The following is a 144179-nucleotide window of genomic DNA, read 5'->3' as shown; positions in this document are numbered from 1 at the left end:
CCGAGCGTGACCCGGTTTTTATTAGACATTGGATTAACCTCTTCCACAAACAGTACTACTACGATCCTAAGAAATACTTTGAGTTTTCTCTATTCCTGCCGACCAGGATCGCTAAGGCTCACCCGACCTGGATACACGTGGAAAACATGACGTTTTGTACTCCGGCAGGAAATAAAGTAAATCAAATATTTGATGAAAACTTTGACTGGAAGCAAAACTACGCCATGCATCTTTATATCCGGTACTATAAAAAACATGATGACGTCATCAGTGTAAGGACCTTGAATGCGACGATAGGCTCACTCGCGCGCTTAGTGTTGTACGATACAAAATCTTTGTTAGAAGTTTAATTTTATTATTAATAATGATAATAACAAAGTTTTTGGTCGTTTTTTTCGATTCTTTTATTCTTTTTTTTTTACTTCTTTTTTTTGTTTGTTTGTTTAAAGACGCACTTTACTCTCTTAAGGATGTACTCCTCTGAGAAGTCGAAATTTTATTTTATTAAACTTTTTTTTCTCATAAATTTTTGGACTATAAAAGAAAATGGAAGAAAAAACATGTCCTTGTGCTCGTTTTTGAGCTATTATTACTTAGAGATACCTAGTTGACAAAATAATAGATTTTATGGGAATTTTGCCGTTTTGACCAAATAAAGAGGAGATTAAAGTCAGAGATTAAAGTCATAATCTCTAATGAGATGTTTGATATGTATGGATGTTTGTAGAATTTATTTTCCTGTAGTCTTTTTTAAAAATATACCAGTTTTGATGATAAGACTAATATTTGTTCTCAGAATAACAACATTTGCCACCCCTACCCCTTAATTTTGAGCTACAAAATACACTCCTAAAAGCGAAAAAAGACACAATTCAAAATGGCCGCCAAATGGTCCATTTCTTAAAATTCCTGTCTAAAAAATCTTCTAAAAATAGAAATGTTATTTTTGACAACTTGCTACAGATATTGATAAATTTTATTTTACAATGATTCAATTTTGCTTGTTACAAGCATTTCCATTGGCTTAAAATTGACTAATTATAAGGATTAATTTGAATAGATTGTTTATGTTATGGAGATATAACAAAAAATATGAGTTTACTCTCAGCATAAACCGCTTCGCTGTTTATTTAGAGTACACTCAGATTTTTGTGTATTATCTCCATAACATAAACAATCTATTCAAGTTAATCCTTATATATCATAACTTCTTGGATCTTTGTCGAAACGAGACTTCAACGGGACTGAAACCTCAGAAGAATACATCCTTAAGGTAAGCCGTCCCTTCTCGTTTCCTCTCAAGGATGAAGTGCGAGGTGCGTGTTTTCGGGGACTGCGGTATGTTGTGTTGTGTTTTCTTATATAGTGAAACTGTTGCCCTTTTTATAGTGGTATCACTGAAGCATGCATATATACAATCGATTGATAAGTAGGTTGGAAATAATGACAAAATACCACTATGGCCAAGATTAACCAGATAGTAATATAAAAATATTTAAGGTCGAAATCATTGTGGTCATTTGATGTGTTTTAGTAAATTTACGGGAAATGGACAAAATGTGAGCTAAGTTGTCGTCGTGCAATGTATAGGAACAGCATAAAAATGAAATAACAAAGAAATATAACCTTCAAATCAGTTTGGGTAGCAAAACGCATTGAATGCCCAAACAATAAATCGGGTTAAATAGAATAAATATGGAGAATAATATCCACCTCTAATACTATACTACCTTATGATGTACAGCATTCTGTATAACGATATAACCGGATTTGGAATTGACATAAAACCAAATTAAGTTACACTATACTCTTCCGAAGCAATGTTAGTAATAAAAAATAAAGTGAATATTTCTTTTCTTTTTCATAACAATTAAATGAAAGAAATAAGCATTGATTGTAATAGTTTTGACATATATATTGTCAAGCATTGCGTCATCCAAATTATCTTGAAAATATAAGATATAAAATGAAAATTATTGTTTCTGCGTTTAGAAATTCAGTAATATTATACTACTAATGCGGACACTTACTTTGAAATTTTATTCGAATGAATTCCTTTATTTTGTAGCTAGAAGGGTCTGTTTTTTGAAACATTTAATGACGGTGTGTTATAGTTGACCGAGACGAATTTGCCAAATATGAAAATATACCTGGCTGAACAGTTTTGTTATCCCTTTCATTTTGTATTGATACGTATACTACTAAATATAATGGCACTGCTATCTAATCCTTTGTAGACGACTCACAATATTAGACAACTAAAACTAATGTGACACCTCTGATAATAGAATGTCGAGCCCAAGATATCCTTCCGATGTCATCCTGTTATATACTTCAGCCCCATACTCCGTAAGACTAGCCCATCATTCCCGGCCCGGCGCCCGCAGAAAGTGTAGGGACGGTCGTTGACACTATGGTCTCTGAAATAAAAACAAAATCATAACAATTAATATCGAATATTTACTTCATGTACAAGCTTAACGTCATACCTTTCTGAGAAAACGACGTGGATATAGCTTACAAAATAATGACGTCACGATTGATACCTTTCCTCAAGAGACGGACTAAATTTCTCGAAACAAAAGAGAAACTTAAGTTTTTCTTCTTATATAACTTATACACTGTATTAACTATTATGACTTAGTCGGTTTTTGTCTTCGAGTAATCGGAGCTAGTCCAGTCAACCTAGTTTGGTGTCAACATTAAACTAATTGGAACAGAAATTATTTTTCATGGAATGTTTTGAGGCTCCGACTAGATCAAACTGTTAAAATTCCCAAATATTCTCATAAAGGGTTAATTTCACTTAGTTCTAAAACTATTTACGCAGCAGATAAACTTCGAAAGGAGAAGCATCCAGAGAACATACGTACACACTCCACGCCACAACATGGACGCACACACTCCACGCCACATCGTGGATGCACACACTTCACGCCACAACATGGACGCACACACACCACACCACTACATGGACACACACACACCCACACCACACCACTTCATGGACACACACACACCACACCACTACATGGACACACACACACCACACCACTACATGGACACACACACACACCACACCACTACATGGACACACACACACACCACACCACTACATGGACACACGCACACACACACACACACCACTTCATGGACACACACACACCACGCCACTACATGGGCACACACACACCACACCACTACATGGACACACACACACACCACTACATGGAGACACACACACACCCCACTACATGGACACACACACACCACACCACTACATGGACACACACACACCACACCACTACATGGACACACACACACACACACACGCCACTACATGGACATACACACACACCACACCACTACATGGACACACACACACACCACGCCACTTCATGGACACACACACACCACCACGCCACTACATGGACACAACACACACACACACACACACACACACACACACACACCACACCACTACATGGACACACACACACACACCACACCACTACATTGACACACACACACACCACGCCACTACATGGACACACACACTCCACGCCACAGCGTGGATGCACACACTCCACGCCACAACATGGACGCACACACACCACACCACAGCGTGGATGCACACACTTCACGCCACAACATGGACGCACACACACCACACCACTACATGGACACACACACACCCACACCACACCCACTTCATGGACACACACACACCACACCACTACATGGACACACACACACACCACACCACTACATGGACACACACACCACACCACTACATGGACACACACACACCACACACACTACATGGACACACGCACACACACACCACACCACTTCATGGACACACACACACCACGCCACTACATGGGCACACACACACACCACACCACTACATGGACACACACACACACACGCACACTACATGGAGACACACACACACACCACTACATGGACACACACACACACCACACCACTACATGGACACACACCCACCACACCACTACACGGACACACACACACACACCACACCACTACATGGACATACACACACACCACACCACTACATGTACACACACACACACCACGCCACTTCATGGACACACACACACCACGCCACTACATGGACACACACACACACACACACACACACACACACACACCACACCACTACATGGACACACACACACACCACACCACTACATGGACACACACACACACCACGCCACTACATGGACACACACACACACACACACACACACACACCTCGCCACTACATGGACACACACACACACCACGCCACTACATGGACACACACACACACACACACCACGCCACTACATGGACACACACACACACACACACCACGCCACTACATGAACACACACACACACCACGCCACTACATCGACACACACACACCACGCCACTACATCGACACACACACACACACACACACACACACCACGCCACTACATGGAATCGTTGATTGTTGTTGATCGTTAATCAATTAACAGGTTTGATAGACAATATATGGACAGTGTGTTAAAATATAAGCTGTATTTTAGCGAGGATCAATTAAGACTAACGTGGCGATCTTGAAGTTGAATTTGCCTCTGTCTATTTGGTATAAATATAGGCTATGAAAAACGTTCAATGCTTATATTTACATTTGATAACAATTTTATGATGAAATCCTAAGAGATTATGCATATAACTTCAACGGGATATGGAAGAAGTTTTGCTTTTAAAGATGCTCCACCACCGACAGAGCATAAATGATATTCATCATTTGAACAATAATTGGTGTTTAATCATGTACATAATAGTCTAATTAACACAAAAAAAATAATATAAAATAATTCAGTAGTTCATTCCATATAGGATCGAGTGCCATGGAATTTTTTCGGGATGCAATTAATTATTTTTCATATTCTTAACTAGAAGTAAAATTAGTAGCTCAAACTTTTCAATGGTGGTAATGGTGTAAAGTAAATAAATTTTGTAACTGAAGAAAAATACTTAATCGGCTGCTCCTGTTTTGGTAGTGAAAAAATAACATTTGTCAGCGGTGGAGCATCTTTCAACTGTGTGACTCTGCGTAGTCGATTCTCACAAAAGTTTGCAAACACTATTTATTTATTATAAAGCTATAATAATTAAAGAATTCATCATCGTCATAGATGGAACAGACTTTTGAACAGACATCTTCGGTGATCGCTCGCACGACAATTGTAACATCCCAATGAAAATGACGTAATGATAAGCGGATGGAAGATAAAGTTCATTTAAGCAATATGTAATGTAAATATAAACGTTGTACGTCTTTCAGTTGACATTCATAGCCAATATGAATGCCAACTGGACAAAGGCTCAATGGGGACAACCTACGTCATCGGAAGTGATATCGGGCACACAAAAACAACGAAAAACGCCCGCTTCAAGATGAAAATCGGCTGAAATTATGACATAAAAGCAATGCTTCTTCTAAACCTATCGCGCGTCAAAGACAGTGTATTGTTAGAGACTCTGTGAAACTAAAAGATATCGTCAAACTAGCTCAGATAATGCAAACACCTCGACACAATATTTTTCGACAGCAGGGATATCGGTCACATTTTATTCAATAAAACGTAACAAGTTGTAAAAAAAATAAATTTTGCTGCCACAAAACCGTCCCGTTTACTAATATGTAATATATGACTATTGAAAGAAAATATTTCATTCATTATATCTTCTAGTGGAGAAACATAGACGGTGCTTAATTAGAAATTATGAAAGTGATATCGGTCACACTTAGAATTTAAGGGGTAACGGTCACATCCAAAGTTACGAAAACTGAATATTACAGCATTGTACATGTAGTCGTTATTTACGCATTCATGCAACTCCAGTGGAAAAGCGCCAATACACTTTTATTGAATTTATCTGATCTTGAAAGATGATTTTTTAACCGATTATCAGCAAATGGTTGGCGAGCTATAAAAAAACTTTCCCCCATTGTCATCCATCCGTCTTTTGTTTCTGTTATCTCTCTGAAAGTCCTGGAGGGGTTTCATATGTAGATCCAGTTATGTATAAAATATTTCTGGATCAATCAGAAATCGAGATGGGAAACAAGAAAACATCATTTGTTTCGATACAAATACATGTATTTGCCAGAGAGTATTAAGGATCTATTTTAAATTCTATGTTTAGAAAGTCATCTTTCTTGATTCTAATAGTTGAACTTGCTGTTATGGTTCAAATTCCATATGTGAGCATAGTTATGCATATTTCATTTCGGGACCGATCCATTGACACAATGGCCAACTGGTAGTCATCTTTGGTTTTCATATAGGAGTTATTACCCATATTTATGTACTTAATGGACCTTTCTGGAATTTTATAAGTACTATCTCTCTCTTTACCATTGTTGTGCATAATGCACCAATTAAAGCGCGGTAGTCGACAACTTGAAGTTCGTTGCCATGTAGACATACAATTATCAAATATCTTGTTTGATATAGATATTTTGATATTCATTTATGTCATAGGGGTTTATTTATTAATGCTCATTTTTGGGACAGATGATATTACAAAATATTGAATATTTGGCTATCTTGGAAATTTTTGACTACCACAGTGCTTAATAGCATTCATATACATGTAGATATATTTACTTTTTCACTGCAACCCCACTATTTATACTTACCAAGTGCATTTGACATTCAGGGGTGCATGATCTGCTACCCGCCTATTTTCATGTAACGTCATAATTTGTGTGCCATCGATCACATAAACTATAGTTGTTTCGTCCTTGACGATATTGTTTTTTTCCTTAGATATACAAATATCTTTAAATGTTATCATACAATTGTTATCAAATGAAAATGCGTCCAGTTGAAAATTAAGGGAGCATGAATGCCAACTGGACATCGGCTAATTCAACATGAAGCGCTAAAGATATTGGACCCACATATCAAATTGACTAATTTGCAAATCCAATGGTAGACGTCACGATATTTCCTGGGCCTCTTTTTATCGACTGATTTGCTTTTATAATTTGTTTGTGTATGATCATTTGTGATATTGTTGTTAAGATATATTCGATTTACCTTTTCAATTGTGTGTTTATTTGTATAAAGCAAATTATTGAGTTGAAAATCTGTGGAGAAACTATCAGTGAACTGTCATGTAGAGCTGTACAAACGCTAACAGCTAAAAACCCTCAGTGATCCTGTCTATCATGTATTCACGTATCTCTGTTGCTTATAGATCAGTGTGGTTTTCCTTTTGTTTACATCGGATGCCTTTACATCTTCAAGTTTTATGTAGTTTCTTATATATTGTTACTGCGAAGTTTTTAAATTATAATTACTTTGACACAGAAACGTACTTCAAAATAGTACAATGGTACTACATGGATATGTAATTTGTCTTGGTAAGGGTTGCCCCAGTTCCACTTTGCTTCAGCAAGCATTCCACGAAAAGGCAATGCAAGAACAAATGGGTATGTACAAATACATGTATAGACAGAAACAAAACAATATACAGTTTACGAATAACCAAAGTATTCAGCAAAAAATAGTTACGATAATAGTTAATGATGTTTCATGTATCTCGGTAGTATTTCCTCTTGAATGATTAGATGGAAAACAAAACTGCAATATTTCAGCAATCTTTACGAAGCGACAAACCATTTCAAAAACTTTGGATTTGACCGTTACCATGTGAACGACATTCTTTTCAAAAAAAACCAAAACGCCAATTATACAGGTACGTCACTTTTAAAGCGGATAAAATGAACTATAGTTACTACTTGAAATATAAGGTAATTTATATCAGTAAATAACAATAAAGTTACAAAATTTACACTTGACATATTTTCAGTGAATAAATTGTAACCGATAGCCACGCTGTCGAAACAAAAAACGGACGGATGACGAGCAATGGACGAAAGGCGATTTCAATTGCTCGCCAACCATTTGCTGATAGTGGGTTAAAAGTCGTCTTTCAAGATCAGATAAATTCAATAAAGGTATTTTTGCGGCGTATCCACTGGAGTCGCATGCTGCTTAAATAACGACTACATGTACAATGCTGTTATATTCAGTTTTAGTTACTTTGTCTAAGTTCTAAGTGTGACCAATATCCCTTTTATAGTTTCTAATAAAGCACCGCCTATGTTTCTCCACTAGCAGATATAACGATTGAAATATTTTCTTTCAACATTCATATATTACACTTTAGTAAACGGGACAGTTTTGTGACAGCAAAATTTGTTTATTTACAACTTATAACGTGTTTGTGAAAAAATGTGACCGATATCCCTGCTGTCGAAAAATATTGTGTCGAGGTGTTTGCATTATTTGAGCTAGTTTGACGATTTCTAATAGTTTCACAGAGTCTCTAACAACACACTGTCTTTGACGCACGATAGATTTAGAAGATGCATTGCTTTTATGTGATAATTTCAGCCGCTTTTCATCTTGAAGCGGGCGTTTTTTCATTGTTTTTGTGTGCCCGATATCCCTTCCGATGACGTAGGTTGTCCCCATTGAGGCTAGCGTGCTTCATGCAATTGGCCTTTGTCCAGTTAGCATTCATGTTGGCTATAAATGTCGACACTGAAAGACGTTCAACGTTTATATTTACATTTCATAACAATTTTATAATGAAATCGCAAGAGATTGTGGGTGTAGAATGAAACAATTCGTTATTGTCAAGAATGGAACAGCCATTTCCCGTGATTGGTGGAATGGCAATAGTGACCTCACTCTGATAATAACGTCATAATAAGCGGGTGGCAGTTCATAGGCTGATGAATGGCAACTGCAATTGGCAAGGTTACACAGAGAAATTGCAATGTAAATGTAAATATAGACTGATGAATACCAACTGCGCTTTGTAAGGTTTCATAGAAGAGATGCAGTGAAAATGTAGAACCGGAAACATCAAATGAGCCTACCATCCGGGATAAAGTACTGTTCATCTGGACAGTTCGTTGAATCGACGAGATTCATATTCTTAACGACGATAACGGAGACTAATGTACAGGTCTGAAGAGAAGGACAGAAGAAAACCGATCTGCAGGGCGGGTTGTTGAGACAGACAATTGCACAGGTGACTAAGCTGTGCCCAGGGGAGGTGTCAATCCATTCTCCAGAATCAGGTGTTGTTACTAATCCAGCGAACCTAGCATCAGTTATATACTTAGCATTCCTCACAGCATCGACTAAGAAAAACAACAAAATGCAAAAAATGCAAAAAATACAAATATAACAATAATAAAAAAAAACGTAAGCAAAATCAAAATAAAAAACCCCATCACAGTTAAGTAAACTGTATAATTCAACCGTAATACAAAAATCCCCGTATGTCAATTTTTTATTATTTAAAGATGCTCCACCGCTGACAAATGGTATTTTTCCACTATTGAAAACAGGAGCAGACGATTTAGTATTTTTCTTCAGTCACAAAAGTTACTTACTTTACACCATTACCACCATTGAAAAGTTTGAGCTTTTAACTTTACTTCAGGTTAAAAATATAAAAAAAAAACAATTAATTGCATCCCGAAAAAATTCCGTGGCACTATATCCTATATGGAATGAAGTACTGATTGCGCATGCACTAAAGGCAAAACAAATTATTTTATGTTAGTTTTTATGTTAATTAGACATATATATACACGATTAAACACCAATTATTGTTCAAATGATAAATATCATTTATGCTCTATCGGCGGTGAAGCATCTTTAACCCCAATACAAATTAATAGGAAAACAACAATGAACATTAACAGAACCAAAATACAAAAATGACAAAATCCATGCTTCAACTAACGAATAATTAACACAAAATACAACAATTTTCAATGAGATTCACAAATAATTACAACGGTAATTCGAACAATTTATAGAGAACCGGGTGTTTTGGAAGCGTAATCATTAACCACGTCATCACAGACATCGGGAAGGTAAATCAATAAAAGTGGGAGACAATCCACAATAAAGACTAAATCAGCTGTCGTGATGACTATTACAGCCTCATCCCCTTACCCATTTCATCAACAAAATAATTCCTTGAAAATTATCCAAGATTTACAGTAGTTGATCTTAAATATTTTCTTCTTGCGTTGCTTTCCTATTGAGATTTTTAAGTCAAACAAACTTTAGTCAGAAACTAGCTTAAGTCAAAACAAAGGGGGAAACCTCAGTTTTGACTTAAGTCTGCACTTTTATTTCGAGAAATCGGAGCTTGAACTGACTTAAGTCAAAATATTTCACATAAATTACACAAGTAGGATTTTTTTGTGTTTCGAGAGAACGTAATACAGAACAAAATCAATTGAAATTTATCAGTTTTACGAAACAAAGTGAAAAGGAAACCGTACTCACCTCCCGTCATCGTCGTTGCAAAAATAATGGAGCACACAATTTGAAATAAAATCATAATATGTATCATATGTAAATACTGTAAAAGTGCACTGCCTTACGATTAACTGCTTGCCTAATATCAGTGTAACACAGCTTAGGATAGGCGCATTGATAACTTATGAAAGAAATACATGTTGTTTCATTGACCCTAGACAAGACTGACATCAATAGAAATCTATATTAGATCTTATATTCTATCGAAATGGTTAAGAGTCACAAAGTTCTTTTCATGGGAATCTATATTATCTTCGAATTCATTTGTTGTCCTGTTATGATTTTTGTGAGATAGATAGTGCCTATTTGCGCCGTGGCTATGACTTATTGAAATATCGACCTAAATGCGCCTGGTTTGCTACATTCAAGGACGTGTAAACTGAAGTCCACAACCTGTCATGCGACTTTTTGATTTTATCAAGTTTACAATAGAACACAGAACCTAGACACCAAAATGGTTGAAAGAGTATACGTTCATGAAAAACACCCTATAACTCTGATTGATTGTAGCTGATATACAACTCACTAACTGTGGGTTCAACGTACAAGACAATTAATATACATTGTATATAGCTACACTACACAAGTAGGCACAACACAAATATACCGCAGTCTCCCAAAACATATATCACAAACTTAAACAAACACTACATACCGCATACACTGCACATGGGAGGCCGTCCTTACATGACCCTGGCTGTTAATATGACGTTATACACGAGAGGCCGTCATTACATGACCCTGACTGTTAATAGGACGTTATACATGAAGGCCGTCCTTACATGACCCTGGCTGTTAATAGGACGTTATACATGAGAGGCTGTCATTACATGACACTGGCTGTTAATAGGACGTTATACATGAGAGGCTGTCTTACATGTCCCTGGCTGTTAATAGGACGTTATACATGAGAGGCCGTCCTTACATGACCCTGGCTGTTAATAGGACGTTATTCTTGAGAGGCCGTCTTACATGACCCTGGCTGTTAATAGGACGTTATACATGGGAGGCCGTCCTTACATGAACCTGGCTGTTAATAGGACGTTATACATGAGAGGCCGTCCTTACATGACCCTGGCTGTTAATAGGACGTTATACATGGGAGGCCGTCTTACATGACCCTGGCTGTTAATAGGACGTTATACATGGGAGGCCGTCCTTACATGTCCCTGGCTGTTAATAGGACGTTATACATGGGAGGCCGTCCTTACATGTCCCTGGCTGTTAATAGGACGTTATACATGGGAGGCCGTCCTTACATGACCCTGGCTGTTAATAGGACGTTATACATGGGAGGCCGTCCTTACATGTCCCTGGCTGTTAATAGGACGTTATACATGGGAGGCCGTCCTTACATGACCCTGGCTGTTAATATGACGTTATACATGAGAGGCCGTCCTTACATGACCCTGGCTGTTAATAGGACGTTATACATGGGAGGCCGTCCTTACATGACCCTGGCTGTTAATAGGACGTTATACATGGGAGGCCGTCCTTACATGTCCCTGGCTGTTAATAGGACGTTATACATGGGAGGCCGTCCTTACATGTCCCTGGCTGTTAATAGGACGTTATACATGGGAGGCCGTCCTTACATGACCCTGGCTGTTAATAGGACGTTATACATGGGAGGCCGTCCTTACATGACCCTGGCTGTTAATAGGACGTTATACATGGGAGGCCGTCCTTACATGACCCTGGCTGTTAATAGGACGTTATACATGAGAGGCCGTCCTTACATGACCCTGGCTGTTAATAGGACGTTATACATGAGAGGCCGTCCTTACATGACCCTGGCTGTTAATAGGACATTAATTACTCAGACTAAAGTAACAAATTACCATCATCCTATCACGTGCAATTTACTATCGCAAATTTCGATATCTAAGTATATCTCCGCGAATTTATATCTGCATTATCTCTCCACTAATTACCTATCTCCATTGATTATCTATCTCCATTAATTATCTATCTCCATTGATTATCTATCTCCATTAATTACCTATCTCCATTGATTATCTATCTCCATTAATTACCTATCTCCATTAATTATCTGTCTCCATTAATTATCTATCTCCATTAGCTATCTCCATTCATGTTTCTAATCCGCGAATTTTATTGCCAAGTAAGATATGTCGGTAGGGAATCCCTTCTGTCTTCGACTTAGGTAAGGGTGTCATATCAACATTGATCGAGATAACAAAGTTTGATGCTACGATTATAGAGCATTCTGTACTACTGACGGGTAATATAACGAAAATACGTCTACCGATCACTTACTATCTCTATACCCATGTACTATCTCATAGTAAAACTGAAGACAGCTCAGAGAAACAAATCATCTGAACAAATCACAGGCCAGCAAAAAAATTCTAAAAACTAAAGAGAGAGCAACGCCCTACTTCAAAGTTACACAGTCAACCACAGTGTAACGTTATATGGCTCTTTTGATGTGCGTCAAAGGAATAAATCATCTGTTCTGTTGCATCTAATTTTACTATCAAATAGTCCAGGGGTGTAGAGATCATAAATGATCGAAACCCCTGGAGTATCGAGGATGACAGTCCAGGATATGGTACCAATATATGTCTCCACACATTTTGTTTTTACATATTACATCAGCACTTGCGGAAAGGTATTAGTTGTGACGTCATCGTAGCGTAACGTCAGAGAAGGCGACGCGAGTTTTACTAACAAAATAGTGACATCATAACCTACTTACAATACATGTATACTCTGTTATATGCAAATATTAAACTAAACGAAAACAATAATTAGTGAAAAAGTGTTTGAGACGCATTATATTATGCTAATTATATTCCGGTGCGTACCACAAAACCTACATAAATGTAAAAATGGAGTTGTCCTGTTATTATTTTTGTGAGATAGAAAGTGCCTATTTGCTCCGTGGCTATGACTTATTGACATATCGATCTAAATGCGCCTGGGATCTCTACATTCAAGGACGTGTAAACTGAAGTCCACAACCTGTCATGCGACGATTTTATCAAGTTTATTATAGATTACAGAACCAAGACACTAAAATGGTTGAAAGAGTATACGTTATTACATTCATGAAAAAAACCTATTAACTTTGATTGATTGCAGCTGATAAACAACTCACTAACTGTGGGTTCAACGTACAATACAATTAATATACATTGTATATAGTTACACTACACAAGTAGACAAGAAAACGTGTTTGAGACGCATTATATTATGCTTAATATGACTGAAGGCAAGGCCTTAAAGGGTGCAGCCAGATGTTCCAGTAACAATTATCTATGCAATGTTAAAAAGTTCAATTCATAAAAATAACGGAGCCGAATTTTCTGGGTTTTTTTTTTTACACTCTATCCTTATCCCCAAACCCCCCTTTTGACACCCACATAAGAGAAGCAAGAATTTTTTCATTTCCGTAATAGATTGGAAGGTGGTCTATCACTTGAACGCTTGCAAATAAAGAGCAATAACACTAAGCTCCTGCCGGATGAAGATTACAAATATAATGAGCTGACTTCAAAGCATTTTGGCTGGTGGGATTTTCTACAGTGGGTTAAAAATGGCGGCTTCAAACTGAAGCTGTCAGTGTGTAAGATTGAATTTTGAAGGTTGTGTTTTTTCTTATATTTTCATGTACGTGTTACCTTAGAAGTGCTTCGCACTTCGTGCCCGAATGCGCCCTTATTATATTCCAGTGCCAACCACACACCCTAATCAGAATCAGAATATTTGTTACTTGATATCACGGTGATAAATATTTTGAAATATTGATTCAACAATTGCAGAATATATATTTAGATTCATAATCAAATGACCATGAACACTAAACTGGGAACAGCAATGTAGATCCGGACATATAGATGGAGATGAAAGTACATATCTCTATCGGTCGATATCGTCCTCGAATGCCAGCGTCACAATATGGTTTATTGAGGTCAAACCAAGAAATCACAATCGATTCCCTGAACCACATTAACACGATCAAGGTTATAATACACAAGTGAACTAATTGGGCCTAACAATGTCGCCAAGTAAATGAAATAGAACACTCGGAACACGTCTAAAATTAAAATGCCGAGACAGGTACAATTCCGAGGGTATTCCGCAGTCTGTGGTACTAATGAGATGTGTGCCCCTCCCTGAGGTTATGCTACAGATCCTGCAATCCCTGCCGTAAAGTCTGACCACGTTATAGCTTCAGAGGTGGTAGAGATTGGGTTTATCGCAGTATCTGTAGGAAAAACAAAACGACAAATTAAAAAGTGGTGCCAGTCTACGTTCTCACTCTCTTGACGGCCATTTTCATTGCGTTGTCGGTATCCATTTTGTTATCGTCCTTTATCATAATCAAGGATTTATAAGTCTCATATACGTCCTTGATAATAATGTTATATATCCCCACCAATCTTTCACTTAATTTTTACTTAGTGGGTCGCAATGAACTGTGGAAATAGTCCAGTAAAGATAGGATGTTACCCGAAAATAATTGCAATAGATTTTTTCTTTGTTTTTCATACATACAAACCTGACTTTGTTTTATAGAAGAAAAAAAGTCGCCACAAATAAAAAATGGGAATGTGTTTTTCTTGACTCCCACTAAATTGGAAAAATAGGGGCATTTGCATAATTTGCCAACTTTGTAGCCAAATATAAACTTACATTGTTATCATGAGATACTAGACAATTACTGTATGGCAAGAACGTAATAAGGACAGCACAGATTGCTAAAAACATAAGTTGAAATCAACACAGGGAAAAAGTATTCCAACATGAAAATTGCATGATTATGTCCTTGTAACAGCCAAATATGCTTTTGTTGGATTGTGCAGATAAAAATTGTTATTATCAACAATACCATTGATACTCATTTTGGTGGAATTTTTTAAAAATAAAACTTATTGATTAAAGGCTTTAAAAGTAAAACATTTTACTTTCACTACCTGAAATAACATGATTGTTCAAAGTTGGTCTTTTTGCCTTTTCCAAGGATATTTTGAAGTCCAAATTGAATAATGTCTTTTTTTATTCAAGAATTATTCAGTAAATATCGTCTCAAGTGTTTAGTTAGTTATAAATTCATATTATATGACAATGAATGCTATTCTCGAGACAACTATATCAAGATATTCTCAAATATAAAAGACGTGAGGTCGATCAAATCCTAATTCAGTGTCAATTTGACTAGAATTATCTAATTGGCTAAGTCCTTAAGTTGAAGTATCAAAAATGTGAATATCTATGTTGTGACCAATCAGATTGCAAAATCCTTTGGCAGATATTACCACCATAATGGAGCTTTCGTTATAAAGTGAGATTGAAGTTTTTTTTATATCAAATATTCATAGAGGTCAGTTTATCATTTTTTCCATAATGGAACCGGATGGGGTTACATAATTTTCATGAGATAAAGGAATAAAATAAAAGTTCCATATCAATTTTACAGCTGAAAGTCATCACAGTCCTAATTTATTTACTGACAAAATTTTATACAAAAATGATATAACATATTTGGAAGCATTTGATTTTTTATTTCCGAAATATTAGCTACCAAAATGGGTGTTTTGCCAAACATCTAAGTACAAAAACACTTCAAATTGGCATGATCAGTCTACTTGACATGCTAATATTTAGGTTTTTTTCTAGCTAATGTATTGGCGATCATGCATTAATATCAAAGAAAAAGTTATCATTTAAGACATAAAACATAACTGATATTGTCCAGGGTAAGATTTTATAAATTTTTGCATCTGAAAAGAACAAAAGCGGTGATGCTAGCTAAATTCAAAAGGTTTTGAGCCGTTTTCATCCTTCTTAATTTCTTGGATTGACTGAAATTATTGTATCATTACAACTTATTTGTACTAAACTAAAGTTTGTCTTACTATATACCCGATTTACATTTCAAGTATTGGAAAAATAGCAGATATTTTACTTTAAAAGTGGTCAAAAGTGTGATTTCTTTATATCTTCTTATTTTCCGGGTGTTGAAAAAACGACTTTCCGAACATATGATTTTTGGCGACTTTTTTTCATGGTAAAATACTAAGATTCTCAAACCCAAAAAGTATAAAAACAATTCTGTTGCAATTATTTGGAGGTTATGATTGTAATTTTCGTATTTTCCCTGGACTAGAAGGGTTTTTCGCTATCTAGCGGAGAGAATTTGAACTAGGGCATGTAATATAGATATTCGTATTTGACCATAGTAAATATAAAAAGAGCAGACACGTCTAGTAGTTACAATGCACAGGAACTCGCCTTCCGGAATAAAATTCTGCATATGTGGACATGTCGATGATCCGATGAGAGCAGTTTCGTCTCGGATGATGATGGAGACGAATGTACATGTCTGTAATGAAGGACAGAAGAACACAGACGTACAGGACGAGGCGGTGAGACAAGCCAACGTACAGCTGACCAAACTGTGACGGAGGGAAGTGGATTCTCCTGAATCAGATGTTGTTATTTATCCATCCAACCCACTATCAGTTGTGTATTTGGCATACTTTGCAGCAACAGCTGCAGGAAATTAGAGAAAAACACAAATAATGTGAAAAACATCATACAAACTCTAATGAATAACAGCTAATACAACAGCCAAACAGCTTCATAGGGATCAGAAAATTATTTATAGTTTATATTTAGTCCTACCTTAGCTTCCGAATTTTACCGACATTTGATCTATATCGTACAACCCCTTAACTGGTCTATGGGCACTAGGGTAGGTTACCTAGCGTCCGATTTTTATCAACTTTTGATCTACAGTCGGCAGGCATAAATACAGTATGCAAATGAAAATTGTCCTATATATTATTAGTAATTGTACATATTTTTAACAGTTATTCCTGAAGTCATTTTGCCTTCAATCGTAACAAGATTTTATGTACTGAATAAGAACTGTTTTTGCATCCTTTATGAATTAACAAAATATTTTCCGTGCTATGTTAATATTAATTGAGAAATCGATATTTATTGTAGACATAAATAATTACGATGCAATTTTACAAAGAAGGAAATGGATATGTCATCAAACATTGTTTGATATAATCGCTCACAAGTCGGACATACCACAGTCTCCCAAAACACGCACCTCGTACTGCATACACGCAATACACAGCATACATGGGAGGTCGTCCTTACATGACCTTGGCTGTTAATAGGACGTTAATTAATCAAACAAATAAACAAGTCGGACATATTGAAGCGGAAGAACATAATGATTATTTTAAAATAAGCGCTAGGTAGTTTTTATGCTGTCAACATTGAAGTTTTTATTTTAAATTTTTTTAAAATGTAAAATTACTTTGAACATATAGAAAAAAAAACCATTGGTGTACTGTATTAAAGCCTCTGACAGTAGATCACAAAATCTCTTATCCTACCCTGGTGTCCACACCCCCATTTTCACGATCTATATCCATAAAACTGGTCTATGGGCACAAGGGTAGGTTCAAATACGACATCTAAACTGTATTTAATTCTCTGATTAATGGAACTTTACCCAAAAGTCAAAACAATGTTGAAATCAAAACTGTCAACAAAAATTATCAAATGACGGCGTAATTTGAATTCGATTAAAATAATAAAAGATGATCAACCATCAACAGCGCGTAAACAATTTGGACAATCATTTATGTTTAATCGTGTATATATGTCTAATTATACAAAAATAAGTTAAAAAATAATCTGTTTTGCTTTTTTTGTTTGCCGAATTAGTATCTCATTCCATATGGGACATAGTGCCTTGGATTTTTTCGTGTGCAATGAATTATTTTAAATACATATATTCTAAAGTAAAATAAGAAACTCAATTTTTTAATGGTGGTAATGGTATAAAATGACTTTTATTACTAAGGAAATATACTCATTCATCTGCTTATGTTTTTAATAAATAAATATATCATTTTCGGAAGTGTAGCACCTCAAACAAAGACACGATCTCAAACAGTAACCAAGTCAATGGTCATTATACCTTAGTATCGTTGAGTAAATTCTCGACAATACAAGTACATTGATAAGAGATGAAAATGAGATATGAAAATAAGATATGAAATTGAGGGGTTAAATTAAGAGATGAAAATGAGCGATGAAAATAAGAGATGAAAATAAGAAATGAAAATGAGAGACGAAAATAAGAGATGAAAATGAGAGATGAAAATAAGAGATAAAAATGAATGATGCCAATGGGAGATAAATGAAAGCCAAATCAACAATACTCACTTCCTGTCATCGTTGTTGCTATAACACTGACATACGCCATTTAAAAAAAAAATATCATGATGTTAAAATTTTAAAAACCAACTTTTTTATATATGTTTATATCCACTTACTTACGAGCACGAGTTCGACTGTTTCTCTAAAGTCACTGTTCCACACTGGGAACAACACTTCCTTACGAGCACGAGTTCGACTGTTTCTCTAAAGTCACTGTTCCACACTGGGAACAACACTTCCTTACGAGCACGAGTTCGACTGTTTCTCTAAAGTCACTGTTCCACACTGGGAACAACACTTCCTTACGAGCACGAGTTCGACTGTTTCTCTAAAGTCACTGTTCCACACTGGGAACAACACTTCCTTACGAGCACGAGTTCGACTGTTTCTCTAAAGTCACTGTTCCACACTGGGAACAACACTTCCTTACGAGCACGAGTTCGACTGTTTCTCTAAAGTCACTGTTCCACACTGGGAACAACACTTCCTTACGAGCACGAGTTCGACTGTTTCTCTAAAGTCACTGTTCCACACTTGGAACAACACTTCCTTACGAGCACGAGTTCGACTGTTCCACACTGGGAACAACACTTCCTTACGAGCACGAGTTCGACTGTTTCTCTAAAGTCACTGTTCCACACTGGGAACAACACTTCCTTACGAGCACGAGTTCGACTGTTTCTCTAAAGTCACTGTTCCACACTGGGAACAACACGATTGGCATATCAACATGGAACTGTGGAAACAATTCCATTCATTCAGAACGCTAACCTTCATGGAAGAATATACATTGAAGGTATCATTTTAAATGACATTTTTTCCACAAAACAACATTTAATTTGTTTAATAGGTATGAAATGTCATTTGAATTATGTAAGGTCCTACTTTGTGTTCGCGAAGTGTACACAACTTCGCTAAACAAAACATCTTCATCCCTTATGCAGTATTCTGTTCCATCTGCAATGTAGATAATACAATGATAATCAGTAAAGCACTTATTACTTTTCTTTAAATATATTTTTTTTATTTGCCCTATGTTGAAATGAAAAGTATCCTTAATTTGCATCATACAGAGTGATCTGCCCTTGCAATGACGTCACAGTCACAATGGATATCAATCCGCAAGGGAGCTAACTCTGTAATATGCATAGATGAAAAACGTCACTTTTAAGTTTGCCCCGATGGTAAACAAAACAAACATAGCAAGTGAAGTTGTTAGAAAAGAGTGGGATTTACAATCGTATTGTGTCATATTTGGGCATTGGACAATCAGTTTTCGCCACGGATAATGAGCGTAACCTCTAAACAATTCCACAACCTTCATTTATAGCGTTGCAAAAGATATACCATACACGCAAATGCTAACTGTATAAGAGAAATGCACAAATGGTACACCAAAATGGATATTTTATTGAACAGCTAGAACACACGGCCTCCCAATACATAAAGTTTGTTTGTTTGATTGATAAGAGTAACGTCCAATTAAGAGCCAAGGTCATATAAGGACGACCTCTCATGTATGCAGTGTGTTGCGTGTGTGAAGTGCGACGTGTATGTTTTGGGAGACTGTTGTATCTTCGTGTTGTGTCTTCTTGTATAGTGGAACTGTTGTCCTTTTTATAGTGCTATATCACTGAAGCATAAAACCGAAGACACTCAGCAACACATCCCACCTACTCACATTATACTGACAACGGGTGAACTTTTCGTCCCGTTCCCTGTATGCTGAGCGCTAAACAAGAGCAGAAACTACCACTATGATAGACTTTATTGTGTTTCAGCCAGAGGACAGAACTCAGAGCCATCCTCACAAGGGCGAACGCTCAACTCAAAGCCAAAAGTGAGGCGGTGTCAAGGGAGACGTTAGGAACAAAGTTAGTTAGGAAGAAGAGAAAAGATAATTTTTAGTCACCGTTTACGATCATGTAATAGGGGTTGCAGGTATAATTCTAACGTCCTACTTGCAGGGCTGAAAATGGTGGTGATGGAGCGGAACTCATTATAATCTTCTCGCTGAAATGACGTTAACGCAGGATACCATCTAACAAACACCATGTATCACATGGTATGTAAATTAGTCATATTGGATTAAAATGTGGATAACGATCGGTTTCTTGTATCTACCAAAGCTATCACCGTCATACTTTCAGAAAAGTAACTAATATCAAAAGTTCGTTTTAGCACTAATGCTCTTCAATGTTCTATATAGAACAATATAAATTCATCATATGAATAACATTTGAGTTGACTAAATAGTTAATCAAAACATTTTCATTTGATCAGATTATGTTTTTTTTATATATTGTAATAACAGTTTTAAAAAAATTATAATACTACTGCAATAGCTTAAATAGTTTCGGTTTTATATATAGAACAATGCAATTTGACTACGTTACAATTCAATATTACAACTTACCAAATAGAACTTTACAACATTTTATATATATCAGATTATAACTATCCATGTTCAAAACAATATATAGATATAGATATCCATTCATGTAAATGCGTAACTTCCTGACAACTTAGCGATAGCCTTTTAACAATACATTCACTTTAAAGTACACAGATGTAAATGGTATCAATTAAGGTGATGGCATTATACTAACCATCAAAAACAATTATACCATTTTATATAATATCATATGTCTGCCATAGCTTAGATAATTGGTTGGCGGTCACTTGATTGGTCTTAATAGCCTATCAATTAGCAGCTATGGGATCCCCTGTATGCAATGTGCCGTATACTAGTATATAATTGTCTATACGTTTTGAGAGGCCGCGTTATATTCGTGTTATATTTTCTTGAAAATTGGACCCTTGTCCTATTTATACTGCTATCTCATGAAGTATGCCGACAGAGACACCGAATGATACACCCCACTCGGTCACATAACATGATAGCGGCCAAACCAGTCGTTCCATCCCTTTTACTTTGGACGTTTATAAGTAACATATATTACCATTTTATAGATCATGGTGTATTTCGGCCAGGGTACAGTACGCAGAGCCTTCCTCACTGAGGCGAACACTCATTTCAAGGTCAAAACTAAGACTGTCTCATGAAGATCGTAAGGGAAAATGTCTGGTGAGAAGAAAGTATGCCATTTTTGACCATGCAAGGAGGTCAGCAGGTACAATTATAATGCCTATCTGCAGACAGAGTGGGATAAACTCATTTAAATACAATTTCTCTGTATGTAATCACTACGTATGTTGAGCGTCTTGGTAAATTTAACACGTTTGTATTCTATCTCGTTGTAACTATAGAATCTCGTCAATGTATTGTTCTATCTCATTGAATCACACTGTCAAAAACCCTGAACAGCACACCCCATTCGTTCATATCATATTGACAAACAAAAGATACTTAGTTGTCAAATTTCAATCAGCCTTTGCCATAATTCAACGAGAACAGCAGGTCCAATTTTAATGCCCTACCTAGAAATAGACGTAGGTGTTTGGTAATACAATAAATAATTATTTGCTTTCAGTAATAATACAGATAACACACTATTGTGACGTCACAGGTCGTTTTGACGTGATAATCTATATATGACGTCGCATAATTGTCTCCGTAGATGAAAACGTCACATCCGAGCCGGATTTCTTGTGATCTATAAAGAGACGAAATCTAAAGTTTTACTTATATTTCTATTATTAAAAGTTATATGATAAACAGAATCTTACAATCGTGACAATTGTAATAAATTGTAATTGTAATAAAGGCGGAAAGCATATCATATCCTTTAACGAATATGATCAATCTAATATCAAATAGCCACTTACATTGTATGTAAGATCGTCTATATATTTATAATTAATAAAGTTTTGACATAATTATGTTTTAATCCAATGTACGAAAACTACTGCTTACTTGCAAATGCACAAGCAGGCGATCAAATGTGAGATGATATCAAGCGAGACAATATTTAATTCAAATTCATTTTTATTTCTCTTTTTCATCATACGTGTAAATGCATATAGAAAACATATTTACAATATTATATACAATCATTAGTATTCAATAAAGGTATACAGCAGTTGTTTCTATGAATAACATAAGCTAAGGAGAACAAACAATATTGTTAATTTTTGACTATTTAGTATTACATTGTTGACATTTTCTTTTAGAGTATAAAATCTGTTGCCGTCGGCCTGTTTCAACAATAAATTTATGATTGGTTGTACGAAATTTGCACAATAGGAAAGGCGTCGATTACAAAACAAGAAAAAAAGCCACTTCTGATCCTCAAATTAGTTACCTCGTATAATCATGTAATGGGACAATATATATAATCCTAACGCCGCAGATGTTACGAATGACCCTTCAACTATTTTATTACTGTGAACCTGTTCACTCACTGGTTTAACATAGACATAGGTATACATGTATAAACACAAAAACCCACATACGCTTACATACCACTCTACTTTCTCAAGACATTACTTTTTTATGTTAGATAAGGTTGAAAAAAGACATTTTGTCCCAAGACAATTTTGAAGAAGAACAGTTTTTCTTCGCGATGTAACTTGAAAAACTGTCATTTTGTTTTAAGTAAACGACAGAGCTGAATGTATCATATCATAGCATGGCTTCCATACGTGACGGCCATTATGCATCCATATGAGGTATTTAAGTGATACCTAGGCTAGGCCAGTTGTGTAAAGGTGTTTGACGTGAGAACACACGTAAATTACGTGTAATATCAGTGTAAACATGACATGTCAGAAAGCATTTTGTTTTGTTATTGTCTTCATTATATTCATCGGAACAGTTAATCCAGTTTCAGGTGAGTAGAATAGCTTCATTTCAATGCGTAATTATATAGGAAGTGCGATATATATATATATATGAATTAATTACAATGCTATTGTTTGACAAGTATAATAAGTTATCACATATAAGTATATCGCCTCTTGTAACAATATGCTTTTAATTATAAATGCTGGGACTTATTGTTCTCTCGCGGATTATCTGAATGTATTATAAAGACACAGGTAAATTAAAACAGAGATGGTAAGGTTACGACAACAGGTAAGCTTTACTATAATTAATTATATTACCTGTTGAGAAATTAGGACGAGAGGAGTTTCCAATTTATGTCTTCTATGCCACGGAAGTTGTAAATTCTCTTGATACTTTAAATTTATTTGCAGTAGCAAAAATTAAAATAGACGTTTTTTACATCCTCATGAAATATTTCAAACATTAATGACGGATTTTTTTCTTTTTGATACATTATTATTAAATTATTACACTATTATTAAATGATATGTCTTTTTTTACAAAATTGACATTCGTTATTAACCTGGCTAGTGATACTCTACAATTATAAACCCAGGTAAAAAATTCTATGAAGCATTGCATCACAAGTCAGTCCCCGGGATTTCTATCGGCAAAACATTTACAATACGTTACATAAAAAAATCCCAAACTGGGAAATAATAAATTTTCACACAGTTCATATTATACAATATGATTTGCCCTGCAGGTAGGGCGTTTGAAAATCCTACCTTCTGCCCCTATTGCACGATATCGTAACAGGCGATTATATTTAGGATCCTATCTTTTGTCCTTTTTCTTCCTAATTGACTTCCTTCTTCCAAACACCTCTTTTTGCACCACCCACTAGGCTCCACTCACTTCGCATACGCAACATATCGCAAGCATGAGAGGCAGTACGTACACTAGCTGCCAACATGACGTCGGTATTAGCAATCAAATACAGTATTGTTTCATTATTTAATTAAATCGTTATATCAAACAAAATAGATATGATACATGTACATATTTAATTGTAATAATAAGACAAACTCTAACTCCGTTTCATTTAAATCAGTCGATTTTAATTTCTGAAGTAATATTCTTACGTTATTTTTGATGTTTCTTTTTCTCTTCTTTTCTAAAATCCAGATTTATGTTTTTATAGCTTATAATCGTAAAACGTTCTGCAAAGAACTTAACTCAAAGCCATGACGTCATTTTTTTAATTTACTAATTAGGTCGCACCTGTCAGCTTTGAGATATTTAATGTGTATCACACCTGTAATTACCTATATGATTACCTCCAACCATTGTTCTACACTAGAAGCAGTATTAAAATATATGATAATTTACCTTTTTTATTCATGAATGAATTTTGTAATAGTAATATGTTTGAATATTAATTTACGAGAGAGTACATATTTTACAATCACACCTCCTGCTTCCATCAAAGCTTGGTTATCCCTTTGATATTTTATGGCTTTGAATAAGGAAAACCCTTTTACGTAATTATCATACATCTATATTTCCATAATTTGTTTTGTTATTTTAAACCTGTATGTCGGTCTTTCAACGTTTCGTATAAATAATATAAAAATGTATGTAAATGTTTTAAAACAGCAAATATTCCTACGTCGATCGTTTTGTTCTATAAAATTTATGAAATATGAATTTTAATATGGACGACAGATGTACAGAATATTTTATTAAGGTTGCATGCAAACGCCATACTGGAGTAGGTGATGTGTGAGCGTAAGGATTTTGTTTGATTTAGTGAGTGGTTTAAATGGTACGTAGTGTGTTCCCATCTATATATGCCGTCGAAGATACATTTAAGTGCTAATTAGCTGAAACAAAATTAATGCATATTACATGATTGAATAAGGCGACTTAATTTTATCTTTTCCCCTTTTCTTACCTTGCTTTCGTGTTTTCTAACGTTTCATTGTTACCGCCTCATTTTGGCCTTCAGTTGAGCGCTCGCCTGTATTAGGAAAGCTCTGGATTACCTTCCCTGACTCAGACAAACTAAGATCTGTAATAGTGGTCGTTCTGCTCTTGCTTAGCGCTCAGTATATAGAGAGAGGGACGATTGCTTTGTCAGTATAACTTAACCATGTGAGATATGTTGTGTGGTGTCGTTGAGAGAATGATTCAATCAGATAAAACTATAAAATGGGCAAGAATGCCACTATTACAAGGTGACACAACACGAATATACTTTCTTGGAAGACTGCGGTATGGTATGTTCGTGGTGTATCACATTTCATAGTAATATCTCACTGGAACATACTATTATAGACACCGGACTATATCATCGACCCGGTAACATAATACTGATAGCAAATCAGTCGTCCGACTCCCTCTGTGCTGAGTTCTAGGCAGGCGAAAAACTATTTAACATTTATGGTGTATGGTGTATTGACCAGGGGGCAGAAAGACGAAAGCTAACTCGACAAAAGTCAGGAAGTGTTAATAGCAGCCTCTATATTCAGTGAAAGCCAGCTATTATAAGAAAATTGATAATTTTATATTTCTTTTTTTGAGTTTCTTGATTACATGATTTTTCTTACTTTCAATCTTCAGTCCCAAAGACAGATTGGTTCGACGAAGCCCAGAAAGAGATACATAGAAGTCTACAACTCAAAGAAAACACGAATGTTGCTAAGAATGTGATAATATTTATCGGTGACGGAATGGGGATTAGCACCGTCACAGCAGCACGTATACTCCGGGGTCAGAAACAGGGACGCCCAGGGGAGGAAACTGTGCTGGAATTCGAGAAATTTCCACACGTTGGTATGTCAAAGGTAAGTTGTATCGTCTTTTTCCATTTGAAAAGTGTAAAATTTAGATACAAGGCATATTGTAAAATACAGCTGTATATACATTTTGCTAGTAATATTTTAGTTTTATTGCAAAAATATTTTTGCGCAAACAACATTTTCGAAACGATATTATAAGAAGGGACTAATCTAATTGGTCAAACTTTAAACGTTGTAAGAAAACGATGAAAGGGACACATTGGGGTTAAGACAGATACTTAACACAATAACAACATCTTTTTTGCCATGGTGATGAAATGATACTTAAAGATGCTCCACCGCCGACAGACCAAAAATGATATTCATCATTTGAACAATAATTGGTGTTTAATCGTGTATATAATAGTCTAATTAACACAAAAAATAATATAAAATAATTTATTTTGCCTTTGGTACATGCGCATTCAGTAGTTCATTTCATATAGGATATAGTGGTACGGATTTTTTTCGGGATGCAATTAATGATTTTTAATAGTTTTAACTTGAAGTAAAATTAGAAGCTCAAACTTTTCATTGGTTGTAATGGTGTAAAGTAAGTAACTTTTGTAACTGAAGAAAAATACGAAATCGTCAGCTCCTGTTTTTAATAGTGAAAAAATACCATTTGTCAGCGGTGGAGCATCTTTAAAAGAGCTTTAAACGCCCACTACCTTTCCGAAAAGGCTTTTGAATTTTAAAATGGAAATACAAAATGAAATTGTAATTTTTTGTAGAGTCGCAAAAGTGATCAGCTTACCATTAATTCTACACCTATCATCACCTTCTGAACACTGCAATTAAAATAAATTAATTGATAATTTTCAAAAAGCCGGTCATCTTATGTTTCCCGCCGTCGTCCTAATTACCGCGTTAAGATGTTAATCACTGCGCCAGACGGCAAAACAGCTATATGGATCTCACTGTTAACATATATTACGCAAGCAATCTTACATTCGTTTGGTGCTGTAGTATTATCTTAGGCTATCGATACATTTTTTCTTAAGTTAATATTGTTTTCAAGAAAAATTTTGTTTTTGTTTTTAAAAGGTAGTGGGCCCTTTAAGTCGGAGGTGTTCCATCTATATTCATCTCCAGTAACTGACCCGTGCTTAAATAACCATTCAATTGCTGTTAAATGTCCACATCCTTTCCGAAACGTCTTCAAACGAGATCGATCATTTTGTTGGGTCGAAAAGTTCAACCGTTAATATTACACTTATCATCACCATTTGAACAATTTAAGTAAAATTAATCAAATATAAATTTTCGGAAACAGGTCGTCTTATGTTTCCCGCCGTCTTCCTAATTACCGTGCGCTAGTTGACTATCACTGCGCACGACGGCAAAACAGCCGTTTTTAATCTTCTCTGTTAACATAGATTACGTCAGGAATCTTGCATCTTGCATTTGTTTGGTGTTGCTGCCATATTTCAGGTCATCGATTTATGTTTTTGATGTTCTTATTGTTTGTACGAAACTTTTATTTTCTGTATCTGATAAGCAGTTGGCCTTTAAACGATAGGATTTTACACGAATCAAACCGACTTTTCCAGACTTACGCTAACGATAGACAGACTCCGGACTCAGCAGCCACAGCCACAGCAATGTTATGTGGAGAAAAAACAAACGTCTTAGCGCTCGGGGTCAACGACAATGTAGAGGTGTCAAACTGCTCCAGTCAAATCGGAAATGAACTTCGCTGCATTACGGATTGGTTCGAAGAGGACGGTACGTCATGTTGAATAGGACTTCAGACTCATGTAATAATAATTAGGACTTTCTCAGAACTAACATACACTTATTTGATGTCTTTATGATCATCTGACCTTAGAGGTGCAACCAATGTAATTCATCGGTAAAAGCCAATAGGGTGCTCAAACCAGTCGCCAATTCTGGATGGCGAGCGCTCGCGCGATAAGAAATTTCCTGAACGTCAGCGGGTGCTCGGGTGCGCCCTCGATATGGTGGTCTCTCGTACACTTGTTTTGGCTCTATGATCAGAATAAATATTATTAAAAAATCCCCAAATAGGGCTCCGTTCATGTCCTACAGAAGTAAGCGCTCGCCATCCTGAACACGCCTTAGCATTCCTCTGTAGGTCTGTATACATTTACATGTGCATTGAACCATGAATTCGACTATTTATTGAACCATGACAGGACGATCTGCCGGAGTGGTGACCACTACCAGAATCACCCATGCAACACCGGCGGCCGCCTACGCTAAGAGTCCGAACAGGAACTGGGAGGGTGACGTCGTGATGGATGGCTACCCCATGGAGGGCTGCTACAAGGACATCGCCTATCAACTCGTCTTCAACTCCTCACTCAAGGTACCATTTAAACATATATCCGTATCATCGCAACGTTTCATAGAGGAATATTTCAATTCTCAGTGAAGTTGGACATTATGAAACAATTGTTTCAATTGTTCTTGAACTCGGGTATTTTAACATCAGTCTTCGCGCAAGAAAAGGTGTTATAGGCCAAAGTCATCAGGCATAAAGTATTATACATATAACGTTTAATTTATTCTTTGATGGGTCTATCGGATCGGTTTCTGTCCTTTTATTGTTTTACTGACTCTTATATCGTTCGAGTCGAGCAATATTGCCTACCGAAGAAGAGTAAAATGTGCTATGTCCCTATGTGACATGTGTCATTTATAAAAAAAATGATGAAGCCTAAACGACAATAAGAAAAACGATATAAAGGTCAATGAATGCTGTTTAACCTTCAATCAGTTGTTTAACTTTTGTTAAGGCTACATAAACCACTAGAACATTTTCGTTACCATCACGTTACAGTGATTATTCATTTTGAATCGAAGCGGGAGACAACCGTATCACACAGCCTACACATTATCCTTCCGCAGTTTCGGCGGACGATTTTTGCGATAATTTCTAAATCTATCGTAAATATTTCATTTTCATCTGAATTACATTGATAATTGTTTCCAAACAAATGTATGACAAATTGCAATATTTGCGCTATTTATTTGAATTAGTTGTATCCTAATGACGCACTATGTTCTAGTTTCTCGTTGAAGACTTGCACAATTTTAGTTGAAATATTATGAGGATTGAATCTTGCTTTGGTCCAGAGCAACTCATTTCATCACCCCATGAAATCGGCCAAAGTAAGATTCAATTCTTAATTGAAACACAAATCCTAATTATCACAACGTTGCATACAAGTATGTGTCGCTTGAGCAATTAACAAATTATGCAGCGATGTCATCTTTCGAAGTCTGGCCATTTAATGTTCAAATACAATGCAGATACTTAACGGAAATGAAGTTAAACATAAATTACCTGTTTTTGCTTTTTGGTTCCCTTCAACGTTATAATTTTATTGATTTTTGATTTCTCATATAATTGTAGTTTTATTTTAACTGATTTTTTTTTTTACAAATCACCACCTTTTAAACAATCATAGAGAAATCTTTTAGAACCCAGATTCTACTATTTACATTCATATGTTTTCCAATTTACATCATATTTAAGTTTGGTCTTAAGTGAACATGGCTGTCGATGGGCCGTTAAACTTAAACAAACACACGACTCATTTCTACTTCAGTTTTTATCACGTAGTCAGGATCCTTTGTAAATTTTGATATAAAGAAGATAATACAAAACAATGTATAAAGATTTGTTTTGTTTCCAGGTAGTGCTAGGGGGAGGGCGAGTATTTTTCTACCCGAATACCACGGCTGACCCTGAATATGACATCCCGGCTTTTAAACGTCAGGATGGATTAGATCTTATCCAGGTTAGTGGCAGAGAAAAGTGATTGGAATGGATTTGACTTCTTTGTAAATTACGAATTTACCTCCCTTGTGGGTAGGTAGCCATTATGACGTCATATTTTTATGGACGAAACTCATGTCGTTTTCTCTGAAGAGTATTACGTTACGCTAGGAAACACATGGTAACAAGTAATGCCTACCTGTCGCAGACCAGCATTTTCTGCCTTAACAACAAGTGATGGACCATTTTCTTGGGTATCTAACTATCTAAATCAATTAAGTGAATTAACACATTGGCCTCTGTTCCTGGAGGGATTTTCTGCGAAGCCATGACCAGTATTAAGATAAATTGTTGATTGTCTGGAGGATTTCAGTGACTATTGTAGTAAGATGCAAACACAGCATAATTCTATATGAAAAATGTTACATTCATATTTCGATGTCATGCTTGCTCCTTTCATCATGATAAATAAGGACGCGCCTTCGTATGAAGGACATCAAATGGGCACAACTATACTGTCCTTTATAGACAGGTGTACTTTATAAAGACGTCATTTATGTAGAAAATCGCACCCAATGGAGTTTGTCCTTTTAAAAACAAGTGTTCATTATATAGGAATATACTTTATAGCAGATTTTTACTGTTTTAATTTTTTTAATTTCAATCAATGACCATTCATCCTCACATCATTCAGCATCATCATATTATCATCATCATTATCATCATAATCATCATCATCATCATCATCATCATCAACATATGTTCATATCTCCATAAGATCATCATAATCAAATTTTCTTAACTTATTTGTTATTGGTTTGTTGAACAGGAATGGAAGAAGAAGAACAAGTACAAACGGTCGAAATATGTTTGGAATAAAGCTCAGTTTGATAACGTGAATCCCGCAAAGACTAGTCACCTATTGGGTAATATATTAGTCTATAAATACCATGTAATCTTAATTATTTAAATGGTCAATGTTAAGTATACTTCTATTGTTGTCTTTGTCTTCATTCTTATCATTAAGTGAGTGGGACGACTGGTTTACCCGTTATCAGTATAATGTGACCAGATGGGTTTTGCTTGTTCTGTGTCTGGGGCATAATTTTGTGAAATAGCACTATCAAAATGACAGGAAACACTACACGAACATACCACAGCCTCCTAAAACATTGCACAAACGGGAGGCCGTACTTAACTGATTAACAGTTAATGAGACTTCTCACAAGCCAAACCAAACATGCTTATCGTGTGCGTAACTCATACTCGTCTACTCATCTTCAGCGCAAACTTGACTGAAATAACCTAGCTGTGTTAGTTTTTGGAGCTGTTCAGCAATCATGGAAAATATATCGTTCCCAAAATCATGACAGTTTTAGATCCACACAACTTAGTTCCTTTGTGTAAAACATGACATGGGAATTTGTACTTAACAAAAATATCAGAAATAGAAGCCATTTGTAACTATACAACTATAAGAATAAACCTCGAACACCATTTTCAAACTTCACTTCCTAAATTTCAGTGAAATTCAATCCGAAATTTTAGTACAACGTTTCAAGCGTCTTTAACAAATTCTAAAATGTAATAGCTCAAACCTTGAGTACACTTTTCAAGCTTCTTTTCCTACTTTCATACGTTTTTAAAAATTGCAGTTTCATGTTATATATATGAAGGCCTTTTTTCTGAAATATAAATAGATTCTAAATGTATCGTTTATTTCAAGATGACGAAAGTTTTGCAGTTTCCTATTCTATATATATGAAGTACTTTTTCCTAAACTCAAGATGACGAAAGTTTTGCAGTTTTATGTTAAATATAGGTATCAAGGATTTTTTACTGAACTATCAATCACAAACTCTTTTTTTCCATACATACCTTAACTGACTTGATCATAAATTTGTAGTTAACTCAGTAATGCCACTTTCCCCTGTTCCACAGGGCTATTCGAGGCTTCCCATATGAATTACGATATTGACCGACCATATGACATAGCGGGAGAACCCTCTTTAGCAGAAATGACGAGTAAAGCCATCAAAATTCTCCGGAAGGACAAGAAAGGTTTCTTCTTGTTGGTTGAAGGTATGTAATTATACGTCTTTATAGCCTGTATCTGGTATGGCAAATAGAACCTATATCATAAAATACACATATTATCAAGTATATTTATGATCATGTCATAATGATTTTGGTTTTAATATTTAAAATTAAAATTAAAAGCTTATTTATAGAGTTACAATAATATGACTAACAATTATATCATTCCTTGGCTCCCCTATCTTCATAGTCCTCACCAGGTATATAAGTTTATATAGTTGTTTGTTTGTACCACCAATATCAGGACAAGACTAAGATAGTCTATATGTACCACCAACATCAGGAGAAGACTAAGATAGGCTATTTGTACCACTAATATCAGGAGAAGACTAAGATAGCCTATTTGTACCACTAATATCAGGAGAAGACTAAGATAGCCTATGCCTGATGTTTTATATAATTGTTTGTTTGTACCACCAATATCAGGAGAAGACTAAGATAGGCTATATGTACCACCAACATCAGGAGAAGACTAAGATAGGCTATATGTACCACCAACATCAGGAGAAGACTAAGATAGGCTATTTGTACCACCAATATCAGGAGAAGACTAAGATAGGCTATTTGTACCACCAATATCAGGAGAAGACTAAGATAGGCTATGCCTGATGTTTTATATAATTGTTTGTTTGTACCACCAATATCAGGAGAAGACTAAGATAGGCTATTTGTACCACCAACATCAGGAGAAGACTAAGATAGGCTATTTGTACCACCAATATCAGGAGAAGACTAAGATAGGCTATGCCTGATGTTTTATATAATTGTTTGTTTGTACCACCAATATCAGGAGAAGACTAAGATAGGCTATTTGTACCACCAATATCAGGAGAAGACTAAGATAGGCTATGCCTGATGTTTTATATAATTGTTTGTTTGTACCACCAATATCAGGAGAAGACTAAGATAGGCTATGCCTGATGTTTTATATAATTGTTTGTTTGTACCACCAATATCAGGAGAAGACTAAGATAGGCTATTTGTACCACCAACATCAGGAGAAGACTAAGATAGGCTATGCCTGATGTTTTATATATATTTGTTTGTTTGTACCACCATATCAGGAGAAGACTAAGATAGGCACCTGATGTTTTTATATATTGTTTGTTTGTACAGGAGAAGACTAAGATAGGCTATTTGTACCACCAATATCAGGAGAAGACTAGATAGGCTATGCCTGATGTTTTATATATTGTTTGTTTGTACCACCAATATCAGGAGAAGACTAAGATTGGCTATTTGTACCACCAATATCAGGAGAAGACTAAGATAGGCTATGCCTGATGATTTTATATAATTGTTTGTTTGTTCCACCAATATCAGGAGAAGACTAAGATAGGCTGATTTGTACCACCAATAGCAGGAGTAGACTAAGATAGGCTATGCCTGATGTTTTATATAATTGTTTGTTTGTACCACCAATATCAGGAGAAGACTAAGATATCTATTTGTACCACCAATATCAGGAGAAGACTAAGATAGGCTATGCCTGATTGTTTTATATAGTTGTTTGTTTGTACCACCAATATCAGGAGAAGACTAAGATAGGCTATTTGTACACCAAAATATCAGGAGAAGACTAAGATAGGCTATGCCTGATATTTTATATAATTGTTTGTTTGTACCAAACCAACTATCAGGAGAAGTCTAAGATAGACTATGCCTGATGTTTTATATAATTGTTTGTTTGTACCACCAATATCAGGAGAAGACTAAGATAAGGCTATTTGTCCAACCAATATCAGGAGAAGACTAAGATAGACTATGCCTGATGTTTTATATATTGTATGTTTGTACCACCAATTATCAGGAGAACACTAAGATAGGCTATTTGTACCACCAAAATCAGGAGAAGACTAAGATAGGCTATGCCTGATGTTTTATAGTTTGTACTATCAGGGAGAAGACTAAGATTTGCTATGCCTGATGTTTTATATAATTGTTTGTTTGTACCACCAATATCAGGAGAAGACTAAGATAGGCTATTTGTACCACCAATATCAGGAGGAAGACTAAGATAGGCTATGCCTGATGTCTTTTATAATTGTTTGTTTGTCCAACCAATATCAGGAGAAGACTAAGATAGGCTATTTGTACTACCAATTCAGGAGTAAGACTAAGAATAGGCTATTTGTACCACCAATTATCAGTAGAAGACTAAGATAGACTATGCCTGATGTTTTATATAATTGTTTGTTTGTACCACCAATATCAGGAGAAGACTAAGATAGGCTATTTGTACCACCATACATCAGGAGAAGACTAAGATAGGCTATGCCTGATGTTTTATATATTTGTTTGCTATTTTGTACCACCAATATCAGGAGAAGACTAAGATTTGCTTATGCCTGATGTTTTATATAATTGTTTGTTTGTACCACCAATATCAGGAGAAGACTAAGATAGGCTATTTGTACCACCATATCAGGAGAAGGACTAAGATAGACTATGCCTGATGTTTATATTAATTGTTTGTACCACCAATATCAGGAGAAGACTAAGATAGGCTATTTGTACCACCAATATCAGGAGAAGACTAAGATAGGCTATGCCTGATGTTTTATATAGTTGTTTGTTTGTACCACCAATTCAGGAGAAGACTAAGATAGGCTATTTGTACCACCAACATCAGGAGAAGACTAAGATAGGCTATGTTTTATGTTACCACCAACATTTCAGGAGAAGACTAAGATAGGCTATGCCTGATTGTTTTATATAGTTGTTTGTTTGTACCACCAATATCAAGGAGAAGACTAAGATAGGCTATTTGTACCACCAATATCAGGAGAAGGTGACTAAAGATAGTATGCCTGATGTTTTATATAATTGTTTGTTTGTACCACCAATATCAGGAGAAGATCTAAGATAGGCTATGCCTGATGTTTTATATAATTGTTTGTTTGTACCACCAACATCAGGAGAAGACTAAGATAGACTATGCCTGATGTCTTATATAATTGTTTGTACCACCAATATCAGGAGAAGACTAAGATAGGCTATTTTGTACCACCAATATCAGTAGAAGACTAAGATAGACTATGCCTGATGTTTTATATAGTTGTTTTGTTTGTACCACCAATATCAGGAGAAGACTAAGTTAGGCTATTTGTACCACCAATATCAGGAGAAGACTAAGATAGGCTATTTGTACCACAAATATCAGGAGAGAAGACTAAGATAGGCTATGCCTGATGTTTTTTATAATTGTTTGTTTGTACCACAAATATCAGGAGAAGACTAAGATAGGCTATTCCTGATGTTTTATATAATTGTTTGTTTGTACCACCAATATCAGGAGAAGACTAAGATAGGCTATTTGATATCAGGAGAAGACTAAGATAGACTATGCCTGATGTTTTATCCTATTGACACTTAACATCTTTTTGCCAATATTTTATAAAATATTTAACAATTTGAATTATGCAAATGCAGAATAACTTAAATATAACGAATTAATTGGAATTAATTGGAATGAATTTCCATTTATATCGAAAACAAACAAAATCGTAGACTATAACACTATATCATAGTGTGGTAATATAACCAATTGTACTACAAATTTTATTAGACTTCATTTTTTATAGTGAATTCATTCCTGCGCCCATTGAAATTCTGCATTTGTATAATACATAGTTATCTGCCCTTCCGGGTAGGTATTGATCGTGACGTCATGTGTTTGCGAGCGCAACGTCATACTTTTCGGAGAAAACAAAGTGATTTTTGCTCACTAAATAATGACTTAACAATCGATACCTACCGACAAGGGAGCTAACTCTGTAATATATAAATGTCACACAAAACTATCAAAACGTTTTCAGCCAAAAATATATTTTATAATATATTATCTATAGTAAGTATGTTATTTTATTTATTGACTTTTGTATTACTGTATTCCGTGTTTGAAACAAAATAATGCATAACAATATTAATAGAATGTGTAATTTCGCTGTTTCTACTCTTTTCATGACGAACTTGTAAAGTGATTTAATTTTTATTTCCCTTTAGGTTTCGCTATATTTGTGTTTTACTGTAATCTTAAACATATATTTGCCGTAACAGAGCGGAAATTTTGACATTTTATATTTCATCAGTAATTTATCGAAAACCAGAACGTTTGATGAATCAAGCCGTGAAATTCATTCATATGAACAGACAAACATGTATACCTTTTAACCATAAGCTACAACACAGAATTCGTTCAGTGTATTTTTTTTGACTCTTGTATGTTTAGATGGAAACATGCCTGTAGAAATCACTTACAATTCCTAATAACACTGTTAACTGTGAAATGTGTAGCACGCGTACCTTGGCTTTCGTGGTTTGAACGTGTGTACTCATTTCCCTGCACTACAGATGCAGTTGTGATAATTTTTGGCGGTACTGCGAAACATTTTAACCCTGATTTGTACCTGTATAATTTAAAAAAAAAACACCCTATGCAGTAGAAGTATTGTAATTCTCAAACTGTTGGTTACTTTTGGTGGTGAATAACATATTAAAGTCTCTTCTTGATTGGTGAGTATGAAAAATACGTCACATATTATTTTAACCATGAAATGAGTTGTTCTAGGTACAAAATGTATATTATAGAATAGCCATCACGTATAGCTAGTGACTTAATGAGAAAGCTTTCCTAAAGTGATAGGTATACAATGATGTAAAAATATGTATCAGACTCATAGAAAATCTGTACGCTGGTTAAAATAAACAAAATGTCATCAGTTACAATGGGCATTTGAATGAAAAGGTGTCTTCTCATTTAGAGAATGTGATGATGAAGGAAGCGTTCTAAGATTTTTCAGTATTTCATCTATGACTTCTGATAACATCTAAAGAAGTTTTGTTTTGTTTGATTGGTTGACAGGTGGTAGAATTGACCATGCCCATCACGCGAACAACGCCATCAGGAGTTTACACGACGTCTTGGCATTTGAGGATGCCGTCAAAGAGGCAGTACAACTGACGGATGAGAAAGACACTCTTATACTCGTCACTGCAGATCATTCTCATGTCTTTACAATGGCGGGTTATCCCTCTAGGGGGAACGACATATTCGGTAGTATTTTCTATCAAACATCAGTAGGATACATGTATATCTGGAATTAAAAAACACCCTACCTCTTGTAGAATGAACATAGAAAATGTCCACGCTCCTCATACTGCAATGTTATGTAATACATATTACATATGCAGTTAAACACGGTTATAACAAAACTCCGTGGACCAACATATCTTCGTTATAATCGTCGTTCGCTATAGATATATTACCAACTTCGTTATAATCGTCGTTCGCTATAGATATATTACCAACATCTTATAGGACGGGGAATGAAACTTACTACGTTATAAACTGGTGTTCGTTTGAAGCGTGTTCGTCATATAAGTGTTTACTGTATCTTTTCATTTTTTTATTTATTTATTTTTTTTTTTTGGGGGGGGGGGGGGGGGGGGGAGATGACTTTAAATCAAGTTACTGTCGCGGCGACTTGATTCCCCCCTCCCTTGTCAGAACTTACAACTTTTTTACGGAGTTTTAATTCCACGCGTAATGCTATATTGATTATGTCGTTGAAGCGTGTTTGCGGAGCTTCATATTCACATGCTTGTCGCTCGCGAAATACAATCTCACGTGCAAATAAGTCTGCTTTCAATACAAAGTAATGTGTTTGTGATTGTGACGTATTTGTTCATAGAAAATTACGCAATAGTCATACGACTACTAACAAATAATATATGAATTAAAAATCGAATGTGCTTTTTGAGTATTTTTTTTATTATTATCATTTATTTCGAATGTTGATTTCGAAAGCATTTTAATTCCTCCCATTGTTTTAGGTGTATCGGACTCTAATGTTGATGTGAACGAAGTACCATATACCACACTATCGTATGCTAATGGGCCAGGATATCGCGACGGTCCACGAAATATCTCCGACGTCATCAACTCAAGTAAGTCTTTTAATGCATTATATCAAAATGATTATTTTGTTTGTTTTAATTTTTTATGTAAAATTGCACGATCAAACTTAATTAAATGAGTTCTTCCTTTATATCAAAAAGGCGATTGAATTTGCTTATAATATTTTTTTTTTATAAAAATGTACGGTCAAAATTATTTAGATGAGTTCTTTATTTATATCAAAAATGTGATTTAATTTGTTTAATTATTTTCATGTGAAATGTACGGCCAAAAATGAGTTCTTCTTTTACATCTAAAATGTGATTTCATTTTCTTTAATTATTTCTTAGGTGAAAAAATACTATCGAACTTAATCAAATAAGTTCTTCATTTCTATAAAAAAGGCTATTTAATTTGCTTTTATTTTTTTTTTTATAAAAATGTAAGGTCAAATTTATTTAAATGAGTTCTTCATTTACATAAAAATTGTAATTTAATTTGCTTTAATTATTTCTTAGGTGAAAATGTACGGTCGGACTTATTTAAATGAGTTCTTCATTTATATCAAAACGGTGATTTTGTTTGCTTTAATTATTTTTAAACTTTTAATGACCCACTACTTTTCCGAAACGGCAACGGCTTTTAATTCTTTAAATGGGAATGGAAAACGAGATCGATAGTTTTGTAGAGTCACACAAGTTATTAACTTACCGTTTATACTACACGTTTCATCACCTTCTGAACAATTTGATTGAAATAAATAAAATGGTAATTTTCATAACGCGGGTCGTCTTATGTTTCTCGCCGTCGTCCTAAATACCGCGCGGTAGTTGACTATCACTGCGCCAGGCTCAAAACAGCTAAATGACTCTCCACTGTTATCATACTATTACGGAGGATGTCTTGTTACACTCATCTTAGGCCATCGGTATTTATTTTTTGATGTTATCAATGTTTTGAAGAATAATATATGTTTTATTCCGGAAAAGTGGTGGGCCTTAAGTTATTTAAACTAGGTCCTCTTTACCACGTCATTACGGAGTACTGTACAATGAAACGAATTGTATACAATTTTTTGAAAGAAAATCTAATCTATACACACATGTATGGCTAATACATGTGCTAATGAAGGCACTTAAAATCATATTTGATGTGTAAAGTAAAAGTTTCTCATAATAACCAAGAGAGTTCTTGGTTAAAAGTTGTGTATATGTTCTGGTACGCATTCAGTGAAATCATTGTTATTGATATTCTTTAGTTGAGATGATATACAAATGTATTTATATGTAATCGATTTGTAAATCTATAGTTTGGCATTTGCTTATATGTTCATTATTATTCAAACCAATGAAACATCATTTTCCAAAATCAATTGGTTCCCCTTCATTCCAGATCAATCATTTTGCCAAATATTATTAAAGTCACGCGCCTCTTTAACGACCAGCTGATTACTTCAAATTTCGGCGCATGAATGAACGTTTACACGTGTTTTTATCGCTGATGCTTAGGATTTGAATAACAGTTTGCAACTTCTTAAAAATGTAAATAACTTCAGAATTTCAGAAAATCCTCATCAAACTCTTGTTATAATACTTAAAAACATGTTTCATAGAAAAACATCAATGTTTTTACTGTCTTGGATTTTCAAACTATATTATACTAGGGTAACACAACTGTATTGGTATTATAAGAAATATGGTGTACTGCTAAAAACTATCCTCGATATTCCAGGGGTTACTATCACTGTCATAATATTCACCCCCGGAATATGTCAAAGCAAATATGAAATCTGAAGTGTGACAACAAATGAAGAATGTGGTTTGGTCCCTTGGTGTACAGCAAAAGAATCAAATAACTGTTCACGGTGTGACTTTGAAGTTGGGTGTTGTTCTCTCAAATCCTTAAAGAAGTCTCTATAGGCCTGTGATTTATCAGTTTTTCCCCTCCTGAAATAAGCCTTCTTTCAGTTTAGCTGTTCCACCATCTAGAAGTAGACATAACGACAGTGGTGACAACACCTAGAGTATCGAGGATAAGGTACTGAACAGCAACGCTCGCAGTTCTGTTTATTTCCACAATATTCGATCATCTCCTTTCGAGCTTTAGATGGCCATCTGAACTTTTCATTTGAGAGACCTATATCACATTTTATTTGCGTAGTCTAAATTTAAACCTAAGTTTGTATTATGATTCTGGCCCATAAAACAGTCTTAGACTTAAATTTAGAGAACGCCAATCAAAGACTTAATTTTTTCCAACATAATCTTTGACTGGCCAGGCCAAAACGCTATCGTCTGTTTTGTGATCTTTGACCGTGAGATCCATCAAAATTTGAAAGACGATCAAAAAGATATGTTATTGTACAGTAGGGTGCTAACTTATAATAAGTATCGTGCATGTTTCTGTTACTGACTAACAAATTACTAACAAATTGAAATCTATAATCAATTCTTGTTTTAACTAAAGGTGTCGAACATTGTATGAGTCATGCGATATTTATATTCTTTTTAATGGATTTTCAGCTTTCCTCGACTATAAACAGGAGACCACAGTTCCATTAAGATCTGAAACACATGCTGGAGAAGATGTTGCTATATATGCCCGGGGACCCATGTCACATCTGATACATGGAGTTCATGAGCAGCATTATATAGCACACGTGATGGCGCAAGCTGCACGTGTTGGACCGGGAGCCTGCAACAAACAGAAAAATAAGGGCAAAACAGGAAAGGAAAATAAAGCGTTTAAAACTTTTCTTTCGGAGAAACAACAAAAAGTGAACTCTCTGAAGAAGACGCCAGTCGAGTTTAAATGGCACTGAGGGATTCGATAGCTAGGTTTTATTGTTATTATAAAGATGCTACACCGCTGACAAATCATATTCTGTCTCTATCAAAAACAGAAGAAGACGAATAAGTATTTTCTTCAGTTACAAAAGTTGCTTACTAAACAGCATTACCATCATTGAAAAGTTTTAGCTTCTAATTTTACTTTAAGATAAAAATGTAAAAAATAATTAATTGCGTCCCGAAAAAATCCATGGCACTAAACCTTTATAGAATGAAGTACTGATTGTACATGCATTATAATGTATTTTATATTGTTGTTTGTGTTGAACAAAAATATACGCTATAAAGCACTAACTATTGTTAAAATGACAGGTATCGTTTATGCTATGTCAGCGGTGGAGCACCTGTAAGTATGTTGGGTATTGTTTTATATTTACATTTCCGTTTCTCTTTGCAACATGTATATAACCTTACGAACTGCGAAATCGTTTACACTTGCGTAAACACAGTGGTGGCCGCGCAAGAATAAGCACACCGGAACACTGACTTCCGCAAGTAGTGTGAATGCGCATCTGATTAAGCCTATTATATCTGTATGACAAATCTTCAATATACTGCATTATGAATGTAATGTAAATCTTAAATTATATATCAGCAAATAAAATATTTAACAAATATTGCGTAGATGGTATGAAAAAAAGGTTAAGTTAATGTGGAACTATATTTTGTGTACTCTCTGCATTTGACAACATTTCCCGCCAAATTGAAGCCAGCTGTTCCGGGATTCCATTTATTAACCGGCGGCTGTTCCAACAATCGTATAACATTGAAAACAGAGTTTAATTTTATTTGAACACTTAATTTTTGATAAAATAGTCGGTCGAAATGTAAATATAAGGAATGATTATTATTGTTTGTTGTTTACTGGTGTGTAAACGGCATTTTTGTACAGATATTTCAACATAACGCGCTAACGCGCGTCATTTAAAATATCAGTACAAAAAATGCATTTTACGCACCAGTAAACAACGAACAATAAAAATAATTCATTAATGAATTGCTGTTAGCATTACATGACAAATGTTAGGCATCAAATGAAAAAGAATTAATACCTACATTAGATAAATCCTTTCACAAGACATTTAAAGTTAAAAAAGTCATTACTTTTAACTAGTTCGTTCACTACGCGGGATTGATCTTCTGAATGCAATTGGTTTTAAAATGGGTAATTCAATGAAAAATATGTATCATATATAGTATCAACAAGTGGATCCATCCGTTATGTATATATGTGTATGTGTTGTTTACGTCTGTATTTACCATCCAGGGGTTAATATAATACTTACATTAAAGCCTTTTACCGTCTTGTATAAATTAAAGATACATATTGGTATAACGTGGTGCTCTAAATTCCATAATGATATAACATGGTGCTCTAAATTCTAACATCCATGACAGAAAATAAAAGTATTTATTATCACATGCATTATGAAATACGGGATTTTATTTAGTGTTGTAAAGAAAATAGTCTAATACATAAAATTGCATAGTTCCATGGATGTTATTTTTTTTAATTCTTTTAACCGAATATATGTACATGTGTGTGCTTCACGCATAACTCGTTTTTTGTCGACAATGTTTTGAAATGTAAGCCAATGTTTTACGCCATATTGATGTATTTCTTATTGTTTGCAAACGGTCGTCGTGCAGCCAGTGTGTACATGTTGAACATAAAAACAATGATATGTACTAAAATCAGGGTAATAGAAGATTAAGATATGCGTGTTTCTGTGGAGTAGTTTATCACCAAATTAGTTTGCTACCAATTATGCCTACTTCCCCCAATATGATACCAATGAAATGATACTGAGATACTGAGAAATAATTTTTATTTTACCTGATAATATGGGTATTAATGCAAAGTTTATAATTTATAAAACTTCGGGAACAATGCAAACCTCATAACAAATCACACATGTGTGCAGAGAATTTATCACAAATCCGCGGGAATGCACATTTAATGATAAATAAAAATGGTTGATAGTTTTAATTTACTAGTGATCTAGCGTGTTTCTGTGGAGTAGTTTATCACCAAATTAGTTTGCTACCAATTATGCCTACTTCCCCCAATATGATACCAATGAAATGATACTGAGATACTGAGAAATAATTTTTATTTTACCTGATAATATGGGTATTAATGCAAAGTTTATAATTTATAAAACTTCGGGAACAATGCAAACCTCATAACAAATCACACATGTGTGCAGAGAATTTATCACAAATCCGCGGGAATGCACATTTAATGATAAATAAAAATGGTTGATAGTTTTAATTTACTAGTGATCTAGCTATTCCCTGTCCCGTTTCGTCACTATAGCGATTTTCATAATGGTACGACAGTAAAGGTCCAAGAATCTATCAACATCATTCCATAGTCTAAGAACATGTATAAAAGATAGGACGTTTTCTCTTGCACATCAAGGCAAGTGTAAAGACAAAAATGAAATGAGTTTTGATCAATTATATCATTTCGCGGTTTTTTGTTTTTGTTATTATCTGTGAAAGATGAAAGATTCGACTATATATGCCCAGTCTGTCACTGTGATTATCATGGATTGCACAACGTGATTAGAAAACAGTTTATATTTATTATGAGGGGTTATAGTGGGACATCATTTTCCAGTTGGTTCAAGGCAGTTTCGTTGGTGATGTCAATGTTTAAATAAGTAAATAATAAATGATTGGTTTGTTAGGCGTTTTTTTGTTGTTGTTGTTGTTTTTTTTTTTTTTTTTTTTTTTTTTTTTTTTTTTTTTTGTTGTTTTTTTTTTTATGGATGAATATACTATGAATGATAAGGATTATCTATCCGAGTGTCACAAAATGTTGCACAACATCAATTTTTTATCCTAGAAGTAGAATAACCTTTTCCTTCATATATCCGCCTATGAAAAAAATGTTTTTTTTTTTTCTTTTCTTGATGTTTTTATAACAATTGTACAATGATGATACATGTATCCCGCCATTTTGAATTTTGAAGTTCGAAGAAATCCTAGACTGCCAGTCAATTATCCATACATGAATCTTGTTTGTGTTCTTTATAGTAATATCAACATAAGTTCTGAAAATAATGTTTACATTTTACGGAGAAAATAGGAATTCTGGTGAGGTCACGAGGTTGTATTACATGGCCCGGTAGCCTCAGCCGACATCGGATAAATCAGTGTTACACCCGTATATATGAGAGAATAAATATAGGTCTATTGTGTAAGATGTTGGCGAAAATCTTGGTTCATGTAAAAGTTAAACCCATATTCCTATAACTGCACGACTGAATCGGTTCTAAATGTAAATGGGATCAGCATTATTAGAAGTTACACCGAACCATTAGATACAATCAACACATAAACACGCTATGTATTATATCACTTGCCTAAGGTGGTTAGACAAAATGACGGCAGCCTATACGTGTCATGCAGGTTTTTTTTATCTCGTTCTAACGAGATATGTTATCTTGTTATAACAAGATGTTATCTTTCCAACCAATAAAATGTATAGTGCTATCACAATGAAATATACTACCGCTACCACCAAACCACGTTTGAGTTCCTCGCTGAAACCATCTAGCTGAACACCAGACTCAGTCGAGAGATGTCACGTGTAAGGTTGCAAAAAACCATCGTGTATCCCTCTGAACGTCATGTTAAAAAATCATGAGGCCCAGAGGGCCTGTATCGCTCACCTGGTTTGTAATGCCAAGTAATGTTTTCTGAATACAAGTTCATTGTTTATTTTCTGAAGGAATTTGAATATTAACCTCTAATTCCCGTATTGGGCCCCACTTTTTCTGCTCCAGGGGGTCAAAGCCAAAATTAAAACAAATTCTGTTAACCCCAAGGATATTTCTGGCCAAATTTGGGTGGTACAATCCATGCAGAACTCTAGAACAAGTAGCGATTTGTAGGATTTACCTCCATTTCCCTATTGGACCCCGCCCCTCCTGCCCCCAGGGGGTGAGAGCCAAAATTTATACAAGTTCTGTTCCCCTTCCCCCAAGGATGTTTCTGGCCAAATTTGGGTGGTACAATCCATGCAGAACTCTAGGACAAGTAGCGATTTATAGGATTTACCTCTATTTCCCCTATTGGGCCCCGCCCCTCCTGCCCCCGGGGGGTCATAGCCAAAATTTATACAGGTTCTGTTCCCCTTCCCCCCAAGGATGTTTCTGGACAAATTTGGTTACAATCCATGCAGAACTCTAGGACAAGTAGCGATTTATAGGATTTACCTCTATTTCCCCCTATTGGGGGCCCCGCCCCTCCTGCCCCCGGGGGTCAGAGCCAAAATTTATACCAGTTCTGTTTCCCTTCCCCCAAGGATGTTTCTGGCCAAATTTGGTTACAAATCCATGCATGAACGCTATGACTAGTAGCGGTATTTAATATGAATTTACCTTTAAATAGTCTCCATATTGGGCCCCGCCCCACGTTCTGCCCCTCGGGGGTCAGAGCCAAAATTTAATACAAGCTTTCTGTTCCCCTCCCCCAAGGATGTTTTTGGCCAAAAAGGTTTGTAATCCAAGCAGAACCTTAGGACAAGTACCGATTTATAGGATTACCCTCTATTTCACCTATTGGGCCGCCACGCCCCCTCCTGCCCCCTTCGGTGGTCGGATGCCCAAAATGTATAACAAGTTTCTGTTTCCATTCCCCCATAGGATTGTTTCTTGCCAAAATATGGTTACAATCCATTGCAGAAGACTCGTAGAACGAAGTAGCGAGATTTATAGGGATTTACCTCCATTTCCCCTATTGACGCCCGCCCCTCCTGCCCCCAGGGGTGAGAAGCCAAAATTTATACAAGTTCTGTTTCCCTTCCCCAAGGATGTTTGCTGGCCAAATTTGGTTACAATCCATGCAGAACTCTAGGACAAGTAGCGATTTATAGGATTTAACCTCTATTTCCCCTATTGGGCCCCGCCCCTCCTGCCCCCTTTTGGGGTCAGAGCCAAAATTTATACAAGTTCTGTTCCCCCTCCCCAAGGATGTTTGTGGCCAAATTTGGTTACAATCCATGCAGAACTCTAGGGACAAGTAGCGATTTATAGGATTACCTCTATTTCCCCTATTGGGCCCCGCCCCTCCTGCCCCCGGGGGTCAGAGCCAAAAATTTATACAAGTTCTGTTCCCCTTCCCCTAAGGATGTTTCTGGCCAAATTTGGTTACAATCCATGCAGAACTCTAGAACAAGTAGCGATTTATAGGATTTTACCTCTATTTCCCCTATTTGGCCCCGCCCCTCCTGCCCCCAGGGGGTCAGAGCCAAAATTTATACAACTTCTGTTCCCCTTCCCCTAAGGATGTTTCTTGCCAAATTTGGTTACAATCCATGCAGAACTCTAGGACAAGTAGCGATTTATAGGATTTACCTCTATTTCCCCTATTGGGCCCCGCCCCTCCTGCCCAGGGGGTCAGAGCCAAAATTTATACAATTTCTGTTCCCCTTCCCCCAAGGATGTTTGTGGCCAAATTTGGTTACAATCCATCCAGAACTCTAATGACTAGTAGCAATTTAAAGGAAATGTTGACGGACGGACGGACGGACGGACGGACGGGACGGACGACGGACGCCGCGCCATGACATAAGCTCACCGGCCCTTCGGGCCAGGTGAACATGTTAAAAAATCATGGTTCTCCCATGTGGAGACCCTCGTGCGTTTAGCAGGGGTTTGTCGTTCGTGTAACCTAACTCTCCGAGGTATTCCAAAACAAACAAATGGATGGCAGACGACGCATCTGTCTTCCTTTGTCCAATTCATACAAATAGTGTGAAATTATTAAGGTTCAATTCAGATTTTTAAAATTCGTTAGCCTTTTGTTCCTATTAAGGGTACTGCTTTAGCCGACATCATGATAAGATCATCTTTTCCATAAAGAAGCCTATAGTAGAACTGTTCTGGTTTGTTACCTCCGTAGGTCTCGGCCTAGTTTGACGACCATTCCTTAACTCTAAAGTTATATTGCATGCTAATTTCATTGTAACGATATGTCACTGTAACATTTGTTATTGGAATATTGACATTTAACATGATGATTTAGCTCACATAACTTTGCCTATAAGAGGGCCGAAATCTAGGGATCATATAATACTGGTTTTGAATAAAGCGCCTTCAATCACGCCCATGTTCAGTGACTTCGGGTTTTGTCGGATTTCGAATCTTGTCACGTGACTGACGTTCGACACGATCTGCACATGGTGAGCCAGGTAACTAGCGTAAACACACACGTGTTTATTTACGTTTTCCTTCTGGCTAATATGAGCTAATCATGCTGGTATATGTCCCCAGAATGAGTATTTGAAACATCCAATTCACACATTGCCGGTGTTTATCAAATATGGTAATGTGCGAGCATTATTTTCTTTGTAGATCTACTAGATCCAGTCTGCTGAGATCGACCGCATGTTTTGTTCATGACAAGAGGCCCAGAGGGCCTGTATCGCTCACCTGGCTTGTAATGCCAAGTAATGTTCTGAATACAGGCTCATTGTTTCTTTTCTGAAGGAATTTTAATATTAACCTCTAAATCCCCTATTGGGGCCCCACCCCTCCTGCCCCCAGGGGGTCAGAGAGCCAAAATTTATACAAGTTCTGTTCCCCTTCCTCCAAGGATGTTTATGGCCAAATTTGGTCACAATCCAAGCAAAACTCTAGGACAAGAAGTGATTTATAGGATTTACCTCTATTTCCCCTATTGGGCCCCACCCGTCCTGTCCTCAGGGGGCCAGAGTCAAAATTCATACAAGTTCTGTTCCCCGTTCCCCAAAGGATGTTTGTGGCCAAATTCGGTTACATTCCATTCAAAACTCTTTGACTAGTAGCGATTTAAAGGATTTACCTCTATTTCCCCTATTGGGCCCCGCCCCTCCCCTGCCCCCGGGGAACCAGAGCCAAAATTTATACAAGTTCTGTTCCCCTTCCCCAAAGGATGTTTGTGGCCAAATTTAGTTACATTCCATTCCAGAACTCTTATGAACTATGTAGCGATTTAAAGGATTTACCTCTATTTCCCCTATTGGGCCCCGCCCCTCCTGCCCCCGGGGGACCAGAGCCAAAATTTATACAAGTTCTGTTCCCCTTACCCCAAGGATGTTTGTGGCCAAATTTGGTTACATTCCATTCAGAAGTCTATGACTAGTAGCGATTTAAAGGATTTACCTCTATTTCCCCTATTGGGTCCCGCCCCTCCTGCCCCCAGGGGACCAGAGTCAAAATTTATACAAGTTCTGTTCCCCTTACCCCAAGGATGTTTATGGCCAAATTTGGTTACATTCCATTCAGAACTCTATGACTAGTAGCGATTTAAAGGATTTACTTCTATGTTCCCCTATTGGGCCCCCCCCCCCTCCTGCCCCCAGGGGAACCAGAGCCAAAATTTATACAAGTTCTGTTTCCATTCCCCATAGGATGTTTGTGGCCAAATTTAGTTACATTCCATTCAGAACTCTATGACTAGTAGCGATTTAAAGGATTTACCTCTATTTCCCCCTATTGGGCCCCGCCCCTCCTGCCCCCGGGGGGCACCAAGAGCCAAAATTTATACAAGTTCTGTTCCCCTTTCCTCCAAGGATGTTTATGGCCAAATTTGGTCCACAATCCAAGCAAAACTCTAGGACAAGAAGTGATTTATAGGATTTACCTCTATTTCCCCTATTGGGCCCCACCCGTCCTGTCCCTAAGGGGGCCAGAGTCAAAATTCATTACAAGTTTCTGTTCCCCTTCCCCAAAGGATGTTTGTGGCCAAATTCGGTTACATTCCATTCAAAACTCTTTGACTAGTAGCGATTTAAAGGATTTACTTCTATTTCCCCTATTGGGCCCCGCCCCTCCTGCCTCCGGGGAACCAGAGCCAAAATTTATAACAAGTTCTGTTCCCCTTCCCCAAAGGATGTTTGTGGCCAAATTTAGTTACATTCCCATTCAGAACTCTATGACTAGTAGCGATTTAAAGGATTTACCTCTATTCTCCCCTATTGGGCCCCGCCCCTCCTGCCCCCGGGGGACCAGAGCCAAAATTTATACAAGTTCTGTTCCCCTTACCCCAAGGATGTTTGTGGCCAAATTTGGTTACATTCCATTCAGAAGTCTATGACTAGTAGCGATTTAAAGGATTTACCTCTATTTCCCCTATTGGGTCCCGCCCCATCCTGCCCCCAGGGGACCAGAGTCAAAATTTATACAAGTTCTGTTCCCCTTACCCCAAGGATGTTTATGGCCAATTTGGTTACACATTCCATTCAGAAACTCTATGACTAGTAGCGATTTAAAGGATTTACTTCTATTTCCCCTATTGGGCCCCGCCCCTCCTGCCCCCAGGGGACCAGAGCCAAAATTTATACAAGTTCTGTTCCCATTCCCCATAGGATGTTTTGTGGCCAAATTTAGTTACATTCCATTCCAGAACTCTATGACTAGTAGCGATTTAAAGGATTTACCTCTATTTCCCCTATTGGGCCCCGCCCCCTCTGCCCCGGGGGACCAGAGCCAAAATGTATACAAGTTTCTGTTCCCCTTCCTCCAAGGATGTTTATGGCCAAATTTTGGTCACAATCCAAGCAAAACTCTAGGACAAGAAGTGATTTATAGGATTTACCTCTATTTCCCCTATTGGGCCCCACCCGTCCTGTCCTAAGGGGCCAGAGTCAAAATCATACAAGTTCTGTTCCCCCTTCCCCAAAGATTTTTGTGGCCAAATTCGGTTACATTCCATTCAAAACTCTTTGACTAGTAGCGATTTTGAAAGGATTTACCTCTATTTCCCCTATTGGGCCCCGCCCCTCCTGCCTCCGGGGAACCAGAGCCAAAATTTATACAAGTTCTGTTCCCCTTCCCCAAAAGGATGTTTGTGGCCAAATTTAGTTACATTCCATTCAGAACTCTATGACTAGTAGCGATTTAAAGGATTTACCTCTATTTCCCTATTGGGCCCCGCCCTCCTCCTGCCCCGGGGGACCAGAGCCAAAATTTATGAAAGTTCTGTTCCCCTTACCCCAAGGATGTTTGTGGCCAAATTTGGTTACATTCCATTCAGAAGTCTATGACTAGTAGCGATTTAAAGGATTTACCTCTATTTCCCCTATTGGGTCCCGCCCCTCCTGCCCCCAGGGGACCAGAGCCAAAATTTATACAAGTTCTGTTCCCATTTCCCCATAGGATGTTTGTGGCCAAATTTGGTTACATTCCATTCAAAACTCTATGACTAGTAGCGATTTAAAGGATTTACCTCTTTTACCCCTATTGGGCCCCGCCCCTCCTGCCCCTGGGGGATTAGAGCAAAAATTTATACAAGTTCTGTTCCCCTTCCCCAAAGGATGTTTGTGGCCAAATTTGGTTACAATTCATGTAGAGCTCTAGGACAAGTAGAGGATTTTAAAGGATTTACCTCTATTTCCCCTATTGGGCCCCGCCCCTCCTGCCCCCGGGGGGTCAGAGCCAAACTTTATAACAAGTTCTGTTCCCCTTCCCCCAAGGATGTTTGTGGCCAAATTTAGTTACATTCCATTCAGAACTCTATGACTAGTAGCGATTTAAAGGATTTACCTCTATAGTTCCCCTATTGGGCCCCGCCCCTCCTGCCCCCGGAGGACCAGAGCCAAAGTTTATACAAGTTTCTGTTCTCCTTACCTCAAGGATGTTTGTGGCCAAATTTGGTTACATTCCATTCAGAACTCTAAGACTAGTAGCGATTTAAAGGATTTACCTCTATTTCCCCTATTGGGCCCCGCCCCTCCTGCCCCCGGAGGACCAGAGCCAAAGTTTATACAAGTTCTGTTCCCCTTCCCCCAAGGATGTTTGTGGCCAAATTTAGTTACATTCCATTCAGAACTCTATGACTAGTAGCGATTAAAGGATTTACCTCTATTTCCCCTATTGGGCCCCGCCCCTCCCTGCCCCCGGGAGGACCAGAGCCAAAAGTTATATACAAGTTCTGTTCTCCTTACCTCAAGGATGTTTGTGGCCAAATTTGGTTAACATTCCATTCAGAACTCTATGACTAGTAGCGATTTAAAGGATTTTACCTGTATTTCCCATATTGGACCCCGCCCCTCCTGCCCCCAGGGGACCAGAGTCAAAATTTATACAAGTTTCTGTTCCCCTTCCCCCAAGGATGTTTGTGGCCAAAATTTGGTTACAAATCATGTAGAACTCTATGACTAGTAGCGATTTAAAGGATTTACCTCTATTACCCCTATTGGGCCCCCGCCCCTCCTGCCCCTGGGGGTCAGAGCCAAAATTTATACAAAGTTCTGTTCCCCTTCCCCCAAGGATGTTTGTGGCTAATTTTGGTTACAATCCATGCGGAACTCTAGGACAAGTAGTGATTTAAAGGATTTACCTCTATTACCCCTATTGGGCCCCGCCCCTCCTGCCCCTGGGGGACCAGCGGAAAAATTTATACAAGTTCTGTTTCCCCTCCCCCAAGGACTGTTGCCCCGGGGGGGACAGAGCCAAAATTTATACAAGTTCTGTTCCCCTCCCCCAAGAATGTTTGTGGCCAAATTTGGTTACAATCCATGCAGAACTTTATGACTAGTAGCGATTTAAAGGAAATGTTGACGGACGGACGGACGGACGACGGACGGACGGACGGACGACGGACGCCGCGCCATGACATAAGCTCACCGATATTTTCTTTTGGTTTCACAACTCTCGTGTTACTTCGAGATTGTCGCGACGATGTTCGGAAGAGTACGGAATGATTCGACACCTTTCGAGCCTATTTTTCACGTGTACACGTTAAAAAGGTTTTTTTAACTTTTGTAATTAAAGATACTTCCAGTGCTGCAACTTTATAAAAAGTGGTAAAAATAGAAAGTTTAAAAGTCAGACAGACGGAGACAAATACGTATGCCACTTAAACAGTTTTCACTATGAAAAAAGAGCGAAAGTTATAGACCATACAACTTTAAGGAATTCTGTAACTTAAAATTTTCTGTGGGAGAACATTACAGATTTGAAGGAAGGTTTCTTAAGATGTTTTCATTAACTTCTGTAATATTTTCCTATGATCAATTTTAAGTTAGGGATTCCTTTAAGTGAAGGAATGTTAGTTAAACTGGGCCCAAGTGGGCCAATGCGTCCCATTGCTGTGTCTAGAAGACTGGAAGGTTGACAATCAGTCGTCCAACCAAGGTATAGGCTGGGTATTCTGATTCAGATGATTGATCAAGAATACAGCAGGATCTTAGATCATTTATTTAACTTAAAACGAGATGTGGCTGAGTTTTGAAGGTCAGGCAAATTATTTTCAGTTAAATTCAGGTCATTTTCTCGCCTAGCCTTTTTTAGATAAAATTGGCATGAAGATAATTTGTCTGTACAAGAATCACTTGGTTTCAGTCCCTTTAAACTTGTGTTCGGACACACTGTACGTGGTCATTTGAAAATTCCAAAAGACAAAATTTTGGATGATTATTCTATAATGAATCTATTAAAATATGTGTCTTACTTTACGCAAAGTTTAGAAAATGCATATGAAAATTTAGCAGCTACTCAAACCAAAATGAAAACATAGTATGATAAATATGCATGTGCAAGTATTTTTCATCCAGGTAACAAAATTTTTGCTCTATTATCAATGTGACCGTATACCTGGTCAGCCTTTGTAAGTTAGATACTTTGGAACTTATGTTAAATTAGGGCAAAAGGTCGATATGTAAACTGCATCGTTCAAACTTCATAGGGAATATCCTTTATGTCATCTTAAGTATGTATATAGATAAGAAAGCCAGATCTCTTAGCAAAAGGCCACCTTAGCCTCTGCATCATGATTTAGATGGCGGTGTAAAGAATGAGGTGTAAACTACGATATTTAAAAGTTACAGAACTCAATTGTGGTCGGAACTTGGACAATGCACTGTGCTATTTGTCGGACACGGGGCGTTACGAACTGAAGGATATGATGTTCTAGTGAGTAGTCATTCATTTTCCTAAAAATGGCCATAGACTTGGACATCGTTATGCATGATTGAATAGATTAATCATTACAATTTCACACCTTTATTAAAGTTTGTGTAAACACGTCATAGCTACCTGCATGAGTTGTATGTAAAGGTTATTGCATGGCTTTCGAGTAGTACGGGATTTATTACAGCCGAGCGAAGCGAGGGGGTAGTAAGTCCCGAGTGAAGAGAAATCATGCAATAACTGACTTACTGCATGCTTCTTAACCTCGAACAAAAAGACAGGCTGATTGAAAAAATACACACCTTTCTATCCCCAAACCCCCACTCTCATTGTTCTCTGATTTGATATACCTGTAGCTATTATGCTTGTGAGCACTTTTCAGTATTAGAGGTTCTTTGCTCCATCCATATTACCGAGATTTTCTCTACCCACCTCTACTACCGAGACTTCCTATACTCACCTTTACTACCGAGACTTCCTCTACCCACCTCTATTACCGAGACTTCCTCTATCCATCTTTACTACCGAGAAGTCCTCTACCCACCTCTACTACCGAGACTTCTTCTATCCACCTTTACTACCGAGATTTCATCTACCCACCTCTACTACCGAGAAGTCCTCTACCCACCTCTACTACTGAAAAGTCCGCTACTACCTATCTTCACTATGGCAAATCCACAGATTCAAGTCTCAAGTTTGTTAGAAACAAGCGCGGAGGACGGAATATTGCACTCGATGGTTATATGTTCAGCGTGAAAAATAACCGCGGTGAGAGAACCTATTGGAGATGCGATATTCCAGACTGCTCTGCAACTCTTGCAATCCTTAATGACATACCCGTCAGATTCGGACAACACCAGCATAACCAACCTTCAGACCAGGCCAACATCGTTGCTACAGAGATCATGAACAATGTTCGAGACCGATACCAGTCCGAAATTACACCTATCCCCACCATCTACAACGAAGAAGTGATCAAGCTACGGACCAACGAATGGAATGATGAGAGCGAGAGGATAGTACAGCGACTACCAACCTTCTACTCAGCCCATGCCAGACTCTACAGAGCTCGGAGGAAGCAAACACCAAAGTTACCAACGACAGCAAGCGACATTGACTTAGATGGAATGTGGACTCAGACGACTGCCGGAGACCAATTCCTCCTCTTTGATGATGGAGATGCTTCACGGATTATTAGTTTTGCCACAACAGAGAATCTGTTTGACTTAGCCAACGCTGACACCATTTACTGCGATGGGACATTCTTCACATGCCCAAAGCTTTTTTTTCAGATTTATACAATACATGCAGATATCGACGGACAGATGTATCCCCTTGTATATACGCTATTACCCAGCAAGACCAAGGACACCTACTCCCGCTTCCTCAGCCTCTTGAAGACGACTATGAACAACTTCAACCTGCCCCTCCAGCCCACCACTGTATTCATGGACTTCGAGACAGCCGCACACAACGCCATTCGTGAAGTTTTCCCCGGAATCACAGTGAAGGGATGTTTCTTTCATTTTACCCAATGCATCTGGAGGAAAGCTCAGCAAACAGGCCTGCAGCAACTCTACAAGAACGATGACTCCATCAACAGACTGGTTCGCCTAGCCGCAGTTCTACCCTTGGTGCCCTTAGCGAATGTGGATGATGTATGGTTCAACGCACTTGAGGAACTGGAGGATGCTGATGTGCCCGTGAACACCCTGCCTTTCACAGACTAAATGACAACCCAATGGTTAGAGGGAGATCGTCAGACTTGGAACCACTACAGCACAGAAGGACACCGCACCACCAACAACCTGGAGGCTTGGCACGGGAAGCTGAAGAAGAAAGTCCGAACCGCACACTCCAACATCTACGCCATCATCAGAGTTTTCCAGGAGATCCAAGCCACCAATGAGATCAGCAGGATACAGAAGGACGCAGGAGGACCAACCAGACCACACAGCAAGAGATACCGGAACATCGACCACCGACTGATGACACTCAAGGAACGCCTGGAGAACAGCACAATAAGCCTGATGGAATACGCAGACGCAGCGTCACACTTTCTCCATTTGGAGTAGGTTTTGTTAGAGACATCCGATATCCAAACTGTATTGTCAGTGTGTACAAAATGGCTTGTAGTCATATGATGTAAACTTCTGTATATTTTCTATTAGTATTTGTATTAGTGCTTTGTATTATAAAGATGTATCACTTTTTTGTATGTATAAAATGCATTGTAGCATCTACCACGTGTATCATGAATAAGTTATATACTCCAGCTGTCCAAGGCTAATCAGAACTATAATGAGACCTATAATTAGACATATGAAGAATTGTACAGCGCCATATAAGATTCTATTGGGAGAGCTATTGTGACTTTATCTGTGGATCTGTAATTTGATTCGGAGTTTCTTTGGGTGATAGGGAACCCATTTTGTATAAACAGTAGGTCTGATCGCCCAGGGGCTTGAACGTCGAGACAAATTAGGGATAACATAGCCAATTCTTTAAAATCTTTCTTCCTCTTTAGGAATGATTAAGGAGTTTGGTTCTAATTTAGTTTGAATCAGGGGTCTGATGGTCGGGGTCGGGGTCCAAAATGGGAAATGTAATAAATTCTTTAAAATCCTTTTAAATAAAATTATTTAGTCTGAAGCTTTCTCGTGAAAAGGAACTCATTTTGTATAAACGGTGGGTCTGGTCTCCCGATGGCCTGAGGGGCGTGTACTAGTAGGGGAAATATAACAAATTCTTTAAAACGTTTTTTTTAGACTGAAGATATGGAGGGGTTTTCAGTTTGGTTTGGAGGTTCCGTGGGTGAAGATGAACCAATTTTAATGATGCTCCACCGCTGACAATTGGTATTTTTTACACTATCAAAAACATGAGAAGACGATTTAGTATTTTTCTCCAGTTACAAAAGTTATACTTTAAACCATTTTCACCATTTTTCAAAGTTTGAGTTTCTAATTTTACTTAATGTTTAAAATATGAAAAATAATTAATTGCACCGGAAAAAAATCCGTGGAACTTAATCCTATATGGAATGAAGTACTGATTGCGCATACACCAAAAATAAATTATTTTACATATATGTATACTATTTTTGTGTTAATTAGACATATATATACACGATTAAACACCAGTTATTATTCTAATGAATATATCATTTACGCTCTGTCGACGGTGGAGCATCTTGAAAACAGTGGGCCTAGTCCCCCATGTAGGAGCCTGAGGGGTTGAGACAAGCATTTGAAATCCTCCAGTAGGAATGAATATATTAAGTTCAAATCAAAGGCCTTCAAGTTGGTAGCTTATGACCTTGGCCAGAAACAGGTGCGCGATGCAGTGCCGTTTTCGTTTATTCGGAACAACCGGTTCGACCGTTGTCATTAATTCAAGTATAAATCCTGCATTTTTTATACAGGCGTGTAAGCGCTTTGTCAAGGCTCGTCTGAAAACAATATAAAATCACCAGGTCCGTCTTTAATTAATAAACGAACAACTAGGTCCAACCAGTCAAACCGCATAATCGAAAACGGCCCAGATCCAATGGGCTTCATGGGTATTTTTTCACACCTAATTTTTAATTGGGTTATGAAAAAGCAGCCCAAAAACTTGTTTTATATAGGCATTTAGCGAAAAGACAGAACTGTAAAACAATTTGGACAACCCGGTATAGTTATATATGTCATCGAACATGATTTAATTGACCGATCATCAGGCATTATGCAGCCACGCCTTTTTCACAAACGCACGTGTACCTTTCCAATGTCGTAGCATATACAAAACACATAATGCAACATACGAATACTGGTAACTGAAAGATAATTAACTGACAATCCGTCAGTTGTTTTCATTTTGTTTAATATATTTCTTTTATAGTCTGAATAACAATAGCGGGGTTCAACAGGGTGATCTGTTATCCCAAAATTCGTTCAAGTTTCGTTCGATTTTTATTTTGTATTACTATATATTTGTACAGTACATATGTAATATTTTTATTTTTTTTGTAGGCTAACAATATGAATGTTTTATTTCAATAATTTATTAAATTATTTCAATTATGTAAAATTGTTGAGTGAGCAATTTACGAGTTATCGTTCTAAGTTTGTACACAACAGCGTACGCGTACAGTACTGCACACGCACAGGTAAAACCGGTACGTGTTACTGTACTAGCCTAACTTACTCATTTGTGATGAAAATAAATGTGCTGCCGAAAGCAAAACGATTATAAATATTACAAATAAATCCAATCGCGAATGAAATAAATTAAGCTGACTATCATTTTAGTATTGATTAGTTAGAGTTATCTCCCGTAGGAAAAACCCCGAGACGAGAACACGTAACAATAACTTTGGACCAATGAAAACGAGCCACGCTTTTCTCCTCGGGTCAGTACAAACGTGGAGAGCACCGGCTAGCAGAGGCTCGCTAGCACAACAAAACTGACTTGGAATCTGAATGAAATAAATCTTAGCGTCGGGAAACGAAACAGAATTGACATGCAAGTGTTTGGTAAGTGATATAAGATAAAAGCGTCGTATTGATATTTGATTCCCCGTTTATTTTTTGGCTTAAATGCAGAAAGATGAGAAAACGAAACCGGGAGTTGATCAGCTGTGACTGTCACCGAACAGCCTTGTCGAATGCTGCTGATGTTTTTATCATGTTATATGTTGCATTTAGATCTAGTATTTGATGATTTTATTTTAAACTTGTAAGTATTATTGGACAAATCCTTTTAAACATTTTAAGACTCACTTTTACTGTTGCATATCGACGTAGAAATATCAAATAGGCAGCTGATTCAGAATTCTGAACTGATGGTTGCAAGGATGCTGAGCACATGGGGCTTAATTCAGTGGAAATATCATATTTGAAGGAGGGTCTGGCGAATATACTTAGTACATTGGAATTATGTTAATACACCCAGATTTTTGAAATATTATTTCAAATCTCGGAAAAAAAATCACATGTATTTTTATATCTATCTATAGCTAAGTTAGCTTTAACATGTTCGATTTAAAGATGCTCCACCGCTGAGACAAATGGTAATTTTTCATCATCACCAACAGGAGCAGACGATTTAGTTTTTTTTTCTTCAGTTACAAAAGTTACTTACTTTACACCATTACCACCATTGAAAAATTTGAGCTTCTAATTTTACTTCAAGCTAAAAATTTGAAAAAATAATTAATTGCATCCCGAAAAAATTCTTTTGCACTATATCCTATATGGAATGAAGTAATGATTGCGCATGCACCAAAGGCGAAATAAATTATGTTATTTTTTGTGTTAATTAGGCATATATATACACTATTAAACACCAATTATTGTTCAAATGATGAATATCATTTATGCTTTGTCGGCGGTGGAGCATCTTTAACATAAGAAAGGATAAAACAATGTGTAGCTGGCTGTCGACGTCTTAACGTTGAATTCAAATTTAGATTTTTAGAGTTGTAAATAATCTTTAGTCCACAATACTTCAAATTAATTAGCTTTAAGTTAATTTATATAATATTTTACAATAAAAACAGGCCTTTGAAAAAGGTAAGTCGAATAAAATCTGATTAAAATACAGATCCTTATTATCACTACGTTGGATAAGAGGATCTGAGAACATCCATTAAGGGGTCACGTCAAGATGACCTTTTGAAATGGCCAATCAAATTGGCACTGCCAGAATCTTGACTGGGGATGAAATAGTTTGAAAAAGCTGTCCAAATTATTTTCGTGTATGTAGTCATCTCGCCCGAAGCGCACAACAAAGCTAATTGTATATGTATACTGGGACGAAAAGACATTTTCAATTGATGTTGTAAGGTGTAGAAACTGCATTTGCTCTGAAGTACACATGGTATAAAGGTCATCTGGACGTGACCCTTTATGGGATATTGTCAGATCCTCTATTGAACGGAGTGGTTATAAGGATCTGTGTTTTAATCAGATTGCGTCGAATAGGTCTTTGTGTCATTTTACTGAACATATTATCGTGATTTTTAAAAAAAAGATATGAAAAATAGTCATGTGTGATGGAATAAATTAAATTTGGTATCAACATAAAGATAAGCATTTGAACTATTTACAAAAATTCGTTTATACACAAATTGGTTTGCAAAAGAGAGAAAACATGTATTGTTTATGATCTGTCTGTGTCAAATCGTTACAGGGGAAATTCTTCCAGCTCACATGACTGCTAGACACAGTGGTTAACAATAAAAACTTAGTTGATTTTTAGTACAAACAAAAATTAATAAAACATCATAAAAGTCTTCTGTGTTATGAACCGTTTTTAATGATATCTCTTTATTTTTTTAGCATTGGCCATGGTTGGCCTGTTGTCAACGGCAACGGCCATGTACTCGTCAGGTGATGGTGTTGTTCAGCTGACACCAGCAAACTTTGACAAGGAAGTGATGAACAGTGATGAATTGTGGGTTATTGAGTTCTACGCTCCATGGTAAGTTACTTTCTAATTACACATACAGTTAAACATGGATATAACAAATCTCTTGGGACCAACAAAATTACTTGGTTATATACGTACAGTGTTCAATCTACGATTACTTTCCGTGGGTCCTTTTCAATGATTTTTGTGAAAACAATGGGTCCCACAGTGTTATAGACACCCATTCCCAGAAATTTCATGGGTCCTTTTAAAATTCTGTGAGTCCAGGACTCGGGATGCGCATGTAGATTTATCACTGTACGTAGTTCATTATTTATACACATATTACAGAGATCTTTTAGGAACCTTGATGGGTAATAAAAATTACAAAATATAGACAACAAATCCATTGGAAGCGTGTTTGTTGTAAGCATGTTTTTACTCTATCTAACGTTGAAAGACACCTTATGATTTGTAATGTTTGCTGTAAACCTTTAATGTGAATTTTGAAGACATTTGAATTATTTATATGACGAAAATTATTATATATAGTATGTTTATTATTACTAAGCTCTGTTAATCTAAATCTGCTGAAGTTGATTACTACTAAGGATTTTAACTTCTGAACTGATCTTATTATTCACATGACATTATTTCTAGGTGTGGGCATTGTCAGTCCCTGGCTCCAGAATGGAAGAAAGCTGCTAAGGCCCTAAAGGTAAATATAAGTTCATCAAAAAACATAAAAAAACTTATTCCCCCCTAAAGACTTTCCTAATTCAAAGATTGGAACAGTGAATAGATTAAAGCATATACTGCTGATTTGTTTGTAGCAGAAATCCATATCACAAACAATTAATGCGCTTTTTGAAAAATTGATATTTAGTTTTCATTGAACGATGGACAATTTTATTTTTCAAATTTGACACTGGGTAATTTAGATATGAATTTGAAACCATTCTTGTCCACAGGGTGTAGTGAAGGTGGCTGCAGTTGATGCTGATGCCCATGGACAGCTGGGACAGAGGTATGGCGTCCAAGGGTTCCCCACCATTAAGATCTTTGGAGCCAATAAGAACAAGCCTGAGGACTACCAGGGTGGTAGAACAGCTAACGCCATAGTGGACACTGCCCTGTCCAAGGCCAAGTCCATGGTGAACGCTCGTCTGAGTGGGCGTGGAGGCAGCAGTGGGGGTGGCAGTGGAGGTGGATCACAGGTAAGTTATGGAATAGAAACAAAATCTATACCTCAGGGTATCTTATTAATTACCAAGCTGGTATATTATAATTTTTAGAAGTTTGTACCTTAGTATATATGGATAAATAACATTGTTACTTGCCCTGATATGGCATAATAACTTCCCCAGAAATTACATTCACATTGCTATTTCTCATCAAATGACAGGCTTACTTTCTCTAAAATTGCATCGCCTGACTTAACATTATAGACACACACCCCTATATCTATTATCAACCTCTTCTGAAACTACAATGTTGCCTCCCTTGAACTAACGTAACCCCTCCTGAATTGACATTATTAACTCCCTTGTATTACCTCCCTTAAACTGACATTGTAACCTCCGGTGAACTGACATTATAACCTCCCATGAACTAACATAACCTCTAATGAACTGACATTATTAACTCCCTTGTATGACCTCCCTTAAACTGACATTGTAACCTCCGGTGAACTGATATTATTACCTCCCTTGAACTGATATTATTACCTCCTTTGAACTAACATAACCTCTAATGAACTGACATTATTAACTCCCTTGTATAACCTCCCTTAAACGGACACTGTAACCTCCTGTGAACTGACATTATAACCTCCCTTGAACTAACATAACTTCTAATGAACTGACATTATTATAACTCCCTTGTATTACCTCCCTTAAACTGACACTGTAACCTCCGGTGAACTGACATTATAACCTCCCTTGAACTAACATAACCTCTAATGAACTGACATTATTAACTCCCTTGTATTACCTCCCTTAAACTGACACTGTAACCTCCGGTGAACTGACATTATAACCTCCCTTGAACTAACATAACCTCTAATGAACTGACATTTATTAACTCCCTTGTATTACCTCCTTTAAACTGACACTGTAACCTCTGGTGAAGTCCATCAATATAATATCTTCACTAAAGAAAATTCCTTCACCTAGACATTTCTATAGAAAATCATATCAGAAGATTGAGGGAGGTAGTCTAAACCTTTTTCTTAACATCTGTATTCCTTTTGTATGGAGAATTTTACATAGGGAACATTGGTGAAACTGAGTCCTGACCTGACATCATTACTATCCATGAACTGGCATTATTACCTCCCCTGATGTATATCTCGTTTACTGATACCTCAACTTCCCTGAAAGGTCACTGTTGTATCTGTACATACAAACTATTCTCTGACTGACTATTTGAATGAAAATTTACTTGTATGATTAAATCATTTCAGTCTGGTGATCCCAAGGATGTGGTTGAGCTGACGGACGGGAACTTCGAAGAGCTGGTACTGAATAGTGAAGACATGTGGTTGGTAGAGTTTTTCGCGCCCTGGTGTGGACACTGCAAGAACCTCGCCCCACACTGGCAATCAGCTGCTTCTCAGATGAAGGGCAAGGTCAAGTTTGGAGCTGTGGACGCCACTGTACACACTGTGTATGCCAGTAGATATGGGGTGAGGTTCATAAAACAGAGAAATTTACCTAAAAACTCTTCCCTCAGAATGGTTTAGTCCATTAAAGAGTTCAGAAAATTTACATATAAAAGAATTTTCTCTTTTGCTGGTGTCTTTTGCTAAGGATGCAATAACTGAAAACATATTTAATGTAATAGACAAATAGAAACTTTTTCAAAGCTTATGGTTCAGATTTAGTTCTTTTTGAACTTTTGATTATATCCTTTTCAAAGGTAATATTATAAGTAAAAATTTGGTTTCCTTTTGTCAGGTCCGAGGTTATCCTACCATCAAAATGTTCCCTGCTGGAAAGAAAGACGGAGAAGCTTCAGAGTACGACGGTGGACGAACTGCTTCAGACATTGTTGCATGGGCCACAGACAGAGTGGCCGCTAACATACCACCTCCAGAAGTCTACGAAGTAAGTTGTTGCTAGATTCACTAAAACATAAACCATATTTAATCCAATAAGCTCCCAGGATGCTTAAAAAATGAAATAAATAAGAGGCGCTTAATAGAACCAAATTTGGACCAATCTTTCATAAAATTATTGCAGAAGTATGCCATAATCAATTTTTAACATAAAGTAATGGAGAAATCTACATACAGTCTGCATGTAATTCAATGTCAGTGAAACTGTGGCCTTAAAAAGGGAGAGGAAGGCCTTTAGGCATGGGACTGATGTTTACAGTTACATACCCAAGTAAAACATGATATAGTTGTTTTTTGACATCTTCGGAAGCGTTGTTTATCTAATGACTTTGTTGTTTTAGTTTTTTGACATCTTCGGAATTGTTGTTTATCTAATGACTTTGTTGTTTTAGGTGACGTCCCAGGATGTGATCACACAGAACTGCCAGGACCACCAGATTTGTGTCGTTGCCGTTCTCCCACACATCCTTGACTGTCAGGCTGAGTGTAGAAATAACTACCTCAGTATCCTTAGAGCCATGGGCGAAAAATACAAGAAAAACCAGTGGGGGTAAGGACACTAATTATTGTATTGATCTTTTTCTGTGAATATAGAGCGACCACCTCTGTATAAAGACCACCTGTTTGATAAGACCACTTTCTTAGGGTCCCATATGGTCAACACAACACGACCTGTGTACAAAGACCACTTGTCTGTGGGTGGATTTTATACACAGGTATGAATAGTAGGCCATAATGATAAACAAATAAAAATAAAGAAGCATCATTGTGGATTTTACTACTAAACCAAACTTGGAATTTTGTGTCACATTAGAATTCTGTTTTACATAACTAACATCCAATGAAATTTGGTGTTATATAACTAACCACAAATAAAATCTGGTGTGACATACCTAACCTCCAATAAAATCTGGTGTGACATACCTAACCTCCAATAAAATCTGGTGTGACATACCTAACCTCCAATAAAATCTGGTGTTACATAGCTAACCTCCAATACAATCTGGTGTAACATAACTAACATTCAATGAAATTTGGTGTTATATAGCTAACCACAAATAAAATCTGGTGTTACATAGCTAACCTCAAATACAATCTGGTGTTACAGATGGGTTTGGTCCGAGGCAGCAGCTCAGCCAGCACTTGAGGAAGCTCTTGGTATTGGTGGCTTTGGATATCCAGTAAGTAATTAAAGCATACACAGGCTGTGCAGGGAATTCAATATCAGGCAATACCCAGATAGCAAATAAAATCTGCTGTTACATAGCTAACCTCCAATACAATCTGGTGTTACAGATGGGTTTGGTCCGAGGCAGCAGCTCAGCCAGCACTTGAGGAAGCTCTTGGTATTGGGGGCTTTGGATATCCAGTAAGTAATTAAAGCATACACAGGCTGTGCAGGGAATTCAATATCAGGCAATACCCAGTAATTTTTGCCAGTTAAACCTACCTGTTGTACCATCTGATGTGGGCTAAATTACATTAGATAGCATACAGATAGTATATAAAAGTCCCCTCTGAAATTACAATTGTACCGCCTCCCCGAAAGATAATGAAACCCCTGCACAGGTTAATTTGACCTGAAATTCAGCTGAAAATGACCTCAAACTGACTTCAATTTATTTGAAGACATTATGGCTGTATACATATATAGATCTAGTGTCTATTTCTGTCTTCAAATACAAAGTTTTGACTGTATACTTTGTCTTATCGATACTATCATTATACATACCGGTATTGATTTGAAAACAAGTGTTTGGAACTATATTTTAAATCCATTTTGAAAGATAAATGTATGCAATATATCATAAAAAAGATTATTTAAAGAAAAAAATTCACTGCAATTGAATGTGTTATCATTATTCATTTGAAATGCATGAACTCCAATATTGAAATGCATGAGAAACTGAAAGGGAATTTCTCAAACTTGTATAATTTTATAATTATGATGTGGATACTTAAGATTTTCATGATATAAGAAATATTTTTATTTTCTGTGTCTATAGGCCATGGCAGCTCTCAACTCCAGGAAAAAGCTTTACGTTCTCCTGAAGGGACCATTTAGTGAGAAAGGAATTAACGAATATCTCAGGTAAAAACAATAGTTGAAATTTAAACCAAAGTTGAAGTAATTTCTTAATGCATCAAGGAAGTAGAATCTGATACAAATAATACTTTGTTGAAGGCTTTGAATCAGCAATATCATAAGGCTTTATATTTATATTGGAGATTGAATTTAACTTTTATAATAATGCAACTTCGATATCTTGCTTTCATACTACATAATTATGTAAATTCCAAATTCTGATGACTGTCTTTCAGTCAAAAAAGTATTCAAATAAAGTGAAATCTTCACTGTAACTTTGTGTTGTAGGGATCTTTCCTATGGTAAGGGATCCTCTGTGTTGATGAGGGACAGTGAACTTCCGAAAGTACAGAATCTGGAACCCTGGGATGGAAAAGACGGACAGGTAAGTCTTGATGAGAAGCAGGTTTTATCTCACCTGGCCCCGATTTCTCCAAACAAAAAGTACTGAATTCAGCTCCACATTTTGATATAAAATTGTTGGATTTAAGACAGTTAATAACATTAATAAGTTTTTTCGAGAAATCAGAGCCTAGTCTTTAATATGTGACAGACTGGTTGCACCCTTATGGGATGGGTATTCAAAATTGTGCTAATGATTGAATTGAAACATCCACCCGAACAAGGCCTGCTCGTAAATACCATAACTACTACTATTGCTATCCAGGGAGCTTTTCATCATTTAAAATGAGAAATTATTGGAAAATGGCATTCTATAAGCTCAACGAATATGGTTTTCATTACTATGACCAGATAATACCATGTTCTTGTTTGTAGTCTAACTAGTTATTTGAAGTGTTAATCAAGGTATGAAATCCATTTTCCAGAAACAATTTATGTATTATTATTTATTTATTTATTTTTCTGTTTCAGATGTACGTTGAAGAAGAGATTGATCTGAGCGATGTCGAACTTGACGACCTCAAGGACGAACTATGATACAGAAAACCTGAAGTTAATAATTTATCTTTTTATGTATGCAAATTAGCTGGACAGATGTAAAATAAGAGTTGTGTGAAGAACTAGTATGAGCATTGTTCGAGTTCAGTATGGAACAGTGTGTAGGTGGATGTTGTATGTAAGTGTTGACAGAGATTGAATGGTGAACGAATGTTTGTATGAAATTATTGTTTGTTAAATGATCATAGGATTGTTACTTCAGAAAAGACTGGTATGGTCTTATACATACTCTTCATATGTCTAGGTTCTAAATGCTTGAAACAACTTGAAAATATGCTTCCTTGGTCCTTGTTTTGATGTGACTTTCTGACATAATTATGCAGAGATGTTTTTGCTCAGTCCCATTATATATAACTAATTCACTAATTACAAAAGTTTCCCATGCTACTGTTTACTGAATGTGCTGCGCTTGCCTGGAAAAGAAGCAGACTGAACACACTCAGCAAATGGGTGACGGTTGTCCGGTAAACTGCCCTGTTCATTATTCATCCTCCAAGGTTTGCTCCTGCATTACATATACTTGTTTCTGTTTGCATGCAAATGCTGATTATCGACTGGCAGTCGTATAATGTATGGCTATTTTTATCGACTGGCAGTCGAGCAATTGTCGATAGATATGAAGTAGTTGATTTCTGGTTTGTTCTTGGTGATGTTTGTTGTAGAAGGATTTGTATATGTGGTTTTAACCCCGGTAGTAAATAATTTGTCCCTTGGAGATAAAGACTTTATAACAAGATGGGTACTCTTGACAGTTCCCTACACGAGCCAAGCATTTTGTGATGAAATGGTACGTCTCCGACACATGCTCCGAGAGTACCTACCAAAACCAAAGCATTTTGTGATTACATGTACATGTTGTAGCTCATTCGATCCAACAGTACGTGGCAAAAGCCAAGCATATTTGTGATAGTTAACATATCGTGTTACGATTCGGGAATATTTGATTTGTATATTCCTGAACATATCGTGTAACGATTCGGGAACATCTAATTAGTATATTCCTGGAACACTTCTCCTGCATGATTGTGACCTATATTATGACCTCTCGTGTCGGTGTTGTGTGACGTGCTGTAGACGATATCTTTCCCAAGAATTAGTGTTGTTTAGCTCTTAGTTCTAACTATAACTTCACCCATTCACCGCTGAAGATGCATTTAGATTCTTCTACTTCAAAGGCCGGAATAGTGTATTTTGGAATTTCAGGGCTGAATATGGTATTCAGAATAAGATATTGCATGAATGGTTCCTATTTACAAATTTCATGATCTGCATGATCTATACTGTTAAAGATACTTTTCCTACTGCACATGTACTCTCAAACATGTCCAGCCAGAGAAGTTACAAAAATATAATTTTAATTTTGTTGCATATTTCACATCACTGTATCTGTCATTATTCTTTTATTTCACAAGAAGGAAATAGAATCATATAATATATCTATATAATGTTTTATGTCAAGACATGAAGGACAGATTGTGAAGACTTTCCTCGTTTGAAACATACATGGGGCAGTTATCTGGTACCTACCGTAGGTCAGTGGTTTTTATCCAGGTCCTTTGGTTTTCCTGCACCAACAAACTTTACCACATCCTTAAATATTTGACTGTTTACAGATGTTAAATATCTCATTTAGACCTTAATATGTATTTAGATTAAAGCAACATTTGAAGAAATGTGGCCATTAGTAAATTCTGAAATAACAATCCCGTACATTAGATTAAAACAACATTTGAAGAAATGATTAAAACAACATTTGAAGAAATGTGGCCATTAGTTAATTCTGAAGTAACAATCCCGTATAATTTTAAGATGAGTGCGCGAGTGAAAATTAGATTTAAAGTCTGTAAAAGCATTGACAATGTTTCACTAGGGGATATATGTGTATGGCTGTGAGTTGTCCTGTCCCCATGTCTTGAGGATTTTATTGTCATTCTCTCTTATGTAAAACCATGTCAATATTTTCCTGTAAAGTTTAATAAAACATAGTGCTGAAATTGATTTACCAAGTACATTCGATATGAAGGACGGCAAGATTTTGTAAAGACATAATTTAATTTGGCTGGTTAAAGTGAAATATTTTTTTTATATTTCACATATGGCCAATTTAATTCAAAGTTTTGAAATGTAACAATGTTTCCAGAAATTTGTTTTTATTTCAACCAACAATTTCTAAATCTGTTTGTTTGAATTTCCCTTTCAGCTTTAAGATATTTATGCGTTATTTTTTCTACGTGGCCATCATTCATACACTAGAATTATTATTGTTGTTTTAAAGTTATCATTTAAGATTTTTTCCATTAGATTCTCATTTCTTTATTTCCAAAATCATTAAAACTGATTAAACAGATGATTGGATCCTCAATTTTCTCTTGACAAGCAGATTGTTTCCACTGTTGATAGATTTTAGTATCATTTGACTATAATGATATTAGAATATATAATAGCAAATTCGTATTAAATATTTTTTGAGGAAATTTTTTTTCTAAAAGGAGCAGCAAAATTGTTATTAAAAGTTAAAAATAATCAATTAGAAATTACATCTTTAACCCAGTCACTCCTGAATTTCATAATGGACTGGTCAAGTCTTTGATTTAGAGGAGTCTAAATGTATCTTCAGGGGTGATCAGTGAGTTAATCATTCAGTTAATATAAACTACGGTAAGTATAGATAAATACATGTAATCTGCTGTTTAGTTTAAGGAATATATGATTCAACTGATTCAGGGTAGCGTGATTATACATCAATCAATACATTAATAATAATCCTGTGTCTACTGTGTAGGACTTGATGTTACAAAGATCATGTAAAGGAAGAATTTATAGACATTACAGATTGATAAGTCAATTGCTGCAGAATTAATAAAATCATGAAAAAATATTGAAATTGTTTGTTAATTGTTTGAATTCGCTCTCAAGTTCTAAGCCAACTTGATCTAGGATAGCATTTATGCAGATAAACCACATACATAAACGGTGTTAATGAAGTCATAGTTATAACGGTATGACCTTATTGGTTTTGACAAAGTAACTATATGGCTTACACTCTAAGTAGGCCTCATCCAAAGTCTCATAAAGGATCTTATTTTGGTAACCTGAAAAGAATTATTTAGTCTCGGTGGTTGACCTACTGCAATCGTCTTATATCTGGCCTTGTTCGTCCTCCTTCATCAACAGTTTACATTTTCATTTATTTTGATCAATAACACCTCGACATTATATTAGGCCTGTAGTGTGCTGGGATCAGGGGTTAAAACAAGGTAAAATGTTGTAGCCCTTGATCCCAGCACGCTACAGGCATTTATGTTTATAAATGACGATGAAGTGCTTGGATCAAGTGCTAACCAAATTTCTTCTGAATATAATGACCAAGGATGAGATTTAGATCTCTAGGTAAATGTTTAGCAGCTCAACTGTACCATAACAATTCATTCACCCCTGTTTCATAATGAGCTGGTCTAGGTTTTGATTAAGAAGAGCCTAAATGTGTGTTCAAAGGGGAATGAATTCCATGTATAATGACACCTGCTAAATTTTCTTTTTGTTGTTACAAAAGTTTTGCATAGCAATCTGATTGAAATACATATCCTTATTATCACTAAGCTAGATCAGAGGATCTGAGAAAATCCCATGAGGGGTCATGTCCTGGTGACCTATGGAAATGTCCAATCAAATTGCTGCTGGCAAAATTTTGACGGTGAATTTCAGGGGACGAAATAGTTTGAAAAAACTGTCAGAATTATAGTCATCTCGGCCAAAGATCACAACAAAGCTAATAGTTTATGTATGTTGGGGCGAAATGGCGTTGTCAATTGATATTGCAATGTGCAGAAAATGCATTTATTCTGAGTTACACGTGGTATAAAGGTCATCTAAACATGACCCTTAATGGGATGTTGTCAGATCCTCTATTGAACGGAGTGGTTATTAGGATCTGTATTTCTATTTGATTGCCTCTATTGAACGGAGTGGTTACAAGGATCTGTATTTCAATCAGATTGTTTGCATAGGAACATCTATGCCCAATAGAAGAACCATGGTAATAAAAAGATGCTATGGCTCAAATAATTTTTATTCAGCAAAAAACAAATGTCCAGGTTTGTTTTGGATTAAATTTCTTTGACCACAATAACGTCCTGCAAATATTACCAGCTACACAATATCATTGGTGCCTGATTTTTTAATTGATTATCGAACAACTAAGTCAAATGAATTTACATACATATAAGTTTTCAAATACATTAAGTAAAATATCTTTATACTGGAAGCAAGCAAAACTAATGGTAAAATTTCTATATAACCAAATATTCAATAAAAAGAACCTGATTATTCAATGAAAAGTTTTGTCTGGACCAACAACATGCTTAAAACTAAAATTGAACAGGGTCTTTTCAGTTGTACAAGATTGCGCTAAGAGGTCTGGAATATATGTACATGTATTAAATTCTGGCCTTATATTAAGACATTGAAAATTAACAAAACAGAAGTTTAATTCACAACAAAACATCCCACATCTTACATAAGCATGATATACAAACATAAATAAATGTACATGTAGTACATGGATATAAAACTAGAATGGTATCACAATGTCTTGTCTAGTAATGCGTGTGTCATCATACTATGGTACCTATATACATTATAAATATTGATAGGTATCAAAAATAAAGCCCCAGAAACACCATTCTATTTAACCACTAAAATTGGTGACATTTCACCAAGCTAGTAGCAGTATCAGAATGAAAACACGCAATTAAATCATAATCACAATGTCTGACCACAGGCTTTTGATTCGACAGTTATACAGACGCCTATGTGTAATAATAGAATGGTATCACACATATATACGAGTCTGTATAACTATAGAATCAAAAGCCTGTGAACTGTTTAACCATTATGATTCAATATTTTCACAAATGCCATACCGTTTATTCATAATTGTACAGAAGCATGTTAGACTCACACAGGAAAATATTTTATTTGGAGGCTGTCAAATAACTATCTGGCGGCCGCTATATAATTATATGGCAGCCGCCAAATAAAATGTTTTCGATGTCCTGAAAAATATTTTCCTTTGCGAGTCTAATAAGCTTCAATTGCAAAATCTACACATACAAATGTATAGGGTACTATCCCACTAAGTGGACAATTCACTAGACATAAGCTTCATATTAAATGAATTGTGAGAATAACTTTTTTTTCTTCTTAAAAAAGTGTGAGAATTTCTTCTCATAAATTAACACATACAAATACCACATATGGTTCAATGTTTTTTTGTGATAATTATACACGCCATTATTTATATTCTAAGATCATCGGTACAAGCTGATTATTTTGTAATAGTGTGTTAGGGAATACATGTACTTGAAATCTTGTCAACTCTTCAATGGAATCATGGTATATGCAACATTGAAATTTGTCTGATACACAAAATCATTCAGAAATGAAAACCATGGTTTGAATATTAACCTCAATATCTATAGACAAGAATCTCCTTTTCTCCTTCTCTCCTTTGCTTGACAGTTATGGATAAATTCAAAGTAATAATTTTAATTACATTATATAAATTACTTTAATAATATGCCAGTGTAAAAAGTATATCTTATTTTAGCAACCTTTACAGTTTGTCCAACTTTATGGGGGAAAAAAACCATCTTGTTTTCTAGAGCATTGGGGTAAAAATTTCACAAATATTACAGTCACAAGTAATTGAAATGTTTAATTGAGGCAAACATTGATTACACATGTAATGGTAATATTACCTGTTTAATTACATTTTAAACACATGTAATGCCCAATTACTTATCACAATTGTGCTTGTTGTCATAAACACTATCCACAACAAGAGGTCCATGGGCCTTAACGGTCATCTGACTCATGGCACAGAATTACAAAGACACAGTATAAAGTAGTGGTTAACAATTAATATAAAAAATACAAGGAACTCCTTAGTTGACATGTAAGTTTCTGAAATAGGTAAATGTCATTTGTTGAACAAACTTGGTAGCCCTTCATCCATATATGGTTGTAACCCATACAAGGATTAATATAAGGAGTCAGATTTTAAAGCCAAATTTCAGCAAAGCTCCCATTTTGGACCTCAGCCGTACTATCCCCATGGGTTTTAGCTCGGTCCTTTATAAAATATGATTGTCCTCACCTAAAGTTCCCCTTCTGAATCAATTAAAACCCCTATAGACCAATTTTCATTGAGATCGGAGACTGAACCCCAACACAGGAAGTGGGCCAGCGGCCATCTTGGAATACCAAAATCTTTAAGAAAATGTTTGCATGTTGCTCGGCATCAATTAAAACCCCTATAGATCAATTTTCACTGAAATCGGAGACTGAAACCTTAAAACAGGAAGTGGGCCAGCGGCCATCTTGGAATACCCAAATCTTTACGAAAATGTTCGCATGTTGTTCGGCATCAATTAAAACCCCTATAGACCAATTTTCATCGTGATCGGAGACCGAAACCTGAAAACAGGAAGTGGGCCAGCTAAAATTAAGAAAATTTGCACTTTTGGGGCCCACTCCTCAGCCCCTAGGGGTCGGACCACACTCATTTATATAAAATATGATTGTCCTTCCCCAATGATGTTTCACACCAAATATGGATGAAATTCATCCAAGGATGAAGGAGGAGTAGGATTTTAAAGCTAAATTTAAGAAAATTTCCCCATTTGGAGCCCCACCCCTCAGCCTCTAGGGGTCGGACCTATCTCATATATATAAAATATAATTGTCCTTCCCAAATGATGTTTCACACTAAATATGGATGAAATCCATCTAAAGATGAAGGAGGAGTAGGATTTTAAAGCTAAAATAAGAAAATTTGCCCTTTTGGGGCCCCACCCCTCAGCCCCATGGGGTCTGACCAGGCTCATTTATATTAAATGTGATTGTCCTTCCCCAATGATTTTTCAAACCAAATATGGATGAAATCCATCAAAGGATGAAGGAGGAGTAGGCTTTTCTATAAATAGTCTTACGCACGACACACGGCGCACGACGACGGACAAAACATGATGACAATAGGTCATCCTGACCTTCGGTCAGATGACCTAAAAAGAGGTTAATTGGGGAATTTTTTTTCTAGAACCTTTCTGTTCAACTTGATATTAAATTGGAGCATTTCAGTAGGCTCAAAAACGTATACTGATAAAAATTTATAATGTGGTTAAACATTTTTGGGTTCACATTATTCTGTTCTAATTCTGTGTTCCAGATGATGCAATTGTCCAAGTTTGGTTTAGTGTTTTGTTATTTTAACAATTCGGGAATTTTATGACCTTGTTTTTACATTTCTTAAAAAGATATATTAAATTGTCCTAGTTATGCAGTTGAAGAATGCTATCTTCGTCTTTCTCCTTTCTGTGTTCTTTTTTTCTCTGCCTCTTTTCTGTCCACATTTTTCTGCTTTTGTGCAGCACGGTCTTGTTTATCTTTTTCCTTCTTTTTGTCGGATTCTTCCTTTGCCTTTTCACGTTTCTCCTTCTCAATTTGTCCCACACTTTCTGCATTTGTGTTTTTCATTAAGAGAGCTGGTTATCGGTCAAGGAATATAAAATGATAAATTAAAAACATGCCACAAAAAACAACAACATTTTCTAACAACATCCCTACAATATACAAGAACAGACTGAATTATCTGTCTCTGAAAATCAGCTGATTTTACTTTTTTTTATTGATAAAAAGTAAAAGTGGCTCATATTTAGAGACAGATATCTCAGTCTTATACAAATGCTACTGTTTCAAATGACAAAATCAACTTTAGATTTGGAAATATTTCTATATGAAATTTCTACATGAACGTCACGGAATAGAAAAGATGTTCAGTTTGCAAAATATGATGGCATAGGTCTATAAATCTGCCCTTGGCGGAAGATATTATGTTTAGTGAGCTAAGCTTTATATAATCTGTTGAAATCTTTTGAAGGGCCCAGGATGCATGAAATGTAACGAAATCTGGAAGAATACTTATCTACAATATCTTATTCAAATTATGCGGTCATCACCAGTGTTCTCCCTTAAGGACATTTTCCAGCTGGTCCCAAGGACTGGCTGACCTTAAAAGTTACCGGTCCTGACTAAAAGTTACTGGTCCTTACAAAGTTACAATTCATACTTGTAGTTTATATACTAGCAAAGTAATAGTTTGACTTAAAAAAATATCCACCTATCTGTTTTAGTATCGTGCGCTCTCAACAAAGTTGACTGAAAACCAGAATATTACAAAAATCTGTTTTGTACAATTTGATCTTCAACCTTTATACAATGCTACTGCTATTTGTGTTTAGTATATTTTTAGTACTCTATCAGAAATGGACTAAAAAGTTGCCGGTCAAAGGACCAGTTGCATGGTAAAAATTGTCTGCCCTGCTATAAAGTTGCCGGTCATGGGCAGACGAGCAGGCGTTAATTTCGAACACTGGTCATCACAGGGTTACATATGTATACACCGAGAAGCTTTGCAATTTCTACATAACAGTAGTTTGCTATTTCAACAATATTACAAATAGACTGAGGCCAACTTGATTAGCACTTTCTGAGAAGAGGTGTTTTCATAGACATTCCAGTTTATGGAGGGAAGAGCTTTCAGAAGCAGAAGAGATACAAATTCAGTGATAGGAAGATTAAAGTTATATGTGCCGTAACTGGCCGAAAATTTGGACATGTTATTTTTTCTTCAATTATCTATTTGAAACCATAAGTTTTAATGAATAAAGCTGTGAAAATCATTCAAATGGACAGACAAACATATATAATGCCTTATAAACGTTAGTTGGAACACATAGATTATGCACTGTGAAATTCTTGTTTTTTATGCCTTATACACGTTTAGATGGAAACATACCTTCAGAAATCACTTTACAATTACTAATAATACTGTAAAAATGTGCAATGAAATTGTGCACAACAATATGGATTCATGGTATGACCGTAGATTCTCATTTCACTACACTGAAGATGTTAATATAATGATTTTTGGCAGTACTGCCAAAAATCATTTTCAGCTCTCTTTTGAACTTGTAAAATTAAAACCTATACATTGAAAGTATTGTAATTCTCAAAATGTTGGTAACTTTTGGAGTTAAATAACATATTAAAAGCTCTTCTTGATTCGTAACTATGAAAAATACGGCACATATAACTTTAATTCTAAGAGTAGAAGAAGGCAAATCGAGTCACGTTCTTGAGTCATGAATTTGTGCTGATGAAAATAATAAATAAATACCCTATTATTTTTGTTATTAAATTACTGCTTATGTATAGCTATCATTTTAAACCTGAAGAATATTTAAGTATTTTTCAGAGTAGTATGGATAGCCATTTGGTTACTGAGAAGAATTTTCCTTGTACTAAAACTTTTAGATCAAGGATACGATCTCCAGAAGCACCACCTGTAGCACCAGCAGTCGCGGCTCCAGCACCACCTGAGGCTCCAGTTCGGCTGGACGGACCATCGCTGTCTTAGGTTAAGGAGTATAAAGCGATGATATTGAATCTAAAATCAAAGTGATTATTTTATGATGTCAAAATTATAGAGCCATGAGGATTAAAATTTAACCAAAAGCTCTTTAACCTCAAAATGAAGAACAATCAATAAAATAATTAATACATCCAAATTAAATCCAACTAAAAATTTTCTGACATATTAATTGTTTTTTTCAAATTCTCCATCAATTTCTCCTATAAATTTACATAAAAACATTAAACAGCCAAAGATATCTTATAGAGTATGTATCATTTCATCACTGAAACTAAATAAAGTCACCACTGTGATTTCAAAATGAACTATTCCAGCTATATAATTAGAAGAATTCAAATGTGTATACAGAGGTGAATAAGATCGACACATAATTAACAAGGATACTCGTCTTCTTCATCCGATACTGTAGAATACTGAGCTAAAATGGCCTCCTTTCTGGCCCGTGCTTCATCCGACGTCGTGTCCTTCACCTTCACCGTCTCAATTGTCTGTTTCTCCAACATGTCCGACAATTGATCAGCAATATTTTTCTGAGCTGCCAGTAAACGATTTAGTATATTAATAACTTTAAAGTGTTTTTTTTTTTTTTTTTTTTTTTTTTAGATAGCTGGACACTTATTGGGAAGAATACAGTATTAGAGTCAAAGAATCAAAGAATTAGATCTTTGTAGTTTATAAACATAGATATTTTGATATTGAATATTTCAGATTTTAAACTATTTTCTGTCTGATTAGTGTGAGATGAATTTTACACTGTAACTAAGTACATCCATGGTCAAATCATTGGAATGTCAAATTTGAACTTGTTTGTACATGAAATTATTCATGAAGAGCATACCTTGCTATTTTAGAAGTACTGCATTAAGTATTTAACATATTCTTGCTATTTACAATCTTCTAAGGAAATAAGTTAAATGGAAAAGTGAATCCTTCTGAATTTCTAAACATATCAGTTTGTGGAACATATATGCCAATAAATAATTATCTTTCAAATAACTAGCTCCACAAATTCTTTTGTATTTATTAAGTAAGTGATAATCCTGATAGTCGTGGATCCCCATACCTGATTCTGTATTCTTGTTTGTGGTTTGGTTGTGGGTTTCATCATATTTCTTCATAATTTCATCACAGACTTGTTCTCGATCATTTTCCTGAATATAAAACCAACAACTTTTAAAGATGATGTCAGACAGATTTAGATGAGGGCAGCTCAAAAAGTTCTGTAATTTATAGAAGTCTGCAAAAAAAGCTTTGCTCAGCTGTCAATCCAAAACTTTGGTGCCAAGGTGGCTATCTTGGATTTGGGAACAACCCTAAAGATAACAACACTTGGCCTGGATAATTTCAGGCAAGATTCAGCTGGCACAGGTGTTTTCATGAAAGGAGGGAATTTCCAAAGAACATGAACGTGATGGCTACAGTAACTGCCATTTTGAATTTGCATCAACCGAAACATAACACACATATATGTATATCACAGACATTGCGAAAGTTGAATAAAATGGCATTCAGACCGGCAAGGACTGTAAGTAAGCCGTACCAACAAGATTTGCCAGACCGAACATTAATGTGAATTTTTGAAGTCAATATAACTTCCTGCTATAAGTATCCAAGCAGCTGTTTTCATGATTACCTTGTACATTTTACATTTTTGCCAAAGTTTGGCACCCGCGTTATACTTCAGAGATGCCATTTCTACCAACTTTCGGTACTCAATAATTGTCGGACGGTAGGTCCGGACCGGATTTTCAAATAGGTGGTCCAAGTCAAATTTTGCTGGACATGTACGTCAGACCGATAAATTTTGTGACATCTGATATCATGAGTTGGTACCATGAAAAGCAAGTTTAAGCTACATCACAATTGGAGAACTTGAGAAAAAAACTCAAAATTTATTTTTGAGATGGCAATCTTGGATTTTGGATCAACCCGAAAAATGGTCAGCACTAGGATCATTTAAGGCAAGTTTCATAGAAATCGCACAAGTAGAACATAAAAATTGTAACCCGAAAAATAATAGCACTTGGTTGGGACCATATAGGGATCATTACAGGCAAATTTCAGCACTTGTAGAACTTGAGAAGAAGTTCAAAATACATTTTCAAGATGGCGATTATGGCAGCCATCTTGAATATTGGATCAATTCGAAATTTAACGACACTTGAAATTTTAATAGTTTATACAAGGCGGCCAACGACAGACGATACTTGATGGCTATAGTCTTGGTCATCCTGACTTTTTGGGTCAGATGACCTAAAATGCATATGGTTAACAGGATTTTTCCTGCCTATATATTTGGGGCCGAAATAAGGCCCCATTCCCAGTTGTATTTCTTGTTATTTTTTCCCAAATCTATGTTTAAATTTCCCAAATCAGTGAGTTGACGCGTATTTTGTGCGACTAAACTAAACAAGAGGCCCAGAGGGCCTGTATCGCTCACCTGGTTTGTAATGCCTAGTATTATTCTGGATACAGGTTCATTGTTTATTTTCTGAAGAAATTTGAATATTTACCTCTAATTCCCCTATTGGGCCCCACCATTCCTGCCCCCTGGGGGTCAGAGCCAAAATTTATACAAGCTCTGTTCCCCTTCCCCCAAGGATGTTTGTGGCCAAATTTGGTTATAATCCATGCAGAACTCTATGACTAGTAGCGATTTATAGGATTTACCTTTATTTACCCTATTGGGCCCCGCCCCTCCTGCCCCCAGGGGGTCAGAGCCAAAATTTATACAAGTTCTGTTCCCCTTCTCCCAAGGATGTTTGTGGCCAAATTTGGTCACAATCCATGCAGAACTCTAGGACAAGTAGCGATTTATAGGATTTACCTTTATTTCCCCTATTGGGCCCCCGCCCCTCCTGCCCCCGGGGGCTCAGAGCCAAAATTTATACAAGTTCTGTTCCCCTTCCCCCAAGGATGCTTGTGGCCAAATTTGGTTACAATGCATGCAGAACTCTAGGACAAGTAGCGATTTATAGGATTTACCTTTATTTCCCCTATTGGGCCCCGCCCCTCCTGCCCCCAGGGGCTCAGAGCCAAAATTTATACAAGTTCTGTTCCCCTTCCCCCAAGGATGTTTGTGGCTAAATTTGGTTACAATCCATGCAGAACTCTAGGACAAGTAGCGATTTATAGGATTTACCTTTATTTCCCCTATTGGGCCCCGCCCCTCCTGCCCCCGGGGGGTCAGAGCCAAAATTTATACAAGTTCTGTTCCCCTTCTCCAAAGGATGTTTGTGGCCAAATTTGGTCACAATCCATGCAGAACTCTAGGACAAGTAGCGATTTATAGGATTTACCTTTATTTCCCCTATTGGGCCCCGCCCCTCCTGCCTCCGGGGGCTCAGAGCCAAAATTTATACAAGTTCTGTTCCCCTTCCCCCAAGGATGCTTGTGGCCAAATTTGGTTACAATCCATGCAGAACTCTATGACTAGTAGCGATTTATAGGATTTACCTTTATTTCCCCTATTGGGCCCCGCCCCTCCTGCCCCCAGGGGCTCAGAGCCAAAATTTATACAAGTTCTGTTCCCCTTCCCCCAAGGATGTTTGTGGCCAAATTTGGTCACAATCCATGCAGAACTCTATGACTAGTAGCGATTTAAAGGAAATGTTGACGGACAGACAGACGGACGGACGGACGGACGGACGACGACGGACGACGGACGCCGCGCCATGGCATAAGCTCACCGCCCTTCGGGCCAGGTGAGCTAAAAAATTCAGGAAATCACAATTCTGAACACTGTATTTTAGTAACCATTTTTACGCTTGATTCTTAGAGAACCATAATTGTCTAAACACTGTTCAAATTTTTCATTTTCTAATTTTATCGCACAAAATTTCCCAATTTTCACCAGGTGGCAATTTCCCAAAATACCCAGGAAAAACACTGGTTAAGCTTATCTGTTAAACAGGTTGGGCACAACCCTGCATATGGTTAACAGGGAACACATCTAGTATAGCGGACCCCATTTTTTCCCACGAAATATCACGAGTTTATTGACGGCGACCTGTATATATAGAGACCGCGTGAGCGGGCGGTCAAAAATTAAAAATATACGTGTTTTTATGCAAAAAATGTTAAAATTTGAGCTTATCGTGTCCTTTTTTGGTTAAAAACTGAAGTTTTCAACAAAGTTTTTAACTAGGGATCATGCGGAAAACATTGTAGACTGTACGAGAAAAAAATTCGGGATTTCGTTTTGGTTGTTAGCCGAGCAGCACGCGCTGAACATGCGCAATGAGTGATTTTACGGACTTTGATTTTATTTGTAAACAGAAGTACACGTGTAGTTTACGATAGTGACGATTCGAATGAATGATATATGACAGAAATAATGAAAACGTGGCAATATCCATCCACTGGCTTATTGAAATTGGATCATTATTCAGTTTGTCAGGTAAATATTGCTCAACAGAGGAAAATTTGGCGTGGAAAAGACAGCGACTCAGTGTTCACATGTGCTGGCCATGGTCCAAACATTATCGAAGATCACACTGAGGCCAAAGTTCCTTTCAAACATCCTAGAATTGTTTTTTTTAGATATTTCAAATGCTACAAAAACAGTTAAGATGAGTTCAAGATGTAAAATTGAGTTTTTTTTTCTTTTCTCGGGGGTTTCACCCCCGAACCCCCGTCGGCTCTTTGAAGCGGTGATTCAAAATGGCGACATATTTACATGACCCGTAGCAACCTCTGACATGCGCACATGATTATTATGTTTCTAAACTTCCGGGGTCCGCTATACTAGAAAACTTCCCGTTAACAGCTACACATTTGAGTAACAGTTACCTGTTTGAGTAATCAATAAGTTACCCAAATGAGGAATTCTTTGTAAGAAAAATGCATGAAGTTATTCCAAGCTTTTTTATCAAAAAAGGGCGAAATAATTTTGACATGGCACCATTGCTAACATAATTTAGTACATTATTAATCAAAATGGGACTTCATTGTCTCAATTTTGGTAAAATTCACAAATTAAATCACCCCCATTGCTTATTACTATGGTGCTAAAAATAGAACACAGGTAAAATTCATTCAACCATGAATTGATATTTGCACTGAATTTCCCTGATGGCTTTATATTGTAGTCAATAGAGAGCACCTAAATTGTCATCTTACAACAAAGTTAGACAACAGAATTTGATATTTCACCCACAGAAACATAGAGTGGGGGTACGTAATTTCGCACACTTTTGGCATTGATTTTAATGAATTTCAAATACTTTCATTCCGAACCAAAAAGGCTGAACTTACATCGGCAGATGTACAAGTGCTTCACAACACACGAGTATGTAACCGGATATGCGCAGACGTATCACTGCGCACGGGAGCTGTTATTAACTTGATGTTAACCTGTAGTTGAACGGGTTTGGGGGACGTAATTTCGCACACCCCTCAAACTTTCTTGTTTTTGGAGAAAATAATCATTTTCAAACATTTCATGGACCAACAACATCATAAACAAAGATTAAGTACAGTTCCAATCTTGAAATGACATCAAAACACAATTATATTTCTAAATGAAAAAGTGACATTTTGCCGCCATTTTCGATATGAAAAATGACCGCTCCCTATAGTAAACAATGTAAACGAGGTCAAGAAAGTCATAGGGTGTCCGCAGAAAATATCTGTTTTCCGCTTATATTTGATGGATTTTCATACGGGTTTCGATGTATTCTAAAAAAGGATAGTTTCTCTACATATTTGTACGTGAATCAGTTATTTATCACCCAGAATTATTTTATGTCAAGTGGTTTATTTTCTATAAATTTCTTTACTGAGATGGGCCGTATTGTTCCGATTTCGTTTTTTCAAAACAAACTTATCCTGAAAAAATTAACTAAATATGACAAAATCACAGTGAGAGGCCTCCTTTAGTCACAACATAAACAACAGAGCAAATCTTTCTGACATTTAAAGGAAGATTGCGAAAAAATCGTCAGGTGTGCGAAATTACGTACTGTGCGAAATTACGTACCCTCACTCTAGAGTCTTTGATCAGTTGTATTATGATACCCTTTTTTTTGATAATGATTTTTAAAACAACATTATCTGTTTTCTTTTCACAGAATTCTTCATTTGGGTAACTTATATTAATATAAATGTATTGATTACTACAAACAGGTAATTGTTACTCAAATGGGTAACTATTACCCATATGCAGGGTTGTGCCCAACCTGTTAAAATCATAGACGATACGAAATAATGAAACATATTTTGCCCACCAAAACCTCGGCCAACAATTCAAGGATTGACTCTCGTTTTTCATCGGCTGGAGAATCTTCATCCAGCATACTGCTGATGTACATGACGAAGACATCTGTGTCGACCTCGGGGTTGAGCGACAACAGTTTGTCTGCCAACCACTGGTCGTATGGCGCCATGGACGTCGCCATCTTTCCCCCGTAGTTCGGAACAGCCTTGAGTGTGACCATATATAGTAATGAAGAAAGAAGAGAGATTCGGTAATAGGATAACTACTTCCGGTATTAGTCGAGGTACTTCCTGTGAAAGGGAAAGTAGAGTGTATGGAGATGTCGCGGCATGTCTAAACCGACAAAGATGGAAATACATTTTAGTTTGTGAGGATCAGATAATAACACTTATTCTCAGCCAAAGGAAATGGTTACTTGTATGTTATTATTACATAATGAAATGACAAAATGTTTAAATGTACTTTGAATACTAGCAGAGTTTTGAGCATGTGGTTGTAATTGTAAAATGAATAGTTTCTGTCTTAGACTATTTCCACAGCTAGGAACTAAATCCTGGAGAACATTGTGTATTCTGACAAAACCTTTCAACAACCACACCTATGAAGTCATCGTCTCCAAATCCAATAACATTTTTGCTAATTTATCACTGGAAGAATGGCTTTACGAAAACCGAGATCTTTCCAAGAATTCTGTGCTTCTTATGTGGAAGAACAAGCCTTGTGTTGTAATAGGAAGACACCAGAATCCTTGGTTGGAGTGTAATGTTTCCAAGGCGATAAATATGTCGGTGGATGTGGTACGTCGTGGCAGTGGTGGGGGAACGGTTTATCATGATGAAGGAAATCTCAACTGTTCTTTTATCGCTGATAAATCTCGATATGATAGACGAAGGAATCTACAGTTTGTCATAAATGCAATAAAATCTAGATGGGATATTGACCTTGAAATCAATAAAAGAGATGACATCGTACTTGATCAGTTATATAAGGTAATAAGTTATGTAACTTGAAAGTGACGAATTGGATTCAATATCTTTGATGAATAGAAAGTGACCTTCAATAATGGTACTAAAATAATTTAATATCCTTGTTTAAAAGTTTATAAAGGTTCTTGGTGTGTATCAGAGCTAAAATGATTCTTGAATTAAAATTAAAATAATTATAAATTATAATTATGGTCAGTTCTTAGCTATAGCCCACCTAATTGCCTAAAATTTTTCTAATATATATATGTAATACAGTATAGTGATCGAGTGTTTTAACTTTTAAGCATGCTTAAGTACAATATAGTGATAGAAATAATTAAACTACATGTTACATTATTCTGTTTCAGGTGTCTGGTACAGCCTCTCGCCTGACACGGACGAAGACTTATCACCACTTCACACTTCTATACAGGACTGACACAGAAAAGTTAAACAAGCTACTCACAAGCCCATTCGGGGTGAGACAGTTTAGTTCAGTGATAAGTGTCTTAAACAAACGATTGTATTGCTAATATTGAAGTTACATGCAATTTATCAAGAGATTTTAAACTCTTCAAATTTTTAAGTTCATATTTACATTTTTTTTCAACTAATTTGCAGAGATACTAATTATAAATCAGTTGCACTTAGTGTAAGTCAAGAACATCAAATCAAACAAAAGGAAAATTTTGAAGTAAAAAAATCTTACCTCAAAAGACATCATCGCCATAAAATGATAAAGTATTCTTTATATTTACTGACCTGTTCTTCTATCCTTGTAGACTGGAGTTAATTCCAAAGCTACCAGGAGCGTATCAGCACAGGTGAGAAACATGTCAGACTACGCAGCAGACATGGACTTCAGAAGTTTGGTGCAGGTCATAGGACAACATTTCCACTGTGCAGGACTTGATCAGGAGTTTAAGCCACATAGGGTTAGTATTAATTCTAAAGTAACACTTTAATCTGTGACAGCTGAGACTTAACTCCTACTTCATATGGTAAACTGTACAGTATTAATTAATGTAGTGCAATAATGTTTGTTAAATTTTTCACTATCAAAAACAGGAGCAGACGATTTAGTATTTTTATTTAAGTTACAAAAATTACTTACTTTACACCATTCACCATTACCACCATTGAAGTCTGAGCTTCTAATTTTACTTCAAGTTAAAAATGTGAAAAATAATTAATTGCATCCCGAAAAAATTTCGTGGCACTATATCCTATATGGAATGAAGTACTGATTGTGCATTCACCAAAGGCGAAATAAATCATTTTATATTATTTTTGTGTTAATTTGACATGTATATGCACAATTAAACACCAATTATGCTTCCAATGATGAATATCAATTATGCTCTGTCGGCGGTGGAGCATCTTTAAATAAAAAATCACAAAAATGGAATTTTGTAGTTAACAATAAGAAATCAGTTTCTGTACTCTTGTTTGCATTTTTTTACCCTAATGAAAAGTCATTACAATTTCTCAAAAAAATAGGAATGTAAAAATAACCTTTGAAAATCAAACAGCACTCTGAAATTGTTTCTTCCTTTATCTTAGAATGATGTACAAGAAACAATTTATTAATATTTCTTGTTAGTTGTTGATCCTTCACACATACACCCCTTAGGACTTATTCATGCTCTTCTAAATCAAAGACTGGACAGGTCCATTATGAAATTCATGGGGGTGAATGTGTAAGAATAACGATATAAATTGAAATTGCTTTGTATTTCCATTATCATTTAAGAAAGTTTTTCTTTTTCTTCTACAGGCAGGTGAAATCCAGTTTGTGGAACCATCAGAAAGCAAAATATTTCCAGGAATTCACCAACTAAAGTCCAATCTTGAAGACTGGGAGTGGATTTACGGGAAAACTCCAAAGTTCTGGTTACAAAAGAATTACTGCAAAGTTCTAGATGGGGTGCAGTTTACAGTTACCATAGCAACAGAAATAAACAAAGGGCGGATAACTCAACTTAACCTCACAAACCACGACACATATCATTGTAATGAGCTAGAAAGTATCCTAACACATTTAAGAAACGGTTTCATCGGTCAGAAATTCTGGATAACTGATCTGGAAATGTTAATCAATAAGCAAGATGAGAATGTTGGTAGTCATGGAAATAGAGACTTATTTAACTGGCTATTGTGTTGTTTGAAAGATACATTTCATATATGTGTATGAATAAAAGTATTTTTAAAACATGTACATATATATTTGTTGTTTTTTTCCAAGATAATTTTTTATCATAATGATTTGATTTGTTTCTTTTTTAAAAGTGATAATTTTTGTAATTAAAATTAAGGCTTGTATGACGGTCATATATAGCGCATAAATCCTACATGTTTGTAGGACAGGGGTAATCTCCCCTTGCATAGCTTTCTTCTTTTAGGAGCTAGTTAATTGCAGTGATACGCTAAGTCGTTTTCGTTTATTCTACAACCCGGTACGACCATTTGGTGTTAAAGTCATTTCAGAGTATAAATTTTGACGGACCTTGCATTTTTGATTACAGTGCCTGCGAGGGCTTTGCTTAGGCTCGTCCTGAAAACAATGTAAAAGCATCAGGTCCGCTTTATTACTTAAACGAACACTTTTTTTTTTTTGTTTAGGTCCAACCAGTCAAACCGTGTAATCGAAAACGGCCTTGGTTTCTTCTATGATAACAGGAGACTAGGAGTCTTTAATGAAATACAAGGTGAGCAATACATGCCCTACCCATTGTTGGTTACCCATTTTAACAGCCTGCGGAGCGTAGTGGGGTTTAAACACTGTGGCCCTAGCTACTGTGTCTCTTGTATTAGGCCAAAAAATATACATCTGGGGTTAATTACCCAACGGACCCTAATTTTCTACCCCGACCCTAACTTTTCCCCCCACTTTTCTATGAAAAAGTTGGGATTTTGATCTCAACTTCCAGTTCAAGCCATTATTTTAGTGTGAAAGACACTTAAAAAAAAAAGAAAAAAAAATCCTCCCGACCTACCGAACCTATTTTTTTCCCCAATGTAACCCTAAACAGACATATTTTTTGTGGGCCTTATTTTGATACAAATATCCAATTATGATGACGCTTTACTCTGGATACCATTTAATGAACATATTACATGCCAGGGTCTATTCTGTAGTGAATTTTGGGGTCAAATATCCAAAATCACCATATTTTGTCCCCAAAATCTAGATACCAACTAGATTTCTGTATTGATACTCATATTTACAGTGCATATATGTGTAGATATAAAATTATTCAATATGACGAAATTATTATATTCACATGCATATGATTTCTTTTGAGATTTAATTGAATTACTGTATGCCTTTTTGACTTCCAATAAGATATGTATTTCACTAAGGCCTTTTGTTAGTAAAATTCCCTATTCAGAAGGCCTCTTACGATTGGCCTAGGTTGTTTTTTTCAAACTAGAGAATAGACCCTGCATGCAATCAGTCATGTATAGCATAACCTTATCAAAATATTTTTTTCATCCAAGCAAATTTCCACACTTTCATTACAATTTTAAAGTTTGTGGCAATCACAAATATGATACACTGACAAATTCTTCCAATATTTTTATTCCAGCACTAAACGAAGTATAAGTCTGGTATTGGTCATAATTGTGGTAATGTTCTTGTGTTCCTGAGACAATGTATTCGACCCTATAGGCATCACTATACATATCCTTCTTCATTTTAGTAAAATTTCACAAATTAAATGCAGACTGAAACCATGTGTAAACTTTGATTCTCTATTTGATTCCCTTTGCAAACTGATCAATAGCTTACTTTATACAATAAATTTGTTAAAGATGCTCCACCGCTGACAAATAGTAATTTTTCACTATTAAAAACAGGAGCAGACGATTTAGTATTTTTCTTCAGTTACAAAAGTTACTTACTTTACACCATTACCACCATTCAACAGTTTGAGCTTCTAATTTTACTTCAAGTTCAAAATATGAAAAATAATTAATTGCATCCCGAAAAAATTCCGTGCCATTATATCCTATATTGAATGAAGTACCGATTGCGCTTGCACCAAAGGCAAAATAAAATATTTTATATCATTTTTCGTGTTAATTAGACATATATATACACGATTAAACACCAATTACTGTTCAAATAATGAATATCATTTATGCTCTGTCGGCGGTGGAACATCTTTAAAGGCTTGTCCTCTTATTTGATATCAGTTTTCAAGCGCCATGTGTGCTTATTGGTGATATATAAGTCTGTATTTGTATATTACAGAGTTGTATGCCCTCTCATGTGGGTAGGTATTGACTGTGAGATCATATGTTTGCAAGTGTAACATACTTCTCGGAGACAACAATAGGAGTTTTCCTTCACACAAAATAATGATGTCACAATAGATACCTTCCTGCAAGGGAGGTAACTCTGTATTATGCAAAGACGGAATATGATATAAAACGGAAATCAATGAAATACAAATTCCATGTAGGAAGAATGATCAAAGAAAAATGGATTGAAGAACAACAAGTATGAGGGTGAACTAAAAAGAACAAAACAAAAGAAATATAACAAAAGTTTATATTAAAATATACGTCCCTGTTAATGAATTTTATCTTTTTTATTTCAAGGTTGTTACCCTGCACAGTTTTAAATATGGACAAACATTAAATGCATAGTCTATTTCAACTAAATTTTCCAGTCAAATTTGCGAGAATTCGCTTCTGGTCGAAGATTTTCCTGATATTGCCGAACACCACTTTAGGTGGTTGTGATGCATCCACAGCCGTGTGGATGTTTTTCTTGCTATAATAGTCGACGAGAGGTTTTGTCTGTTTGTGATAGGAGTCAAGTCGCTTCATTAAAGCTTCCTCATTGTCATCAGATCGTCTAATCAGGGGCTCTCCTGTAATCTGTTGAAAGAAATTAGTTATTGATTGATGAACATTTTGTAAGATTAAAACCATACCTACAATGTTAGACTGTAAGGTCTTGATACAGCTTTCTCAGACATGTAATGGAGACAAAAGTGATCAAGCCAAATTTTAGTGATTTTCATTTTCAATATTCTAGAGACTGGTGGCCAGTCCACTACAATGTAACAAATATTGTGTACAATTATAACTTTTTTACTGGCCTCGGAATGTTCATTTGGTTCTTGACCTCAAATCGCTTTTTGTTACAAATGGTTTATTGCCATGTACATGTACTAATCTACACATTAGTTATTGCACTGTAAATATATGTTGATTGAAAGCCATGAGCCCAAGAAAGAGACATTAATTTTATACCATTTAATATCAAAATGTATTGCTATAACCTATGTATAGCTATAACCTGTCTTTTTAAAACCAAACTATTTCACTGGTGCAAATGACCAAACATTTATACCTCTTTTACTTCTTTCATCTTGTATTTACCACAATTTTCAACAAAAGTTATTTTATAAAAATTGATCAGTCTTGTAGATAATGAAACTATTAATTTTAAATTCTGTCTCCTGAGACTCAATTTTTAAAACTTCAGATGGAAAGAGCACCCAGCTATTAAAGATTTTTTCCATTTTAAACAAAGTGACAAAAGCATATTGAATTGCTTACATCATCAGTCATGTCCTTCTTTGGTGGGTTAAACTCAACATGGTAGGATCGTCCACTTTTGACATGAATGAGACGTCCTGTGATCCGCCTCACCAGCAGAGAGTCATCTATAGAGAATTCTACACAAGCATCCAGCTTGGTTTTTTTACTGTACAATAGACCGTCCAACTGTAATAAAGAAATATTGTAATAATTCATTATAAGAGAAATTTTAAATGTCTTTAAGCAGAGAAATTTTTTATAAAAAGCGAAAAGAAAACTGAAGAGAATTAACTCAGTTAAAATTGAAGCCATGAACGAAACTCCCATTTAGTACAGATAAGTACCATTTTTAAAACTCATCACAACACATTTTAATGAATGAACTTAGGATATCTTGTGTCAAGTGACTTCTGATAACAAAACGAATGTGAACTTGAGGATTATTTTTAAGCAGATAAATATTATGTAAGGGAGGAAATTCAATAATTTGCCTACACTGTCTTTATTTTATCAAACAGAATGTCATATTCCATCTGGGAATTTTTTTTAATTCATTTTTAGGGAGCACTTCATGAATGACTTTGTTGATATCTCAACCTTTCAGACAAAATAAAGAACATTTTCAACTGGTACATGACATGAAATACATACTTCTTGCTGATTTGTTAATAAAATGGAGGCAACTTATTTTAAAATTCTATGCATCACCTGCGTTTTTCAGTCACCAAATGTGTTTTAAATGGTGATCAAGGGAGATAATTCATTACATTAACTTACAGCCTCAGCCTGTTTGATGGTACGAGGAAATCCATCCAGCAGAAATCCATTTTTACACTCGGGTTTACTAAGGTTGTCTTCAATAAGTTCCACCACTAGACTGTCGGTTACAAGTTTCCCCTCATCAATCACACCTTTAATACGCTTCCCTAATTCTGACCCTGATGCTATAACAGCTCTTAGCATGTCTCCTGTAAAACAATTATCATCTTCAACTTTAACTTTGGCATTCTCCCTTGACTACAAGTAAAAATGATACTTTTTTCTTTGCAATATTTCGTAAAAACACTGGCATACTTATAATTCTCAATTTCATATACCATTTATTTTTTGTTTGTTTAATTTCATAGCTTATAAAATATACACCGGTATTTTACTTTTTTGCTATCTTTCCATGACTAGAACTTCCGATCACTGAATCTATGGCTCTCTTTACTTGTGGAAGCTTATTCATTCATCAATATTTTAGATGATGCATTTTTATAGAATTTATAAAAACTAATTTCTGCTTCATGTTATCACAAATATTTCTGTCTTCAGTACATGTACAAACTTGATAATTGATATGTTATTATTTCATTATGTTATGTTATTTCAATTTTAAAGTTATTTCATTTCACCTAGTAAATAGATGATACCTGGTATATAGCCACTTTTCCCCCTAAGATCTTCTATTTAGTGACACAAACTTCTATTAAATAATTAAACACTTAAAGATATTCCACCGCCGCCAGAGTATAAATGGTACCCATCATTTGAACAATAATTGGTGTTTCTTCGCATATATATATATATATATATGTCTAATTAACTTAAAAAATAATATAAAATAATTGATTTTGCTTTTGGTGCATGCGCAATCAGTACTGCATCCCATATAGGACATAGTGGCATGGAATTTTTTCGGGATGCAATTAATTATTTTGTAATATTTTTATCTTGAAGTAAAAATAAGAAGCTCAGACTTTTCAATGGTGGTAATGGTGTGAAGTGTGGTAACTTTTGGAAATGAAGAAAAATACTAAATTGTTGGTCCTGTTATTGATAGAGAAAAATTATCATTTGTCAGTGGTGGAGCATCTTTAAGTGCATGTATTAAAGGAGAAATTAACACTTCGAGAGATGAAAGTAATTTACCTGTAGACAAATGGCAAACTTTGTACACATCTGCCAGCAATGGAGCCTGTCAGAGAGCAATAAGAGCATGAAAAATAAATATTAAAACAACAATGATAATAGACTAAAACCTAAATTATGCATGATTTGACATTAATTTCATGATACAAATTAATCAATTACTTTTTACCTTAAAGCATTTACAGGTGACAATAATTATTTAAAATTTTCAATGGCTTCTCAATCAGTGATTTTCTTACTCAATAATGCCATGGGTCTGTACCTTTTGAATTGGGTAAAAAAGCTACATTTCATCTTTCTTGAAACATGTATCATTTTAGAGAGTTATATTTTTGTTTATTTGGAAAAATATTTATATATGAACATTGGGTAAATACGGTATAATTTCTCAAGGGGAAGGGTTAAAAACTGCCTGAAATTTAACAAGCATCATATTCACATATAAACTGTACAGTGATACAGGCCTCTATATAGACTGGGTTACCTGGTCAATACCTATAATAATATGATAAAAGGACTAGACTAGTACAGAAGGCACTTTGACCTTATCACAATCAGGAGTTGATCTGTATATAGATGACCCAGTTATAATATAAGGCATTGCTGGCAATTCATGATTGCAATTCATGATCAAGTGTCAGCATTGCTTGCAATTCATGATTGCAATTCATGATCAAGTGTCAAAGTGTTTTTTCTGGACCTAATAAATTTATTTACCTGTAAACATTAATAATGGAATGTTCACACTGCTTACCTTCACCATGCACATCTCAGTAAAATTGCATACCGAGGGGGGCGCGGCTAAATACCCAATACTACCCAATACTACCCAATACCACCCAATACTACCCAATACTACCTGTAAACAGCTAATAAACTACTGTTTTGGGACTTCATATAATCAATACTATTCAATTAAACTATATTTTGCTTGTAAAAATGAGTTTTGTGTAAAAATGTGTGTTTTAAAGCCAAATATCGCCCAATACTGGCCAACGAAACGACTAAATACCCAATACTACCCAATACTATATGTAAATCACTAATTAAACATCCTTTTATGACATAATCTATTTATTTATATTAAATCAAAATAAAATTTGTCTTATGAAATGAGTTTTGTGTAAAAATGTGAGTTCTGAGGCCAAATATCGGCCGGAAATTACCCAATACTAGCTAACGAAACGACGAAATACCCAATACTACCCAATACTATATGTAAATAACTTACTAACCATTTTTTTATGACATTTTCTATTTGTCTATGTTAAATTAAAATAAAGTTTGTCTTATAAAATGAGTTTTGTGTAAAAATGTGTCTTTTAAAGCCAAATATCGCCTAAAACTGGCCAACGAAACGACTAAATACCCAATACTACCCAATACTATATGTAAATCACTAATTAAACATTCTTTTATGACATAATCTATTTAATTATGTTAAATTAAAATAAAATTTGTCTTATAAAATGAGTTTTGTGTAAAAATGTGAGTTTTAAGGCCTAATATCGGCCAGAAATTACCCAATACTAGCTAACGAAACGACGAAATACCCAATACTACCCAATACTATATGTAAATAACTTACTAACCATTCTTTTATGACATATTTTGTTTATCTATGTTAAATTAATATAAAGTTTGTCTTATAAAATCAGTTTTGTGTAAAAATGTGTCTTTTAAAGCCAAATATCGCTCAATACTGGCCAACGAAACGACTAAATACCCAATACTACCCAATACTACATGTAAATCACTTATTTACCACGCTTTTGTGACATAATCTATTTATTTATGTTAAATTAAAATAGAGTTTGTCTTATATGACGAGTTTTGTGTAAAAATGTGGGTTTTGAGGCCAAATATCGCCTATAAACACCCATATACCGCCAAACACATCTAAATGCCCAATACTACACAATACTACATAAAAAGCAACTAATTTAGCATTTTATGCAACATTTCTAATTAATTTTGTTTTATGATAAATAAGTTTTACTTTATTACAAATAATGTATCATTCATTTAATCCAAATTTCTAGTTTACATTATTCAAGGATTTAGAAGTGAGAGTCTTACTTATAAATCCTTGACATTATTATTTGAGTTATATATGGCATAAAAAGTAATTTGTAAATGTAAAATAGATGATTTGCTTTGATATCCTTTACCCATAAATACCTGATATCACGCAACACAATGAGTCTAGATACTACACAATACTACTTACACATTGTTTTGTTAAACTCTCCTAAGTATAACGTACATTATGTAACGATGTTATTTGTCAATAAAATGCGCGTGCTTGTCATCTACTGGGCTAGATTTTGCTGTGGGAGTGGAAAAGGAATGACTTTCCTTGAGAGACAGCAGTCCACAATGTGACGGTTTATTACATTTTTGCTGTGAAATGCAAGGTTTTATTGTGAAAATATACGGTATTTTCCAGCCGGGTAAAAATATCAAGTTTTGCATTTATTTGCAATACTTTTTTCATCTTTTATATCTAATTTGGCACCAGTAGGCTTCCGTATATTTATATCCTAAAAGTTATCAATTTATATTGTAAAAACGTCATTTTGTACGTTACAGGAATACACATGGTAAAAATATGCTTGGCTAGAAGTAGAAGATTGGATATGCATATCGCTCTATATACATTTTAATTTCCTGAACGTAAAACTATGAAAAATATTAATAACCACTTGCAATTTCCATTTGCCGTTCCATTATCTATTTTGAGCAATACGGCAAATATTCTATTGCGAAACACAGGGATCATAAAATTAGTTATAGTTTATATCAATATGGACCCGTTTTATTGGTATAGATCGAAAATCGGTAAAGTTTCTATTTTCATAGTATTGAGCACGTAAGAGGTCAGAGAAATCACTATATATTTGGAAATAAACACATAATCACGTGATCACTAGTTACCCAAAGTACAATTCCATATTTCAGCCAATGACACAAATGAGGAAGTAAGCATGTTACTTGTTTAACTAGGTTTTTTACTGCAGAAAAATTCACGTGTTTTGCACTTTTTTAGTGAAATTCTCTCGCGGATCGTGGTTTCATTTCCAAAGTTGAGAAACAGATTGAATTTCACAAATATAAATTTGTATCTATCTTGTTACAAGCGTTTGTTATATAAAGGCATCACGAATTTTAATACGGTTTTAATGGCCATGTACAATATTGGTTCAACTTTGGGGGGGGGGGGGGGGGGGGATCCTCCCGGAATGAATTTGAATTTCATACATGTACAGTATAAATAAAGATTAAGATGAATTGATAGTATCATATCCTTATTTATTGAATACAAGGTCAGTATAGAGGCTAATTTAGCAAGTCTGACCATTATGTATGGATATACATGTTGCGATATATTCAGGTACATTTAGGAACCATTGGAGATATTTCATTAAGTTCTCAGTATGGGCTGTGCATCGAAATGAAGTTTTAAATGCTCAATGCTATCCAATACTGTAAACAACTTATTAACCACTCTTTTATGACATAATCTATCTAATTATGTTAAAATCAAGTATCTTTTACCTTCAATAATGAACTTGTTTTTACAAATGTGTGTTTTAAGTGAGATCCTTGTTTTTACAAATGTGTGTTTTAAAGCCAAATTTCGCGCGGAAATAACCAATACACAATGAATTAATGCCCAATACTACATAAAAACAACTAACATGATTAACAATCCTTTTGCCGTTTTTTTTCTTTTGTGTTTTGAATGATGTTTTGGTGTAAATTTATTTCAAAATTTGTAAGTCCTATACTGACTGAACCAACATATAAATACCTAATAACTGTTTCAATTTCATACTCGGAAACAGGCTTTGAAGACTTTCTGACAGACGCAAAATAAGAAAACTTGCGTCTATAAATCGAGAGTAATTTAGCACCATACTACCTCCATGTCACTTCTTCCTCTAAAAGTTCTTTGATACATTCTTCTCTCCATGTGGGAAATGACTTGGATGAAGCGACTAGATCAACACCTTCATTAGCAACTTTTCAAATATGTACATCACGTAATTCTGATAAAAAATATCCAGCCAATTACGATTTTGGTGACAGATTCTTCAGATTTCTTTATTACTCTCTGACACACTTACGTGTGTAACAAGAGGTCAAATCAGTATAATACATTTTGACATGACGGAACACAGTCAACATAGCATTAGTATAATACAATCAACACAACATAAGTATAATACAGAATATAATGGAATTAATTGATCTAATTATTATAAATTAATTTCTCTAATTTCTCAATAAACCTGCTAAGTTGCGAAAGAATACGTACGTTACACAGTGAGATTAGACCTTTCATTTTTGTTAGATTAGGGTTCGTAAAATAATATTTTGGTATATGTATTTGCCTAATTTGATGAACTGATATGTGAGTACAATTAAATAAGTAGTGAAATTCGTCACCAATACCGTTGGAACAAAGGGGACAAATTCTTTCATTGCGGGTATATTAGCCCATCGTCCCGTTTCTATGGGCAAATGTAAATTAGAAGTACGTAATTTAACAATATTTTTTCTATCTTTTTCATTCAGTTTCAATAGATAATTCTCCATTTGAAAATCGTTTTTAAAAACTGTATACATTTTACCTTTTGATGACAAATTCATATCATTAAACCACCTTTGAATAAATTGATCCTTAAGTATTTGTTTAATGGTAAATTTTAAATATATTTTGTTCAATGTACAAGATTCCTGTATATTCCATACAAAATTTAAGCCTGTCTCATAAAAAATATTTCGCACAAAATCGATCCATTTAAAACTTATGTTTCCATTTACATGCAATTGGTACATTAGTTTATATATTTTGCTTGACAATTTATCAGTGGAAATTAAATTATACCAAAACATGACCATTCTACATTTCACTTCAATACTCAACGGATATCTACCCAATTCACCATAGACCATAAAGTTTGGTGTACTACGTCTCAAACTTAAGATACGTTTACAGAATTGCAAGTGAATTTTTTCAATAAGAAAATACAAATATTGTACATACAAAGTGAAGGCATCGATGTAGCCAGTTTTTCGATTTATTTCGAGTAAACATAGCTCACCAACAGTCCAAATTGTATCCGTAGTCATAAGTGTGAGAGTGCCTATCATAATTTTTTTATTTCACCGAAAAACTTTAATTACTAATGCATATTTACTTGGATTTTTAAACGAAACTTACTATAAATCCAATATGCGTGGGTTGATAAGTTGGTTGAAATGCTTGTTACCGTGAGAGTCATTACACATTATTAATATACTTTTGGTATTTCATTATAGTTACATGTTACATTTACTCCAGTGAGTGTAATAAAAGATTTCTTTTTCATATTAACGGCGGACAAAAGTAATTTGACTAAATATTAACTATCTAAATATCTGGTATAATGCGATTACTAGTCCGCTAAACCTGCCTATATTATTAGGCTTTTTTATTTATTTTTTTTGCCTAATATATAGTCTATATATTAGGCCAAAAAAAATTTAAAAAGCCGACGTCAATTTCTCATTTTTTCTTCATAATTCCACAGGCGAAAATAAAAATGTGTCTATCTTCAGTATTGAACATATTCAAGTCATATCATTTCGGATAAAAGTATCATTTTACACATTTCAGATACATTGTGCAATTTTAGAAATAGATTACACAGTGTATGAAGATATCTTATAAAGTATATAAAATATCTTATATATATGCAGTGAAATTAAGGATCGACATTGCTCTTTGAATAAATGTCATGTTGGCTTGCCATAAGATTGATTTGTTTAATTTCTTAGCTTCAGAGTCTTTTATCACTGAATATATTTCCTTTCTATAACAAGCGACTATACAGTGTCCTCGCAAGCAACTATACATCGCCAGTTTCAAAACAATGCAAGTGACTATACAATTTTAACTAATCATCCTACAACTTCAAAATTCGATTAAGTAAAAGATATGGTGTCCATTGATATATATTGATATGTGTTTTATATTGTTGGATTCATTTGTAAACCTTAGATGGTGCTTGAAAGAATGAAAGTCATACAGAATACCTTAAAATTGTGCAAAATATTAGGCGGGCGTCTCAATTCTTCGATGATGAACAGCAGATCAACTCTCGAAAAGTGTCTGAAACGTTAATGCTGATTAACCCTCAACATTTCATTAGTCACTGGTAGTTCAAATTGCTATCCATGACGCCATTTATAACTGAAAATTACAAAAAAAAATGTATAGAATAAATGAAATTGGCAAAAATTATCCACTATCCATTGTTGCATTTGTCTTAGCAAGTGATCGAGTACCGCTATACAGACTCGCAACTACGAAATTTAAAAAATACTATATATACACTTCCGTTCAATGTTAGAGATCAAGTAACCAATGAGAATTCAGCCTTGTCAATCACTTGATGATTATAATGACTGACACCTGTAATTAGTGTCCGCTAGCCAATGATATGTTTGAAGAGGAGGGGCCTAGAGTCGTGCACCTGTCAATTATACCTGACTGATCAAAGGGGACGTCCACGGACAAATGCCGTAATTTCTCTACACCGTGTATTTTGTAAAAAGATTAATTATAAAGTTTGAATGGATTTCTACGAAATTTTAGTAGAAAAAAATCGCGTTATTGCACAAAACTTTGGCGTTGTTACGCGAAACTTTGGCGTTATTACGCAAAACTATCGCGTTATTACGCAAAATGTACATTATACGTATGATGGTTAGCACACATTTTTGTAGCTATCAGAAAATAATCAACAACTTTCAAACCAAACGGTTATTACATGATCAATGGTGCAAAAACGTGTGCATTTGATGAGGCAAATATTTATTTTATGGTGTTATACCACCCTAATTAATTTACATTGTGTAAATTATGAATGAGGTCGTATACATAATCGGACATCATTTTTTTATATTCTACCTGGGCAATATAACACCATATGCATATTAAACGAATTCGAATCGGTCCCTAATTTTTACATTAGATGCGTAGTTTCTCTGAAAAAATATCAATTGGATTATTTGAGGTGCTTGAAGGATGGCCATAGGACACTACCCTGGTGAACTCAACGTTTGGACATTGGAGTTAAAAATTACAATATCTATGCGAATATGACGGCACAACACTAATATTAAGATGATATTTTTGAAAAAGGTAAACAAAAACTTAAATGTCATATTCCTAACAACGGCAACAACCATTTTTTCCAATGATTTTCAAATTTCTTTTGAAGAGTATCGCTTTTATTAAAAACTATATATTTTTGGATACGGTAGTGATATTTTATAACATTTACATGTGCATTTACATTAAACGTTTTATGGAGACACTTTGTTTTATAAATATAGTGCTTAATAATGAATAAGATTTCATTATTAGTATTAGTCACTAGAATATGTATAATTCTCACTTGCAACCACTGTAGTTTCGAACTTTTTGTCACGGTGAAGGGGAGTTTATAATTTTTTTCCTATTTCTCTTTATCATAATCAAATTCAAGGTTCCACTTTCTTGTACCTGTTGGTGTATCAGCAGGAGAAATCAAACAGTAAAAAAAATCTTTAGACCCTTTTTGTTTCTTAAAGAAAATCTTAAATTCAAGTTGTATAGCGGGTAGAGAGAGTATCTCCAAATGCAATTGTACGTACATTTTTCGAAGGAAATTCTTGACTGCAGACACAAGACCTTGAAACTGGAGAAAATTAGTATTAATTGTTGAGTCATTGAGGGTAACTTCACCAGCATTGTATTTTAATGAAAAAAATCTTATACTGTATTTGTTATTTGGCATTACAGATGCTTCACCGCCGACAGAGCATAAATCATATTCATCATTTGAACAATAATTGGTGTTTAATCATGTATATATATGTCTAATTAACACAAAAAAATAATACAAAATAATTTATTTTGCTTTTGGTGCATGAGCAATCAGTACTTCATTCCATATAGGACATTGTGCCACGGAATTTTTTTCGGGATGCAATTAATTATTTCTTATATTTTCAACTTGAAATAAAATTAGAAGCTCAAACTTTTCAATGGCGGTAATGGTGTAAATTAAGTAACTTTTGTAACCGAAGAAAAATACTAAATCGTCTGCTCCTGTTTTTAATAGTGAAAAAATACTATTTGTCAGCGGTGGAGCATCTTTAATAGTATTTCTTGCGAACTTATCAAAAGGGTACAATGATACATGTAAATATGGATTGAAAAGGATGAAATTGGATTCACGTCGTGGATATTGTAACGAAAACGCTTGGCTCAAATTTCTCTAAATCTAACATCCCGCAGAAGGAAAATACAGATTTCGTTGAATTGATAATGATCTATATGCATATTAATATAAAAAAAAACTTTGATATTTCTGATGAAATATTTTTTTTCATATCATTTTTTCGATTTTATTAGAAAATCAAGCGGGTTTCTTGAACACTATTACTGTAACAGTATTCTGTATTGCTATAAGACTTCTCCAGGGTGACATTCTTTGCCATCTTTCATTTCTTGTGATCATGTATAGTTTATATTTTGTATTGCAAAGAAGTGTATCTCTAAAGTATTTATTAGAAAAAAAGCATCGTAACTGAAGTTATAATTTGTCAAATTTTGACATGTAGAGTTTTGTTCAGTAATCTATCAAAAGCTAAAAGATTTAGACAATTAACCTGTAAGACAAGCATATACCGGTATGAGGATTTTTAAAATGGTTAATAATACAGATTTAACATATTGAAAACAACTTCGGTTTCTAATGTTTTATGTATATTCGATGCAAAACATATTTTGAAGTCCATAAATACTGTAAATATATATACAAATAAATAAATGAGTACACATAGTTTGTTTAATTGTAGAAAAGCGAACATCATAAACTTTGATCCGACACTTCTTTCTCACATTCTACATTTACTATCATAGAGAGACATGTTTAATTAAATTGAAAAAAAAATGAATACAATGCAGATCTTGGCAGAATTACGAATAATCGATACTGTCCTGAAGAGTGTATGATGATACGTATATCTGGCAAGAGAATTGCTCCCCACCCCACCCCCACCCCCCGCTTAGTTGCGACAGCTAGGTAACCTTTGAAACACCTGTCAAATCACCGAATGTGTCAGCTGAATTAACATCCGGAGAAATGTGTACACATCACCAGATACCAATTACGAGCACACTAATACCCGTTGACCCCAAACTTATATATGACCTTTTCCTATTTAAAGACTACTTTTACTTTTTTTGTTTATATAAATTATATGGATACCTACTCATTGTAATGAACCTTTTAAAGCTTAGAAGAGATATTGGTCTGTAATTAGACACAATGTTGGGGTCATTAGCTTTTTCCATGCGTCAGGATATACACCAGACGAAAGGGAATAATTAAATATAATAGACAGAGGCAATTTATTGATTGATTGTATATGTTGCGTACTTCCGTCGTTAAATAGGCTGTTGTCCACCTGAAATATTGTCATTTTTTTATATAGGTTTTAGCATTAACTATATTGAACATTCCTTCCATTTCTTCTTGACTTGGGTAAGTATAGCAGTATTTTGGAATAAATCTATTTCTTAAAAACATCACTGATTCGTGTTTGCATTTAAAAAGATAATGAAATTCGTCGCCAATATCCGGATAGATTTACATAAATCACACTTTCTTTCATTACGCAGAATACCAAGCCATCTTCCTGATTCTATAAGAAGGTTAATATTAGCGCGTTCTAAATTTACACATAATTTTTCTATCATTTTCATTAAGTTGATTTCAACAATTATTACAAATAGACTGGAGGCCAACGTTGAATAGCACTTTCTGAGAAAGGGGTTGTTTTCAATAGACATTCCCAGTTTATGGAGGGTAGGTAGCTTTCAGAAAGCATAAAGATATACATAATCAGTGATATGAAGATTAAAAGTTATAAGTTCCTGTAAACTGGCCGAAAAATTGTGACATTGTTTATTATTTTCTTCAATTATCTATTTGAAGACATAAGTTTTAAATGAATCAAGCTGTGAAAATCAAATCAAATGTGAGCAGACGACACATATAAAATTGTCTTATAAACGTTAGTTTGGAACACATAGATTATTCACTGTGAAATTCCTTGTTTTTTTATGCCATATACACGTTTAAGATGGAAACATAACATTCATAAATCACTTTAACAATTACTAATAATACGTGTAAAAAAAAAATGTGTCAATGAAAAAGTGCACAACAATATGGATACATGGTATGCACCGTCAGAGTATCTCATTTCACTACACTGAAGATGTTAATATAATGATTTTTGGCAGTACTGCCAAAAATCATTTTCAGCTCTCTTTTGAACTTGTAAAATTAAAACCTATACATTGAAAGTATTGTAATTCTCAAAATTTGGTAACTTTTGGAGTTGAATAACATATTAAAAGCTCTTCTTGATTCGTAACTATGAAAAATACAGCACATATAACTTTAATTCTTAGAGTAGAAGAAGGCAAATCGAGTCACGTTCTTGAGTCATGAATTTGTGCTGATGAAAATAATAAATAAATACCCTATTATTTTTGTTATTAAATTACTGCTTATGTATAGCTATCATTTTAAACCTGAAGAATATTTAAGTATTTTTCAGAGTAGTATGGATAGCCATTTGGTTACTGAGAAGAATTTTCCTTGTACTAAAACTTTTAGATCAAGGATACCATCTCCCAGAAGCACCACCTGTAGCACCAGCAGTCGCGGCTCCAGCACCACCTGAGGCTCCAGTTCGGCTGGACGGACCATCGCTGTCATAGGTTAAGGAGTATAAAGCGATGATATTGAATCTAAAATCAAAGTGATTATTTTTATGATGTCAAAATTATAGAGCCATGAGGATTAAAATTTAACCAAAAGCTCTTTAACCTCAAAATGAAGAACAATCAATAAAATAATTAATACATCCAAATTAAATCCAACTAAAAATTTTCTGACATATTAATGGTTTTTTTTCAAATTCTCCATCAATTTCTCCTATAAATTTACATAAAAACATTAAACAGCCAAAGAATATCTTATAGAGTATGTATCATTTCATCACTGAAACTAAATATAGTCACCACTGTGATTTCAAAATGAACTATTCCATCTATATAAATTAGAAGAATTCAAATGTGTATACAGAGGTGAATAAGATCGACACATAATTAACAAGGATACTCGTCTTCTTCATCCGATACTGTAGAATACTGAGCTAAAATGGCCTCCTTTCTGGCCCGTGCTTCATCCGACGTCGTGTCCTTCACCTTCACCGTCTCAATTGTCTGTTTCTCCAACATGTCAGACAATTGATCAGCAATATTTTTCTGAGCTGCCAGTAAACGATTTAATTATATTAATAACTTTAATGTGTTTTTTTTTTTTTTTTTTTTTTAGATAGCTGGACACTTATTGGGAAGAATACAGTATTAGAGTCAAAGAATCAAGAGAATTAGATCTTTGTAGTTTATAAACATAGATATTATTGATATTGAATATTTCAGATTTTAAACTATTTTCTGTCTGATTAGTGTGAGATGAATTTTACACTGTAACTAAGTACAGTCCATGGTTCGAAAAATCATTTGGAATGTCAAATTTTGAACTTGCTTTGTACATGAAAATTATTCATGAAGAGCATACCTTGCTATTTGTACAAGTACTGCAATAAGTATTTAACATATTCTTGCTATTTACAATCTTCTAAGGAAATAAGTTAAATGGAAAAGTTGAATCCTTCTGAATTTCTAAACATATCAGTTTGTGGAACATATATGCCAATATATAATTATCTTTCAAATAACTAGCTCCACAAATTCTTTTGTATTTTATTAAGTAAGTTGATAATCCTGATAGTCGTGTGGATCCCCATACCTTGATTCTGTATTCTTGTTTGTGGTTTGGTTGTGGGTTTCATCATATTTCTTCATAATTTCATCACAGACTTGTTCACGATCATTTTCCTGAATATAAAACCAACAATTTTTAAAGATGATGTCAGACAGATTTAGATGAGGGCAGCTCAAAAAGTTTTGTAATTTATAGAAGTCTGCAAAAAAGGCTTTGCTCAGCTGTCAATCCAAAACTTTGGTGCCAAGGTGGCTATCTTGGATTTGGGAACAACCCTAAAGATAACAACACTTGGCCTGGATAATTTCAGGCAAGATTCAGCTCATGCACAGGTGTTTTCATGACGAGTAGGAATTTCCAAAGAACATGAACATGATGGCTACCGTAACTGCCATTTTGAATTTGCATCAACCGAAACATAACACACATAAATATGTATAATCACAGACATTGCGAAAGTTGAATAAAAATGGCATTCAGACCGGCAAGGACTGTAAGTAAGCCGTACCAACAAGATTTGCCAGACCGAACATTAATGTGAACTTTTGAAGTCAATATAACTTCCTGCTATAAGTATCCAAGCAGCTTTTTTCATGATTACCTTGTGCATTTTACATTTTTGCCAAAGTTTGGCACCCGCGTTATACTTCAGAGATGCCATTTCTACCAACTTTCGGTACTCAATAATTGTCGGACACGGTAGGTCTGGACCGGATTTTCAAATAGGTGGTCCAAGTCAAATTTTGCTGGACATGTACGTCAGACCGATAAATTTTGTGACATCTGATATCATTAGTTGGTACCATGAAAAGCAAGTTTAAGCTACATCACAATTGGAGAACTTGAGAAAAAACTTAAAATTTTATTTTTGAGATGGCAATCTTGGATTTTGGATCAACCCGAAAAATGGTCAGCACTAGGATCATTTAAGGCAAGTTTCATAGAAATCGCACAAGTAGAACATAAAAATTGCAACCCGAAAAATAATAGCACTTGGTTGGGACCATATAGGGATCATTACAGGCAAATTTCAGCACTTGTAGAACTTGAGAAGAAGTTCAAAATACATTTTCAAGATGGCGATTATGGCATCCATCTTGAATATTGGATCAATTTCGAAATTTAACGACACTTGAAGTTTTAAGTAGTTTATACACACAGCGGCCAACGACAGACGATACTTGATGGCTATAGTCCTTGGTCATGCTGACTTTTTGGTTCAGATGACCTAAAATGCATATGGTTAAGCTTATCTGTTAAACAGGTTGGGCACAACCCTGCATATGGTTAACAGCTACACATTTGAGTAACAGTTACCTGTTTGAATAATCAATAAGTTACCCAAATGAGGAATTCTTTGTAAGAAAAATGCATGAAGTTATTCCAAGCTTTTTTATCAAAAAAGGGCGAAATAATTTTGACATGGCACCATTGCTAACATAATTTAGTACATTATTAATCAAAATGGGACTTCATTGTCTCAATTTTGGTAAAATTCACAAACTAAATCACCTCCATTGCTTATTACTATGGTGCTAAAAATAGAACACAGGTAAAATTCATTCAACCATGAATTTGATATTTGCACTGAATTTCCCTGATGGCTTTATATTGTAGTCAATAGAGAGCACCTAAATTGTCATCTTACAACAAAGTTAGACAACAGAATTTGATATTTCACCCACAGAAACATAGAGTCTTGGATCAGTTGTATTATGACGCCCTTTTGTAATAATAATTTTTAAAACAACATTATTTGTTTTCTTTTCACAGAATTCCTCATTTGGGTATAATTAAACATATTTTGCCCACCAAAACCTCGGGCCAACAATTCAAGGATTGACTCTCGTTTTTCATCGGCTGGAGAATCTTCATCCAGCATACTGCTGATGTACATGACGAAGACATCTGTGTCGACCTCGGGGTTAAGCGACAACAGTTTGTCTGCCAACCACTGGTCGTATGGCGCCATGGACGTCGCCATCTTTACCCTCGTAGTTCGGAACAGCCTTGAGTGTAACCATATATAGTAAACAAGAAAGAAGAGAGATTCGGTAACAGGATAACTACTTCCGGTATTAGTAGAGGTACTTCCGGTGAAAGTGAAAGTAAAGTGTAGCCATTTCTAAACCGCCAAAGATGGAATAACATTTTAGTTTGCGAGGAACAGATAATAACACTTATTCTCAGCCAAAGGAAATGGTAACTTGTATGTTATTATTACATAATGAAATGACAAAATGTTTAAATGTAAATTGAATACTATCAAAGTTTTGAGCATGTGGTTGTAATTGTAAAATGAATAGTTTCTGTCTTAGACTATTTCCACAGCTAGGAACTAAATCCTGGAGAACATTGTGTATTCTGACAAAACCTTTCAACAACCACACCTATGAAGTCATCGTCTCCAAATCCAATAACATTTTTGCTAATTTATCACTGGAAGAATGGCTTTACGAAAACCGAGATCTTTCCAAGAATTCTGTGCTTCTTATGTGGAAGAACAAGCCTTGTGTTGTAATAGGAAGACACCAGAATCCTTGGTTGGAGTGTAATGTTTCCAAGGCGATAAATATGTCGGTGGATGTGGTACGTCGTGGGGCAGTGGTGGGGGAACGGTTTATCATGATGAAGGAAATCTCAACTGTTCTTTTATCGCTGATAAATCTCGATATGATAGACGAAGGAATCTACAGTTTGTCATAAATGCAATAAAATCTAGATGGGATATTGACCTTGAAATCAATAAAAGAGATGACATCGTACTTGATCAGTTATATAAGGTAATAAGTTATGTATCTTGAAAGTGACGAATTGGATTCAATATCTTTGATGAATAGAAAGTGACCTTCAATAATGGTACTAAAATAATTTAATATCCTTGTTTAAAAGTTTATAAAGGTTCTTGGTGTGTATCAGAGCTAAAATGATTCTTGAATTAAAATTAAAATTATTATAAATTATTATTATGGTCAGTTTTTAGCTATAGCTAATTTCCTAAAATTTTTTCTAATATATATATGTAATACAGTGTAGTGATCGAGTGTTTTAACTTTTAAGCATGCTTAAGTACAATATAGTGATAGAAGTAATTAAACTACATGTTACATTATTCTGTTTCAGGTGTCTGGTACAGCCTCTCGCCTGACACGGACGAAGACTTATCACCACTTCACACTTCTATACAGGACTGACACAGAAAAGTTAAACAAACTACTCACAAGCCCATTCGGGGTGAGACAGTTTAGTTCAGTGATAAGTGTCTTAAACAAACGATTGTATTGCTAATATTGAAGTTACATGCAATTTATTAAGAGATTTTAAACTCTTCAAATTTTTAAGTCCATATTTACATTTTTTTTCAACTAATTTGCAGAGATACTAATTATAAATCAGTTGCACTTAGTGTAAGTCAAGAACATCAATTCAAACAAAAGGAACATTTTGAAGTAAAAAAATCTTACCTCAAAAGACATCATCGCCATAAAATGATAAAGTATTCTTTATATTTACTGATCTGTTCTTCTATCCTTGTAGACTGGAGTTAATTCCAAAGCTACCAGGAGCGTATCAGCACAGGTGAGAAACATGTCAGACTACGCAGCAGACATGGACTTCAGAAGTTTGGTGCAGGTCATAGGACAACATTTCCACTGTGCAGGACTTGATCAGGAGTTTAAGCCACATAGGGTTAGTATTAATTCTAAAGTAACACTTTAATCTGTGACAGCTGAGACTTAACTCCTACTTCATATGGTAAACTGTACAGTATTAATTAATGTAGTGCAATAATGTTTGTTAAATTTTTCACTATCAAAAACAGGAGCAGACGATTTAGTATTTTTCTTAAGTTACAAAAATTACTTACTTTACACCATTACCACCATTGAAAAGTCTGAGCTTCTAATTTTACTTAAAGTTAAAAATGTGAAAAATAATTAATTGCATCCCGAAAAAATTTCGTGGCACTATATCCTATATGGAATGAAGTACTGATTGCGCATTCAACAAAGGCGAAATAAATCATTTTATATTATTTTTGTGTTAATTTGACATGTATATGCACAATTAAACACCAATTATTCTTCCAATGATGAATATCAATTATGCTCTGTCGGCGGTGGAGCATCTTTAAATAAAAAATCACAAAAATGGAATTTTGTAGTTAACAATAAGAAATCAGTTTCTGTACTCTTGTTTGCATTTTTTTACCCTTATGAAAAGTCATTACAATTTCTCAAAAAATTAGGAATGTAAAAATAACCTTTGAAAATCAAACAGCACTCTGAAATTGTTTCTTCCTTTATCTTAGAATGATGTATAAGAAACAATTTATTAATATTTCTTGTTAGTTGTTGATCCTTCACACATTCACCCCTTAGGACTTATTCATGCTCTTCTAAATCAAAGACTGGACAGGTCCATTATGAAATTCCGGGGGTGAATGTGTTAGAATAACGATATAAATTGAAATTGCTTTGTATTTCCATATCATTTAAGAAAGTTTTTCTTTTTCTTCTACAGGCAGGTGAAATCCAGTTTGTGGAACCATCAGAAAGCAAAATATTTCCAGGAATTCACCAACTAAAGTCCAATCTTGAAGACTGGGAGTGGATTTACGGGAAAACTCCAAAGTTTTGGTTACAAAAGAATTACTGCAAAGTTCTAGATGGGGTGCAGTTTACAGTTACCATAGCAACAGAAATAAACAAAGGGCGGATAACTCAACTTAACCTCACAAACCACGACACATATCATTGTAATGAGCTAGAAAGTATCCTAACATATTTAAGAAACGTTTTCATTGGTCAGAAATTCTGGATAACTGATCTGGAAATGTTAATCAATAAGCAAGATGAGAATGTTGGTAGTCATGGAAATAGAGACTTATTTAACTGGCTATTGTGTTGTTTGAAAGATACATTTCATATATGTGTATGAATAAAAGTATTTTTAAAACATGTACATATATATTTGTTGTTTTTTTCCAAGATAATTTTTTATCATAATGATTTGATTTGTTTCTTTTTTAAAAGTGATAATTTTTGTAATTAAAATTAAGGCTTGTATGACGGTCATATATAGCGCATAAATCCTACATGTTTGTAGGACAGGGGTAATCTCCCCTTGCATAGCTTTCTTCTTTTAGGAGCTAGTTAATTGCAGTGATAAGCTAAGTTTCTTTAATGAAACAGGAGACTATGAGTCTTTATGATATTTACTGAAATACAAGGTGAGCAATACATGCCCTACCCATTGTTGGTTACCCATTTTAACAGCCTGCGGAGCGTAGTGGGGTTTAAACACTGTGGCCCTAGCTACTGTGTCTCTTGTATTAGGCCAAAAAATATACATCTGGGGTTACCCAACGGACCCTAATTTTCTACCCCCGACTTTTCCCCCCACTTTTCTATGAAAAAGTTGGGATTTTGATCTCAACTTCCAGTTCCAGCCATTATTTTAGTGTGAAAGACACTAAAAAAAAAAAGAAAAGAAAAATCCTCCCGACCTACCGAACCTATTTTTTTCCCCCAATGTAACCCCTAAAACAGACATATTTTTTGTGGGCCTTATTTTATGATACAAATATCCCATTATGATGATGCTTTACACTGGATACCATTTAAGGTAGACCATCCCTTCTAGATTCCTCTCAGGGATTTCGTTCATTTTTTGATATTTTTGATTTTAGGTATACCCTGATCACAAAAACCGCATAAAAAATCATATGTCACCGGGTTAATTTTTCTTCCAGGGGTAGCTTAAAGATATGTATTAACGACTTAATATTCCGGATTTTTAAGGATTTTTTAATAAATATTATTTACTCCCTGTAACATCACTTAACATATAAAGAATATGCTCGTAACATCTTCATACCTTCAGTAGGTGATATATAATTCATAACTATATCAAATAAGCTGGGTTTTCCACAATAAAACAAAATATCGTTATTTCAAAAGTAATTCCGGACCCAATTTTAGTGACAAATTGCATCAAAATAGTCATGTTTTCTTTTTTTCTGAAAAAATGATCTCAAGAAAAATCGATTTTTTTAAAATTTCTATGAAGATTGACCTATTTGCAATCAGAAAAACCAATAAAAAGTATACCTCACCGAATTATTTTTCAAAATATCACCGATTTGCTTTCTAATACCCCTTAAATTTTGGCCTGAAAACGTTAAAAATACGCAAATCCGTAGCATTTTTCAACGTTTTATGTTATTCATTTACCTTTGTTAATTTTCTATATTTATTATCTTATTGGAGCATACAAAATAACATAATAATTATATATCTTCATGATTTTATTTATCTATTATTTAAAATATAACAAACCAGTTTCCAATCTACATGTAGGCCTGACCCCAAGCTTTCAAAAAGAGTCTAATTCATCAGGAAATATTAAAGCTTTTCTGAGACAAATATTTTGCTCTGTGTGATTCTGTATTAAATTGGATTATTTTCCGTGATAGCATCTTTCTAATCATAAGTAAAGATTTTAACAAAAAAATAAAATGAAAATATGTTCCATCAATTTTAATTCCGTATATTGTTTGTCCGTTTCCGGACGAAAATTAGTATACCGGTATGTTAGGATTCGTATCTATCGAAGCTCAAAACTCGAACGTTTGCATTTAAAACATCGCTAACTTCCTTCAGCATTGATATACTGTGTAAGATCAATCATGCAAAAACATATGTACATAGCATGACGGTCATTCTGATGTACAGTTACTACAGTAGGCCTACTGTAACTGATGCGAAGTTTTTCGTTTTGGGTCCCCATTAATTCGTGTATTCCATGTGATTGTTTAGATACCATTATGATTCTTGGAATTTACTTCATGCACGAATCTTCAAAATTATACTATATTTACCGATTAGCACACAGTTCACACCTTTATATTGGTACACGTCAAGTAAACACTCGGAGAGCTGGCAGACGAAATATTTGCGGGGTACGGAGAAATAAAATATGTTTGCCGGGATCCGGAAAGCGACGTTACAAACGTATGACGTCACAGAAGGGACGGTCTACGTTAAAGTATACTGGCTGGCGACATATTATCGTGAAAAAATGCCGATTTTTCTCTATTTTTTTCTAAACGTTGTATTTAAATTTAGATTTTTAGAGTTGTAAGTAATCTTTAGTTCACAACACTTCAAATGAATAAGCTTTAAGTGAATTTATATAATATTTTACAATAAACACAGCCCTTTGGAAAAAGTCGGTCAAATAGGTTTTCGTGTCATTTTACTGAACATATTATCGTGATTTTTTTTCAAAAAAATATTAAAAATAGTTACGTGTGATGGAATAAATTAAATTTGGTATCAACATAAAGATAAACATTTGAACTATTTTTAAAAAAATAATTGATGTAAAAACTGCGTTGCAAAAGAGAGAAATCGTGTATTGTTTATGACATGTCCAATCGTTAGATTACGCTGACACGGGAATGAAGAGGTCGCCATTTACCGATCTATTTCTGGTAAAATGACAAAAATTTCTCTCATGTTTGTATAGATTATTAGCATTCTGAATAAATTTTAAAGATATTTGAATGATTTCTGGTGGTGATTAATTATGTAAACAATAAAATAACAAATAAAATCGGCATTGTTTACTACCTTGTATTTTGTCGTCTGGTCAAAAGCGCTTGAGTGACCCCGATCAGCGTTCTTTTCTAAAATTGAATTACCTCCCTTACACCTTTCGTTTTTTGAACGCTGTTGTCTATCATCAGAGGAAGCAGACGATATATAAATCGGAACTATTATCTAAGAATAAAGCCGATATCATGCACCCCCCTGACTAATGTTGTACTTGGGAGGTAAGATTTACTGAAATTTGGTATTTTATGTTAAAAATTAAATTTTCTTCTAAATTTGACAAATATTGTTGGTAATTTTGGTAAGTGTCATCTTTCTAAACACAAAATCGTTTAAAAATCGCATTCGGTATGCCACGCCAATCAAAATCACGATAATATGTTCTTCACGATAATATGTCGCCAGCCAGTATAACATGCCAGGGTCTATTCTGTAGTGAATTTTGGGGTCAAATATCCAAAATCACCATATTTTGTCCCCAAAATCTAGATACCAACTAGATTTCTGTATTGATACTTCATATTTACAGTGCATATATGTGTAGATATAAAATTATTCAATATGACGAAATTATTATATTCACATGCACATGATTTCTATTGAGATTTAATTGAATTACTGTATGCCTTTTTGACTTCCAATAAGATATGTATTTCACTAAGGCCTTTTGTTAGTAAAATTCCCTCTTACAATTGGCCTAGGTTTTTTTTCAAACTAGAGAATAGACCCTGCATGCAATCAGTCATGTATAGCATAACCTTATCAAAATATTTTTTTCATCCAAGCAAATTTCCACACTTTCATTACAATTTTAAAGTTTGTGGCAATCACAAATATGATACACTGACAAATTCTTCCAATATTTTTATTCCAGCACTAAACGAAGTATAAGTCTGGTATTGGTCATAATTGTGGTAATGTTCTTGTGTTCCTGAGACAATGTATTCGACCCTATAGGCATCACTATACATATCCTTCTTCATTTTAGTAAAATTTCACAAATTAAATGCAGACTGAAACCATGTGTAAACTTTGATTCTCTATTTGATTCCCTTTGCAAACTGATCAATAGCTTACTTTATACAATAAATTTGTTAAAGATGCTCCACCGCTGACAAATAGTAATTTTTCACTATTAAAAACAGGAGCAGACGATTTAGTATTTTTCTTCAGTTACAAAAGTTACTTACTTTACACCATTACCACCATTCAACAGTTTGAGCTTCTAATTTTACTTCAAGTTCAAAATATGAAAAATAATTAATTGCATCCCGAAAAAATTCCGTGCCATTATATCCTATATGGAATGAAGTACCGATTGCGCTTGCACCAAAGGCAAAATAAAATATTTTATATCATTTTTTCGTGTTAATTAGACATATATATACACGATTAAACACCAATTACTGTTCAAATAATGAATATCATTTATGCTCTGTCGGCGGTGGAACATCTTTAAAGGCTTGTCCTCTTATTTGATATCAGTTTTCAAGTGCCATGGGTGCTTATTGGTGATATATAAGTCTGTATTTGTATATTACAGAGTTGTATGCCCTCTCATGTGGGTAGGTATTGACTGTGAGATCATATGTTTGCAAGTGTAACATACTTCTCGGAGACAACAATGGGAGTTTTCCTTCACACAAAATAATGATGTCACAATAGATACCTTCCTGCAAGGGAGGTAACTCTGTATTATGCAAAGACGGAATATGATATAAAACGGAAATCAATGAAATACAAATTCCATGTAGGAAGAATGATCGAAGAAAAATGGATTGAAGAACAACAAGTATGAGGGTGAACTAAAAAGAACAAAACAAAAGAAATATAACAAAAGTTTATATTAAAATATACGTCCCTGTTAATGAATTTTATCTTTTTTATTTCAAGGTTGTTACCCTGCACAGTTTTAAATATGGACAAACATTAAATGCATAGTCTATTTCAACTAAATTTTCCAGTCAAATTTGCGAGAATTCGCTTCTGGTCGAAGATTTTCCTGATATTGCCGAACACCACTTTAGGTGGTTGTGATGCATCCACAGCCGTGTGGATGTTTTTCTTGCTATAATAGTCGACGAGAGGTTTTGTCTGTTTGTGATAGGAGTCAAGTCGCTTCATTAAAGCTTCCTCATTGTCATCAGATCGTCTAATCAGGGGCTCTCCTGTAATCTGTTGAAAGAAATTAGTTATTGATTGATGAACATTTTGTAAGATTAAAACCATACCTACAATGTTAGACTGTAAGGTCTTGATACAGCTTTCTCAGACATGTAATGGAGACAAAAGTGATCAATCCAAATTTTAGTGATTTTCATTTTCCGTATTCTAGAGACTGGTGGCCAGTCCACTACAATGTAACAAATATTGTGTACAATTATAACTTTTTTACTGGCCTCGGAATGTTCATTTGGTTCTTGACCTCAAATCACTTTTTGTTACAAATGGTTTATTGCCATGAACATGTACTAATCTACACATTAGTTATTGCACTGTAAATATATGTTGATTGAAAGCCATGAGCCCAAGAAAGAGACATTAATTTTATACCATTTAATATCAAAATGTATTGCTATAACCTATGTATAGCTATAACCTGTCTTTTTAAAACCAAACTATTTCACTGGTGCAAATGACCAAACATTTATACCTCTTTTACATCTTTCATCTTGTATTTACCACAATTTTCAACAAAAGTTATTTTATAAAAATTGATCAGTCTTGTAGATAATGAAACTATTAATTTTAAATTCTGTCTCCTGAGACTCAATTTTTAAAACTTCAGATGGAAAGAGCACCCAGCCATTAAAGATTTTTTCCATTTTAAACAAAGCGACAAAAGATATTGAATTGCTTACATCATCAGTCATGTCCTTCTTTGGTGGGTTAAACTCAACATGGTAGGATCGTCCACTTTTGACATGAATGAGACGTCCTGTGATCCGCCTCACCAGCAGAGAGTCATCTATAGAGAATTCTACACAAGCATCCAGCTTGGTTTTTTTACTGTACAATAGACCGTCCAACTGTAATAAAGAAATATTGTAATAATTCATTATAAGAGAAATTTTAAATGTCTTTAAGCAGAGAAATTTTTTTATAAAAAGCGAAAAGAAAACTGAAGAGAATTAACTCAGTTAAAATTGAAGCCATGAACGAAACTCCCATTTAGTACAGATAAGTACCATTTTTAAAACTCATCACAACACATTTTAATGAATGAACTTAGGATATCTTGTGTCAAGTGACTTCTGATAACAAAACGAATGTGAACTTGAGGATTATTTTTAAGCAGATAAATATTATGTAAGGGAGGAAATTCAATAATTTGCCTACACTGTCTTTATTTTATCAAACAGAATGTCATATTCCATCTGGGAATTTTTTTTAATTCATTTTTAGGGAGCACTTCATGAATGACTTTGTTGATATCTCAACCTTTCAGACAAAATAAAGAACATTTTCAACTGGTACATGACATGAAATACATACTTCTTGCTGATCTGTTAATAAAATGGAGGCAACTTATTTTAAAATTCTAAGCATCACCTGCGTTTTTCAGTCACCAAATGTGTTTTAAATGGTGATCAAGGGAGATAATTCATTACATTAACTTACAGCCTCAGCCTGTTTGATGGTACGAGGAAATCCATCCAGCAGAAATCCATTTTTACACTCGGGTTTACTAAGGTTGTCTTCAATAAGTTCCACCACTAGACTGTCGGTTACAAGTTTCCCCTCATCAATCACACCTTTAATACGCTTCCCTAATTCTGACCCTGATGCTATAACAGCTCTTAGCATGTCTCCTGGAAAACAATTCAACTTTAACTTTGGCATTCTCCCTTGACTACAAGTAAAAATGATACTTTTTTCTTTGCAATATTTCGTAAAAACACTGGCATACTTATAATTCTCAATTTCATATACCATTTATTTTTTGTTTGTTTAATTTCATAGCTTATAAAATATACACCGGTATTTTACTTTTTTGCTATCTTTCCATCATTAGAACTTCCGATCACTGAATCTTTGGTTCTCTTTACTTGTGGAAGCTTATTCATTCATCAATATTTTAGATGATGCATTTTTATAGAATTGATAAAAACTAATTTCTGCTTCATGTTATCACAAATATTTCTGTCTTCTGTACATGTACAAACTTGATAATTGATATGTTATTATTTCATAATGTTATTTCAATTTTAAAGTTATTTCATTTCACCTAGTAAATAGATGATACCTGGTATATAGCCACTTTTCCCCCTAAGATCTTCTATTTAGTGACACAAACTTCTATTAAATAATTAAACACTTAAAGATACTCCACCGCCGCCAGAGTATAAATGGTACCCATCATTTGAACAATAATTGGTGTTTCTTCGCATATATATATATATATGTCTAATTAACTTAAAAAAATAATATAAAATAATTGATTTTGCTTTTGGTGCATGCGCAATCAGTACTGCATCCCATATAGGACATAGTGGCATGGAATTTTTTCGGGATGCAATTAATTATTTTGTAATATTTTTATCTTGAAGTAAAAATAAGAAGCTCAGACTTTTCAATGGTGGTAATGGTGTGAAGTAAGTAACTTTTGAAAATGAAGAAAAATACTAAATTGTTGGTACTGTTATTGATAGAGAAAAATTATCATTTGTCAGTGGTGGAGCATCTTTAAGTGCATGTATTAAAGGAGAAATTAACACTTGGAGAGATGAAAGTAATTTACCTGTGGACAAATGGCAAACTTTGTACACATCTGCCAGCAATGGAGCCTGTCAGAGAGCAATAAGAGCATGAAAAATAAATATTAAAACAACAATGATAATAGACTAAAACCTAAATTATGCATGATTTGACATTAATTTCATGATACAAATTAATCAATTACTTTTTACCATAAAGCATTTACAGGTGACAATAATTATTTAAAATTTTCAATGGCTTCTCAATCAGTGATTTTCTTACTCAATAATGCCATGGGTCTGTACCTTTTGAATTGGGTAAAAAGCTACATTTCATCTTTTTTGAAACATGTATCAATTAAGAGAGTTATATTTTTGTTTATTTGGAAAAATATTTATATGAACATTGGGTAAATACGGTATAATTTCTCAAGGGGAAGGGTTAAAAACTGCCTGAAATTTAACAAGCATCATATTCACATATAAACAGTACAGTGATACAGGCCTCTATATAGACTGGGTTACCTGGTCAATACCTATAATAATATGATAAAAGGACTAGACTAGTACAGAAGGCACTTTGACCTTATCACAATCAGGAGTTGATCTGTATATAGATGACCCAGTTATAATATAAGGCATTGCTGGCAATTCATGATTGCAATTCATGATCAAGTGTCAGCATTGCTTGCAATTCATGATTGCAATTCATGATCAAGTGTCAAAGTGTTTTTTCTGGACCTAATAAATTTATTTACCTGTGAACATTAATAATGGAATGTTCACACTGCTTACCTTCACCATGCACATCTCTGATATCACAGTGTTAAAAATATATTTCTGTAGGTTACAGGTAATTAAATATAAAAAAACATAAGTTTTATATTTATTACTGTACAGAATTACTTTGAAAAGAAATTGATAAGTGAGAGCTTATAATTAGCTTATAACAAAAATTGAAAAGTGGGGGAGGGGGCTTATTACTGAACTCATACATTACATGTATGTATACAGCAGGTTCATAACTTCATATCAGTCAATTCAACTTGATATAATATGTTGATCATGTACACACTATACACAAAAACATGTAGCTTTGACCTATTGTAAATAAATCGGCAGATTTACTGGACTCCAGTCTGGAGCTAATCATTACTGAGACAGAGTAAGGTAAATCAGTGTTTTCAACTTATCATATGCACGTGTAATTTGTATGTGTATTGAAGTCAATCGATTGTATTTATTTGAAATATCCAAACAGCACGTGATGTCATGTCATGAATGTTATACATTGAAATGAGCACAATATAGGTATTTGAACTACTTATTGCCACGATACGGTCCACCAGTGATGCATGGTTATGATCATATCACAAGCACATGCACGTCTCAATTCAATGATAAAGTGAAAGTCAAGTTGACACGTCAAGGTGCCCATATTTACCTGTGTGCCTTTTCCCGCGCCGGGAGGTCCAAGGAGGACAGCATTAACACCAGTCTTCTGACTTGCTCCAGCTTCTGGAACTGGTGCCATTTTGGTTCTGTAGCGTACAAAAGTGTAAAGTCTACTGCTGGAGAATCAACCGGCCGGTAAACGTGTTTTGGACCTAAATGCGCAAGTCAAAAGTATGAACTTCCGGTTATGGATTTCCGGTAGAATAAAAACAAACCACTTGTTCCAGATTTCAGCTGTTATTGGAACTTAAAAACAGTGAATTTTGGATCGCTTTTTGACTAAATAGATAAGATTAAACAATGAATTGACGTTTTTTTGCACTACATACTGTAAAATTATGTTTGCATCACTTAGCAAGCTGAAAGTCACGTGATTAGACAGAGAAAACATGGCGGAAGGGGAGTGTGCCCACCACTTGTCAAACCAATCGGATTGATGATTTCTGTCTGTAACGTCCCCTGACACAATTTACCAAGATGCATTTCTCTATACCAGAGACGCAGGAACAGCATGATGCTAATGGCACATCCTTCACGGTGTGTTGAAAGTCTGACATCTTGCAAAAAATATTACTCAGTGTCAAAGATCAGCTGGTTCAAACTCATTTTCATTTTCTCATTTTTATGCTGTAACTGCGCATTTGATTTATTATGTCTTCATTTAAGACCTTGCATGCAATGATAACTTTGTACTATATTAAATATTTACACACAGTGTACCAAAATAAGGAAGTTAATTAGTTTATGCTATTTTGCCATACCCTGTTGATGATGCAAACATGATGCAAATGAAGAGACTGACAGATACATGTACATGTACAACGTTAACGTACCCTGAACATTTGTACATGATTTATAGAAAGCAACATATGTATGAAGCAAAAGTTTTAAGGAAAAAACCACAAGATACACTTAATTATACTAATGTGTTGATCGTGCATCATATTCCTCATATAAAATTTGTTAAATGGAAGTGTAGGTATTTATCAGTCACAATAAATTGAATACGTCAGGTTGGGCACAATCTTGCATATGGGTAATAGTTACTCATATGAGTAACAGATACCAAAAATAAAATCCAAAATGAAATATTTTATTCATTTTAATTACATAAGTAATTAAAATTGTATATTATTTAATATGCATATATTTCTCTGCAGATAGGATCTACTCCTTTAACATATTACATTTGTATTGTATACTACATAAGACTATAAATTAACCTAATTATCTTCATCTTATAGTTTATAATCTAATAAGATTTATTTGGAGTTAAATAATAAAACAATAAACTAGCTAACAAACTAATTCGATTTTTCAGACATTCAACATTCATATCAATGGAATGTTTCATTGTTCTGTCCGTTACAGTGTACTGCACACATTTCATGAGCAGGTAAGTACCTTGGCTACTAATAACCATTTGAAATAGCCCTTATTGTTTCCCCTTCATGACACATTAATTAATCAAAATTGGTTGGTAAATTTGTCCATCAAGAATGAAAAATTTAAGGCCAGACGGAACTTTGACAACAATGATGGGATGTCTAAACTCAAATGTTGCAACCAGGAACCAAATTAATTGACAATATAGAATGACTGGCTATATTTGATATCATATAATTATATAATATAGTTTACCAATCAATCCTATATCATAAATGTTTTGTCTTAGTCTAGTTTTCATGTGTCCCATACTTTGAATAGCTATAAGAATTCATAATTATATAATCTGAAAAAAAATAGAATTGATTTCCTGGTATAGCTCCATGAACAAAAATAATTTTTATTTTCAGTTGAAGAAAGAGTTTGGAGCCAATCAGCTTCCCCATTTTCCTCCAAAGAAACTTTTCCCTCTCTCTCCTTTGAAACTGGATGAAAGACGGATACTGCTTGAGAAATTTGTACAAATTGGTATGTGTCCATGCACTTTCACAATTAGTTCACAGATTAGTAGCTTATATATTAGTAGTTATGATGCCCTGACAAATTAGCACTTTTACCTCTGGGTTTAGAGTTTGCCAGGTACAGTAAGGGTCACATGGTGTTCTGTTCAAAATAGAACAATATACTTATATATAGATAATTTTAAACTAGGCATTCTGATGTAGATGTTGGACTCAAGTGATGATTAAGAAGGTGAGTCATTAGATTTATAAAAAATCTTTTGTTTTGTTTAAATTGCAGTAAGCCAAGACCCAAAGATTGCCAACAGTGATGTGTTCAATGGATTTCTTCTTAGTGCACAACAGGTAAACTAAGTCATGGGTGTCTACTGATTAAGGATATACAATGTACAACATAGTTGTCCTTTCACTGATTACATTAATCATATATAATGACATATCAGTACTACTTCCATTCCTATTCTATCTGTTATGTTAATGCCTGTTTTCTAAATGCAAATGAAAGTGAGTGATCTTCACAGAATTATTTATCTGGAAGAGTCAGATCCAGAGCCATTATGGTTTGAGAGTCCTAGGAAGACTTCACTTCTATAGTAATTCAAAATAAAAAGTTTTTAAGTTTCATCTTTTTGAGTTTTAATCATAGCATTTCTTCCAATACTAGGAAACTCAGAAGGAGCCATCAGAAGATGTGGTACTGGATGTGTATTTAATGAATGGGCACAAAATAACAGTGAATATAAAGTCGACAGACCAGACGGATGATGTATTAGAGGTAAGGACGTGGTATTTCTGGATCCTGACCAAAATGATAAAAGTTTAAGAATTGAATTCGATAAATTTATAAATCAATGTTTCATTTATACCTCGTCTGGTACTTTCTTTATTTCATAAAGGCCACTTACCATACTGATGAAACACAGATGGATCCTAGCTGAATATAAAGTTTAAAATCAGGGCTAGCTCTGGATCAAAATTTGGATTCGTCAATTGAAATTTGCTGGTTGCATGTCAATATATGATTCGCGGGGAAAATTTGTAATTTCCTCTATATTGATTAGAAGAAGGAAACCAATGCCAAATATACATGCATTTTTAGGTCATTTGACCCGAAGGGTCAGGATGACCTATTGCCATCATGCACCGTCTGCAGTGCACTGTCTGCCGTCCGCCGTGCGTAAACTTTTCATTCAAACGACTTCTTCTCAATACACAAAAGGCCCAGGGTACTGATATTTGGCCTGTAGCATGCTGGGATGAAGGGCTACCAAGTTTGTTCAAATGAATGACCTTGACCATCATTCAAGGTCACAGAGGTCAAAAAGGCTAAAATCTTTAAATGACTTCTTCTCAAGACCCAGAAGGCCCAGGGTATGGATATTTGGCCTGTAGCATGCATGGATGAAGGGCTACCAAGTTTGTTCAAATGAATGACCTTGACCTTCATTTAAGGTCACAGGGGTCAAATAGGCTAAAAATCCTTTAAACATCTTCTTTAGAATAACTTGGAGGCCTAGAGACCTGATATTGGTCCTGTTACATGCTTGGATGAAGGGCTATCAAGTTTGTTCAAATGAATGACCTTGACCTTCATTCAAGGTCACAGGGGTCAAATAGGCTTAAATCTTTAAACGACTTCTTCTCAAGAACAGAAAGGCCCAGGAAATTTGTATTGGGCCTGCAGCATGCTGGGATGAAGTGCTACCAAGTTTGTTAAAATAAATGACCTTGACCTTCATTCAAGGTCACAGGGTCAAATAGGCTAAAAATCCTTTAAACAACTTCTTGTGAATAACTAAGACGCCTAGAGACCTGATATTGGGCCTGTGACATGCTAGCATAAAGGTCTATCAAGTTTGTTCAAATGAATGACATTGATCTTCATTCAAGGTCACAGGGATCAAAAAGGCTGAAATCTTTAAACAACTTCTTTTCAAGAATTTAAAGGCCCAGGATACTCATATTGGGCATGTAGCATGCTGGGATGAAGGGCTTCCAAGTTTGTTCAAATGAATGACTTTTACCTTCATTCGAGGTCACAGAGATCAAATAGGCTGAAATATTTAAACGAATTCTTCTCTAGAAGCAAAAGGCCCAGGATACTCATTTTGGGCTTGCAGCATGCTTGGATGAAGGGCTATCAAGTTTGATAAAATGAATGACCTTGAGCTTCATTCAAGGTCACAGGGGTCAAATTGGCTAAAATCTTTAAAAGACTACATTGTGTTGTGCTAATAGTCAGATGACCGTTAAGGCCCATGGGCGTCTTGTTTATTCTATAATTGAAATTTGGCACTTATTTGGTCTATGATCATATTTGTGTTTGCTAACGATATACATGTATGTCAATGTAAACATATTCATACACTTTCCAGGCTGTTGCCTCCCAGATAGATCTACCAGATGACTATGTGTATTATTTTGGCCTGTTTCTGGTGCAGAAGGAAGAAGCGGGGGATAACTCTAGTAAGTTTATTTTATTAAACTATTAATAATACATATAAATTGAAATGTTCTGAAGACAAAAAGATATTCTGTTTTAATCAGGCACACAAAAACTCGTTCAGTGCAATTCATCAAATATACTGAATTGGGTCATAATTTTGCATCAAAGAATAGAATGTTTATTACATTCAATCTAAGTAATGTCATGGTTTCTGATAAAATTTTATATAAAAAACAAACTATTTTTTCTATTACTTAGTAGATTTATCAACATTTATTTTCAGTTGTCAGAAAATTACAAGAATTTGAATCTCCGTTCATTTCATTAAAATATGCAAGCAAGTCCGGAACACATCGAATTGTCTTCAGGAAGAGGTAAGTGTTAATCTTTACTCATTCACCCCTTCAGACACATTTGAACTCTTCTACTCTTAAAACTGGAATAATTCATTATTAAGTTACAGGGATGAATGAGTTAAAGTTTCAGAGGTAATTGAGATTTTTGAGAAATGCTCAGCTAGAAATTATAACTGTTCTAGGTGTTATTTCTAAGATATACCAGTCATACAACCATAATCGATATTGCATAAAGTCGTCATAACAACAAGCTTGTTCAGAAGCTAAAATTTTATTTATCCAATTTGAAAGTATTTTTAGGTCACCTGAGACGAAGTCTCAAGTGACCTATTCTAATCGCCTTTTGTCCGCCGTCGTGCGTCGTGCGTCGTCCGTTGTATGTCCGTAAACAATTTACATTTTCGACTTCTTCTCCAAAAACTGCTGAAGCAATTTCAATGAAATTTGCACAAACCTTCTAAGGCATAAGGCCAATCAAAATTGTGAATTATATGGTCCCCACCCCCCAGGGGGCTGTGGGAGGGGCCAAAAGGGGTAAAATTTCAAAAATCTTCTTCTCTACTCACAGATGTGGTAGAATCAAATACTTTTCATAGATAGAAAGGTCCTAAGGTCCTTTACAAAAATTGTGAATTATATGACCCTGGGGTCTCTAGTTTCCCCCTGGGGAGGGGGTTAAGTTTACTATAGTTTATATTGGGAAAACACATTTTTGTGCATTATTTGGTCATTTGTAATAGGAAATGAGTCAAATGTTGTCAGAATTATCAGTATGAGAAGGCCATTTAATCCTATTAACAAATTTTCTATGACTGACCCCCAGGGGCCTTAGGGGCGGGGTCAAAAAGGCTGAAACTTCAAAAATCTTCTTCTGAAATTCTGGAAATGGTAGAATCAAATACTTTTCATAAATAGAAAGGTCTTAAGGTCCTTTACAAAAATTGTGAATTATATATGACCCTGGGGTCTCACGTTTCCGCCCTGGGGAGGGGGTCAAGTTTACTATAGTTTATATAGGGAAAACACATTTATGAGCATGTTTTGCTCAATTTTCATTGGAAACAAGTCAAACTTAGTTAGAATTATTAGCCTGAGATAGCATTTTAATATCATATACACATTGGTCCTGGCTGACCCCCTGGGGGCAGAGGGGCGGGGCTAAAAAAGGGTCAAATAGGCTAAAACTTCAAAATTCTTCTTCTGAAATTCTGGAAATGGTAGAATCAAATACTTTTCATAAATAGAAAGGTCTTAAGGTCCTTTACAAAAATTGTGAATTATATGACCCTGGGGTCTCACGTTTCCCCCTGGGGAGGGGGTCAAGTTTACTATAGTTTATATAGGGAAAACACATTTAACATATTTGTGAACACTATTTGCCCTAATTTTCGTAGGAAATTAGTCAAACTTGATTAGAATTATTAGCCTAAGATATAGGTGTTTAACATCCATATCCGTCCTCGATGACGCCCTGGGGGACCAGAGGGGCAGGACCAAACAGGGTCAAAATGATTAAAATTTCAAAAAATACCTCTAAGTTCACAGGTTGATGGAAGCAAATACCTTTCATAGTCTAAAAAGTAAAATTTATAAATCACTGACCAACTTCAAGGCCTAGTATTTAGTGTTTATATGTCTTTAATTTATTTCATTATTTGTTTCATTATATATTCTAGCTCAGGTGACCGTTAAGGCCCATGGGCCTCTTGTTAAGTTTTTAAAACATTCCACATAAGGATATTGGTATGGCAATTGAATTATAAATCTACATCTTCATTATATGAAATTATTCAACTTTTATTAAGGCAGAATACAAAGGATTATTTTAGTCAATGCAAGATAATTCAGGTTTGAAGAAAACTAGCTATCAATTAAGACTATGAGAAGAAACTGCAAACTTTACACAATGTCATCTCTTCTGTCAGTCTGTGGTCCTTATATTCTATCCAGGATAGAAGCTGAAACTATTATTATTATAAGAACCTCATGATTGGTTTTATAACAGATAAAATCAGTGTTCCATGCTCTTTATTTACAGTTTTTGGGATCTATCATATGAAGATGATCTTCTAGAAAATAAAATTTCCATGAATCTTCTTTATGTTCAGGTATGTAACATGACTGAAAAAATAAAAATTAAAAATAATTGCTTTTGCTTAAAATTGAATTTAGTGGTATTAAAACAAGTTTGTTTATCTTTGTGATTTAAAGGAAGACAGTTCGGTTTGGTTAGTTGAGAAAATGTGCCGCATTTATCATCGAATAACTCCATTTCTTTCATTCAATTTTCCTACATTCAGTTTGCATTCATTAGCCTATAACTAAAGTCTGGAAGCAGTTGAAAGTTTATAAAGTCACTGGTATAGATTTGATTATTTACAGGCCGTAAATGACATAGAGAGACACTGGACCCTGGGCAGTAAGGATCAACTGAAGCACTTATCTTCTCTACAAAGTAAAGGTTCAAAACGTGAGGTATGGATAAACACAATACAGGGGTTTTGAGATCCCAAATGATGTGGGTAAAGTACAATTTACTGTCGATTAGTCCCATCTTCCAATGATTGTGGCGTCATATTTTGATGTGAATTTTATGACGTCATAATCACCAAAAGACTAATCAATGGTAAATTGTACTTTACCCACATCATTTTGGGATCTCGAAACCGCCATATTGCTTTCTCTGTAAAAAAAACCAAAAAAACCCCACAAATACAGGAAGCGGTTTAATACTGATCAATTCCTTCATATGAAAATTTTGCTATTAACAATTAGACATTTTACAGCTCTTAAAAGAATACAATACCTGCAATTATATAATTTATTATGTTTCCATTGAAAACTAAAAAAAACCTATAGAAATCTGAAAAGTTTGGCTATAGTTAGGAATAATAGTTTGCATTAATTTGATGATGTATGGAAAATAACTAAAAAAGGAAGCAACCTTAAATGAATCATAAAGAGGTGCCAGAAGCAGGCTCTCAGACCATGTGATGACTGAGTACAATATTTTGCAGTATTTACGTCTTGCGAGGACCCTCAAGTATTACGGCCATCTTCAGTTCAAGCCATGCGTGACCGACTACCCGAGTCCAAACTCCCGAGCTGTGATATCCGTTGGCAACAGGGAAATGAACTTCAGGATACAAACAGCACCTGTAAGTTACAAAGGTCTTACTGTAACTGTGGAATACAGGAACGTGCTGTGATCATAGACTCTTATATATGTCACAGTAATTATTTTTAGGATACAGGAACTTGCTAAGTTATATGTTAGAGATAATGTTATTGAGGTCATACGTCAGAGGAGGAAGTTACCAAGGTCATATGTAAAAGAAACATGCTGAGGTATTAGGTTACAGGAAATTGTTAGAATTCTGAAATTTATAAAAAAAAATTTGCTTCAACATTGTCAGACACTACTACAGTACAGCGATTCATCACTACTGATCTCAGGTTCTGGATGGTATAATGATGTATTTTATCCCTGAAAATATAGTTGAACTATTCTAGTTGAAAGGCCGAAGCAGTCCATTGTGACATTTCAGGGGTAATTAAGTTGTTTCTTGTAGTTGTAAGAATGCCACGGTGTTGACTTCTCTCTTCTTTTGTCATTTGTTACAAGGGGACATTCTCACAAAACTTCACTCACAATTGTGATCAGCCATTAATTATTAGGTAACAGAAAGATCATGACTGAAATGTATTTTTATATCAGAAATGTTTGATTTGTTACCAGTCTGTGGTATAATGGTACATCAGATGTCATTTTAGGTAACTGTTAAATGGACATATACTGTAAGCTTCATATCCTCTAGTCCTTCTTTTATTGGTATTTAAGTACTGTATGATTGGTGACAAGTGATATGTAATGTGAAAGGAAATAGGTATTTTATCTTGTTACTTATAGAATGTGATAAAAGAGGGAAACTTCCGGATCACAAGAATGAGGTGTTGGAGGATCACAACATGTGTAAGTTTATTTATCGTTTACAGAATACAGCTAGATCTTTTCTAGTTGTCATGAACAAACACTCCACACTTCTGCAAGGTTTACTTAACCCCTCTTATACTGATAATCACATTTACCTACACAATCATGGCTGCACATGCCCAAATTCATTATCATTGGTTTTTTCCCCAGTCTGTTGAACCCAATCATCTAACTTAAATGAATTTTGTAATTCTGAAAAACAGAACAGTATATATGAAGACATGGTTTTGGATATATGCAGTCAAATGATAACTACTAACTGTTTTATATATTCTTAGCTTCAATACGTCTATATTGTAGCTTTGGCTTTTGTCAATATAGATACCCGGTATTTTAATTGAATTATCAAAAGCTGAGGTGGCATATCTAGTGTTTAAGTTGTCCCGACGTATTACCACCTCAGGATCGCATGTTCAAATCCTATATGGGCATCTTAACAGTCCTTAACTGATCCTGACTGTAAATTGAACATTAAGTAATCAAATGAATGAATTATCAATTATCACATTTACACAAGAGTTCACCTAATATTATGTATCTTGATTTTACCGTTTGGCTTTTTAGTTAAACGACAGTAAGGAAGAGATAAGAAACCCGTCAAGTCCACGCCTGGAGCTTGCCTTCGAGTATCTCATGGCCAAGGATACTCTCAAGTGGATTACAATTACAAGTGACCAGGTAAGTGGTGGACTGCCGTCAGTAATGAACACTGTAATTAAATTAAGATGATGATGTGAGGATGCATGATCATTGATTGTTTGATAATAATTTTTGTTATCTTGAAAATTATTTTGAAAAATAACCAGTACAAAAAAGGAAATTAAATTATATATTGTTCACTCTTAATAAACTTTATCATTTTGTAGTAGAAAAATGGCCCTTTGATTTACTAGAAACATCATTTTCTGCCATTCCCTTTGCAATAACTTTTTCTTAAAAGTTAGTATCGAAGTTTAATGCAGTAAGAGCTCAGCCAAGTTTAAAAGTCACTTTTAGCGGACATTATTTAACACAGATTGTGCCCCCTTCATTTACTAAAAGTTTACCTACAATATGTCCTGAAAGCGGTGGATGGAAATTCCACGAATTTGATTGATCCATGTCTCTGTTGCATAGGCTATCCTGATGAGCATGTGTTTACAGTCAGTTGTGGACGAACTAATCAGGAAAAAACAAGGCAAGAAAATTAAACGAGTAAGTACAGATAAACTAATACACGGTGAAATTTGGATTTGTGTTCTATTTCAAATTTAGTTTCCAATAAATAGTCAAGGTTTTAAGAAAGTGTTACGGGTAAGGAAAAGATCATTCATTAGACCATTGAAATCTCATCCATTTAGAATGAATACTGATTCCCAAGAATTATGAAAGTTAACTCATTAAGAAATATGAAAGTTAACTCATTAAGAATTATGAAAGTTAACTCATCATTAAGAATTATGAAAGTTAACTCATTAAGAATTATGAAAGTTAACTCATTAAGAAATATGAAAGTTAACTCATTAAGAATTATGAAAGTTAACTCATTAAGAATTATGAAAGTTCATTAAGAATTTTGAAAGTTAACTCATTAAGAATTATGAAAGTTAACTCAATAAGAATTATGAAAGTTAACTCATTAAGAAATATGAAAGTTAACTCATTAAGAATTAAAAGTTAACTCATTAAGAATTATGAAAGTTAACTCATTAAGAATTATGAAAGTTCATTAAGAATTATGAAAGTTAATCAAGAATTATGAAAGTTAACCATTAAGAAAATTTAAAGTTAACTTATTAAGAAATATGAAAGTTATATGAAAGTTAACTCATTTTTTCCATAAATTATGTTGAACTCTTCTAAATTGAGGCTGGAAAGGTTCAGGGATAGAGTAAGGAAATTAATAGATTCATGCTGTTGTAATTACAATTTATTATTGACAGCCACAAGACAGAAACAAGACTGTATCACCCATCCGACCTCTACAGAGAGGAGATAGCTACGCTGGGGCACTGAGCAGGCAGACATCATTGCCAAGTCCTATTGAGGTAAGGGAAATAACTCTCGTCTGGGAGAGATAAGGGGAGTAACTCTAGTAAACGAGAGTTAAGTGGGAGTAACTCTTAGCAAATAGAGGTAAAGGGAAATTATTCTCATCAGTAAGAGGTAATTAATTAGTTAAGTAGAGGAGAGGGGAAATAACTCTTGTTAAGGAGAGGTAAGGGTAAATAACATAGGCAAGGGGATATTAGCAGCTATCGGGTACTGGCCTTAGACGTGCCATTTCCCAAGCCTCAGTTATATTACATTCTGTTTATCAGGTAAAAAAAACAATATATCAGTGAATTATCTATTTGGAATTTCAGGAGGCACCAAAGAGTAACGGCCAAAGCGTGATAGAAAACAATGCATTTGACACAATAGGGGACGACGACTTATGAAAAGATTACCAACACCAACATTCAATGAATTTTCTCAAGAATGGAAGTAAGCTGTTCAAAATTGCCATGCTTCTTGAGAAATATTCATCATTTATCATTTAAAAGAATGATGTAAATTTTGTTTTATTTGAAACTCTCCTTTTAGCTTCTTGGGAAATCTATGAAAAAGAGTTGAAAGTAAATGCATGCTGAATGAAATGTTTTTCAGGGGGATTAACTCTTTAACTACTTCTCTTACTGGAGGATTTTGATGTTATAACAAAAAGGAAGAGTTCTAGAGGAGTAAATTTTAGCGATCGTTACCGTAGTAACACCAATCAAATGTGTGAATGTATATACATTATTGTTTTGTGAACTACATGTTATACATGTTTTTGCAATATCTAGATGTCATTGTTAACAGGAGATGTGGAATTAGTTTACAATATGCAGTAAACTTTGCAATACTTTCATTGTGAGGGCAAATAATGTCTTTCATTCTTGTGTACTAATATGGATGGAACTTTGTGTGGGATACAATAGTCATGTAGTAAACACAATTCCATAGCAGTATATATCGTCAAGGACACGAGATATAGTTGATGAATTGTGTTACCATAGAAACAATAGTGGTTGACTGCAGAATTGCTGACATGGAAAATATTATTATAATTAGTTGAATATTGTTACCATAGAAACAATAGAAGATGACTGCAGTCAATGCTGTCATGGAAATGGTAAAGTGTTAAATATTATTATTTTGAATATTTCTGTCATTAATGAATGTGTTATTGGTCTAATTCTACTACAAAACTGTCTAATCTGACCCCCAGCTATTCTACACTATTATTTATTACATAATTCTAGTTTCTATGAAATTACCAAATAATTTCCACAGAAAAAGAACACAACAATTTTATCTACCCTGTAGCAATTCTTACAATCTTGCACAAAATTAAGTTAGTCTATTGAACAACACATACATGCATAGATTGGCTTACCATGTACCAGTATTACTAGTTTTAGGACATTTCCTTGGAAAATTTAACTTGACTCCGTTTCTTGAAAAAAAAAACCCACCAAGATTTACAATTACTTTTATTTAAGGTCTTCTAATACCCCGCCCTAATGCCGACTGGGTGTCATATTAGACAGCAATGTCTGTAGTACATTGTAATTATTATGTGTTCAATTTAAAATTAAGATGCCATGATGTATATCTATCCTAACTAAGAGTAATTATTTATCCTCTTCACACAGATTGTCTCCCCCTTTGCTAGTAGTCTGATAATGAACTCAGTTGCCCCCCTTGGCTAGCAGAGTCTGATAATGAAATATTGTCTTCTGTTGGAAATTTGTGTTGGAGAGATTATAAGTTGTATTTACATATATACTTTAATCTATCAAATATCTCTAAATGTACACAACACAAACATACTACAGTCTCCAAAAACAGGCATGCACACACCACACCGCATAAATAAGGTCACATTAAATGACTGGCTGTTTATAGAATGTTTATCAAATAAACCACTAAATGTACAAAGCACAAGAATGTATCTTGCCTCACCTAAGCAGCTTTTCTTTGATGGGGCTAATTACCAGGAACAAACTTATTAATTGATATAGACATTCAGGTTTGTGTAAACAATTGTCGCATGATGGACCAAAATAGAGAATTTGATGTAGTAGATCATATTGAGATGCAAGTAAAATGAGAATTTTCTCCCAACACCCCTTATATTATATTTATATTTGATTATATGTCCCTCCTACCCCTCTACAACAAATTATTATTGAACAGCCCTCAGTTCTATACAAAGTTGTCTACTTATACACCATCCAAGATATTCCAGGGGATAATATCACTATCGATATATCCACCCCTAGACTATGTCATAGAAAAACTGAAGGCAGCTTAGAAGAAAAGTAAGGCAATAGCAGGCCTGCAGTGATTACAGAGAATGAAGCCCAACTTGAAAGCCATATAGTGTACAACAAAGGGCCAAGCTTTCAGTCTCACATGTTGTCTCACACTGAGCCTTTATTTTTGCTCCGACATGTTCCTGATCCAGGGATGGACATAACTACAGTGATAGTAACTCCTGGAGTTTTGAGAATGCTTATACATAATTGTGTCTTTTATATACAGAGGCTAGACTCTAGCTATCATATATATACAGTTGTTACTTCATCTCTTGAGAACAGTATTCAGTTTATTTGAGTATAACATTTTTGATTCTGTGATTTATCCCCTATGTTAATTGTTGCGTTTGATAAACAGATTTATATCGTTGTGTGAAGTTTTTTTTTCAGATTAAACATCTACCCTTTCCTATGATTCCATGTGTTCTGTAATAAGATTTATTTTAGAGTGATGGGGTCAGGTAAATGTTTTATTGAACAGACCATAACTATCGTAATGGTGTCTAGAATGTGTGTCCAGTATACATCTACATATCTACACAGCTGTATCCAAATACCATGATGGACAGGTGCCCTTTGTAATAAACCCCCTTTAACAGGCTATATATATAAAGGATGTAGGATAATTAGGATTTAACAGAGCTAACATCAATCATGATAATGTGGTTGGATGTGAGGTTCCTCTACACCTCGGTAGTATGCCAGGTGATTCTAGGAAAATTGGGTTGACCTATTGACCCCTGGAAATTCATTATGAACTTTTCTAGCTTTTTAACCAGAAGATTTCAAAAGTGTCTTCATGGGTGAAGGAGCTATTAAAGAATATCATTCTCAACAGCAGGTGGTTATAATAAATTAACAAACCTCCTTTGTAGCTGTTAGGATTAATATTCAATAAACTTTTATGGTTGTATAAATTATTGATCTTGTCAGAATCCCTGTCAGGTGTTAAAAGTACTAACTAACTAAAGTCAGAAATGTCATTTGGATCTGTATGTTAAGAGATACTTCCCTTCATTTGAATTCTAGAGTTTTTGTTGAAAGTATACATCAGCTAATGCCTGATGTTAATGCCATATATTGTTACCGATATATATTTATATGTACCATGGTACAAATTGTTTCTGGTTTCTTGTCATATTTATATATCATATTTTGCCGATGCATAGTTTTACGCAAATTTATCTTTGGCTTTCCAATGCAATTATTAGAGTCTATAACTGTAATGCTATGTTTGTTTTCAATTGATTAGTAATTTTACCATCATATACCATTTTAGTGCACATATATATAAAGAATTCATCAAGCCAACTTAATAACCACTTATGGTGTACTTAGAAATCAGGTATAAAACAAAACCAGCTTACTTAATAATAATTTTTGTCAAGCTTTTGCAAACTACACGTTTACTTAGACCATATTTGCAGGTTTACAATTTGTGTAAAACAGTTCGTGATTTTAGTTCGAGATTAACGACCACCGTATTTGATCAAATAGTACCTAGTAGCTTATGTCACATTCATAATTTGAAGGTTTTTTTGGGGTTTTTTTGCCCAATTAGAATAAATGCATTTCTTAAAAGCGATACTGGTTGCTACTTGGTTCAAATACTGTATTATATGACTTGTTGAATATATCCTGTACAAACATTCCTTCACTGTTAATATTTAGTGTAAATGTGATTTTATTGTTAATATTTTCATGTTGTATATCATTGTTAGTATACTTTAAAGAGATTTATTTGTATCATTTTAGAATGTCACTCAATCCACTGGTCCCTGTATGTCCCTGTATGTACATTAAGTAAATATCAATTAAGTCAAAGTTTTTTTTTCCAAGTTGAAGTTTTGTGTAATGTTTAAATGATATGTCAGGAACATGAATACTAGCATTTCAATACCCGTAGACGCAAGGCTTTAGACCAAAAAAATAATATGTCTGTTAAGGGTTACCCGACCGACCCAATTTTTTTTAATCCCCGACCCTAATTTTTTTTCCTACCCTTTTCTACGGAAAAAAAAGTCATGATTTCGATCTCAGACTCCGGTTCTGGCCATCATTTTAGAGTGAAAGACACTTAAAAAAAATCTTCCCGACCTACAAACCCTATTTTTTTTGGCAATGTAACCTTAAACAGACTTTTTTGTTTGCCTTATATATACATTGTATTCTGTCTGTGCACATTGAGAATTACCTTATATATACATTGTATTCTGTCTGTGCACATTGAGAATTACCTTATATATACATTGTATTCTGTCTGTGCACATTGAGAATTACCTTATATATACATTGTATTCTGTCTGTGCACATTGAGAATTATCTACAATTGCGGTTAGGTGTTGATTGTGACATCATGGCCGTTTTCGATTATACGGTTTAACAGGTTTGACCTAGTTGTTGGTTTATGAATTTAAGAAGAACCTGGTGATTTTATATTGTTTTCAGATGAGTCTTGAAAAAACCCTCACAGGTCTGTCTTCACAGGTCTGTATCAAAAACTGCAGGTCCGTCACGGTTTATACACGAAATAATGACTTTTAACCAACAGTAAATATAAACGAAAACCACTCATTTTTTTGCAATTCTAACATCAGTGTTTCACTTATAAAATAAATGATGTCACAATCAATACCTTCACACAAGGGAAATAACTCTGTAACATGCAAAGACAGAAACTATTATACCCAACAGTTACTAAGATAATCTGTCTCTAGAAAGTGACAAAGTTAATTAAAAAGCTGTTGATTTGTGTATGAAAACTTTTTCCTCAAATAATGTTTAGCGTGAATAGTGAAGTAAATGCATATGAATTTTTTTTTCACTTCCTCTGTAAAAACTAGAGCCATTTTTATTTACATTCAAATTACATGTTTTCATTTCAGTATGCACTAAGTATGGGTGGATTCCTTTTACAGCATTGAGTCACAATTCAGTTTATTGTCATTTTCAGTGAGAAAAAGCTTATGTACATAAAATCTATCATCATTTTCAGAGATTAATAAATAACACAGAAAAGAAAATTTGAAGTTTTCTCACTATGAGCAATGCGAGACTCTTGAACAGCCTTAACTGTAGAAACAAAGCTTGTTAATGTTGAAATTTTCGTTTACATATTAAATAGATACACTAAAGCTTTACTCATTATGGGCAACTTGTGCTTAACTAATCATGTTGATTTTTGCCAGGGGAGACAACCCTTGGATCAGTCTAAATCAAAATCGTTCTATGAACAATGATTTGTTGTAACTGCCATATGATATTGTGTTTTGTCTTTAAACTGAATATGTTCCTGTTATTTCAGAAATTGTATATCTTTGTATGATTCTTGATAAAGATATTAATAAAAAAAATCCACATACACAGTTTCATGGTAGTCAGTGTATTTGATTTTTACAGTTTCTACACAAAATAGTCGCAATGACGGATCAACATGTTACCATTTTACAACTAGCCTACTACCGCTTGATCAGGACATTTTAACAACGCTTGGTGATGTCAGTGATATATCATAGTTAATTATTTATAAATTATATGCCCGGTATACACATGTTTGTTGCAAGAATAGTACTACAGTGCTAATGTTGTATTTTACTCCAATATGCGATGTTTACCTCGTAAATAAAATTTCTTGAATCTTGACAACTGGCCTACCAACGCTTGATCAGGACTTGACACTCTTGTTGAGTACTTGCCTGGTTAGTTGTTTAGTGGCTTTCCCCTGATACTCTGGCTTTTCAAACATCTCTAACATGGTGTATCCTTATATGACCATGGCTCCTAATTGCATGTAACACAAAATAAATCAAACCAGGGCTACGAGTAAGTATTCACCCACTGATAACGGGTTCAGAGAAGGATAATTTTACACACTAAAATTTTAAAGCAAGAAAAAGTTCAACATAATGCTTTTACAATTAATTAAAGTTACCTTAGGTGAAATTAACATCAAAACGTGTAAAGATACATATCTATTACCACGAGTACAGCACAATTTATTAAATCTTTTCAGTAATTACATGACGAGAGACTTCCAGAAGCTGTGGGTTTTAATGATGTGAATTCAGATAATCAAATTGTTAATTGGTCACAAAAAAAAACCTTGTCATTCATCAAAGGAAGCTGAGTGGCATTGTCATATCAGTCATATTATATCACATTTGATTGGCTAAACAGTTTTGTGTCCTCAAGTTTCATTTGTCTCTATCTGCTGCATTCTGAGCACTACTGGTACAGATGTACAGGGAATAAGTCCAAGTTCAGTTATCACCAAGGAAACAAACTCCTGGGGCATTACATCATACACAAGGTTAAGCAAGGTCAAGGACGTGTGTTCTCTCCACTGGGTTAGGTATTTTGTCTTGTTGCCGATGGATACCAGATCTTCAGGGTCACCTAGGGAACAAAGGCCTCACAGTAAATACATTGTCAAATGAAGTAAAGACAAGCAAATTCGTGGAATTTATATCCTCCGCTTTCCTTAATCTAAGGCCCACAACTCCACCAAATAGGGTCCAATGAAAATGCTGATTAAAGTTGGCCAAGGCCTTGAGTAATTTAATCATGTTACCAAGTTTCGAGAAAATCCGTTATAATAACTGCGAGTCATTGAATGGAAGCAGACGAAAAAAGTATTTTTCGCTTATCAAAGGGCCATAACTAAGCCAAATAAGAGTCCCAATCAAACTTGGCCAAGGTCCTGAGACATTTAACCATGTCACTAAGTTTCAAGAAAACTGGTAATATTTGTGTGAGAAACTGAAACAGCAAAAAATGGCATTTTTCGTTTTATTCAAATAGGGTCCTCTCACTTTCAGAGTCAATTTTCTTGTAACACTAATTTGTTTTTATCCAGAACAATGTGCTTTCAGAGAATATTTATCTGCATAACTTAAGTATGAAAATATAAAATTGTCAGCAAACTTTGGTTCTCTTAAATGGATAAGGAAAACCTGTTTTTCCATTAAAGCTTGTTGTTTCTGAATATTACAATTATACTTATATTTTAACAAACCTTAACACTTCAACAGTTAAATTATAAGGATGAACAACATGGTGTCTTACCTAGTTCATTAAATACAAATGAGTCGGTCTGTCCTCGCTCACAGAACTTGTACGTCTCACAGCAGACGAGGACGGGGATGTTATAGGACTTAGCGATGAGAGCAATGAGGGAGGAGCCAACTCGGGACATGACACAGCCATTGGCCAGTAATGCATGGGCGCCAAGAAACACTTTGGTCGCCTAGTAACAGAGAATTACATAAATAATAAGGTATTAACAATTTGTCACTGCATTCATGAGACATGTTGGTAATATTTTCATGATAGACAAGATATTCCGTCTTTCCATTTTACAGAGTAAGCTCCCTTGCGGGTAGATATCGATTGTTACGTCATTATTTTGGGAGCGCAATTCACATCGTTTTCTCTGAAACGTATGACGTTGCACTCATAAACACATGACGTCACAATCAATACCTACCCGCAAGTGCAGATAACTCTGTAATATGCAAATTCAGAATACAGGCAAGTGATGACACATAAGCTTCATTTAATTAAAGGAGAATAAACTCTAGTATTGTAATCCAACATAGTTTTACAACTGCCTAACTTCGCTTTTTCTTGCATTTTGTCTTACAACTTTTTCAAGGCATAATATTGTGATTTACAGTCATATGATTTTACTGCACATTTTATCAAAACATTTTCACAGTAATAATATTCACGATTTCCAATCGATCATGAAATAGACGAAATTAATCGCAATCGACAATGTGATCGCAAATAATTTGAGTTTACAGTATGCAATAGTTTGTGACAAAAATATTTGGCCAGAAACGAGAGACTTTTCCAATGTGGTTAGTCTTATAATTTACCTCTTGCATCACATAAGAAGCTGCATTCATTAGAACATAAGAACACTTAATTCCTCCCCTCACAAGCTTTCTCAACATCTCGCGTCCTACAATAGAAAAAGTACAATACATATGATTTAACATCCATTTACAAATTTGGGTTAAAACCATATCAGAACTTTACCTGATCTGATACAAACACTGCATATTAAATAGATGACTAGTAACAACGCAGTGTACCTTTAGGGTGAGGACTAGTAACCATACACCTCTACATATTACAGAGACCAGATTATTAAATCAAATGCTGCTATAATATCATCAATAATATTACTTGACCATATCATGTTTTAAATATCTATATATTTGAATATCCCTGTATGCCCAATCTCCAATGGTGAGAATAAGAGGCTTCAAAATTCAAGTTTCTTAACTACCCATCAAACACTGCATCTACATTTTATACAGACCAGAAAGTGTCTGCTTAATTAATGTTGGTGATTAAGCAGACATTAATTAATGTTGGTGATTAAGCAGACTGCTTAATTAATGTTGGTGATTAAGAAGACAATTTGAGAAATTTAAGCATTAGATGATTACATCCTGTTTTGATATTAAAGATATTTAACCATTGTCAAATGAAATATGGAGTTAAGCATGATGCACGTATAGATTTCAAAACAGAATTGGACAGGGTGTTTCAGGATGCTGGGTAACGTGATACTCCCCACTTCCCCCACAGTGGCGGCAGGAGCCATAAGAATAAGTTTACCGCGGTATTATCGACTGTTCGTTACCTTCCATCTTTGGCTGACCGTCCACTACAATGACCCTGAACTTTATCTTCCTGTTGTGGGCATCACACAGAACTTTCTTCACTAGTGATGAACTAGAAACAAAAACATATACTGTACACATACTGATTTTAACGGTATTTCTAATTTAGCAGTAGATTTATTTTAGCGGTAGATTTATTTTAGCAGTAGATTTATTTTAGCGGTAGATTTATTTTAGCAGTAGATTTATTTTAGCAGTAAATTTATTTTAGCGGTAGATTTATTTTAGCGGTAGATTTATTTTAGCATTTTCCTTTGAAGTACCAAGTCATGTACAACGCTAAATTTTGTAAAATAGTATTTCCGTGTCACCGTAAACCGTGTCAATAAATCAAAATTTAAAGCTGCATTTGCACTTAAATTTGACTGCAAAAAATATACCAGATATTTATACATCTTTACAAAGTGCAAAAAATGTTTTGAGACCAAATGGAATTCCTACATATATAGTTTGTTGATAAATTGACCTTCGTTAAATTTATGGATTAATTTATTTCAACTTCAATCTAATCAACTGTGAAATTAATCATAATTGATGCTCATTTAGTTGATGATTTACTTCCTACATGCTTTAGCAAAATTGAATTATAATTTACATTTAGAATTATAAGAAAGGACACGCAGTAAAAATAAGGAGATCTATCCATCAAATAACTTCCAACAAAAAGTCCTTCCACCTTTATTTTTTTGTATAACTTTGATTTATCCTATTTCCGAGGATCTTGGCGCCCATCAAAGAATGATCTACATCTGAGAATGGAAAGAGGGATCTTTTCTCTGCTTTTCAAACTTTGGTTACATACTACATATGAAATTTGAGATAAATCCCTTCAGTGCTTTCTGAGAAATAGTAGTAACAAACTTGAAATATCAAATTCCAATTGACTGCTTCTGTACTTTCTGAGAAATAGAGGTAACAAGAATTGTGAATGGACGGACGGAAGAACAGACAACAGACCATGGACGAAAGGCGATTTGAATAGATCACCATCGAATGATGGTGGGCTAAAAACTAAATGTTTCTTTACAAGAAATATTTTAAATACATTAACTCACCTCCCAAATACGACTATAATATCACCATCAGCGATTTTCTTCTCATCCTTAACATATTTAGATATACCGTCACCAGCTAGTAAGATCTTCTCTCTCACAAAACTGTCTATACATTCTACTAATGCTTGTTTGGCCTGAATAACAAGAAAAAATCACATCATCAGCAAATAATAAAGCTTACAAAATGCAGAATGATTCAAGTCTTTATTCTTTTTATCATTAACTAACAAAAATATCTGATATCATATTATAATACTAACACTCTACCTCTGCCTCACAAACTGACATCCACATGGGGCCATGTTTTGCCCATAACTAATAGGGTCATCATTATCAAGCATATTTCACCATCAAAATCTGACCCCTTTCTATTATCTGTTTCACTTGAGGAGCGTTTCATGTGAAAATCACATGAATATATTTAATAGTAACTTTCTTTAAAGATGCTCCACCGCTGACAAATGATATTTTTTTCACTATCAAAAACAGCAGCAGACGATTTAGTATTTTTCTTCAGTTACAAAAGTTACTTACTTTACACCATTAATATCGTTGAAAAGTTTGAGCTTCTAATTGTACTTCAAGTTAAAAATATTAAAAATTATAAATTGCATCCCGAAAAAAATTCTGTGGCACTATAACCTGTATGAAATGATTTACTTAATGCGCATGCACCAAAGGCAAAATAACTTATTTTATATCATTTTAGGTATTTAATGGCGTTCCCCATACTTACGACACAAACATTTTATTTACCTCTATTTCTGAGCTCTCCGGCGGTATGTGTGATATGTTGTATTTTAGGTATTTAATGGCGTTACCCATACTAACAGACATCAGTCGACACTGATTCAGGAAACTAGAAGACAAATAATAACATAAATCAATCATTTTTTATCTATGAAAGGCAAAAAAAAATTTCAATCATAATTAAATGACATGGCAACATGGTTGAACAAACCAGTTATTTCTGTGTTGTTGGTTATTTTTCTTGATATGAAATAATTTAGCATTTTCTTGCCTTACTTCTTTTACATAGCAATTCAATTAAAGCAACTTAATGTTTTACTTTACCTGTGTTTAAAACGTTTTCATAGTAATATACTTAGTAATTACTTATCACACGCAAAATACTAATTATAACTAGGCTGGTTTACAATACTGAACCTTAATTCCACAGTTCTCTCACCTAATGTAGGGTTTGATCCTGGCTTCAAGATCTCTGGACAGCTCTTTCTGGGGAGGTGTTGTATAATCTGTTATTACCTGAGAAAATGTCAGGGAAATCACAATTAGATCAAACAACATTACCTCCAGAAAATAGAATAATTGTACAATTTAACCTTGATAACTCGCTGATGATGCTATTGAGTATCTGAGTATTCAAAATAAGCTTACATGTATTTTTCTTTAAACTCAATCTATAGCCATATCGAGAATATTTATAATGATTTTTTAGAAACTTTGGAACAGCAGCTGTTGAAACTTGATGCATGTAAATATGCCTTCATTTTAAACTGGTCGCCATGGAAGTTGCCAAAGGAAAGTTTATGACCCGTTCTCGTTAGAGATCGGAAAGACGTCACATAGTTACGGATAGTAAAGTGGTGTTCTTGGCAACGACATTACAACGTCGGCTACTTGCTGTTCGTTGAAAAAGCTTATAGTAAATACCAACAAAATATTTCAAATTTAAGAGTGTCTTTAAGTTATATGAAGTAACTTAAAAATTTTGCTCTACCACTTTAAAGGCGGCCAGCATGGCGAGACATCGTGCATTAGATCCGGTGATGATCCCCTCAGCATACTGTACACCGAGCTTGACTACGGCCGGATGGATACTACTGTTGGCTGAAAATCTACACAAAGAAAGTTGTGATGTTAGACAGTAAACCTCCTGTGATGGGAGATAATGATAAAGGCAGTAGCCCATGGGTATCTAATATCCCTATCAAAATGGCCTTTGTTTGTCTGAGGACGGGTATCTAAAATCCCTATCAAATGGCCTTTGTTTGTCTGAGGACGGGTATCTAAAATCACTTTCAAAATGGCCTTTGTTTGTCTGAGGACGGGTATCTAAAATCACTTTCAAAATGGCCTTTGTCTGTCTGAGGACGGGTATCTAAAATCCCTATCAAAATGGCCTTTGTTTGTCTGAGGACAATGTGGATATTGTTTCAAAGCTTGTATGTCCATCCTCAATCTCTGAGGGTTACTATCACTATTGTTATATCCACCCCTGCTATGTGATGGGATATAATGACAAGGGCAGTAACTCCTGGATATATGTCTCGCTGGCTGTATTAATTGATCATTACAAAGTTAACATATTCATGTTTTAGGAGAAATCATTCAAACTTCTTTTTTAATTGACTAAAATAGAATTTCGATGAAATGATGATTCTTCAGTTTCATTACTGAGTACCTCAGTTATGAAGAGTTTTTTAATTGACTAAAATAGAATTTTGATGAAATGAAGATTCTTCAGTTTCATTACTGAGTACCTCAGTTATGAAGAGTTATCTCCACTTAAGAACAATTATAGTTTATCATACATAATGTAGTCAAAAAAGGTATTTACTTTATTTTGTTAATTAGCAAATTATAAACAATCAAGAGCAGATAAATCTGACTACATAATTATGGAAGTTGGTAACATCTATGAAAGAAAATATGGTACTGTTTATTCATCTCTGCCACTAATGAGCTTATTGCCAGTGAATTCCGATAAATTATTTTTCCATAATACAATTAATTTATGCAAAATTCATCAGGAATATCATTACATAAAAGGAGTACAAAATTCTGCCAGTTGATATCATAACCTTAAAATACAGTATATTCTTATATTTTTACTGGCACAAAATGAAAATTAAAGTTTTTCTTGAAGATAAAACTACTATAATAATCCTTACTTGAGGGAGTTGGTTAACGAGGACTGGCGTTCGTACTGGTGTAGGTGATTGAAGATAAAACTACTATAATAATGCTTACTTGAGGGAGTTGGTTAACGAGGACTGGCGTTCGTACTGGTGTAGGTGATTGAAGATAAAACTACTATAATAATGCTTACTTGAGGGAGTTGGTTAACGAGGACTGGCGTTCGTACTGGTGTAGGTGATTGAAGATAAAACTACTATAATAATGCTTACTTGAGGGAGTTGGTTAACGAGGACTGGCGTTCGTACTGGTGTAGGTGATTGAAGATAAAACTACTATAATAATGCTTACTTGAGGGAGTTGGTTAACGAGGACTGGCGTTCGTACTGGTGTAGGTGATTGAAGATAAAACTACTATAATAATGCTTACTTGAGGGAGTTGGTTAACGAGGACTGGCGTTCGTACTGGTGTAGGTGATTGAAGATAAAACTACTATAATAATGCTTACTTGAGGGAGTTGGTTAACGAGGACTGGCGTTCATACTGGTGTAGGTGATTGAAGATAAAACTACTATAATAATGCTTACTTGAGGGAGTTGGTTAACGAGGACTGGCGTTCGTACTGGTGTAGGTGATTGAAGATAAAACTACTATAATAATGCTTACTTGAGGGAGTTGGTTAACGAGGACTGGAGTTCATACTGGTGTAGGTGATTGAAGATAAAACTACTATAATAATCCTTACTTGAGGGAGTTGGTTAACGAGGACTGGCGTTCGTACTGGTGTAGGTGATTGAAGATAAAACTACTATAATAATGCTTACTTGAGGGAGTTGGTTAACGAGGACTGGCGTTCGTACTGGTGTAGGTGATTGAAGATAAAACTACTATAATAATGCTTACTTGAGGGAGTTGGTTAACGAGGACTGGAGTTCATACTGGTGTAGGTGATTGAGATAAAACTACTATAATAATGCTTACTTGAGGGAGTTGGTTAACGAGGACTGGCGCTCGTACTGGTGTAGGTGATTGAAGATAAAACTACTATAATAATGCTTACTTGAGGGAGTTGGTTAACGAGGACTGGCGCTCGTACTGGTGTAGGTGATTGAAGAAAAAACTACTATAATAATGCTTACTTGAGGGAGTTAGTTAACGAGGACTGGCGCTCGTACTGGTGTAGGTGATTGAAGAGGCGAACTTTCCTCTGCGTGGAAGTTCTCTGTGGGATTTTCTGTTTCTCTAATTTCTTGGCCACTTTTTTCTGAATGTCCGCGTCATCAGCCTTGAGGTGGTCTGGTACTCGTTTTGGTTCCTTTTTGGTGACACCAGATGGCGCTGCAATAGTGAAATGGATACCGATATTATAAGAAAATAATTTTTCAAAAACCTATTAACATATATATTTTTTCTTAACATATTACAAGACTCTTTGATTTGATTTTTTTTTTTAAAGTTTGAAGTTGGTTGGCTTGTACAACAATGTGATAATAAATTATAATAGAAAATAAATATTCATAAGAGTGTCCTCAGTGTGGCTTTCTTCTGACTCTCCTCATCCCCATCATCACTATTCCAGGATTTCAACTTTACTATCACTGTTGTTATATATCCACCCCGGACTATGTCACAGTAAAACTGAAGGCTTGTTGTATGAAAGCAGATACAGGTAGTTTGGTCGACTGTATGGCTTTAAAGATGAGTGTTAATCAATGTAATCTCCAACGGAAATCTCTCCTAAACTCACTTAGTTTTACTATGACATATAACAGCAGTGATAGTAACCCCTAGAGTAATAAGGATGATCCTCAATCAGTCACTGTTCTAACCACTTAACAAACCCTTACCTTGTTCCTAATGATGAGATAGGTATGATAAGACAGGTCTATTTATGTGTAATGTATATATATATAGATGTGACCTATCATTTACATATATCTCATCATTAGGAACCTGTTCTCAAACCTTGCCAACAACATCCTGTCCTCACCTGGTCCAGACTGTCCGCCGTCCTTGTTACCTGCAGCTGCTTTAGCTGCCTGTTTGGCTGCCCTCTGTGCTTCCTAACAACGATAAAATTAAGATATTATCAAAACATATCAGTCACACTGGTTTTTTTTTTTTTTTTTTTTTTTTTTTTTTGAAAAAGTTCATGAAATGTGCGACCTGTGCAGATCATACAAGTATTTACTTCAGTTTTAAGTTTTTCTTGAGCAAATAGCTTTATATTGATCAATTAAACATTGTTTAAATATATTCAACACATTACTAAATTTTATTACCCAGGTATGATATAACTAACATAGTTTTGAGTATTTCTTAAAGGTTCTGTATCACATTTTGAAGCTATCTAACAATGTGTCATCATCAGATCATAACAATGTTTGCTTAAAGTTGCCAAGACTAAAATAAGCCTAATGAGAGCTTCATAAAGTGCACAGGGATGTACAGTGGGATATAGGGTGTTTTGAACTAACAATTTATTTGCCGAATTACATGGGCTCTAATCATAATGAAACTTATTTCAAAATTAATGGTATTACTTTTTTTCTTGAAATTTCTTCTCGTCTATGTAGTTTACCTGTATAGCTCGCCTTTCTGCTTTTAATTCTGCTTTCGACTTCTGTGGCTTTCCATCCCCTGTCTGACCTTGTTCCTTATTTTTCTGGATCTCTTTACCTTTCTCCGCACCAGCTTGTGCTTGACCTTGAACTTTCTCTTTTTGGCCTTGACTTTTGTCAGTCTTATCTTGACTTTTGTCACTGTCACGGGGTGACCCAGGCTTCTTGTCCTTCTTTTTATCCTTCTTTTTTGAACTTCCTTGCTGCGTCACTTGACCTTTGTCTGGAGTTTGACCTTGACCTTTGTCATCTTTAGAAGCAGGATTTAAATCCTTTGTGACTTTTTCTGATTCTGCCATCTACTGAAAATGACATAGAATATATAACTTTACTCTGTCCACGTCATTCCTAAGGCTGTATAACGATACACTGAGGACATGATACGACACATACAGGGGGGACAATTCAATATCAATCAAAATGTTAGGTATCACTACATCACGACTCTGTCAGAAAGAAATTCCAATCAAGAATAATATTTGATTTTAATCAACACATTAATAGAAACCACTCCACAAAGTCAACACAGCCTTGAAGATCCGAGACGAGCACACTTAACTAAGATCAAAAACTATTTACTAACTGTAAAGTGGGGTTTATATAAATGGCAGGTCAATAAACTGTTCTTTAATTTCATTACCATAACACTCCTTACTCTGGGGTGTTTTTTTAAAGTATACCGCTATTTCTTCATAAAGTCATGGAGTAGTGAGACATCAAACATTTGTAACAGGACGAGAGTAGTACTGTGCCGTTGCTCTACCAACTGAGCTAAAAGACTGAGATCCCTCTAGCCATATGTACAATTAAAATCTGCTACACTTCTTTGACAATATTAATGCATTTGTAAATTCTTCCGAGTTGTTACAGTTCCAAACAGATCTGAATGGACTATTATGCTAAACGAGATGGAAACATATGTCAAAATAAATAAAAAAAGAGCTAATGCCATTCAGTATCTGTTCTCAGAAAAATGTTACAAATTAAGTTGAAAATATTATCTTAATCAGAAGGTATTTTTTTTTTGGTTCATCAGATATTGCAAGAAAACACGAAATTCAAGAAAAGTCCACAAGATATGATAAACCAGGTAGATCCAATATTTTCCATCTTAGCTAACAAGCAGTGTGTCTATTGATACTGGCCTAAAAGCATACTGTAGGTACAGTACTACAGATACTTGAGATTTCATACATGTAGACCACAGGGCCATGTATAGTTTCTATATGAAAAAATATCCAGAAATACATATACAATTTTATATGTATTTCTGGCTATTTTTTCATATAGAAACTATACATGGCCCTGTGTGTAGACGGACTACACCGCACAGAGTGCTGATTGCTGATTGAACTAACCCTTCTCTGCTTTGTAGTGCAGGTATCATTACCAAATCGAGAACTTGTTGAAGATGAGCAGATTGATAAATATATATATTATAAAAGAAAATTCATAGAATCATTATTACAAAATTGCTGGTTGTCTCTGATTCGGTCAGCTGTCGGTCTGTAGTTCTATATCTTCAGTCTCGATTTCGAAACGTCTGTCATCGACTATGCGGTAAGAACATAATTCAAATCATGTCGTTATTCAACAAATATCACGAACTTACTTATTTGCGTATATATATCTACAGCTCAACTGATGAAATATGGTTGAAACTCAGCGTATAAATTCACATGCAACACTAATTTATCAACTTCCGGGAATTCCCCAATGCGTTTCCGGTATTGGGGATATCTTTCTAAAAATAGATTGTTCTAACCATTGTGGTTCGCCCCAAATCGCACGATGATCCAAATAACTCGGCGACACAAAATTTTATTCTGAAATGATAAAAAAAAAAATTAAAAACACCCATCAATAGTTATAAAAATAAGCAAAATAAAAGTATTCTGAAAAAATACATACATTTGTTCTATTTCATCATTTTTTTAAATACAAGCCTATTATGCCCTTACTGTATATTTGAATTCATCTCAGTCTCTGTTAGTTTTCTTCATTTTAAAACAAGAACATCATCACTTTGTTTGATTGATTATTTTAATGTCCTATTAACAGCCAGCTAGGGTCATGCACAGGGACCTGGCACGATTTTTTTAAACTAACAGTATACATATATATATTATAGTATCAAGGGTATGAACTCGGCGGTCGAGAAAAACGGACCTATTTTCTTAAAACCGTGATTATTTTAATAAATGGGTTCTATACAACATTGACGGATATCTTACCTTAAAGAGAAATAATTCATCTTTCCATTGAGTGCTTGATGAACAAAATTGGCCAAGTATTGACGAAGTTTATGGTAGGATGAATCGGGAAAATTTACGAAAAATATGCTAGGTAGACATTTCCCTGTCCGGTCGAAATGTCGTCTCGGCTCTAATGGGTACCCTCAAAAACCAAGCCAAAATCACAAAATCTACGCTGGTGGTGGTAAACAGTACCCATAACTGTGTTCATCCACAATCTCCTTTGGAGGTGTCATGACCCGTACTATTTAGAAACTCCATTTAAACATCGTGTAGCTCACTTACTTTAACCGTCACCGCCATGTTCATTTGTTCTTCGGAACGCTTCTCGAGTTTACGCACAAGCACAACATTACATAATTTGCATAATGTAGTCACGATATGTTAAGTCGAGAAGCGCTCCGAGAGAAAAACGAACATGGCGGTGACGGTTAAAGTAAGTGAGCTACACGATGTTTAAATGAAGTTTTTACAAAGTACGGGTCATGACACCCCCAGAGGAGATTGTGGATGAACATAGTTATGGGTACTGTTTACCACCACAA

The 144179-nt window shown here is 35.0% G+C and overlaps 9 protein-coding genes and 1 pseudogene across 15 annotated transcripts in view; 7 read left to right on the top strand and 3 right to left on the bottom strand.

Moving 5' to 3' along the window:
• LOC138309713 (uncharacterized) overlaps positions 1 to 389 on the top strand; it is a 10513-nt gene extending 10124 nt beyond the window's left edge. The window contains exon 3 of the mRNA XM_069250931.1: positions 1 to 389. This exon is cut by the window's left edge and continues 123 nt beyond it. Coding sequence (XP_069107032.1) covers positions 1 to 350 — 350 coding nt within the window. The 3' untranslated portion in view covers positions 351 to 389.
• Positions 390 to 23306: 22917 nt separating this feature from the next.
• Positions 23307 to 42528, top strand: LOC138309108 (alkaline phosphatase-like). Its single transcript, XM_069250249.1, has 10 exons — positions 23307 to 23439; positions 26001 to 26224; positions 27772 to 27946; positions 28378 to 28550; positions 29884 to 29988; positions 30796 to 30892; positions 31908 to 32048; positions 36928 to 37119; positions 37899 to 38012; positions 40485 to 42528. The coding sequence occupies exons 1-10, from the start codon at positions 23367 to 23369 to the stop codon at positions 40781 to 40783; spliced, it is 1593 nt and encodes a 530-aa protein (XP_069106350.1). The 5' UTR covers positions 23307 to 23366; the 3' UTR covers positions 40784 to 42528.
• An 11078-nt stretch (positions 42529 to 53606) lies between these two features.
• Positions 53607 to 54792, top strand: LOC138309207 (uncharacterized; annotated as a pseudogene).
• Positions 54793 to 57076: 2284 nt separating this feature from the next.
• Positions 57077 to 65838, top strand: LOC138309829 (protein disulfide-isomerase A6 homolog). 2 transcript variants are annotated; one of them, XM_069251067.1, is made up of 11 exons: positions 57077 to 57234; positions 59041 to 59182; positions 59771 to 59828; positions 60082 to 60327; positions 61575 to 61796; positions 62068 to 62217; positions 62621 to 62778; positions 63525 to 63597; positions 64235 to 64320; positions 64603 to 64699; positions 65188 to 65838. In XM_069251067.1, the coding sequence occupies exons 1-11, from the start codon at positions 57222 to 57224 to the stop codon at positions 65251 to 65253; spliced, it is 1311 nt and encodes a 436-aa protein (XP_069107168.1). In that variant the 5' UTR covers positions 57077 to 57221; the 3' UTR covers positions 65254 to 65838. The 2 variants fall into 2 exon arrangements, with proteins under 2 accessions (XP_069107168.1, XP_069107167.1); XM_069251066.1 differs by lacking the exon at positions 63525 to 63597 and adding an exon at positions 63337 to 63409.
• Positions 65839 to 69325: 3487 nt separating this feature from the next.
• Positions 69326 to 81193, bottom strand: LOC138309782 (coiled-coil domain-containing protein 43-like). The gene is made up of 5 exons (XM_069250994.1): positions 80995 to 81193; positions 75831 to 75918; positions 75152 to 75302; positions 74661 to 74743; positions 69326 to 72818 (listed from the first exon to the last, which is right to left on the bottom strand). Exons 1-5 carry the CDS (start codon positions 81163 to 81165, stop codon positions 72628 to 72630), a joined length of 684 nt encoding a protein of 227 aa, XP_069107095.1. The 5' UTR covers positions 81166 to 81193; the 3' UTR covers positions 69326 to 72627.
• Positions 81194 to 81271: 78 nt separating this feature from the next.
• LOC138309781 (lipoyl amidotransferase LIPT1, mitochondrial-like) lies at positions 81272 to 84165 on the top strand. Its single transcript, XM_069250993.1, has 4 exons — positions 81272 to 81973; positions 82318 to 82428; positions 82732 to 82884; positions 83727 to 84165. The coding sequence occupies exons 1-4, from the start codon at positions 81491 to 81493 to the stop codon at positions 84141 to 84143; spliced, it is 1164 nt and encodes a 387-aa protein (XP_069107094.1). The 5' UTR covers positions 81272 to 81490; the 3' UTR covers positions 84144 to 84165.
• A 2328-nt stretch (positions 84166 to 86493) lies between these two features.
• On the bottom strand, positions 86494 to 115273 carry LOC138308919 (adenylate kinase 2, mitochondrial-like). Of its 3 annotated transcripts, none has more exons than XM_069249975.1 (5): positions 115089 to 115273; positions 89423 to 89468; positions 88286 to 88476; positions 87527 to 87694; positions 86494 to 86839 (listed from the first exon to the last, which is right to left on the bottom strand). In XM_069249975.1, the coding sequence occupies exons 1-5, from the start codon at positions 115176 to 115178 to the stop codon at positions 86612 to 86614; spliced, it is 723 nt and encodes a 240-aa protein (XP_069106076.1). In that variant the 5' UTR covers positions 115179 to 115273; the 3' UTR covers positions 86494 to 86611. The 3 variants fall into 3 exon arrangements, with proteins under 3 accessions (XP_069106076.1, XP_069106075.1, XP_069106077.1); XM_069249974.1 differs by lacking the exons at positions 86494 to 86839; positions 87527 to 87694; positions 88286 to 88476; positions 89423 to 89468 and adding exons at positions 109797 to 111122; positions 111809 to 111976; positions 112569 to 112759; positions 113689 to 113734 and having other exon boundaries at positions 115089 to 115272; XM_069249976.1 differs by lacking the exons at positions 86494 to 86839; positions 87527 to 87694; positions 88286 to 88476; positions 89423 to 89468 and adding exons at positions 109797 to 111122; positions 111809 to 111976; positions 112569 to 112759 and having other exon boundaries at positions 115089 to 115241.
• On the top strand, positions 102840 to 106293 carry LOC138309345 (lipoyl amidotransferase LIPT1, mitochondrial-like). Its single transcript, XM_069250523.1, is given in 5 exon segments — positions 102840 to 103926; positions 103929 to 104111; positions 104452 to 104562; positions 104866 to 105018; positions 105853 to 106293. Coding segments are annotated over 5 exon segments (1164 nt in total). The 5' UTR covers positions 102840 to 103626; the 3' UTR covers positions 106270 to 106293.
• A 51-nt stretch (positions 115274 to 115324) lies between the features above and the next one.
• LOC138308918 (sorting nexin-17-like) lies at positions 115325 to 131493 on the top strand. The gene is made up of 15 exons (XM_069249973.1): positions 115325 to 115636; positions 116421 to 116495; positions 116896 to 117013; positions 117287 to 117351; positions 117671 to 117781; positions 119382 to 119472; positions 119736 to 119826; positions 121847 to 121916; positions 122191 to 122283; positions 122826 to 122966; positions 123719 to 123781; positions 124367 to 124480; positions 124919 to 124996; positions 125725 to 125829; positions 126148 to 131493. The coding sequence occupies exons 1-15, from the start codon at positions 115577 to 115579 to the stop codon at positions 126220 to 126222; spliced, it is 1350 nt and encodes a 449-aa protein (XP_069106074.1). The 5' UTR covers positions 115325 to 115576; the 3' UTR covers positions 126223 to 131493.
• Positions 131494 to 132097: 604 nt separating this feature from the next.
• LOC138308917 (translation initiation factor eIF2B subunit delta-like) lies at positions 132098 to 143104 on the bottom strand. 4 transcript variants are annotated; one of them, XM_069249969.1, is made up of 12 exons: positions 142992 to 143104; positions 141340 to 141681; positions 140749 to 140821; positions 139898 to 140096; positions 137619 to 137736; positions 137067 to 137143; positions 136634 to 136736; positions 135878 to 136011; positions 134783 to 134874; positions 134007 to 134092; positions 133192 to 133372; positions 132098 to 132522 (listed from the first exon to the last, which is right to left on the bottom strand). In XM_069249969.1, the coding sequence occupies exons 2-12, from the start codon at positions 141676 to 141678 to the stop codon at positions 132314 to 132316; spliced, it is 1611 nt and encodes a 536-aa protein (XP_069106070.1). In that variant the 5' UTR covers positions 141679 to 141681; positions 142992 to 143104; the 3' UTR covers positions 132098 to 132313. The 4 variants fall into 4 exon arrangements, with proteins under 4 accessions (XP_069106070.1, XP_069106071.1, XP_069106073.1 ...); XM_069249970.1 differs by having other exon boundaries at positions 141340 to 141678; positions 142992 to 143102; XM_069249972.1 differs by having other exon boundaries at positions 143014 to 143079.
• Between the last annotated feature and the right edge of the window lie 1075 nt (positions 143105 to 144179).

The sequence above is a fragment of the Argopecten irradians genome, chromosome 15 (genome assembly GCF_041381155.1).
Source record: "Argopecten irradians isolate NY chromosome 15, Ai_NY, whole genome shotgun sequence".
Lineage (NCBI taxonomy): Eukaryota > Metazoa > Mollusca > Bivalvia > Pectinida > Pectinidae > Argopecten > Argopecten irradians.
The sequence above is the reverse complement of the archived record's forward strand: the minus strand, read 5'-3'. Positions and strand labels throughout refer to the sequence as shown.

Excerpts from the sequence above, each read along its gene's own strand:
- LOC138309829 (XM_069251067.1), top strand. Across the intron at positions 59,829-60,081 it reads AAGCTGCTAAGGCCCTAAAG|GGTGTAGTGAAGGTGGCTGC; the intron begins GTAAATATAAGT and ends TCTTGTCCACAG. Across the intron at positions 60,328-61,574 it reads GCAGTGGAGGTGGATCACAG|TCTGGTGATCCCAAGGATGT; the intron begins GTAAGTTATGGA and ends AAATCATTTCAG.
- LOC138309108 (XM_069250249.1), top strand. The coding sequence starts at position 23,367 with ATGACATGTCAGAAAGCATTTTGTTTTGTTATTGTCTTCATTATATTC. Across the intron at positions 26,225-27,771 it reads CACACGTTGGTATGTCAAAG|ACTTACGCTAACGATAGACA; the intron begins GTAAGTTGTATC and ends CGACTTTTCCAG. Across the intron at positions 27,947-28,377 it reads GGATTGGTTCGAAGAGGACG|GACGATCTGCCGGAGTGGTG; the intron begins GTACGTCATGTT and ends GAACCATGACAG.
- LOC138309781 (XM_069250993.1), top strand. The coding sequence starts at position 81,491 with ATGAATAGTTTCTGTCTTAGACTATTTCCACAGCTAGGAACTAAATCC. Across the intron at positions 81,974-82,317 it reads TACTTGATCAGTTATATAAG|GTGTCTGGTACAGCCTCTCG; the intron begins GTAATAAGTTAT and ends ATTCTGTTTCAG. Across the intron at positions 82,429-82,731 it reads TACTCACAAGCCCATTCGGG|ACTGGAGTTAATTCCAAAGC; the intron begins GTGAGACAGTTT and ends CTATCCTTGTAG.
- LOC138308917 (XM_069249969.1), bottom strand. The coding sequence starts at position 141,678 with ATGGCAGAATCAGAAAAAGTCACAAAGGATTTAAATCCTGCTTCTAAA. Across the intron at positions 136,012-136,633 it reads CGGAGAGCTCAGAAATAGAG|GCCAAACAAGCATTAGTAGA; the intron begins GTAAATAAAATG and ends CTTGTTATTCAG. Across the intron at positions 132,523-133,191 it reads ATTTGTATTTAATGAACTAG|GTGACCCTGAAGATCTGGTA; the intron begins GTAAGACACCAT and ends TTTGTTCCCTAG.
- LOC138309782 (XM_069250994.1), bottom strand. The coding sequence starts at position 81,165 with ATGGCGACGTCCATGGCGCCATACGACCAGTGGTTGGCAGACAAACTG. Across the intron at positions 75,919-80,994 it reads AATTGTTGGCCGAGGTTTTG|GAAAATGATCGAGAACAAGT; the intron begins GTGGGCAAAATA and ends TTTTATATTCAG. Across the intron at positions 74,744-75,151 it reads GTATCGGATGAAGAAGACGA|CGATGGTCCGTCCAGCCGAA; the intron begins GTATCCTTGTTA and ends AACCTAAGACAG.
- LOC138308918 (XM_069249973.1), top strand. The coding sequence starts at position 115,577 with ATGCATTTCTCTATACCAGAGACGCAGGAACAGCATGATGCTAATGGC. Across the intron at positions 119,827-121,846 it reads CGAATTGTCTTCAGGAAGAG|TTTTTGGGATCTATCATATG; the intron begins GTAAGTGTTAAT and ends CTTTATTTACAG. Across the intron at positions 122,284-122,825 it reads GTAAAGGTTCAAAACGTGAG|TATTTACGTCTTGCGAGGAC; the intron begins GTATGGATAAAC and ends AATATTTTGCAG.
- LOC138308919 (XM_069249975.1), bottom strand. The coding sequence starts at position 115,178 with ATGGCACCAGTTCCAGAAGCTGGAGCAAGTCAGAAGACTGGTGTTAAT. Across the intron at positions 89,469-115,088 it reads GCGCGGGAAAAGGCACACAG|GCTCCATTGCTGGCAGATGT; the intron begins GTAAATATGGGC and ends GCTCTCTGACAG. Across the intron at positions 86,840-87,526 it reads AGAAGGACATGACTGATGAT|ATTACAGGAGAGCCCCTGAT; the intron begins GTAAGCAATTCA and ends TTCTTTCAACAG.